Here is a 121,675-nt window from a genome sequence, read left to right as displayed (position 1 = left end):
TGATCTACTTGTTAAATCAGCCCTTTGTAATGCTGCACTCACCACATGATTACTTTCATGGTTTGATTTAATATAAGTTGTTGTGTTAAAAAAAAAGAAAGTAGAAACGTATAAGATTTGTTAAAAAATAAAAATTAGGGAAAGTAAAAAAACTCCATATATTATCGAGAATCTACAAGACTCAGTTCCAATTATTAAAAGAGCTGAGCAACAAAGCAAGAGAGGAAAAAAAAAATAACTAGTTAATTGCTTCTTGTTTTTCTCGGAGTGCAGCAGCCTCTGTTCTTTAAGATAACATCAGCGTTACAGAGAATTGAGGTTGTTCCCCTGACTAATATAATAAAACTGAATTATATAAAATCTCTCTAACTTGCACTTGAGAGACAGGTTACAATTTCTGTTCTAGTGCTTCTTCTCAAAAACATTCAAAATTTGTAAAATATGATAGTGCAACTTCTTCTCAGTCGCTTCCTTCGATCTGGTGCATGTACCTATCTTAGTTTTTATAGAAAAGAAAAGATGGTACATATAGTTTATATGGAAAAGATGATACGACAGTCACATCGACAAAGACGGTACAAATATTATTTGAAAGAAACCAAAAGAAAGACGGTAACATAGTTTATATAGAAAAGATGGTATCATTAGTCGATCGTAACGCTTATAGCATTACTCGCATTTCCACTTCTCTTCAGTTTCTAAATTGTTTAAATGAAACGATGTGTACACTCCTATGAAGATTTCGATCAATTTCTCGTATAAATCTTATGCCGCACACTAAACATATGTAGCTGCCCGTCTCCGTGAGCTTCACTTCAGCATCTTGGTTGTGGTCAGGAACGGATGAGTTGGGTTGTTGGGAAGACGGAGGAGTGGAGGATGATGATTTTTTGTTGTTGTGCGATGAAGACATCTTCTCAGGTCTTGCTTTTGCTTAGTCTACAAAGATCCATTACTAAATACAGAAATGAAATATGATTTTGGAAGAAACCTAAACAAATAATAAAAACAACATGAAGTAACCAACCATGGAGATTGAGGACATGAAAAGAAGAAAAATATATATAACTACAAGACATTAACCAGAACAAAGAGACCAAATATAGGCATATGCAAATACACATACCTCACAGAAAAAAATTGGATGGATTTGTTTTTCTCTCTTGCTTTTAACGTAGTCTCGTATATTTTCAATATATATAGCTGCAATGTTCTACTTTCACTATTTTAAAAAAAAAATAATCTTATACCTTTCTACTCTATAATGTTTCTTCCATGGTTGTTGCTAGCTAGTTGTTTTGTAGCTTTTATCCCTTCCTCATGAATCATGATCATTGACTCATTGGTCAGCTACTAATCAAAACTAAACCGGAGAAAAATTTAAATTGTGACATTTATGTTTATTTTATTTTATCCCATCAAATAAAAACAAAATTCTTCCAAGATTGTTGTAGCTTCTAGCCCTTCATTGGTCAGCTATTAATCAAAACTAAATCGGAATTTTAAAAAAAAACCTAACTAGAATTGAAAAGAGGATAAATGTAAATGGGCTAACTTCGGACAATTTGTCAACAACGGCCACTAACTTCTGCATTGATCTTACTTTCTCTTTGTTATCTGATGAATATTATTTCCAGAATATTAAAACTGTTCTTTTTTTTCTAGGAAAAGAAATAAGATCAATTGTTGCCCCGACATAATGGCTTCGAATGGAACGCAGATCAAATAAACGCAGATCAAATACAAAATGCAGATCAAGCAGAACAAATGCAGATCATGCAGATCATGCAGAACAAATGCAGATCATGCAGAACAAATGCAGATCAAACTAATTAAAATAATTTATCGTGTTAACATATTTGACAAAATCTTAAACAATAATTTTTAAGTTAAATATCTAAAACAAAATAAAAATAAAAATTCTTATCAATAGTTTTTATTATTTTTAAAAATACATGCATGTGTTATAATGTGTTACTAGATTTTGACCCGCGCTTTGAAAGCGCGGGATTATTTTTTTATAAAATTATTAACCCGTTTGTTAGATCACAATAGAAATGAAAAATGTATATGTTAAACACATTTGTACTTAATACATATTTTACAGATTTAATGGATTAACCTGTAAATATTAATTGTATATCGATTTTGGAAAGTCAACTTTATTTTAAATTTTTAAATATTGATTTATAAATAATTAAAATTTATGTAAAATTAATGTTTTAAGCACATATATTTACTAAATAAACACACACTCTTATATTTTACACACGTTTGTATATCTATTTTGAATTATAGTTTTGCAGTGTATTAAATTTTAAGAAGTGAATGCTTTTTTGCCTGCACCATACATTAAATAGTAAAAATTTAGAAGCAAAATATTTTTCTTTTCAAATTTTATATCCTAATTCTATTATAACCGCTAAATTTGAAATATCCAACCATAAGTTTGTGAAAATCTGAAACTTTGTTTAACGATGATAGATATTTAGTTTCTAAGTTCGTACTTATTTATTTTTTGGTTCTAACACATGTGAAAACACAGAATCATAATTTTAAACTAAAATTTGTGCCAAAATGTTAGATTTTTATTTCAAGAAAATTCAATATTGAAAGGGATTAGTTACACCTGATTTTATATATTTAACAGATTATTTTATTAGATAATTTTATAACATGTTCCAAAATGCAAGATCATAATATTTTAAAAATATTATTTTAACCCGTACCAAAACGCAATATCAGAATTTTTTTTTATCAGAGAGGGGATCCTTGAGGATATTTATTCAAAATGTTGTTATTGATTTATTAAGTTTCATGATTTTAATTAAAATGAAATTTATTGTATTTAGGTAAGATATAGGTGGGTGATAAAATGATAAATATATTTATTTAAAAAAATATACAAAAATAAACATATTCAAATGAATACATATATGTAATAACCATGAATTAGATTAAAACTATGTGGAATTTATTATATGAAATTTACTGACCCGTAAGACATAATACATTATAAAATAGTATATAATCAATATGATATATCTAACATTTTCACAAAGAACAAAATAAAGATTGTTATTACTAAATTTTGGACGGGTGGAGATGGAACCAAATGCTCATGTAGCTAAATTTGTAGACCAATACAATACAATATTCAAAATATTGTTCAATTTTAAATTTTATAAGGTTTTTAATATATTGACAATTACTTGTTTTAATGTTTTTTAATCTTTCATCTTAAGATTTTTCTACTATGTCTTATAAGCTTTAAAATGTAATGTTTAATATATGTTATGTGATATTTGAAAATAATAGATTACAAAAAAAAATTGTATGATATTTTTTATCTTATTAGATTAATGGTAATTACTATTGTAAGTAAAAATGTATTTGTTTTTTAACTACATATTAATTACTATGATCCATCTATATTATTAATTTAAATTGTCTGTAATTTTTTAATATTAAATAAAATATTCACTATTATGATCCAGATAAATGTTTTCGTTTCAAAAATAAAATTTGTAATCAATTCTATTATAAATCATTTATAATGTTGATAGTTTAAAATTTCAATTTTTTTTAATTTGCTATGTAATTGTAAGTGGGCCAAATTTAATAGATCATATTTTAATGTGTTGATTTTCATGGTCAATAAAAATATAAAAATAGACTTTAATTTTAATCAACAATTTTTTGCAAAGCCATTAAGAAATCTAATTACATAGTTGGCCCAAGCCCAAACGTTAGAAACAAAGTAACCAACACATACCTTTTTTTTTCTATCATGTTTCAGACAACGTTTATGTCTTAAAAAAACAAAAAAAATTTATCTAAAATGGCGCTTTTGTTAATCTCGATTCTCTTCAGCGAACCTCTTCCCTGGTAAATCTTTTGATCTTCATTCTTCATCCTTCATAGATAGTTGAAGCTACACATTTTTCTGAAACAATTTATTGATTTGTTTTGAATGCCATGTCAGATGGCTTGGTATGGATCCAAAAAATCAAAGCCGATCTGAAACAATCAAAGGTATATCCTTGTGAAATCGTCCGATTTGATGGCTTACCTGCATAAAGATGGAGATCTACCATAAAAGCACTTCAACAGATCCGTAAAGGTAAATCAAATTTAACATCTTTGTCTTTCTCTTAATCCATATATAGCTAGATCTGTATAACGTTTACGAAGAACAAAAACAAAACCAGAGAAATTATAAGAATAACACAGATGTTAACTTACATGATTTCATGAAAACAAAACATACACACAAAAAAATAGATCGATATCGAAGCATATATGTTTTACTTTAATTGATTAACAAAACCATATAAGATTTGACTGAACATACTCTTGCTACAATAACAAAACGTACTCTTTCAAGATGATGAATAATATTTACCTTTTTATATGCAAATATAATTTCCAAACTCTCACCAAACCCGGCATTGGATGGTTTCCAGGTGTGTAGCACTTTGACTTGGATCAACCATGTCCATTTCCATGGCCTAACCTCATCAAGGTATGATATCTTTTGCTTGGAAGACATTATAGGTATTATTCGTTGAAAACAACGTGATTGCTTTGAGGTTTAGACTGCAGTATATATAAGATTGGTCAAGGCCGATAGTTTAGCATATTCCCATTCCATACAGTTAGCTAATATTTTGTCAATATTACATATTTTGAGTATCAAGTTAGTTTAAGTTATGGAAATTAAGATTTTGTAAATCAGAATATTCGACAGTTTGTTAGAAACTTCCTATCTATTTGACAAAAAATTATTTGTGGAAGATTGGTAAATCTAATGATTGGTTCCTAGTTTTCTGTTCTAGTATATTAGATATTAATGTTAACGACTTTTAATTTTCTAGTTTATATTGTTTGTTATTGATTTGAAAAATATTTGCAACTATAATAATAACTGGAACAGTAATTTGAATTGTTATAAACAAATTTGGATAATAGCAAATTTGAATATATATATATATATATATATATATATTTTTTTTTTTTAAACGCCAGCTTTAAGTTAATAGTTATCCATAATGCAGTTTTGTTGTTTTTTCAATAGATGAGGAGAAAAAAATAAAATAAAAACATTAATATTTGGAGTATAGGGTTTGTGAATTAGGGCTTAATGAGTTATGATCATATAAGTTAGGGTTTCATAATTACGAATACTGACAAAATTTATATCAGGCTTTAGGTATATAAAATACCTGTCAATGTGAAAACCTCGAGACGTTGAATCCCATATGTTATTAGACCATGATAGTGTAAGTTTTGATACATAAAACCCACATACAGCCATCTATTTTATAAGCAATGAAAAACAAATGGTTATTGATTGGTTACGTTAATCGAAACTATAACAATTTTTTTTTATGTACAGCGAAATAATATGGATTGGTGACGTTACGATCAGCTAAAATGATTTGGTTGAACGACAAAAGAGAAATGAGGCATGTTTGTTGGAAGAAAAAGGATATCGTGGAAATATATAATTTAATTAAAAGCATATGTTTAAATATAGCCAGTGGCATAAGGTTGTAAATACTTTTGAACTTAAAGGGCACCTCAAAAAAGACCCTTCAGTTTTAATAGTATTGATAGTACATAAAATAAATTGTTTGAAAATATTTATTATGTACCTTAATTATTTTAACTGATTTTATTAGATGTAAATATATGAGATAACCTGAAAAATATGAAAAATCAGTTAAATACAATATTAAAAATATATGAATGTATTATAATATATATATTTAAGAATGAATACTATTTATAAAAGATAAATACTACTATATAAAAATATAAAAAATCATCTAAAACTGTTACAAAAATGAAAAAGTACTAACTTTAGTTTCGAGAGATGTTTGAATTAATAAAGTCAGATGACATAAGAGTATTTATTGCAAATAAATTTTTTAAAAAAACAAAGCAATGTCGAAAGACAAAAAAGAAGAAAACTGTATAAAAAACTAATCAAAGCATTTATTGGGCTTTTACTCCCTCCCGCACCCTTTCTCTTGCATTTGCAGGACACCTCATTTTAAAGACCAAAGATGATCTGCAAGCAGTTCAGTTATTATATTATATTTATACATTGGGATAACATCTATGACAATTGTCAATAATAGCACCTTTTGAAGTTTATGTCACAAAAATAGCACTAGAAGGAGAAAGTCACAAAAATGACATTCATTAAAGGGTAAAATATCCCTAATACCCTTGGTTTAAAATTAAATAAACAAACAAAAATAAATAAAAATAAATAAAAAAAAAAATTTTTATAGTTTCAGATTATATTTTTCAGATTCGAAATTTTTATAATCTTTTTTTGAAATTTTTTTTTCGAAATTTTTTTTAATTTTTTTTTCAAATTTTCTTTTTATAATTTAAAAATACTTTTTGAAACTGTTTATAAAATTTTTATTTTTTATTTTAGTATTTATTTTTTATAAAATTTTAAACCCTAATTCCAAAACCCTACCCCCTTAACTCTAAACCCTAAGGTTTTGATTAATTAACCCAAAGGGTATAAGTGTATATTTACCTCTTTAATGAAACCTATTTTTGTGACTTTGAACCTTAAGTGGTACTTTGGGAACAAAAACTTAGTTTGGTGCTATCTTAGTCTTTTTCTCTAACATCTATGGATGAATTTCTCAAAAAAAAAAGAAAAACATCTATGGATGAAAGATTAATCACTAACACACAACATAACCCAGCTTAATAATGATGACAAATAATAGATACCACTGTGTATTAGTGCGTGACAAGACACCATTTATTTATTTCCATAAAGTGCACATGTGTTCACCAAAACCTACTTGTACTAATATATTCTCTTTTGCGGCGAGAACGATGTTAGTTTTTTTTTTGTTAGTGAGTAGTTGAGATAGCTGAGAAAGAGGATTAAAGAAGAAGCACTATATTAGGGATTCGTCTCTCTTCTTCCTTCCTTTCGATCGATTCTGTTCTTCTGAAAGTTTCCGACTTTCTTTCTTAATCGAAGACCCTTGAAATGCGTGGCCTTGATCGATGGATTGCTGACGCAATCAGATCAGAATCGTCGGATCTCAATCGTCAAAACCAAATCCTCGGAGGATTGTTCCTCGACGAATCTCTTCCTTCCTCGTCCGTCTCCTTTGTCTCCTCTAAGAGCTGTTCAGTCAGTTCGTGTCGCTTTGTCCGAAAGTCGAGTGCTTTGAAGCTTAGAAGACGAAACGGGAACAGAAGAGGAGGAGGACCTCTGTTTTCCTCAGTCAGTTTATCTATAAATGAGAGTAATGGCCAGGAAGACGAAGAAGGTGGTGAAGGGTATAATGGTCAACACGTGTACAAGTCTCCTCCGCTGAAGGAGAATGGATCAGGAGCTCTCAACACCACCAAGCATTTATGGGCTGGAGCTTTTGCTGCCATGGTTTCTAGGTAATACTTTTGGTATCATTAGTTAGTCTAAAGTTGTAGACTTTCATGTGTTTGTGGTTACTACTTAGTCTAGAGAGATCTTGTATTGATTTGGCTGTTGAAGTTTGGTGGCTCATTGGGTTTTAGGGTTTTGGTTTGAGCAGAACTTGCATTGCACCTCTTGAGCGGATGAAGCTAGAGTACATTGTCCGTGGAGAGCAAAGGAATCTTCTTGGACTCATTCAGAGGATTGCTACAACTGAAGGAGTTAGAGGATTTTGGAAAGGGAACTTGGTTAATATTCTTAGAACCGCTCCTTTCAAGTCTATTAACTTCTATGCCTATGATACATACAGAGGCCAGCTTCTGAGATTGTCTGGAAACGAAGAAACCACTAACTTCGAGAGGTTTGTGGCCGGTGCAGCTGCTGGAGTTACAGCTAGCTTGCTCTGTCTACCACTTGATACCGTAAGTTACATTCACAACAAAAACATTCCTTCCTTGAGTGAGTGACCATCTTTTGAGCATTTGAATTTGCAGATAAGAACGGTTATGGTGGCTCCTGGCGGAGAGGCATTAGGCGGTGTGGTTGGTGCGTTCCGTCACATGATTCAAACGGAAGGTTTCTTCTCGTTATACAAAGGTCTTGTGCCTTCTCTCGTTAGCATGGCTCCGGCGGGAGCTGTGTTCTACGGTGTCTATGATATTTTGAAGTCAGCTTACCTTCATACACCGGAAGGGAAGAAACGGCTTGAACACATGAAACAAGAAGGTGAAGAGCTGAACGCTTTCGATCAGCTGGAGCTTGGTCCCATGAGAACTTTGTTGTATGGAGCAATCGCTGGGGCTTGCTCGGAAGCAGCTACTTATCCGTTTGAAGTTGTGAGAAGGCATTTGCAAATGCAGTCACATGCGAGAAAGTTGAGCACAGTGGCTACTTGTGTGAAGATCATTGAGCAAGGAGGTGTTCCTGCGTTATACGCTGGCTTGATTCCCAGCTTATTGCAGGTATGCTTCCTTTATTCTAGTCATTATCTGATCATCTCTTAAATTCTGTCTTAATCCTCTTGGTAATTGCAGGTTTTGCCTTCGGCAGCGATTAGTTACTTTGTGTACGAGTTCATGAAAGTTGTCATGAAGGTGGAATCAGCACAATAGCTTTGCTTATTGCTCTCAATTTACTTCCTCTCTTTTTTTTCCACAACCATATAGTTTGTGAAACAAGTTGTTTCGGTTAACTGATTGCAATAAAAAAATAATAATAAGATTTTGAAATTCCAATTTGGTTTGCTGTGTTGTTGGGAGAAATACAAAGCTTGGTCGTGTGAAAGGATACAAACACAGGATACGAACATCGAAAAACCGAAAACCAAAAAAAATCTGTTTTTTTTCTTCTGGAAAATTAGACCGGAATTAACCGAACACCAAAAAAAATCTGTTATTTTCAAAATAAGTTTTGAAAACCGAAATTAACCAATAACCAATAAGTGTGATGACACACGGTTTGTAAGATTTCCAGTATGATCATTAGAATATGAGCGTGCCAAGCCCAAAATCGGCAAGCTTTAAATTCCCCTCATTGTCGACAAGGAGATTTGATCTGCAGCAATATTATATGGGTTAACTAGTGAGAATAAAACAGTCAGCAAATCACAAAGTTTGCAAGTTTTCGAAGCATAGTAGTCAAAAATGTAAGCTTTACCACTTCTCTTTCATTGTCCATACGGATCTTTTTCAATGCCACAATTTCATCAGTTTTGATTTCTTTAGCCATGTAAACTTGACTGCCAAAACAAATACTACAAACCTCAGCTACTATGTTCCATAAAAAAAAGCTTCATCCTAGTTTATTCACGAGATACATTAACCTACTAACATAATCACGCAAGTCTGAAGAAATCTAAAGATATCAATCAACAAAGCTGTATCTAACCAATCAAGTTTGAAGCAAGGTACCTAAAGCAACAATTTTAATAGATCAAAAAACTTTACAATCAAACCCACAAACCAAATCAGAGAAGAAATGAGAATACCCGTAACTGCCTTCACCAATCTGGTCTAGCTTCTCGAAGCAATCGACACCACACCTCCAGATTCAACTGCCCAATTCCGCAGCCGTCATCTTTCACCGGCCAGTTTCTCCCTCTCTCACACTCGAACGGTTTTAAGCCTTATCCGGGTTAATTCATTGGTTCAAATCGTTTTTTTTTATTAAAACGAAAACAAACCGGTTAATTCAAGACTTGAGATTTCTCGTTCATCATAAATTGGACCAATTAGTTCGGTTTAGTTTCGTTTGTCCACCAGCATACAAAACCGAATCTTAATACTCTAATACATCATCATCATCAACGCAGATTGTCTCCAAAGAAATCTCTCTCACTAATCTACTATCTACATCTCAAATTGTCCTTCCTCTTGTTCTTCTTCAACTATCTCTTGCACCTCAAAACCTGCAAGAAAAACTAACTATAAGCCTAGGCATCACCCTTTCTTTATCTCTAAGACTATATACATCAATCAACGCAGCTGCAGTTTTCTGTTACCTGGCTGTTTTTCGAGGCATCGACTTCCGCTTTTTCTTGGTCTGGAGCTCATGTGGTGATTTATATGAAGCTAGTAGTCTGTGTTTCAGAGACATAAAAAAAAAAACATCGTCTCATCAAATACTGAACCAAATGAGGTGTTATCATCAACAGTCACAAAGAACCAAAGAGAGTTCGTTTCAATTCTCCTCACCTCTTTGGTTCACACGGTAACGGCTCACTCCAAAAGTAATCTGAATCAAGGGCATCTTTTGCGGATATTCTCTGCACCAGCAAGGACTTTTAGTGCCAATGAAAAGGGGCTCTTGATGTGCTAATATTTCAGACAATAACTGTATGTACCTTTGGCGGGTCCAGCACCAACATACACTCCAGTAGTTCAAGAGCATGAGCATCAAAGCTGTAACACAAGAGAGAGAAAAACTACATCTCTCCTGGTACTAGACAAAAGGTGGCGCAACAACAAAATGGGTTAAAAGTTAAAAACAATACTTACTGTCCGTATGTCTCTATTACGCGGCTCTTCAGAGGCAGTGATGGTTTAAATCGTTCATACAAAGGCATCTCGGAAACCCCAGGCCAATTGTTTTCATCAGGTGATCCACAAAGCTCACAAATCTTCTTCAACTGGTCAATCTGGAAACGAAGAAACAGTTTTGAGTTAAATGCTTTTAGTGGGAACACCATAGATACTCAAAAGAAGGTGATCTCTCTGACCTCAGTTTTTCCAGGAAAGATTGGTTCTCCATTCAAAAGCTCAGCAAATAAGCAAGCAACCGACCAAATGTCAACCGCTGGACCATATTCCGTAGCACCAAGTAGCAACTCAGGGGCCCTGCCGGGGAAATATTATGTTAAACAAATCCAAGTTGAAGAAACAATAACCGATGCATGCACTAGTAGAAGAGACAATTCTAGGCATAATATACCTATACCACAAAGTGGTGACCTGGTTTGTCAAAGTTCCAGTAAAGTCAAGTGACAGATGCCGTGCAAGTGTAAAATCCGCCAGCTTTAAGTTTCCCTTCTTGTCAATGAGGAGATTTGAACCTGTAAACCAAGTAAGTAAAAGGGAGGCGAGACCAAACAAATGTATTTTGGGGGGGATAGTCACCTTTTATATCACGGTGAAGCACATGTTTCATATGACAATAGTGAAGCCCAGTGAGGAGTTGCTTCATGCAACACTGTATTCACATATGGTTGAAAGGTCAGACAAAGCGAGGTTTTGCAAAGGCTACTAGTACAAACAAACAAACAAGGCATCTAGCTATGCAATACCTTGATCTGAGGAGCTGTGAATCTAGTTCCAGGACGGTAAGCAAGTCCAGCCAAGTCATGATCCATGTACTCAAAGACCATGTAGATTTCACCCTTGTACTTGTTATTATCATCTAAAAATAGAAGCGTAAAGAGTTATCAAATCAATCTATATTGTAGTCAGAAAAATATAAAATGAGATCCACAACCTCTTTGATCATCATTGTCTGGAGATGGTGAATACACAACCTCTTTCAAACTGATGACGTTTCGATGATGAAGCTTCTTGAGGATCTTGATCTCCCTCATCGCTGTTACAGGAAACTTCATGCCATACTCGATTCAGAAACTTAATTGCCATCTCAAAAATAGAAGAAGCTACATGCTAACTAACCCCTTCTCTTTCATCGTTCGTACGGATCTTTTTGAGAGCCACGATTTCACCAGTTTCGATTTCTTTAGCCATGTAAACCTCACTGCAATTCGGATTCACTCTCAATCATGCAAAATCCGATTACAGTGATCGATCAAACTAGGGGAAGAAGAGATTACCCGTAAGTTCCATGGCTAATCAGTTTAATCTTCTCGAAGCAATCAACGCTACGAGATCCCCAGATCGGAGGAGCCTCCTCCAGATTCAACTTCCCTAAAGCCGCAAGCGCCATTGTTTCGTACCTCTCTCCTCCACAACTTCCCCCTTCTCCTTCTCCGATCTTCTTTCTTGGGGTTTTAATTTCCCCCCCGCGCAAAAATACTAAGCTTTAATTCGGGCTTTAACAGGTTTTCTCCGATTTAAAGCGGAATAAGAAGCCCATTAGAGGACCCAAGCCCATTAGAGGCCCCGATGACGTTAATTTGATAACTATCTCTAAATACGGGGAAGTCAATAGCCACGTGACTTTACACGTGCCAAATTTTTTTTTTTCTTTAACACTGAAAAATGATTACCAAACCAAAAAAAAATACATGAGATGCGTTTGTGGAATACCAAACCAGCAGGTACACATACCAAAAGATCAAAAGAAATGATGGATCATATTTACCTTCCAGGTACACATACCAGCATTTGTTTCATCTAAGACGAATTAATATCAAATCAAAAGAAACTTCGAATTAAAGCAGAACATAGAATTTACAAGAACAAAACTAAACCAAAACATGTTTAGTCCAATTATGAATCCTAACACTCAGAAAGTTCCAAGCATTCTAGTTAAATCAAGCATGATTAAATCGCCTCATTGCACCTCCATTATTTTTTGTTTAAAAATATGACCATGGAATTGATAAGGACCTCTAATTTAATTTGAAGGATATTCGGATATTTTTTTCCGATCAGCAGGATCCATGGTACATCTACATCACACTGAGACGACATCTAACAATTAACGTAAATCTATAAAGTTGCCATTAGAAGTAATCTTTGGCTTTGTAAGCTTTTGTCCTTAGGTTCTCTAAGACGGCGGTTGGTAATGGTCCTGAAGACTTTGTCGTGGGTCTTCCTGGTTCTGTCGGTGGCTCCATCCGGTGCTGCGCACATCCCAGTTATGTGGCATCATCTTTTCTGCCATGGTAGTGTTAGCGGCTCTTTGCTTCCTTGCAGGTCCTCGAGCAGTTTTTGGTTCACGCGCTGCGGCTCGTTCCCGACTTCTTCTTTACTGCTCTTGGCGTGAAGGTCCTTGTGTCTCTCGGCGACCGGTTTGGGGCTGTCGAAGTTTGTATAGCATGAATTGGATCGGTTTTCAAACGTTTGTGTTCTAATTTCTTTCTTCGTTAGCGCTTGTGCGTTATGGAGGTGACGGTTATAAATTTCGATGATATCATCGAGACCTAGCTACTCCGGAAGCAACACGAAAACTCTCGGCATCCGAGGCAACGAGGAAAACCTCACTTTCTCGTGATTATCGTTAATGATTGAAAACAGGAATCGATTTCTAATGTTTACCAAAAGCAGATTAGCGGAATGTGCTGGGTTTAGTGGGTGGGCGAAAACTAGTTTGTAATACGTAGACTAAGAAGCTTTTGTTTTTGTTTGAATCGAGCTTGTAACCGAAACCTGTTTCTGTTTTTCGGGCTGATTTATAAAATATTTATATTAAAAAAAAGTAGTTTACAGTATGTTTTATGTTATTAATATAACGGTTGGAAGCGAACGCGTACGTAGAACATACTGATCGGAATACATGAAAAAGAACTAGGATTGATCTATGATAATTTCTAATTTGTTAATACACACATAATTATTCTTGTACGAAATAATAATTGTGCAGTCATATCACTGCAATAATTAGTGTAGTGAATGCTTCTACTGACCCATTAACTGTTGAAGATAAGAGAGAGGCGAAAAAGGAAAAAGAGTAATCAAGATTTGAGAGAGATATTCAAGTTTCTTTTCAATTTTGAAGTATGTTATTATTTTCTTCGACGGTATGCAATGAAACGGGATGTTGTAATCATTGTGATTATCTTTATCTTAGTTTTAATCATTTTGTCGCGTTCAAGCTCGATCCAAGCTGCAGGAAGTTTCATCACCACAAAAATAAAGCATAGTTTGAGCGTTGCTCGAGTTAAGAATCATCACGAGTTTGTGATCACGGAGATGTCAACGTTTAATAAATTCAGAGGAAGATCATCTAAATTTAGGAGAAAGATAGACGGTAACGAAGACGAAGAAGAGAAGCGAATCATCCCGGCAGGTCCAAACCCCTTGCACAACAGGTAGTAGGTTAACGAGAGATGCAAAACATACTTCGACTGCATAATTAGTTCATTATATATACACAATATATAGTTTTGATTTTCGACCAAAAATAGTTTTGATTTTGAGATTAATATTTTTTTAAATTCAACTGTAATATTTTATTCTCTAGATATATTAATATTTTGATAATTTTTTTATTTTTCATTTAGGTTGGTTGTTCTCTTAAATTTATAAATATATTTTAGTGAGATTTTGTATAACAAAATATTTTTTGTATCAAATATAAAAATAGTGCAGGTTGATTAGAAATTACATAAAGGAATATAAAGATAATATGTTGAATCTCATACATATATATTTTACAAAATAAATAAATTATTTAATATTTTAATATGTTTTATGGTATCCATAATTATCTGTAAAAATTAATAAATTTGTTACAATATTATTTAAGAAGTCAGTTTTCTCTATCACATTCACATTAATTCTTACGGTGGTTATTTACAGAGGTACTCTTAATAAATTTAAAATATTAGATTGAAATACTATTAGTAAAATTTTGTTTAAGTTTCCTTTTTACTTTTTACAAATAACATAGATAATAAAAAGAAAATATTTATAAAGTTATAAAACGAATTTAAAAACGAAAATATATTTATAAATAATATGATTTCATTAAAAAGGAAAGTTCACAAAATAGTAATATTAATTTAAAAATATTTTTATACAATAAAAATACTTTCTTTATATCTATATCTTTTCTTAGATGAAAACAAAAATATATTTTTATATAATGTGATTTATTAAAAATAAATATTATCCCTTTAAAACATACTTAATACAATATAAATTAAATATATTTTCCAAGTAATAGAAATATTTCCTTTATATATGTCTATTTTCTTAGAGGATTACATAAAATAATTAAATAATAAAAACCGATATATGTTTAATTAACTAAAATATTTTATAAGTATTATTATTGAAATTGCTTTTTTTTCATAATCTTTATCTGGCTATCATCTCTTACAATTACAGAAAAAATTCCTATAAGTTATATTTTACTTATATAATATGCTTTCACAAAAAAAAATCACAATTTTATTGTTTATTTTTTAAGAGATATTAACCTAAAAATATTTTTTTTTATGATAAGCATATTGTGATCAAATAACTACAATATATTTTTAAATATCATATACTCTTATGAGGTATATATATTATATTTTATCATTATTAAAAATAAATTCTTAATAATTAGTTTCTTTTTGAGTTTATGTTTTCTTTATGTTTGTAGAACTTAATATATCCATAGTAAAAATACCCAAAAAAAATCTGAATCCTCATTTCTATGATTATTTAAAATAATTTTCAGTTTACCTTTCAATAAATCAAAGGCATATAGTTATTTAGAAATTATAAATATATTAATTATTGTAAATATTGATATTCGTTCATGAACTTACAAAAAATTATCAGCTATACTTATGTATGTAATTTCCTATTTTCTAATATTTTTTAAAAATCAAAATTAAATTTTGATAAATATTTTGAAAATACATGTACATTTAAGTGAGAAATAAAAATAATTTGATTTAACTTAATTAAAATCAAAATAATTATACTTGAATTTAATTTGCAAGAATATATGTAACTTAATATACTCAGAACATAAGTGAATCGACTACTCCAACTTATATCCAAAATCAAAAATCTAACTAAAATAAAAATATAATTTAATAATAAGAATCAATTTATTTTTATACATATGAATTACAAGATGACTCAAACATATTAATAAATAAAAGTAAGAAGTTAACTAATTGTTACAATATTGTTTTATATGCATGAGACTTCAAAATATTATTGTTATATTCATTCATGTAATTACTTCAGTTTATTTTTTATTTAATCCTAAGCACAATATATATTAAGTTACATATATTCTTACTAAAATATATTTACATATCTAAGAAAATAATCAATCTAAATGCAAAGAATTTAATCAAAATTAACTATGTTTAGAATAAAATATTATAGTTGATTTCGGAAAAATTACTGCAGTCCAATGTAATCAAGTGATAAACAAATCGATTGTTGATCCAAAACGACCAAACCAACTAGATATCACATATCCAAAATGATATCTTTAATTAAAATAATATAATATTATTAATATAAACTATACATATAAATTATAATATAATATTATTAATAGAAATCATACATATAATATAATATTATAATTAAAATAATATAAATTATTAATATAAATTATAAAATTATATATATATATATAAAGCAAAAGTGAATATCAATTATTATAACATATTAATTTTATAAATATTTGTGTATGTGCATGAGCACGAAAAAATCACCTAGTATTACTATAAATGAATATGTTTTTATTTAATTATTTTTCTTAATATCAAGATTATTTGTTAACTTAACTTTTTATGAAATCACATGATATATAAAATATTATTTAAAAAATCATTTTTTAAAACATTAATTTTTTTCTTATATATTTAATTGGAAAAATCAAAAGGAAATTAAATTAAAATAAAAGAAACTATCAAATAAAAAGAAAAATAAATTTAATAATGGTAAATAAATATAGTATTTTAATTTCATTAAGGGTACCTCCGTAATCAACTATCGTAAAAATTAACGTGAGTGTGACACGTAAAAAAATCACTTCTCATATAATATTATAGAGATGTATCTCTAGGTGATATAAAATTGTGTTTCATCAAGAGATTTTTTTGGAATAATTCTAGAAATATTTTTGTAGATTACCTTTGAAGGAGAAAATTTTTGAAAAAATATATTGTGCAAATCCATAATAATATCTATAGAAATCTATACCAAGTATTTGATAGATATTTAGAAAATATTTGTAAATCTGCTGAACTTTTAAAAATCTGTCAACTTCTGAACTCACTAAACTCTTTCCAAAATTCTGATTCCTCCCAAGATAGAATTTTTTTTTAAAAACATCATTAATAATGTTTCTTAAAAAATAAACTATGTAAATTAAATTCAATATAAAACTAAAACAAAAAAATTTAAAAACCACAAAAGTTTTATAAGAAAACAGTCAAACCAAAGTTAACTAAATTAAAAAAAAAAATTAAAAACCAACATCCTTAATAAAGTTAATAGTGACTTTAGTCTTACGATTTAATATATTGTATTATATTATTGGTATGTTTAATTTATATAATAACAAAAACACATTGGTTTTTCGGTTCGGTTCGGTTCAGTTTAACTAAGTTTGGATCGGTTTTGGTTGTGTTTGACTCGCTTCCATTTGAGTTTTTTGCCCATCCCTACTCTCCACCATAAGATTTTGGCAAAAAGAACATAAAATTTACAAGAATCGGAATTAAACCAAAAGATGTTTCATAAAAATGTTTAATGAAAGAGTAGAATCAAATGACAAACGTTTTAAGAATTGTTTTAACTAAGTCACAACAGCAAGTCTTTATCCAAATGAAAGATGGATAGATAGAGTCATAGTATAGCCTTAGATAAAATCAAAGATGAACAATAAATCAACATAATCTGGCTAAGTTCAGAAGAGAAGGTGAATCTCTTCTTACTGATGTTCCTACGAGAATCAGAAGGTTGGTTTTGGAAAACCTTCGGGCAGAGTGAAGAGTGGATCACTACCATTTGTGAGGCCTTGGAAAGCTTGTCCTAATGCGTATCCAAGTGCCCTAGCCACTGGTACTGCAACAGCATTCCCAACTTGAGTGTACCTTGACAACATTATAGATAGGTACGTAAGATTTTACTTATTTCAAGAAATATGGGAGAGTTCTAGTAACAATCTATAATAATCAGGACAGTGACTTACTTTTTCTTGGTAGGGCCAAATAGTCTATAGTAATCAGGGAAGCCCTGGAGCCTTGCGTTCTCTCGCACAGTCAAGACACGGTCTTGGTTTGGGTGGATGATCACCTGTAATCATATCAAGCAGCATTAACAGTGAATACTATTTTAAAATTGTTTCCATAGATTAGATGCACAGCCCAGCATTTTCAGATGAATTAATGAGTTATTTCATTCTCCTGAGAGGGTTTCAAGACCGAAAGAAAGACTGACATGATTGTGTGGCTCGGCTCTTCCGATAACAGTTGGGACAGTTTCATCCCACCAAAGCCGTCCAAAGGGTCTGCAAAGGAAAATGGTTCAGGTGATTTAATAACTCGAAAACATATATGCCAAATCCAGAAACTGCAGAGAGAAGAATGACTGTGGAAATCAAGAACTCACTTCTTTGACTTTCCCTCGACAAATTTCATGGCATACTCTGGAATCTGTTTGGATAGCACAAGACGATGTCTCTTAAAAGGCAATGAAGAGAGAGCAAGATTGATAGATAAAGAAAGAAAGAAACGAGATGATCAGTATATTACCAAGGGGTGATTGGATTCAAGATAGATCCTGGGGATTTTAGGATCCCATTCAACTTTGTTATTAGCATTAACAGTTACACCAGGTAAGTCCCTGAAATTCGCTTGCTAATACCAGACACAGTACAACATTAAAACAAAGAGCAAAAGATAGAAAGAAAAAAAATGTGAGCAAGGAGTGTGAAGATGCTCTACCTTTTTCTTGGGGATCCTACAGACACGTTGATAATCATCTTTGTTAAGATTCAAAGGATGGTGATCGTACAACACCTCATTTTTGGAGTTTGACTTGGGATCTTTAGGTGAAGCTAACATTCCTGTTGAAAAAAGGGGAGACATCCTCCAGTTTTAATAATACTCTTCATATCTATGTTTTACATCGTTACCTTGAAGAGAGATAAGAATCTTACCTTCTTGCGTCAATCTGATAAATTTTTGAAATGGCGTCTTAGGATCTTTGTCATATGGCATCTCCGCCCTCCTCTCATTGTTTGCAACCTAAAATCATAGAGAACATTAATAAATCAGGAACACCACCAACAATGTTTAGCTACTATTTAGTTAAAGATATAACACAAAGAAACACTTACAACTGGAAGGTCGGTGAGGACATCTGAGAGTAGGATCTTATCCGCCAACTTCACAGTGTCTGTTTCTTCATAGGCCACTACGTTACTCTGCATCAATCATAAGCCGAGCTCACTGAATAAAACTATTAAGAATTTGCTAGCTACATTCAACAGTACTAAATATATACCGCTTACATGAAAGTTCACAGGAACATGTCCTCTATTGACAGCATCATGAGTTGGAAGTGGGAACTGAGGAAGCGTCTGAAACAAACAAACAAAAAGATACAAGAAATTATTAATTGCTTCGTCTATTTCTTGATACCAAACAAAGAAGAGTAGAAATAAATAAGCATTACCTCGCTAGACATTGCACCCCACAAGAAGAACCGCCTCCGGAACTGAGCAAGACCATACGACCCTGCCGCCATCATTCCCATTCTTGTCTGATAATTCATTTGGACAAGACGTCCCACAGCATAGCGCGCAAGAAAGCCATCAACAAACCTAAGCATATCTACCACATTCTCCATCAGAACATACTTGGGCTTCAGAAACTCCACAATTTTCATGTATTCAAGAAGCTGCTCGTTCTTTTTGTCTTTTAGCGGCTCTTTTTCGTTCCTGAATCTGTTGTAACCGCTAATCCCTTGGCATGGAGGACCTCCACAAACAACATCGACTCCTCCCTGAAATTAATTAGGCATAAGTGTCACACAAATAAGTAATTAAGCAGAAAAATACAAATAAGATTTCAGATAAAGTTAAAACTAGTTACTTACTGGTAATGGAAGGATGCTTGTTTTAAATCCATGCACAACGAACTCTTTAATTTTCTTACGGCAATTGCTGTTCACAAACAAATTCAGAGACGTTAACAACTCATTGAAGAATATCATTTGATTGCAAACAATTGCTACAAGTTTACTATGTTTTACTCACCTAAGATTTTCAATAGGTTCCCAAGTGTCATGGGAAGGCCCATAGTTCTCCCACCGGACCTGTTATACCAAAAACACCAAAGATGATTTTGATTGCGTAAGATGTGAAACATTTAACAAACGATACCTTTAGATGGAGTCCACCTCCTTCCTCTTTCTTAATACCAACAATCTTTTCAACTTCAAAAACCTCTCCACCGTCTTTGACGTCACTCTCATCGCTGCCATCTTTAACCTCTTCCACAGCGGACATCCCATAAAGGTTTTCGTATTTTTCTGAATCCGCAGATTCGATCAAAGAGAAATGAATGCATAATTTCTCCCACTCCTTGAGCAGATACAGAAAATCTTCTGCGGACTCGTTTCTCACCTAAACAGCGAATTGACCAACTGAACATAAACACAGAAGACAAAGGCTAAAATAAAGACAATAACAGAGATATAATAAAAAAGAAGAACTTACTTCTGTTTCCGGGTGGTTATACTTTATGCTTTGAACAGCATACTCGCATGTGTCAACAGCCCATTTCTTGAGAAATCATAAAAAACAAAACAAAGGTTAAACATCAAAGAGATGCTAACTACAACAATGAAAAGTTATTAACGCATTAAAATAGCAAGAAAAAAAATGCCTCACCGTGACAAGATTCAGCCCTGACAGCTGAGCTCCCATGCATAGGCCAGTTGACATGGCTCCACACCCACAATACAAGTCTAACATTGTAGCATCCGTTCGTTGATTAGGCATAATACACTGACTTGATTGCAAAGCTTCAAGTGTTGAAAAAGGCAGGCGATATTTCATGTTGCAGTAGTAATCACAGCTTTCAGTCACTTCAGTATTTTCCTAGCATCAGAAAAGAAAGCAAATATTAATGAAATCAAATGAAGAAAAATGCATGGTGCATGACAAGAGGCTATACATGAAATAAGAACGTACCGTTAATGGGATCATCAGAATCTTCAATTTGTTGAGAAGAACCCCCATTGAGTTTACATCTTTTATGTCCGAGATAAAAACACGTTTGTCATCGATCATTTCTTCGTGTTTTTGGATCACCTAAAAATTAAGAAAATGACAAAATCAGATGATTCAGCATTTAGATATAATAAATGCTCGAAAGGAATAGATTCTAATGCTTACGGTATCACACGCACGGTAAAACCATTGAGCAGTAAAGTACATTTTGCCATCACATCCTTCAAAGATTTCGGCGATCTTGCAAATGAAAGGCTTTTCGTCCTCTTCAGACTGAACAACAAAAAAATAATTATGTTTAATATACAAACACAAGTTACGTATGTTAAAAATATCGAACTCTAAATCAAATTAAGCATTGCACAAGGTGATAATCCTTTATAACAGAAGACTGAAAGAGGTTCAGTCAATGCATAATTAGTTTATATAACAATCAATTAATTAAGCTATTGTTTAAATAAGATCTCATCCTTAATTAGTTAGGGCACGGTTTAATTGATAACAAGTTCTGAGACTGAAGAATGTAATGATGGATGTAAATGTACAGCTGGTCATCGTTGAGGTTGTTTAGAGATTAACCTGCACATGAGCATCATCGTTGAGGTTGTATGTGATGGAATCATCAAGGATGGCTCGTCGAAAATGGCGTCGCGCAAGGAAAATCTCCTCTTCCTCAACATACCTAAAAGAAAAAATTGAATGGAGTTAGTTACACATAGATCTCTAAAGCTAACCAGCCACTAGAAGCAAAAGGATTCGAGAATTTACTTTTTCTTTTTCTTCTTCGGTAAAGGTACGACTTCCTTCTTCTACAGAAAATATAAAATTTCATCAGTTTCAGAAGTTTAAAGAAAGAGTAAATGTATAGATCTGAGCATATACCTGGATGACTTGATACCTCTCGGGCCACGTAGTCCTAGCCTCCGAATCAGCAATCGGCTCATCTAGAACCCAGGACGGATCCTTCTTGGAGTCCACCACCAACTCTACCTTGAACTTAGGTCGGGAACGTATTGGCTCAGCAGCAACTTCTACCGGCGCTTTGGGACTTATCTTCGGCCTAGTTGAGGTGGGACCGGAGATCTCAACCTCAGTTGAAGGAACCTTACGCTTTGGAGCCATGATTAGAGCCGGAGAAATCTGAAGGAAGGGGGAGATGAGACGAGTGAGACCTGAAGAAGTGATGGAAGATGAGAAAAGATGAAAAACCACTTGTGGGGAAGTATTTAAATGAAAGAAGCGCTAAATTCTTCGATTATTTTTTTTTTAAAATGAATTTAAAATTTTGGGCCACATTCCCCCACCTTTTCCACCTTCCTTGTTCATAATGTATTTAAAAATATTTATTTCCTCTTTTTGAACCCAAAAATATATCTTTCCTCCCTTTGAACCAAAAATATATCTTTCCTTCTTTTGTTTTCTTTACGTCATTATAATTTACAAAAACACGTAGAGAATCAATTATCACCATGATTAAATTAGTCCTAAACAGAAGGTAAATGGGGAAAGTGGATCTTTGCTTCCTAAACCTAAGGAATACCAATCTCCACAACTTGTCAAATAAATAATAATCGTAATATTTTAAAAACTATGTCTTTTTAAACAAAGAAAGCATTTACTACAACACAAAGACTAATGAATAATAAAAGTGCTATTCTTGGATTCACCCCCTATATAGAGAACAGAGGTTATATTTAATATCTTTTAGAAAATAAAACAAAATATTATCCAGTTATAGTAGTTACAAAAAAATATTTAAAATATTTTTAACGTCGTCGGCAAAACACTAATCTAAATCCTAAATCATCGGATAAATCCTAAATCATTGGATAAATCATGAACTCTAAATCAAAAACACTAAAACATTAAACCCTAAACCCTTGAGTGTTTTAGTATTAACTCAAATCCGAAGGAAAATCTTCAGATTTGCATATTTTACTTGGATTTATAAATACTATATGGATTTCTAAATCAATCAAAATATATAAACCAATAACACATTACACTGTTTTATTAGATTTAAAATTTAGGATTTATCCAATGAGTTAAGGTTTCTCCAGGGGTTTAGGGTTTATCCAGGAACTTAAGGTTTACCTAAAAGTTTAGGATTTACGGTTTAGGGTTTAGTGTTTTGCTGATGACGTTAAAAATATTTTTTTTAAATTCTTTTTTTTTGTAACTACTACTATTTTTTTATTTTTTTTACCTTTTTATTTTAAAAAATATAATATAATTTGACAATATTTAGTTTTTTTAAGAGATATCAAATATGAAATAATAAAATCATATTGGTGAACTTAGAAATTCATCCTAGAAGATGAATCCAAGAATAAATCATAATAAAATGAGAAATTACTCAACATGACTCTGATTATATATCTAATTACTAGAATAACTCTTATATTTTTGTATTTACTAGAATAACTTATAAGGGAAACAAAAATACCAAAATACCCATTTTATTAATAGGAATAAATCTTAATTGTGTAAAAAAAAAGAAATTAGAAAAGGGCAAATATCCAAAATAGCACATTTCTAAGTTTATATCACAAAAATAGCACTCAAAAACTAAAATGACCAAAATAGCATTTTATCTTTTGAAAAATTTAAATTTTTTTATTTTTTAAAATTTGAAATCTTATCCCCAAAACCTCACTTCTCAACTCTAAACCCTAAAACATAAACTCTAAACCCTAAACTCTAAACTGTAAACACTAAACTCCACCCCTTGAGTGCTATTTTTGTGATTTTTGGCCTTGAGTGCTAGTTTGGGAAAAAAACTTGATTTAGTGCTATTTTGGTCTTTTTCTCATTAGAAAATCCCCACTTCTCTTTTATTCTAGCAAAAAACGTCTACAGAGAAAAAGAAAAAGAAGAAAGAGCTAGCGATTTTGACCCAAAAAAAAAACAATTTGATAAGAAAAAAAGAGATGAAAGAGATGATTACAACTACAAATTTTTTCATAATTATGAGTTTAATTAACTTAAAAATAAACCAGATTCGAAATTAATGTAAACCGGTTTGAAATTAAAATTGGTTTACATAAACCAAGTTTTTCGTCAATAAATCTGTTACAACATAAATTAAAAAGTCTATCATCACATAAATAAGAAGTCTGCCAATAATTTTAAATCGATCATATAAATTTGCCGTAAGAAAATAAGTCTAACACTACAAATAAATCTGTCGATTAAAAAATAAGTTGACCACATAAATCTACCACTTATAACAAATCTGCTACCTCATTTGATAGACATATTTTTAAAAATCTATTTTCTAATCAAATCGGACAATTAATTCTGCCGTGTGAACAAATCTGCCGTTATTAGAAAATCTGCACCACTTTAATGATAGATTTCTTTTTCTACAAAGATTTTATAAACAGATTTATTACTCGGCAGATTTTTTTTTTCTAAAACAAATCTGCCCTCGAAAATTAATAAGGATATTTTGGTAAAAAATATTTTTTGTTATAACTATGTGTAAGGGTAATTTTGATCAGAAAAATATTCTAATAATTTTCAAAAAATATGAATCATTCTAGTAATTACACAACTAATTTGAGTCATTCTAGTAAACTTCCCTAATAAAATATGCGATTTGGTTCAGCTCAGCATCCTTGTCACATGCAGTTTCATCACAGTTTATTGAGTTCTTATAGACTTATACTATAACTGTGTAACAACCATTTAAAATTTTTAATCAATCAATGAACGCATTCAATTGACGACACACAAATGTAACAAACATGAAACCTTGTCAAGCAGCAATGACAATCCAGACTTTCACCAATGTTTTTTTTTATCAAAGAGTTTTACCAATGTTTACATTTTGGTTTCTTGAGATTTTGCCATTTTGGTAGGTTCAGGTTTGTTGTTAAAAAAAAAAAAGGTAGGTTCAGGTTTATTGCCACACGGCCCACCACTGACACGTTTGTATTTGTACTGAACACACATATACTGAGGCATGTAACGAGTAGTATATATACATATATTTTGACGAAAAAGTTGACCTAATGTCTACATCTCTACACACCATTACAAGTGGCTCTGTTGATAAAATGCCCAATAATCAAAAACTTTCAGAAAGAAATAAAAAGAGCTAGATGAGTCTGGTCGTTCACTGGTTTTAACATATCTAGCCTCTAAAGCTTCCATAAGATTTTTTCTATGGCAGAACAAGAGATCATCATCACTCCTACGGAAAGCTTTATGGGAGAAATCTTTGTGGCTTCTTAACACAAAAGATTTTATGGAGACTGAAGAAGAAGTTTTTTTAATACATCTGTACAAGTTAAACGGCAAAAAAGGCTGAGAATCTGAATCCAACAATGTTAAACACAAGAGCTGAGGAAGCATTAAACATACCAAACAAGATTTCTTTTAAGCTGTCCCAGTGATCAGTTTTTCACGTTGGTCGAACTTCTTGACTTTTATAACTCCAATCAGAACCTGGAGGCTGAAGAAAGCACATACTGTGTATGCTATAGTAGCTGGTGTCTGAGAACATAAAAGGAACACAAGAATGTTAATAAAATTGTGCAGACAAAGGTTAAAGGTTAGGAAAAGAGACCATCGTTGATGAGTAACAACTTACTTTTAAAGAATTCAGATACAAAATCGTTGCGAGATTGACTAAGCTTCCTGCAGCAACAGCCTGTTGGGGTGACACATTGGATTAAACAAAAGAGGAAAAAGAAACCAACTTGAAGATGTTAGAAAACGACATGAGAATGCAAAAGTTTTACTTACACTTCCTACTGTTTTTTGAACAGCTGCTACACGTTGAAACGCCCTCTCAGACTCCAATGCTCGGACTCTAAGCTTCAAATCACCTTGCTCCTGAGGAAATAGGCATATATAAATAAAACATTGTAAACTCTTAACAATTCATGTAGCTTGAAGTTTTGTGGCGGGTGGATCTGTTTAGTGTCTTACAAGTCGTTGGATGATTACAGCTAGCTTTTCAACTCTATCAGCTTGTCTAAATACATTGTAGAATGCTTGTGATTGTCTGTCCCATCTCTTCCTCAGGTCCTACAAGAGTTTTATTTGATTGAATCTGATTATAAAGCTATGCAATAAGATCATATATGGGGGGTCAAGATAAGCCTTGCAATTATCACCTTCACTACAACTTCTACTCCAGCTTCCCGGAACCGTAGCAATTCCAAAGCATATCTGGAGAACAAAAGTACACGAGTACTCTTCAAAAAAACTAATAAGAATATTTTAGTTTAGTGTGTGCAGTAGACTCACGGTTTTGCAATCTCCGTTATATCAAAGCGAGGGTCAAGACCTTTGCCGATGCCATCCAATACTACAGAGTAAGAGAGTACGTAACCATTAGTATACTTTGTTAAGTTTGAGCAAAAAGGCATGAAAAGGATATCTATAAACCTGAAAAGGCTCTAACAACAAATGTGAATGTGGCAGGGAACCGGAAAGGTTGGTCAGCTGAAATGGCTAATAAGTCTTCTCCGATTGCAGCCAACCGTTGCTTCTTTTTCTCTTGCTTCTCCTCTTTGGTTAGTGGCTTCTTGAACCCAAGCTCTTCTGCTGCTGCTAGTTCTTCTTTCTCCTTTCTTTGTGCAGCAAGCCGCTCTTCGAAACTGCAATAAAAATCAGCTAACTGATATTATCAAAAGGATACTACTGGCAGCTATAATTCACACCACTCTCACAAATATATAAGGTAGGTAGATCAAGCAAATCACCTGTTGAGAAAAAACAGTGCTGTTCTTCTGATCGATGTCAAATCACCAGTAGGTACAAGCACACCCATTTGAACCATTGCTTGAATGACCTGTCACAAGAAGGTTAATTTATAAATATGTATGTATGATGTATGCGCTCAGGTCCTACAAGGCGGCATGGATGTAGAAGACTGAAACTGAGGACACAGTAGAAAGTATACCTTATCGGGGTCCTTCTCATAAACACCATAGAAGGCCTCCAGTAAACCTTCTCTAATATTTGGGCTGATACTGTAAGAACCATGAATAAACCAATTGTGTAGGATCATCAGTCAAACAAGTAATGATAAAGGAGATCATATCTCTTCACCATAGTAACAGAGTCTTGTTGTAGTACCTTCCCATCATTCCAAAGTCGTAAAATATCAGCCGCCCACCGTTGACATCATCAACCGCAATATTCCCAGGGTGCTTTAGAAAGATACAATTACATATCAGAGTGTAGTCTTTTGTGCATTGGTACACCAAACAAAGAGTCACTGGCACTTAAGGGAAAAGAACTTTATAGTAGAGACTTACAGGGTCGGCATGAAAGAATCCATGAGACAAGATCTGCTCAAGGTAAGATTCAACAGCATATCTCCCTAGCCTGCATTGAACCAAGTTATAAATGAACAACAAAGAAAAATATTCAAGTCCGGGAACAAGGTGTAAGAAAATACAAACCTTTTTCGATCAACACCTAACTGATCTAAGGCTTGTATTTTGTTAATTTTAATCCCAGGGACATACTCCATTGTCAGGACCTGCAAAGAACATAATGTATGTGTGTTCCGCATTCGAGCTTAAGGCATTGTGTATGATGAACTAATAATGATCATATGTAATTAGATTACCTGAGGTGTGGTGTACTCCCAGTAGATGGATGGAACTTTAACATACTCTAAGTTTTTGAAGTTATTAGCAAACAACTCCGAATTCGCTGCCTCCTTTGTGTAATCAATTTCCTAAACAATACAACACATTGTTCTTACTAGTTAGAGGTCACTTCAAACTGAAGCAAACAAAGAAGATTCAACTAAGCCTCAATGCAAAAAAATAATAAACGCATGGCCATACCTGGTACAGGACACTGGCACATTCATCATAAATTGCAACCCAATCTCTCTTTGCACCATCTGATTTTGGATCCACCTTTTGGAGATACTCAGCAATCACCTACACAAAATCAAAACAAAAAAGCCAATAACTCAGCAGAAGCAAACCATGAGACAAGGACGCTTCGAACATCCAATAACTCAATATCAAGCATGGCTAGAGACACTAACCCTTAAATTTTTAAGATCAATATCAAAGAGATCCTTCAAACCAGGTCTCTGTACTTTAATGACAACCTCTTGACCCTTCAATCTTGCACGGTGAACTTGGCCTGTACTTATCAAGAAGGAAACACTTATCATTCATTACTATCACTTTCTTGCAGACAACATCATTATAAGAAGATTACCACAAAGAGATTCTTACCAAGACTAGCAGCAGCTATAGGTTCATAATCAAAACGGTCGAAAATGTCATCAACAGATGCTCCAAGCTCCTCTTCAACAATTGATAAAGCCGTAGCAGAAGAGAAAGGAGGAACTTGATCCTGCAACAAAAAAAAAAAGCTGAAAATGCAACACAGAAGAGAAAGCCATTGGATATGAGATGGGATTTAACAAGAAACCAAACCTGAAGTTCAGACAATTGATCAACATATTCTTGAGGAAGAATGTCGACTCTGGTAGAGAACTGCTGACCAATTTTAATAAAGGTAGGACCTAATCTCAATATGTTTTCCTTCAACCACTTAGCCAAAACCTTCCTTCTCAAAACCTTCTTCTCCTCAGTCATTCCCCCTACAAACAAAGAAAAAAAGAAGCAAATGAGAATGTTCTTTTACAATAAACAAATACTAAAAGTAAAGTAACAACCTTTGTAAGAAAACTTTTGACCGCTTAACCATGTCCTGAAGATAAACGTTATAACAAACCCCCAAATCTCCAATGATCTTTGGATCGTTGAGTAAGTCTTGAACCTACTCCATCGACCACCAGGTGCAACAGAAACCTGTGTGTTCATGTAATGGAATCATTATCACAAAGAAACGGTTTTGGAATGAAAAAGAAAGTAACTTTTTTTTTATTATTTATAATGTGGTGATGACTAACTACCTCGACTTGTTGTTTCTGTTGAGTTTTCTTAAACCAAGCATCCTCTTGACCGATGTCTTCTACTCTCTTCTGCCTCTTTTCTTCTTCTCTCTTCTTCGACACTTCCTCCGTTACGCTTCCGTTCACGTACTTCACCAAACTACCGTTTAAACGGCCGTTTCCGTTTAAATCTCCGTTGTTGATGGATTTTCTCGCAGCTCCGTTGCCGTTTAGACGTACGCTTCCGTTTCCGTTGATCACTGCCTTTTCACGATCTTCAACTGCGACATTATCGTCTCTGGAAGCTCTAATTCGAAGCGGGAGATTGTGACTGTATCTCAAGCGGTTTCTAGGCAGGAAGATTCCAGGGATTGAAACGGAACGAGTGGTTGTGGAATGGAAATTGATGTTCGGTAAGAGGAGAGACGAGGGAGAAGAAGAAGAAGAGGAAGAAGCCGCCATTGAAAGGTGATTTTGCAGAAGAGAATCAGCAGATTACAAACCTGCGTAGAATGTAAGAAGAAGAAGAAGAAAACGAAGCGGAGAGAGAGGTTTAGAGGCTGTGGTCTGTGGAGGAGGAGGAAGCAGAGGAATGGCAACAAGTGTAAATAAAGGGGTGGATACGAAATTGACACGTGGCATGAGATTAGATGAGTGAAGCAGATGCTCTAGTGTTTTGATTGGTTGTTTTGTGACACATCATCTTGTTATCAGAGCCACAAAGATGCCTTGCTCTTTTAACATTGTGACTTGGATTATTATTGTTTGCAAGTATGGGTGATTTATTTTGTTAAAAGACTGAAGAGTTTCTGGGCCAAAATACAGGCTCAACCCAAGTGATCGGGCTTTAGCACTTTTATTTAGTTCTTTTTCTCACATTGATTGTACGATCAGTTTTTATAGTTAATCGGAGATGTGGATTTGACTATTAGTTACTGCACCGTTTACCAAGCTAAAGCATATATGGATTTGACATGTCTAATTTGAGAAAAGGCTAGTTTAACCTAAGAGTATTTAGCTAAATATACATATCTTAGAGTGATATTAGAAAATTACACATGATGGAACATAAACAAGCTTCATCATACCTTTTAGTATTGGAGAAGATGAAAACACCCCTCCCTCCTCGTGAAATTAGATTGCATAGGACGCTGTTGAACCATTTTGGCCTATGTCGAATTCACACTGCATTCGTCATGTGAAAGTCTTTCTCTGTTCCATCGATATCTCGCATCAATTAAAAGCATTATCTTCTTATACAATAAAACAGACTTGTCTCTCTCCTCATTAAGCCACGTCATCAGATAGGAGAGGGCAAATCTCGACACGTGTCGGCTTACCAGGGTACTTCCGATTTTTTTTTGCTTTCTGCTGATCGATTATTTCTTTTACTTTTCCGGGCTTTTATCTAAACTGCAAATTAAGCCCAAACCTCAAGCCCATACTTTAGCACACAAACCTACATGGGATGAGGTTACCCTCTTCCGTCTTCCTCTTAAGCGGCGACCTCGACGATGAAATCCCACGAAAACTTAAGGTGACGTTCCGATCTACATAACGTCTTCACCAGCCATAACTCAGATCTTTACTCCGCGTTTACATGTAGTTAATCCCTCCTCCCACTCAATTTTGTCTTCAGAACTGCAAAGAAAGGAGTTTTGTTCAGCATTGGAGTGAGTTGTTATTTACTAAATCTGATCGTTACTGGTAGAGAAGAGATTCACAAGATCGTCGACCAAAGAAACGATATAGAGAAGCTTCTTGAATGTCAGAACATCAAGAGATTATTAGGAGATGCGGCAATATAGAGAAATTATTAGAATTTCACAATGATGAATTGAGGCGAAAACAGCAAGTGCCTCTCTTTGGACAACAAGAACTGAACTTCCCAGTATTCCACGATGAGTGACGTTGTAGATTGCCCAGAATCTTCTACTGATCACTATTAACCTCCACAGTTCCTGGAGACATCTTTGTGTGTTGGACATGACGGTCTTTAAAACATTACGGGTTTAAGGAAGGGGAATAAGATTTTGGAGGAGACTGGATCAGCTTGAAGCAGAACTTCAAACTGAGTTTGATCTTCTTCAGATTGGATAAAAACAGGAGGGTAATTATTCCAAGCTCAAGGTAAACTACTTGACTTTAAAGTCCTTGATATTCAAGCAGTCAAAGATTTGGATTCTTTGTCTAAACTTCATCGTATAGGCTCCCACATAACATTTATCTTTATTGTCTTCTCTAATGGAACTTTTTTTCTCTGAAACGGTTTATATGAGCAATGGTTTACAAGTTTAGTTTATTATTCTGCAGGCGGTAGAGTTCATTTGCAAAGTGGTTGTGAGGGGAATAGAAACATCAAATGGATGGTGCTATATTGGCTGCTCCATATGCTCAAGGAAATTGAACCGTGGCTTTCATCTTTCACATGTGCTTTCTGTAATAAGGAAGACGCTGTTGGAGTTGTTAGGTAAATTCTCATGATTGTATTCTTTTAAAAAAAATGTTTACAAAAACGAACCCGTAAGAGACAACGAAAATAACAAACTAAACTTGACAAATGCAAGGTACCATGTCGAAATGATGCAACCGACACCGCAGAATTAGTAGCATTTGACACTGAAGTGTGTAAATTGACCAATGTACCTGCTGCTGACGTCTCCCACCAACAGGTTCATCTTCTATACTAAGCACAATTGTTATGTATATATTATTTGAGAACTGTCTAATACGTTATTACACGTCTTTGCTAATCAAGGTTGGTGATGCACAAGACCCCAACAAGGAAAAGGCATTTGGAAAAGGCGTTTGGAACTGTTCAGAACCATTGGAGGAACAACAAGGAGTGTGTCCTTATGTGCTGGAGAGGGTACACGGGCTCATGGAGAGAAGACAAAAAAGGAGATAAAAGAGCAGCAGACTGCATTGGGAGAAGCTAAGAAAGGCTTCATGTGAGAGAGGCTGAAGCTTCTTGGTGGAAAGACACTGCATATATAATATATATAGCCTCTGAACATACTAATCGTTCATCGCCAACAGCGTTCCTTCGTGGCTTCTTCCTCTGAACTCTGCAGAAGCAGTAGCCTCAAATCCATGACCTGGAGAACGTACATTTTCTTCTTACTCCTATCTGGAAGTGAAAGAGTGGAAATGATACATTGTTTCTCTTCTCTCTATCGTTAGCCTACTTCGTTTTTTTGAAGTTAGGCCTCTTCTTCTATGCCTACTGGTGTGTCTTTGTTGTCTTTGTCTGTATAACATTGTTGGATCCTTTGCCTTGGTGGCTTAATAACATTCAGTGTTAAAAAGGAAGACAGTCTGGAATCAACTCCAATTATCAAACTTGTCGTTCCCCCTCCCTAGCTAGGTAAAAAATCCAGCGTTTCAAGTTTTATTAGAAAACAAAAGTGTACGTAATCTTGTGAAGAAGTTAAATGTTAATGAATGGATTTGCCTTAAATCTTTCAATTCGTTACAATTTGCTATGGAGCATGAATTTTTAAAAAAACTAGATTCTGACCCGCTTTTTTACATTTTTTAGAAATTTAATTTTTATATTTGTGTTTTTAGTCATATTTGTGGTTTGCTATATATAATATTCTCTCTTAAATGATTAATAAAATGTTTTAATAATTATATTAAAATAGTTGGACCAACCTATGTCAATAGGTCATGTTATATGTCAAGTTTTCAGCAATGATATATCATTACGAGATTAACGTTTGTAAATTTTACAGCTACACTATACATATAATCCACAAAAATATTTTTTAAAGAACAAATAAAAAATTCATAAATACAATATGATAAAATAAGATAAAATAAGATTAATTTGTCCTTTTCTCATGTCTAATCAAACAAAGACCAAATAAGATAAAAGATAAAATAAGAATCGGCTTTCATGATTTTTCTTTTTCGGTCACTAAGTTCATCATAAAATTGACAATAACTGATACATTAGCACATCCAATAATTAATTTGTAATAAATATATATTCTTAAAATTCAAATTCAGTTTAAGAAAAAAAGCGAATATAATATAGCTTCTAAAACATGAGTTATCAATCAAATAATTCAAATCTCTTGCCGATATTTCATAAACAAAACATGTATTTCCTTGGTCGTAGAAGAATGGTTTAAACAAGCCAGGCGCATACTAAACTTATTCACACAAAATCAGCTAAAACAAATACACTCATCTCAGTTTTGATTCCGATATAAGATTAAAACAAGGGAAGTCTGTCTAAATTAGATTGATGAATGTGTATAAGAGCTCATTCACTAAAACTACCCTTAATACCTTCCCTTTGCAACGATGCCATTGCATGCAATTCAAAACTAACAATCGTCTTCACTTTATCTCAGTTTTTGCACCATCGACTCATAAGGCATGCTCTAATTCACATCACTAGCATAAGGAGTAAATTGCAAATCATTTGTTGGCGAAAAGCAAGTTCCACATTTTAGCTTACTATAGTCTACTTTAACCAATACGTCTACAATGAAGTCCCTAACATATTGCTACGTCTATGACATGGACAAAGCATGCGAAGATTGTTATTACTTTAAGAGGATGAACAAATTTGTTATTTTCATTCAAACAAGATGATCACAAAACAAACTCATGCATTTACGTGTTTCCTTTTGGAACATCGATTTTACTTTATGTTTTTTGAACATCGATTTTACTTTATGTTTTAAGTTCAATTATATTTACTTTGGTGTAACTATCAGTATCAATTCTATTTTTGAGGCATTGATCCATGAAAACCATTTATGCTATTCTTTTTTTTTACTTAAGCAACTACAAAACAAAGTAATACATTACAGTCACTAACTATTATCAAATGGATAAAAAAGCAATTTAGAAATCTTTAGAGAATAAAACATACGAGCCCGGCGCGTAGCGCCGGAATACCACTAGTCTTTGATAAAAGAAACATTACAATTAACCCATGTTCGGAATTATGCTAGGCTCTAGTCGAGCGGTAACTTTGGGCCTAGCGAGTTACCAAAAAATCGGAAAGTATGCAGGGATTACGCGGGGCCTAGTTTTAAATACAATTTAATATATTTAATATATTTAGCTAATTTTAAACATGATGATACAAGTTCTTAGATATAATTATATAATTTTTAATATAATTTTAAACAGTCTCTTTTTGATTCGTAAATGGTGGGTTTGGTATGAAAAAATCCCTAAATGTAGTATGTATGTGTTTGTTTTGGGTTTGATAGCTAATTGTAATTATTTAGTAATGAATAATTACACAAACTTTGTAAACAATGAGTAAAAAAATAATCAATCATCTTTTAACATACAAAAATAATCAATCATGTTTTAACTTACACGGACGGAAAAAAAACTTTAGGCGGTCAACGCGGGATTAGGCGGAAATTAGGCGGTCAACACGGAAATTAGACAGTTTTACGCGGATCAACGTCTGGCTACACCGATTTGGACATAATCGCCGTGGTCAACCTCCGAACAGCGTCTAGACGGCTTTGTTTTCGAACAGGGCAATTAACTACATCAATCCTCCCAAAAGCATCATATTCTCAGATTTTTTTTGGATTTGAAGTTAAAAAATTAGGGTTTTTGATTCTACATCTCCAATAACAAAATTGAATTTTAATGTCAAGATACGAAGGAAAGTTGTGATTTTGAAGATGAGAACTTTGTGAATCTTGTGGCAGTGAAGTAATTTCATTAGAAAGTTGTTTGCTTTGAAAAGAGGAAGGAGATGGGTTTTCGGCGGAGCACGGTGAGAGAAGGTGGAAGGAAGAGGAGAAAGCCAATGAGTCTCCTTCGTCCACTCCACTGTTCTTGCCTTGCTTTATCTTCTACTTTTCACAACGCTAGTGATGAAAACAATAATGATGAACATGTTTGGTTGCTGACAAATTTGTTAGCGATAATTTTGTTTGTGACTGCTATTGTCGATGCTTATCAAACAACAATGGACTTAAGTCACTTAACTGTTAAAACAAAAATCTTTTTTTTTGATTTTGTTAGATGTTAGGAAGGAGAAGACAAAAAATGGGACGTATGCACCACGCAGAAGATTGAGAAAATACAGAGAACAACTGTCTCTTTAACAAGCAGGATGGGTGCAGCTGCCCCCACAATAGATTACAACTTAATTGATTTTCACTAAAACAATTTATCAAACAAAGTCAACCAACATATCAACCTATTTATCTGCTAATAAACCATGTACTGAAACAATGTATAAGATAACAAACTATTTATAAGTTAACAAACAATGTATTAACTAACAACAAGTATTTTGTAAAACAATTTATCAATTATTGGTGTATTATTGTAACAGCTAACAAAATATGGAAGATAACTTCTTACTACTTTGATGATGTTATTGTCATAACTGGTGTGGTAGTAGATTCTAAACGAGTGACAGAAACAATCAATGCTTCGATTATTTTTAAAGTCATTTGATTAAAACTGTAATTTTCTTATGATAAATACAAAATAGATGTTGAAGAAAGGTTGAGAGCATCATGAGAAAATCGAAGAATAAATTTTCTTCCAAAAATAAGAACAAGTTATGGTTTGAGATAAGAAAATATAAAGAATATAATTAATAATAATGGTTCGGATGCTCTTATAATAATTAATAAGTAAATTTAGAACACTCTTCCTCAAACAAAGAGCTTTGCTTCCACAAACAGTAAAGCATCAGTAGTATTTAAGGGATCTGATACAACTATTGACATGTTGATATACATGAAGTAAAAGTAAAATCGACGTAGAAATATTTTCATCAAGGCATGTGCATTGATCTAATTAAGGACTCAATTAGGGGCATACAAGCCAATTAACTCTTAACCTAAAGCATAAAACGTTAATTTATATATCATATCAGACTGGTCTTTTAAACCTATAAAATTTTGTTTTTCTAAGAATACCAAATGTTTTGTATAAATAGATAGATCATATAACCCTTTCTTCAAAAGAAAAATGGTAAGATATAACGAGATGCATATTTACATGTATAATAAATAATTTTCTAATAAACTTCTGTGACCAGGAACATAAACTTCTTTAGAATACACTGAACTTGGAAAAATACACTGGATTTTTTAAGAAAATATACACTGAACTTGAGATTAAGCAAAAACCAATGAATCAAATATTTGGTCCAGTAATGTTCCTATATGAAGCTAATTACACCAATTTAAAAATTGAAAAGTTGATTTGCCCAAAAAAAGAATTTTTGAAAAGTTGATTCTCACTAAAAAAAAAAAAAAAAAGGAAAAGAAGTTCGAAACTCGAAGCGGCGAAAATCATTCAAAGTGAAAATATTTTCTCAAAGTTCCAAATTGACCCCATAAGTTAAGTCTTCTAACCTATGGACGCCCTCCTCCTCCCTCCTTCGCCGGATCCCGAAGAGTCAATCACCGATCCGGCGAACCAAAGGGCGAATCACCGTCCAGAGGATTCCAGCGACGAACTCAAAGATGAGACAATGAGGAAGAAGATGAAGCCATCGCCTCTAACAAAAAGAAAGCTAAAGGCAAAGAAGAAAGAGAGCGACGACGCTTCTTCTTCCTCTTGTTCTTCGTCTTCTGCCTCTAATCTCAATTCTACTCGAAGGGTCTCGAGAGTTGCTCATAGATTGCGAAGCCCTCCGGTGCGGTTAGGTTTTACTCGACGAAGCGTCGGAGAACGACAAGCCGAAGCCTTGGCTCTTCCTCTGGGCATGTCATTCGCGGCCTTTGCCAATCTGGTTCGATCAAATTCTCAAACTTTATCTATCTCTTCAACTCAATTATTAGTAGTGTATTGGCTTTGTTCTGTTCTTCTGTCTTTGACTTGTCTGTTTCCTGTTCTGTCTTGTTACGTTCCTTTAGTTGTCCTCGCTTTTAAGTTTATGCTAAAAAAGTTCGCATCTTTAGAGAGTTAAAGCTACGAGTATTTGATCCCAAGTCTTTTAATAGGTTGCATTGATCCTAATCCTAATCCGAATCGGAATCAATGAATAGATATGTATATATATACTCCGTCACAATTGAATTGTCTCGTCTCACTTTTTTTGTCTTAAAGCTTGAGCCTTTTTTATCACTAATGTCTAGCTCTGATTGGGATTTCACTGAGATTCAGTCTGACATGTTCCTGCAGTAGCTACTTACCCGACCAAAGTCATTGACTTGAGAACCCCTTCTTCTCTGTTTTCTTATCCTATAGGTTCTTCAGAGAAAGAGTGCCGATGGTCAGAATGTTTATGTTGATGATCTTGCAGGAGTAAGTAGTATATGACTTCTTCTTTTTCTCTCGGTTTCTGTTTTGGTAGTGATACATAAACTTCACTGCTTATGCTCTGCAGATCTCTGCTTCTGCTGTCAAAGAATCTTTAGCCAATGTAAGCCGAAAGCTCCCTTGAACTGTTTTATTTACATTCTTCAGTTTATCGACTTTAAGGATGTGATTGGTTACAGGTGTATGGTGACAAGCTTGGTTCCTTTGCAACAAACTTTGAGAAATCATTTAACAGCACTCTAAAGATCCTTAAACTGATCAACGAATCCACATCTCCTCATCAGTTAGACAATACCAATAACGTTGCGAGTTGTGATATAGACCGGTCTACAATAGACGGATGCTCAGACAGCGAGCTATCTGCAAAGGAAACTTCATCTACTACGTCTGCTTACGAAGCAATTCAAGGCGGTACAAGAACAACAACCTCTTCGATGAACGAGATCGTCCTCCACGAAGAGACACGACAACTCTCTACCGTCTCGAGAACCTCCTCAGCCATGCCGCTGACCACATTCGAAAAGGCTCTAGAAGAGCAAGCGCGAGCAAACGACTTAAAGAGCATGGAGATCGGTCTTACAATGAGGAAACTGAGGCTGAAAGAAACTGAGCTAGCGTTAAGCTACGAATCAAACAACCTGGGGAAATCAAAGCTAGAGATGAACGTTTCCAAAGCTGCGTTCAGAGCCGAGAAGTTCAAAACAGAACAAGAAGACTCGAAAAAAGCTGATATGGTTCACAAGATCATGGACTGGCTGGTCCTGAGCGTCTTCACCATGCTGGCTTCTATGCTATACGGCGCTTACGTCTTCTCGCATCAGAGAATCACCGAAGCAGCCTCGATCTGCGAGCCGTCGGAGGAGAAAACGTCTTCCTGGTGGGTTCCTAAGCAAGTTTCCTCGATCAACGCGGAGTTCAACATCTTGCTTTGCCGTCTCAGAGTCTGGGTTCAGAGCTTCTTCGGTGTGCTGATGATCCTCGTCATCACTTACTTCATCATCCAGCGCTCGTCGGGTACAGCGAAGCAGACGATGCCCGTAACGTTCATCGTTATTTTCCTCGGGGTCGTTTGCGGTTTGCCTGGTAAGTTCTGCGTGGACACGTTGGGAGGCGACGGTAAACTCTGGCTGCTTCTTTGGGAGACGTTTTGCGTTTTGCAGTTCGTTGCGAACGTCTTCACGCTGGCTTTCTATCGTTTGATGTATGGTCCAGTAACTACTCAAGGGGGACGTTGTGACGCTATGGTTCCGTATTGGGCACGGCGTAGTGTATTCTTTGCGTTGGTTGTGTTGGCACTTCCTGTGATGAACGGTCTTTTACCGTTTGCTACGTACGGTGAATGGAGAGAACATTGGGCTACATGGTGGGCCGGGCCGGGCTCCGATGATTGAAGGGAGGGCCCTTGTTTGTAATCTTTGTATTATTATTTATTATTTCATGTTTGGATTTTGTTTTTTATGGGTGCGGTCAAAAGTATCAATGTTATTACTGTTACAAAGTTAAATATATTGATGTATTATTTTGATTAGTGATGTGCAGATGTTATTTACTGTTGAGACTTGTCAAAAATAAAGTTATACAAACTAATTTTATGGACCCATTTTCAAACAGAAACACAACTCAAGTTTTGAATTGTAGGAATTTTGGTTGCTTCTTCTTCTTCTCGAATCTAACATGGAGGAAGGTCTCTCTTTGTATGTGTACCCTTTGTTGCTACTTTGTTCAATCTCAATAATGTTCTGCTTGTAAAAATCCGGCTCCAAAAGACAACTTAAAATGTTTAATCACCGGTTTTTTTGAGGAGGGCATCGATAGATGAAATCATGTTAATCAACTATTTCCATTTATGGATCATTAATGGGCCTAATAAAACCCATAGAGGCTAGAGCTGCATTTGTTGGGTCACTCGATTCTTCAATATCGACGATGTTCGAATATGACCAGCAGTCGAGCATTTTAACTTATGTTGATCGGTAAGCAAACAATAATGACCAAACTCGATTTTATTTAACCAATTCACGTACAAAAATAAATATCTAACCATATTATCTTACATCTTATTACGTACAGTGTACATCGTACACTGCGTATACATTTGCATTTATATGTTTTATATACGTATAAGTTTATATGAAGCCTAATGAACTCCTCCTCCTTTTCCTGGGCTTGTTTTTGGCTTAGACTTACTCTTCTTCAACCGACGCTCCGTGATATCGACGGTCATATCATCTTCCTCCTCCTTTATCTCCACAACATCTTCTTCTTCGCTGTGAGATGAGAATGAGGATGATGGAGAAGAACTTCCCAGGCCGAACCACTTTAGAAGATGAATCGTTACCGAAGATCGATCAAATAACATATATGGGATCCAGTGAGAACCGTTTTCTCCGCCGTTTCTCATATTCTCCATTGTTTATGTTTGTTTTTCTTTTGATATATTTGAGAGAGATAAATGTTGTGTGTTTAGGTTGATGATGGAACTTGGTAACGCAGATGCGACTCCTTTTATAAGGAAGGGATATCTATCAGTCATATCACTTGGTTGTTGGTCAGCTATAGTTTTGTTTGTTGACCGGGTCTATAGTAAACAGGGTTTGGTAGGTACAGACTTCGAAGTTTGAATGAACTATAGTTGGTGCTGGTAATGTACAAAACCGGGTTACGTAAACAAAATAAAATAACAATTTGACTTTAATCGACGCGGTAGCCAATATACTTGGGAGTTGTGTGAAGTTGGAGCTTTTAGTCTTGGTCAAAAGTCAAACCACGCTCTTTCTTTGGCTTTGTTTGAATTAAACAAATGGTTGAAGTTGAATTGGTAGTAGTAAGAAAACAGATCTTTGGTTCTTTTTATACCATCAAATTTTATTGCTTTAATTCGACTAAATGCCAACGCTTTTGGTTTATCACTATTTTATTTTTACTTTTATTTTTCAAAACAATTATAAAAATGTTTATAAATCATAATCGCAATTATCTATAGGAAACATAATATTTCTATCGTAGTTCATTTCCACTTAATTTTATATGTACGTATTCTTTGTTAAATAAATAAAATTCAAGTAAAACCAATTTATGGCTGGACAAGGGACTTGTTTCTGTTGCATAAGAAAAATAAAACGATGATGAACTAATAGTACTATGGAATCATATTTTGTACTTTACTTTATTAGTTTGCAGATAATACGTAATGAATGTTCAAACAATTCAACATTCGCATTATTCCTTTGACGTGATGCAGCTTTTTGTTTGTTTGCTAATGGCTTAATGCATTTCATGGTCACTATGGTGGTAGTCGTGGTCGTGGTACTGGTCTCTTACAAATTGTAATTCTATAAGTAGAAGATCATGATTATTTTAGGGCATATCGTTTTCTTTTTATCCTGTAGGACCGATTATTATTAAGACCCCCAACCTTCTGTCTCATGGGTCACCAACCACTTTGCCTTGTTTAATCATTATGATTCTCAAGTGACGCGAGACTTATCACCACCTATGGTTTATGATTGGGTTTATGAAATGTCTTCCTACTTTTATATTAATTTGTATGAAGTGAATAGAACATAAATTCTTAGTTGGTGTAGATGTCTAAGAATGAAGAATGTTATATTGTTTTATGTTCGAAATTGGTGCCGCATGCTCCTCACCATGAATATATATATCTGTTATCAAATATTTTTTTTTTTTATGAAGAGTATAAGTATCATGTATTAATCTGTAACTTTGATGTTATCATGTATAATTCACATTGTGAATTTGTGATTTGATCTTTCTATAATTCATTTTGTCTTTTTTTTTTTACTTTTAAGAAAAAAACAGTGTTGCAGACATATAGGAGTGGAGACATTTAAAACTATAAACTACAAAGCACACGTCGTAGTTAATTCACACGAGTAGGCTTACCGATCTATAATATAATGTGAGGTAGGACGAGCTGATGAATGATGACTATTGGTTTAAACGCCAAAATATTAATTAGGAATCAGGTAGACCTTTAATGTTTTTTTTGTCAACCATTTAGACCTTTAATGTTTAACATTGATTAATGACAGTTACGTACGATAGTAGTGGTTGTGAATTTACGCTGGAATATTAATGAAATTTTATTGTTGTTCTCAGATTAATGAACTAGCTTAGAGCTCCAGAAATAAACTCTATTTTGAAGTTTCCAAAACTTTATATTTGAAGTTTTAATGTGTTCTTCTCCAAAAGTAAAACTTCAAACCTAACTTCAAAATTACTTATATTTTACACTATGGTCCTTATAATTGTCATAGTTGATGTAAAGTCATAAAACTTATATAAATAACTAGTATATATATATAAATATTACAGAAATATTAATTAAAAAAATCTTACACTATAATATAAAATTATAAATAAAAGTACATAATTAAATATTAAACTGCAAGCAAATATTACACTATTCTATAAAATTATTTCCATAATGCTCCCTTATATGATCAATTAGTACATTTCGAAGTAAGAAATGATTCTCTTTATTTTTTATTTGAAGATTACGAGCCAAAAATTGTTGAAATCGGATATCCTCATAATATGGCTGCTGATAGTTTGGTATCATCAAACGAAAAAATCCTTGATCTTTTAAACGAAAGTACAACAAGCAGGAAAAAAGGTCATGAGATGATTGAATTACGACTGCAAAATTAAGCAAAAAGTTAGCTTTTAAAGAAGTAAAAGAAGAAAATAAAATATTGCTAAAAAACTTAGCTTCTATCGATGATGTTAATATTCGTGAATACATTCGATTTGAACAAGAAAGAATCATGCAAAAAATGCGTCAAGAGCAACAACAACAATCATCTTCGGCTATACAAAATTTGTTTGGACAATATTATAACAACAACAATCATCTTCAGTTAATTATTACCAGACTATTAGTGTTGTTATAATATTTAAATTTGAGTAATAATTATGTCTTCATGTGTCTTTTTAATAAGTTTTTATTATGGTTTTGTGTAATATTCTTGTTGTTTAATTCTAGTTTTAAAATATTATAAATCTTGTTTTAAATTTTTTTATTTAATTTCGTGTGTAAAACTTAAATTTATAAAACAAATTTGAAATATTTATGAGATATAAAAGTTTTAAGGATTAAAACAATAAACAAAAAAATATTTAAGAATTATAAATATGATGTATTATTGTAAGGACCAAAATGCAAATAAAAATATGAAACTTCAAATTTGAAGTTTTGAAAAGTGAAACTCTATATTTGGAGTTTTACTCTACAAAACTTCAAATTTAAAGTTTTGAAGTTCTTTTTTAGAAAGCAAAAAACTCTATATTTGAAGTTATAGAGTTTCTTTTGGAGATGCTCTTAGCCATTTTGTATCCGTAGATAGTTAATATCATTAAGAACTATCAATACAAACAACAAAACTATACTACTACCATTATTGAAACACTTATTAAAAAAAAAATCACAACTGGCTGCAAGAATCAAACTAAATAATAATTAATGTAGTGAAACTGCTAGTGATGTTTCCCCGGTCGTCCTGAGCTAACTTTTGCCTTTTCCTTTCTCTTTGCATTCACCTTTGTTCCCCTACTCGTTATTATGATGCCGTTTTTACTGCCCATAGTCGCCACAACGACGTTGTCTTCCATGACCACATCTTCTTCTTCTTCCTCCTCCTGCAAGTAGAATCAGAACACACATGTTTGAGTTTTGTTTCGTAATACTACTAATTAAAGACATTCTATTCAAAATACTGATGTTTAGGCTGAATATCAACTTTTTCTGTCGGTGCGCATATTATTAACCTTTTTTTTGCTTAAATATATTATTAACCTATAACGCGAGTGTTGTTGTTACGCAAACTTAACTTTATGTAATTTGTAAAACAATTAACATGATTTTTCTAAAAAGTATATAACTTCAAGATAGACAGCTAAATACTTTATACAACACAACATCAGAAAAAAGAAACTTAAATTCATCCAAAATATTTATCTTGGATTTTGATGTAAAGATTGCTAGAGAAACTTACCGGCTGGTTTAAGGGTGCTGAATCTGACGACGTTTTAGTAACCGTGGGAGGATCATGATGAAGTATTCCAAGACACCTTAAGATAGCTTTAATAGTTTGGTTGAGGAAGTGAAAAGGAAGCCATAGATAAGATGCTTCTTCACTTTGTCTCTCAACCTTTTCCATTGAGATGAGAGTTAAGACTTTTACTAGACGGTTGATTAAGTTTAGGAGAGAAGTGAAGCTGTTCTTGAAAGGTGAGTGATTGAGAACAGAAGTTAGAGAAACAGCTTCCCGTTTTATAGTGGGATAGTAACTCGGTATTTGGTGTCTCTTTTTTTTAATACTAGAGAATACATTTTCTTGAAACACAACTTTCGGATAGGATTAGTTAATTCCTTTCCGAGTTTTTAATTTGTTTAGTTGACACTAGGAAATATAAAGAAATGAAATGATTATTCATGCGTCTACTAGTTTATGTATTTTTTATTGTCATTAGAGCATCTCCAAAAAGACTCTCTATTATAGAGTTTTGCAAACTCTATATTTGAAGTTTCAAGTTGTTCTTCTCCAAAAGCAAAACTTCAAATTTAACTTCAAAATTATTTGTAATTTACACTATCATCTTTATATTTGTCATAATTAATATAAATCCATAAAACTTTTATAGATAACTAGCACATATATAATAATATCATAGTAATATTAATTAATAAAATCTTCCACTAAAATATAAAATTATAAATAGAAATACATAATTAAATATTAAACTACAAGAAAAATACCACATTATTACATAAAATTATTTTATTAATGTAATTTTTTCGGTTATACAAAAAAATTTTGGACAATATTTTAGAAGTTCTGGAGAAAATTTACTAGACTATTAGTGTTGTTGTAATATTTAAATTTATGTAATAATTATGTCTTCATGTACATGTCTTCTTAAAAAAAATTATTAAGTTTCTTTTGTAATATTCTTGTTGTCTAATTCTACTTTTAAAATATTATAAATTTTATTTTTGATTTTTAAAAAAAACTTTTATGTGTAAAATTTTAATTTATAAAAATAAATTTATAATATTTAAAATATACAAAAGTTTTAAAGATTAAAACTATGAATGGAAAATACTTAAGAATTATAAATGTGATGTATAATTAATTATAAGGACCAAGATGCAAATACAAAGATGAAACTTCAAATTTAGAGTTTTGAGTAGTGAAACTTCAAATAACTTTATTTTTGAAGTTTTGAAATTCATTTTTGTAGAACAAAAAACTTTATATTTGAAGTTATAGAGTTTCTTTTGAAGATGCTATTAGCGAAATTAAGCATGTGGGTTTGACCTTTAGGTGGGTTGATGACTCTACTGTCTACTAATAATCTAATACATTGGAATAAACATCACAAGAGTTTACTTGAAGGAGGACGAACGTTGGGTTATAAAATGGGTTTTTAATGTTTAATCACTCGTCTTGTAGCTAGATAGTTAATGCCGGACAAGATCCAGTATATATATATATATATATATATATATATATATATATCTTTTTCACACGACTCCTTGTGCTAATGGCTCATATGAACGATTACAGTATATAGATAGTTAATGGCTCATATGAACGATTACAATTATACTTATACGGAAGTTTATCCTTGTGCTGATCAACTATAACCTGTTTAATTTTTTTTAATCATCTAACCAACCTATGTTTTGCCTTTTGAAATTTACTGGAATACCATTTAACTAAGTAAGACTTAGTAATTGCAGTTATATAGTTTAGTGACGTTGATCAAAATCATCTATAGCAACTTTCTCTCGTTCTTTTTTATCGGTGGACTTGGGACATTTCATAAACACAGAAGATAAATTTTTAAGAACTTATGATATTCTTAAAAGAAATAAAAAAAAACTTATGATAATGTAAGTTTTATATATAAAATTACCATCAAAGTTACAAATATAAGAAAATATCACCAAATTAACGTTAGGATAGGTTTGTCAAAATTTAGAAAGGGAAACCCTTCATAAACTTTGAAACCTTACAAAATGCAGAAATGGAAATAAATAAAGGTATTATAATATACTAGTTCAGGTCACACTCGATTGTAGAAAAACGCATGTGGTCAAATATTGTTGTCTCGGAAAAAAGATGGACAGGAAACAATGACGCGCATCGGCGTTGGATAAGTCTCTTGGATTTTTCGAATTGTTTAGCTTTCCAATTCCAAGACCTTTTTCTTATTCCCCACACTAAACCTTTTTCAGGGTTGAGTATTTTTGTTGACCAACACGTTTTCATTTTTTTAACTCAATTAGTGTGATTTGTCTTTGACATTTCACATACTCTTGTGTTTCTTTGTTGTTTCACAGTTGGTCTATGATCATATATGTCAGCGTTGTAACAAGTTTCCGCTAGCAAATTATTAATTGGTACTTATTATATTTTCTTTGTACAAAGTTTTGTTTGTTTACAGGTTTATTTTCAATTTTTAAATGACTGAAAACCAACCAACTTTATGGTGAGAATAGTTTGGATACATTTTCAGTTGTTAGTTTTTTTTGAAGTTAATTATCCAACACCTTACATTATAGCCAAACTTTCTAATAGCAATCGATTTATTTTGAACATAAATTGACATGCGGTCGGAAGATTTCAGATGTACCACCGATATAAACCGCATTTAAAATATTTAAACCACAGTTATTCACTGAGTTAACTCGTTCATGTTAACCCCAACAATATAACCTTTCCATATATGTACTTACATGTTTCTTCATTCTCTCCTAATCAACAAATGCTACGCATCAACAACTCGTATAAAAAACGTGTATGTTCTTCTTCTATATTCACAAGAACTTGGATCACCTCTGTTTCTTAGATTCAGGTCTCAGAGAATCATCAGTTTCTTGTGTACTCCGGTCAAGCCCAAAACACTTAAGGAATGCAGTTCCAGCAAGCTGAAACAAATTACAGGGATGATACAAACTACTACTACTAGTCGAATCTTCATCAGAAGAACTTTCTTCTTCCTCTGTTCTCGTGACTCTCCTTGTTTCAGCTGGTGCTATCTCTCCTTTGATGGCCTGAGAAGTTCCCATCTGTTATAACAAATGCACATGACTTCATTAACAAACGATGGATCTAAGAAATGGGTCTGTGATTAACCATAACCTAGAACACCACTCAACACAAATGCGTGTAAATACCACAGACGAGAAGAATTTGGATAAACCGTACTAACTAGAGAAGGTTCTTCTAACTCCTCTCTAGTCTCCAGATCAATATCCAAGTTAAATTTACAAGTTCTAGTTCCATAATTATCTAAGAATCTGAGACTAATGTGCCGGTTTTTTCCAAACATGTGGCAACCGGTAAACCAAACTTGTAAAGAAAACCTTTTCCTATTGAAACTGGTGTAAGCAAAGTAAAGAAGGGCAATAGAGGAAGTAAGTTGTTTACTTAAAAGACAACAAACAGAAGATTATCATTGCTTAAAGATAACATTAGACATCTCTTATGAAAACCTAAGCAAGACAAAGCTTTAAAGGCAAGATAAAAACAAAATCTTGAATCTTCAAGTATCAAAAAGTTCCAAACACACATAACAAACCTGAAAATTCTCAGTGTCAAAGATCTAAAGCCAATGACTCAGAGCAATTAAATCGCATAACAGATAACATAAACTAAACATATAAAGATCCAATAATTAGGAATCACACATGGTCTATGTTTAGATTACTTTCTTAAAATCTAATTTTAACTCGCTGGCATTACATTCTAATGTAGCTACTCTCTATACATAATCCTGGCTCTGCTATTTTCGTAAATTACAATCTAACCCCTAAAGATTCGTCAACACCCAGCTGAATCAACGATCAATGTCGATTTCAGATCATATAATCTCAACTGGAACACACATTACAAAAAAAACAGTAAGTCAACGATGAAGGCATCAGTGATTCTTCGTAGAAATCGAGATGTATGTAGAGAGAGTTAAGAGTTAACCTGATTAGACTGTACTACGGAGAACCCCAAGCCATGGTGGTGGCTGATCGGAATCGGATCTCCAGAGAGAAACCTCCGAGAGGCGGACGTAGAAGGAAGTGAATCAGCGGATGATGAGACACTGCTCTCTGAGGATAACAATCCGAAGACGCAGAGGAGGAGTAGGAGGAGGAAGAAGACGAACATTTGGATCCATACGAGCCACGAGAGGTTACTATAGCTCTCTACCATCAGCAACTCCTTGTATATATATATATAGAGAGAGAGGAAGAATATGAATTTGACGGAAGGAGAGATTCTGAATCCACGAGAGTCTCTCTTTTGATTGATTGATGAGAAGAAGAAGAAGAAGATGATCAACGGAAGACGACGAGATATTGGGTGGGTGGGTGGGTGGATAGATAAAGCGACGGAGCTGTGATCCTTCCTTTTTCCTGAAAATAACGGCCTGCTTTGGTTGGTAGTCCACGTGTACCACGTTGATTTGTTAAAATGTTGTAAAAAAAACACGCGATCGTTGTATATCATTTACGATTTTCCCGTGATTTTATGTAAGTTGTTAGTATGTTTAATTTTTAATTAGCGATTGCATTTGATTAGTTATGAGAAACTCGTCTTGTGTTTTTTCAGATATGGATTATGACTACTAGTCAGTTCCTGAATTCAATATTTATTCAATTCAACGACAGATTTAGCTAATAGTTATCCTTTATTTCTCTATTTTTAATTAAAAACTAGTAATACACAATCTGTGGGTATTGACTATTGAGAAGAAAAAAAAACTGAATGCCATATAGAATACAGCTTGTTCGGATATGTCATATAGGAGTATTCTTTGCGAATATTTAAAAGATGTTCCGGAGTTTCTTGGATGCTTCACCAATATATCAACCATAAACCATTATATATCTTTTATATATATCTTTCTATCTTTTTTTTATAAACATTCTTTCCATTCCAAAATATCTATGTTTTACAAGAATAAAAATATTTCAAAAAATACATTTTTTTTGGTTAAAATACTTTTTACATTTTTAATGCATTATTTAATGATAAAATGTAAACTTCAAAAAATTGTGTTTATTATATTATATTGGTCAAAATTTGTAAAATAGTTAATTAAAAAGTAATGCATTTGACAGTCAAAATTTAATATATATTATTCTAATCTTTTTTTGTCAACAATATATTATTTTTATATAAGTAAAAAAACTAAAACTTGGTTTCTTCGGAATCGATGGAATATTACTTTAATAAAAAAGTCAAAGCTAAACATTAAACACCATTGATATCTGTCAATAAATATACATGGATTATGGTATCATAATTAAGTTAAAATTCGTCTTTATCTTTTTATAAACATTAAATTGACACACTAGTTTATTAAGTAGACTTTGACCCCAAAAAACAAACAAACATATGATATAACACATGTAGATCACTAAATATTTGTAAACTTGGAGATAAAGAAAAGGAAATTAAAATTAATAATTTGTTTTTTTTTAAAACTGATTCTTGCAATATATAATTTGTTTGTTTCCAAGTATTATTTTCCATTTTTCCTAATTACGCGTATTAAGAACTCTTATATAAGTACGCGTCTTATGATACCTCTCTCTACACACATACACAAACAAAACCTAACAAGCTTCAAAGAAGAATGAGTTACAAAGTCGCAAGAGCATCGCAGTACCTCGCCATCACCGGTGGTGGGATCAAAGACATCAAACTCGCCAAGAAGTCGTGGGTCTTTCCATGGCAATCTTGCACCGTCTTCGACGTTTCTCCGGTCAACTACACCTTCGAGGTCCAAGCCATGAGTTCCGAGAAACTCCCTTTTGTCATCCCCGCCGTGTTCACCATCGGTCCACGCGTCGATGACCCTCACGCTCTCTTGTTGTACGCCATGCTTATGTCTCAGCACGACAAGCACTCTAACCACGTCAACGAGCTTGTTCAGGGTGTCATCGAAGGAGAGACTCGTGTCCTCGTCGCCTCAATGACCATGGAAGAGGTCTTCAAAGGTAAAATCACCAGATCCAAATCTTGAAACCCTAGATTTGTATCTTGCTTGCGTGGCAAGTCTTGAACATAGGCTAGTGAAATCCCCAATTTTTTTTTATTTTTCTACTCTCTCTGTTTTTTAATATTACATATTCTAGAAAAAAATTTGTTTTAAAAAAATCTATTTTTACATTTTCAAGATATGTTTTATTAACTAATTGCAAAATTCAAAAAACTTAATTCCACTTACTAAATTTTTATTGGTTTAAAATTATGGAACAAAGATAAACATAAAAAATTATGTAAATTTAATGTGTTTTATTAAAATGTGTGAAAATGGTAGAATATGTAACATTAAGAACCAGAGGGAGTATTATTTAATTTTTTTTGTTAAAGAATTTTAATTATATAAATTCTTACTAAATTGTTTATAATATTCTTTTCGCTGATTTGCCTCTTGAAGTTGATTATTGTGTTTTTTCTTTGTAGGAACAAAGGAGTTTAAGAAGGAAGTGTTTGAGAAGGTTCAACTTGAGTTAAACCAGTTTGGTCTTGTGATCTACAACGCTAACGTTAAGCAGCTCGTTGATGTGCCTGGACATGAGTACTTCTCTTACTTGGGTCAGAAGACTCAGATGGAAGCAGCTAACCAAGCCAAGATCGATGTCGCCGAGGCTAAGATGAAGGGAGAGGTCGGTGCTAAAGAACGTACCGGACTCACCATCCAGAACGCAGCCAAGATCGACGCTGAGTCGAAGATCATCGCAACTCAGAGGCTAGGAGAAGGGACAAAGGAGGATATCAAGGTGAAGACCGAGGTCCAAGTGTTTCAGAACGAGAAGGAGGCTCTCGTTGCTCAGGCTGATGCAGCACTCGCGATTCAGAAGGCTGCTTTGACCAAAAACTCTCGTGTGGCTGAGGTTGAAGCCGGCAAGGCTGTTGCCATGAGGGAAGCTGAGCTTCAGACACAGGTCGAGAAGATGAATGCGTTGACTCGGACGGAGAAGCTCAAAGCCGAGTTCCTCAGCAAAGCCACTGTCGAGTATGAGACCAAGGTGCAAGAAGCTAACTGGGAGCTGTACGACAAGCAGAAGAAGGCAGAAGCTGTTCTCTACGAGAAGCAGAAGCAAGCGGAGGCTACTAAAGCTGCAGCTGACGCTTCCTTCTATGCTAAACAGAGAGATGCGGATGGGCTTGTGGCCATGGCCACTGCTCAAGGGACTTACATCAAGACTCTCCTGGACGCGGTTGACAATGACTACTCGGCGATGAGGGACTTTTTGATGATCAACAATGGGGTTTATCAGGATATCGCCAAGACCAATGCTATGGCCATCAGGGACTTGCAGCCTAAGATCAGTGTGTGGAACCAAGGTGGTGGTGCTGGTGTTGATCAGGGGATGGGTAGTGGTGGTATGAAGGAAATTGCTGGACTCTACAAGATGTTGCCACCGGTTCTTGATACGGTTTATGAGCAGACCGGGATGCAGCCACCGGCTTGGATTGGTACACTACGTGGAGCTGAGTCCAGACAGTAACTTCAGGTTCAACAACATAACGGTTGAGAGTTTCAAGAGTGCTTTTTAACATTTATTTTAAGCTTTTGGGTGTGTGTTTTTTTAATGCTTTGTAGAGATGATAATCACAATTTCATCTTAGAATCGTGTCTATGACTAAGTCCTTCATCAAGTGTGTTTAGTTATTTCAATATATCTAGCATCAATTGTTTTTTATATTGAATATCGACCAGTGGGAGTAACTGCGAAGATGGTAGGTACAACTTGATTCAGAAAAAAAACTATAGTATTAAAAAGCTTGACTATGTTACACAACTACGGCAGACATGTTTTACTCTGAAAAATGATGATGGTACATATATAAAGGCTTTGACTATGCAATTTGTAATTTGGTCTCTGCAAATTGTAATAAATCATGATCCAGACCCTCAAGCATATTATACATTACATGATCACAGGTCACGATCAATTAGCTAAACTAAGTGACTAATTATTAAAGACCAACAAACAAAAACTGGAGGAGTTTTTATTTTTTAATGCTTTGAGAACATTAAAAGTCTAGCATTTGTATACACAATAGCATCTGCCAAATCTGACTTGGAAAGAGCTTTCGAAAAGGATATGAAATTTTCATTGACTTTTATGGGAAAAAATGGCTTTGTATCAGTGTTGTGTGATGATATTACCTTCCATCTTCTCTTTGATTATCCATCAAGACAATGGTCCAAAGCGTACAAACTTTATTGCGATGGCCCGATGATCACTTTTTTCAATTGCATCGAGGGACCACCCTTCGATTAGCTTTCCTCAGTCGGAACATTTCTAAAGAGTGGTCCTCCACTCCCTTAACTGCAATATCCTCTTTTTAGCAAAATAGCATTAATTATCGTAGTTGTCAATTCAAGAGCAGTGGATAAAATTTTCAAGACGATAGGTTCCACTGAATTTAAAAACATTATTAAACTAACCAATGTCGAAAAAATTGCACAGTATACTATAAACATTAGCCTAACAATAATTTTAACTTGGTAAGTACAAAAGTTACCAGTGGTTAAAATAGATTAATAACAATTTATTTTACTTACATGTTTAACACGTTGATAGTATATAATTGACCATTTTCAAATCGTACAATTTGATAAATACTTAAAATAGTAAAAACAATATAAAAAAAATCTAAATTTCAAGACTGAACATAATAGGACTAATAACCATAACAAGTCAATATATACAATGTGATGGGCTTTGAAGGATATAGGATCTGCTCTCGTCGTCCAACTTTTAGGGCTATCACTAAAGGCCCAATTACTCTTTTTCGAGTTACAAACATAGCCAACCCGTGACCAGTATTCCTTAGAACAAAACATGCCCTATTGCCCTAACAGGCATGTTATATACGCACCATTGATTTTCGGAGTAAACACAAAAAAAGATTGGACTATTTGATTGATGGGTTGAGCCAGGCCCGTGCACTAGTGCAACGCAAGGGCGACTCCCAAAAGGCCAGATAGCAAGCTATCTTGATGGGCCTTTTCCCTAAAAAAATATAGTTAATATCGTATGGGCCGATGACCCATATATCAGATATTAAACTGATAAGAACAGATACTACACTTGATCTTAGCCAAAAGGCCGAGAAAGGTATGAATTGAATGGGGGGACACGGCCTCTTATTTATACTTGCTAGAAGATCTAATTTTTTTCTAGCTAACCGATATGGGAGGAGAAAACGTAACACAAAACAACCGCCTACCGGTTATTCCGAAAATAACCTCTTTTTACTTAATTACTTCGTTTTTTTTTTCGACTCCCCCCCCCACCCCACCCCCACCCCCCACTGATCACAGAAGAAACTTCGAGTATGAGATGGGTTTTATAATTGGAGCTCAGTGAGAACTATATGCACAGAGTAGGAATCATAGTTGATGGGTTCTAACGAATGCAAACTCTGGGAATCTAAAAAGCATTATCTTATCTTGTTTCGTTCGTTCAGCCACACGATCTTCAAAGCAAGATTGTTATAGTCTGTATCCCTTCAAAAATCTGTGATAAGATCTTGTCCGTAATGCTTTGTATTTCACTTTGATGACTTTGGACCAGTAACAAAAGGAGAGGTATAGATCGACGGGTTATATAGCCTTATAGGTGGAATCAGTAGCAACTAATAAGATCTGTTTTAACAGAGCAATGGAAAAAAAGCAACTGTTGACAGTGGGATTTGAACCCACGCCCTTTCGGACCAGAACCTTAATCTGGCGCCTTAGACCAACTCGGCCATATCAACTTTGTTGATTCAATTTCAATGTTCAAATTTGATATTCGTTTTCATCAGGAATAGACGAGGACATGTACATCTTTCTTAGTGTGACTTCTCTATTTACACAATAACCTCCAGTAAGCTTAGTTAAGGTACTGAGTTTAAGACTTTACGAGGATGATTGTAAATTTGTAGTAAACGTATCTTATGTGTTTTGATTATCAGATACTTAGATAGTTAGATGGCAAACGCAATTGAAAGTACGTACAAAAGAATCTACTCTGCATTACACTTCAAATTAATACCAAAAACATAGTTAGACATTGGAAGATAACAGTAAACAGTAGACAAACTTGATTAATACTTCACTGCTTCCGTAGAAAAATATAAGTGTAATGGTGTCACTCTACCATTACTCATTTTAATTTCCGTCTTCATTATTATAAATAATCGAAACAGCTGAAGATTCATCTCCTCATCGTCTCTATTATGAAAAAAAACCATCAAGCTTTAACGCAGCAGTTGAAGCAGCTGAAGATTCCTCTCCTCGTCTGTGCAGTTCACGTGGTAGGTCACAAAAGGTTATAAGCCACACATTTTTCTTGTAAAGGATTATGCTTTACTTTGATTAAAAGAAACCATTACAAGAACTATATAGTTATCTCTTTGATGTGATTCTATAACCATACAAACCCCCTCAACCATACCCAATCATGATCCAGATCTAATATAAACTCAAAATCTAATATATGAAGTTTGGTGGGGGTGTTAATATCATGTGTATATATAAATAGCAGCTAGCAACTTAACTTAGACCAAACACTGAGGGACCACATTCACCCAATTGCTAGAAGAAGCCATATAATGCTTAAAAGTTAGATTCCATAAGCAACCAACCCAAGAAGGTAAGGCCCACATCAAATGAATACACACAGCTATAATCCAAAATACACAATCATCCAATTCACATAGACACGACTCAGTCAAAATCTCAAAAAAAAAGTCTGCAATTTTGAAAAAGGTAAAGTAGAACAAACAATGTGTGACCCAATATCTAACCATATAAAGTTACAAAGCTAGATTCCACAACCTAACTAAATTAAAAACACCTACCTAACGGTTTGAAGACACAATCAATCTTCTAGATCATATACACCCACATCAAGAAAAAAATGAATGTTAAGATGGGAAATTCAAGTGTATGTACGTAACTCAATGAATATAAACACACGATCACCTATATATATCAAACATTGTGTAACCAAATTACTACAAAGTTATATTCGATATCCTATATTAATGGCACAGAACTGATCCAGAACACAATCAATCATTCAGATATCAACAAAAAATTTGAAAAGTAATCTCTTACAGATGGAGAAAGTGGCTGGTGGTGAGAGAACTCAGTGTTGGTTCTGTTGTTGTCGCTGTGAACAGTCGTGAGTCTAGGCTTAGTATTATCAACTGAAGTAGGTTGGTTATGAAAAGGGTTAATGAGGTCTTCTTCGTTGCCAAGACTGGCTCGAGAAGGATCTCTCTTGTTCTGTTTCCTCATCTCTCTGATCTTTGTGAAATCCATTGAGTAGTCAGGAATGGTTCCTCCTTTCTGATCCCAGTCTCCAAACTGTGGTACTGATAGCCATGGCGAGTTCTTGTTCTGCTAACAAAAGAAAAAACCCCTTAAAATCGTTTGTTCTGATTCTCAAAAGTTTCATTAGTTTCGATATATAAAATTTCTTCTCTGGAGGAAAAACAGAAAAATAAGAAGAAGGGTTTGAGAGATTTAAACCTCCTTTAGATCATCCATACGACCAAAGCTGCAGTGAGAAGAGAGAGTCCTCCTGTATCTTGTTTTCTTGAAAATATGATATTAGGAGCAATGGAGATTGTACTGGAGAGAACATATATAAAGAAAGCTGCTGAGGAAGGTATGCAATATTTAATAGAGCAAAATTACAGCTAGATTGGGTGGTACGAATACAATGTTAACATGTATTCAAATATTTTATTTTACGTTCTTTTTATATTTTTCTATCAGAAAAAAAAAGATAAAGCATTTGTGAACAAATTACTAATAATGTCATTCACTGGGACATGCACACGCTTTATCCGCGTCAGCTGTTGCTTCTATCTTCTTTGAGCGTACCGCGGCGTGGTTTTGCTGGTCTAGCTATTGAATATGGATACGATTTTTGATTTCAGATCTAATCTGATTCTCGATTTTATAAAATTCTATTTTTTTCCTAGAGTATTAGTTAGCGAATTACACACACTCCAAACAAACAAAAAAAGAATTCCATAACATGTTGACAAGAAAGAAAAGCCATAACATATTTTAACATAAGCAGATGTGTTTTGTTATATAAAAATCAAACCTAGCCGACTATCCATAGTTACTGAATATGTACATATTAAAAAACAAAAGTCTAAAACTAGTTAATAAAAATAAGGACGACGACGACTTTTTACCAAAATAAGGACGACTTAGTTTGGTTAGATATATAATCATGGAGGCGATTAACATAACTTCATGTTTAATGTTGTCAGCCGGTACGTGATATATATTAATAAATTTAGAGATGGCGACTGTTTTTAATTTTATTGCATGATATTAATATATACAGATTGTAAACTTGGTGGAGTATTGAATATTGATACCCATAGAGCAGTTTACGTGCCCGGTGTTGTATTTTGAGTGACTACTGGCAGACCGTGACAAGTGTCTTTCGTTCCCAAGGATTTATATGAACCACACAGAGGTAATTTGTCAGTGTCAGCTTCAACCATCTCCTCTCCCACAATCACAACTTTTTACTTTTCCTTGTTGTCTTTTAATTATTGACTTTTAAAGAACACATGCATTGGATCTGCATTCCAAGAGACGAAACTGAAAAAAACGAAGAAGTCAGTATTCTTTTATTAATTACAGTCAACAAGCATGATATATCGTGGTAACTGGTAACTGGAATGTATATGGAGCAGGTTTAGAAATAAAGAAACGTTATCATCTCATAAATGGAGTGCTGCCTAGTAGTGGCATGAATCATAAAACCACCTGGTTCAATTGAAATCGTTCAATTCAATTTAAACCAATTGGTTCGATTTAAACCGGTTTTCTAATTACCCTAACTGGCTTTATTCTCTCCCACCTCTCGCTTCGTCGTCCTCACCGTTGTTGTTTCGAAACAGAGCTAACTTCACCGAGAATCTCTCTGTTCTACTTTGGTCGGAGAACTGTTATCATCATGGTCGGAGTTCTTCTGGGTTTGCCTGGACAGTGGGCAGAAGACGAGCTCGAGTCTTCTGATCACTACACAACTAAAATCGGAGGTCTTCCGGTAAAACTCCTTCTCTTCATCACTCCTTTCACATAAAAGTTCAAATCTTTCTTTCTGGGTACTGATCATAAGTTTGCTTCCAGGACTGGCCACCATTACCAGATGATATACTGAAACCAGAGCTACTAAACTGCTGTTCCTGTGGAAGTAAACTCTCCCTTGTAGCTCAGGTTTACTCCCCAATCTCAATTGAAGAAGAGCGTACTCTCTATATCTTCGGTTGCTTGATGCCTAAATGTGGAGCTTCTGAACAAAGGTTTTATCTTTTTTTATGATTATGTAAGAATGATCAAAGGTCTGAACTTTGTGTTTCATCTGGTTTTGCTTCAGCTGGAGAGCTTTAAGCGTTCAGAAAGCTATAAAGGAGAAAGAATCTATTGATTCAGAGGATCTTCCTGTTGCCTCACCTAAGGATACACCTTCCAAAACTCATTGGTTAGACGATGATGGTGATGATGATGATGATGATGAAGATTTTGATTTTGAGAGTTTAGCTAAAGCCATTGCGGAAGCTGCTACTACTGTTGCATCCAACTCCAAGAAACCAAAGAGCAAACCAAGTGGCAATGCTAGCTCAGGGACTAAAGCAAAGCCTTCACCTTTGAAGTCAGTGGATCGGGTTAAAGTGGATACTGGCGGGGTGCTTCCCTGCTTCTATATTTACACAAAGGAAGAGAAAGTCTCAACAAAAGATGTGGAACGTGTCTCCATGAGTTACTCTTCTATGTCCATTAAGGATAAAGAAACAAGCAAGAACGATGAGAGTGAAGTTGAAGAAGCTTGGGAGGATGAGAAGTATGAGTATGACAAAGCCTTGAATGCAGATAGGACTTACCTTAAGTTCAAAAAACGACTAGATGCGAACTCTGAGCAATGTTTCAGGTAATCGTTGCTCGGCTCGTATCTTTTACTGAATGGTTTTTGAGCTTTAGTCTGACTGTCTCTTCATGGTCAGGTACTCATATGGAGGTAAGCCATTGCTGGCTACGGAAGACCTGAAGTCTCCTGAGAACTGCAGGCATTGCGACTCTCCGATGGTCTTTGAGATGCAACTCATGTCTCCTTTGATATATTTTCTGCATGAGGGTGTTGTTGATGAAGGGCTGAAGCAATCGTTGGATAACTGGGATTGGATGACACTTATTGTCTATACTTGTTCCAAGGTACATATTATTCTTATGGGATCTTCTCATATATTCCAATGAGTTAACTAAAAGTCTTCAAGAACATAATATATTTTAAATCACCTGGGCTCTGTTTGTAGAGCTGTGCAACGGCTGTGAATGGGGATTGGGTTGTTGCTGAGGGGTGTATAGCGGTACAGTATGAGAAGCCGATGAATCTTGATCATGCTAGTTTCTTCAAATGAAGTGATTGGTTGAGAAGATGTGGTGAAGTGATTATAGCTAAGAATATGGATAAACATATGGTATGTGCCATGGAACTATCTTCTTCAAGGGTTTCAAGACAGGTTGTCTAGATGAGGGAAGCTGTTCAAAATTTTGTGTTTTTGTTTTGTTCGAACTTATACGAGACAGAAACGAATCTTTTTTCTATGTAATGTCTAATTAAATATTGGATTGGTTTCGATCAAGTTCTCTCTAAAGTCAATGCAAGTGTTACGCAAGAATCGTTCAAAGCACAAGTCTGATCTGCTTCTATTGATGCTAGAAACGTGGCGTCAACTTTCTCTCATCTCTCACTTTCCTTTTGGTCCCTTTCTTGATATCTCTGAAGCTTCTTAACGAATTAATATATAGGTCATGAATGAATCAAGAAGAATCAGATTTAATTTCTTCATCATCATCATCTTCTTGATCTCTAGGGGGATTTTGCCGGTATCTTCAGATGATGATGGTGTAGCCAAGAAAGAAGAGAATCCTTCACTTGTGAAGATTATATGTGGGATCTTTGGCAAGAAGTTTCCTCCTAGTTCTTGGGAATTGATTCAAGGTGCAATGCAGAAGATTCAAACGAAGCTTTACCCTCCAAATCTACAGTAAACACTATGATCTTGGCCTTTCTTCAAAATCCGTTTTACTAAACTTCTGTGTGTCGTTTTGTTGTGACAGTTTCAGAAGCAACAGCGCCAATAACAACAAGGACAAAGAAGGAGAAGACAAAGGAGAGAAAGTGAAAGAAGCGGCTACAAGGAGCCTTGAAGTAAGCAAAGAAGCAATTGAAGAATCAGCAAAACTAGCAGGAGGTGTCATAGGAGAAGCAGTTCACAAAACAGCTGAGAAAGTTACCAAACAAAACTCACATGATGAAATGTAAATGTAATCCACCAAAGATTTGCTCATAATGTTATTTAACTTACAAAAAAAATTCAGATTCAAAAGGAACCAATCATACCGTTCAGACTCAAACTTAAACAACACAAAAGAGAGATTCAAACTCTTAAAACATATCAAGAAGAGCGAGAAGAAGAAGAAGAAGAGAGCTTAAGACACTCACTCTGACACCTCCTAAGACAAATGTCATTCCAGTTAGCAACTTGGTGCTGGTTCACGCAGACGGTCCGAGCACAAGCATCAGAGCAAGCGTCAAGCTCAGATACACCGCAGACAGTAACACAAGTGTCGGGAATAGGATCTTTAGAGAAGGCTCCAACTTTCTTCAGCATTCTTTTGGAAGTGCAAACTCTTTCGCAGACAAAGATCTCGTCAGAGCTTTTCTCTCTTCCTCGAGCACTCTTGATCCTCTCTTCTTCGCCACGTCTCTTCTTTATCCTCAATGCTTGTCCTCCGATAAGCGCAGGGACTGCTGCTGCTAACAGAGGCCACCACACTTCCACCATTTTTCTTGTTAAAGACTTCAAATTTATATCACACTGCGCATTACAGGAATTAATCAAGAACACACAGTTAAAGAAAAGCTTGTCACTTTAAAGGAATATTGTAATCTGATACTAAATTAAAAAAATTCAATCAAATTCGAAATTGAGCAAAGGGTACTACAGAACTACGGAATAGGGTTTAGGGTTTTCAGCTGAATTTAGCAACCCAGAAGGTTCTGAGAGAAGAAATATTCAATGGAAAGTGTAATTCTTAGGGCACAAAGTCACATACCTTCGCTGTTTTATCTCGCAACTCTCGCTGGTGTTAGGAACAGCTTGTCGTGTCCAACTCTCTCTCTCTCTCTCTCTCAACTCTTATCTCTGTTAAAATGTACGAGTGAATATTCCTTCTTAATATTTACCAAAAGCTGAATTAAATCAAACATTTTCTTTTGTAAATAATATCAATTTTGGGTGATAATAAATCGAACAAATAGATTGTAAAGTCGAACTTATATTTATCAACAAATATTATTATAAATCATTCACAATTTTTCTCATTCTGTTTCAGTCAGACAGAATTTGCTACGAGAACAATCAAAAGAGGGAGGGTTTGGTTACACGCATATTCACTTTACCACTTGCATCCATCTCGAAAGAAAAGAAAAACCATTGGAACATTCAAAAAAAAGAATAATAGATACCATCAAATACCAAAAGCAACACATCTTCATTAAGTTTTCTTGTAACGATAAAGAGATGCATGGTTTCAAACGTTAATATCCATTCGCTTTGATCTACCACTGCCATTGTTACTTGTTTCACTCGATAGTGAGAATCTCGGGATAGCGTAGTTGTCAGGAGTAGAGACCGGCTGCTGTGGAAATAGTGTAGGAGGCGGAGTTAGGTTGCGTTGTGCGGGAAGTGGCGGTAACGTGTTGTTGTTGTACTTGTAAGGATCTCCATGAAAACTGCAACAATCAACTGTTAAGACCAAACCTAACTTTTAAAAGATCTTTTGCTTTTAGCGTTGTTTTATACCTTGTTCGCTTGTAGAATTGGTCATCATCGCTTGTGATCTCGTCATCTAACCGTTGGGATGATGAGGTTCGATGCGGCGAAATAGACCACGGTGAAGCTGCTGGTTGTTCATCTGAGAAATATCTTCTTCTTATCAACTGTTAAAAATTGTGTTATCGGTTTAGAGAAGGGTACTTTGGAGATGTAGCCATAAAGAAGAGTGTGTTTAATGACACTAACCATCCGGAAAAATTTGTTCAAAGCTTCCTTATCGTATCTGGTTTCTTTAGCGGCCTGTGCCAAAACCCACGCACCAGATCATATAAGTTAAAAGGCAAAACACTATGTACGGTAAAGAGAAACTAGTGTGATTCGTCTGCATGGTTACTTACCGCTATGAGACCGCTATTACCAGGAAAGCTTTCAAAGAGAGGAAGCTCTTCACTTGAGGAAAGCAAACCTTGCTTCTCGACCCAATGACGAGCTGCATCAACAAGGTTTCCACTGCTTCCTTTTGTTCCTTCTTTCGCAGCAATGTCTGCTTTGTTTCCAACAACAATGTACGGAACAGGAAGACCACCAGGACCTCCTGAGGGAAGAGGAGCTGAAAAGGTTCCAGTCGCTGCAACCTCAGACGCCCATTTCTGCAAGCTTGTTTTTGTTCTTCTTTGAGAGAGATCATGAACAAATATCACTCCTGCAATAGGTAAATTTCTCGCTTTATGACATTGTTTCAGACACAATAAGGATGAAAAATATGGATACATTAGTTAAGAAAGACCATTGATTTGCGAATAGAAGAGTGAGCGGCAATCTTTGTATCTCTCATGCCCTGAAACATCCCAGAGCTCAACAAAGAAATCTCTCTCTGCATCCCCTTGAATGCTACTCGAAGAACTAGCTGGACTCCCGTAAGTTATATGCTACACAATAGGAAAGTAGGAGAAAGAAAAATCAAAACTTCAGCTCCCTAAGCAAATATGAGAACATAAGATACCGTTAAGTTACCTTGACACCAACTGTGCATCCAATCGTTTGAGATGGACGATGAATAGAAGAACCTTTATTAATGAGGTGTACAAGTGATGTTTTCCCCACACCTAACCAAAAAAAAATTAAAAAAATTGAGATTCGAAAAGATTAAAATTAACTCAAATGATGCAAAGTATGGATATTTTCACACTTTTCAGCTCAAACATTGACATGAGCCATGAGCAAAAGCAAACACAGTAAGTAACACTCGCTAAGGAAAACAATGTTGAGTTAAGATAGCTCAACGACCACACAATCATTACCCCTAACCAGAATGATCTATCTACCTGAGCCACACACGATCAGGTCTAGCATGAGTGTCCATGTGTATATACCAATCTGAAAAAAAAAAACCATTCTAAACGACTAACTTGGTTTGGTTCCATATAATTTTAGAAACCTACATGAACGTAGAGCTTGTGATTTACCTGAATCACCAACGACCAAGACTCAACATGAACATGAGCCATGACTCATCATAAGCAAAATCAAACATAACAGAGTGTACGGAAAACAAAGGTGGCTTAAGATACTAACTAAACGACCACACAACCATTACTCCTAACCACAATGATCTATCAATCAACCTAGCTAGATCATTCACCTGAATCACCAACGACCAAGACTCGAACTTGGCCACATAATGGCGCTAAGATCTGCTCTTTGCTTTCCCTTTCACGTTCTCTCCAAAACTTCATTTTTCTTTTTGCTTATACACTAACACTCATAGCACACCAACACTAATCAATCTCGATTCAGATTCTTTTCACCTTCCTCGTGCGAGAAATCAACCCGACATCGATCGAGAGCAGCGGGATCTGCGATTACGACAAAGGGAATTCAAATTGTTAACACAGATCTCTCCACCGTAATCAATGAAGTAGGGTTCCTCCACGAATGAATCTGGATCGAGATCAGAGATTCCCTTCGAAATTACTAAAAGGTAGTGGGCGGAAGAACAATTGAAACGACTTCCTTTCCTGCGTTTAACTGTTTACCCAAAAAACCGGATCGTAAATCAAACTAAATCCTTTTATAAACCGGAGTCATTTCAACCGGGATAGTAATTTCCTTTGTGTAAACCGGAAAATCTACGGCTGAGTCGCATATGGGCTTTTCCACTAATACTTAGACCACCTCCATCCATTGGGACCCCTAATGGGTACTTAAAATTAAATTAGTGTATAATGTAGTGATTTGAAAGGTTAAGTACCTCTATTAATCTATTTAGTTTTTTCATCCTCCATTGGTAGAACCTCATTGGGGTACTTAAATTTTTTTTTCTTTTTTTTTTAAAGTTGAATGATTTGAAAGAAATTGATACATAATTTTTTTATTAAAAATGACATAAAAACATATTAAAAATACAAATACAAACCGTAAACGAGAAAAAACAGATTAGTTGAAATCTTGATTTGTTCCAAATTTTTGCCATATATGCTCAATCAAATCCGCTTTCAATCGTTGATGTATTGTTCTATCACGAACTTGATTCCGGATGCTCATCATATTGCCGAGATTTGAACGCATATATGTAAACCGGAAAAGCTACCGCTGAGTCGCATATGGGCTTTTCCACAAATACTTATGTTACTTTTGGGCTGAGTTTTTATAATAATTTTTGTTCATTAAATGGCTTTAAGATTATGCAACATTACAATTTTAACGATCGTAAAATGTTTACGTATGAGAAATACAAATATCGGTCTCTTAAATGTATCATTGTTGTTGAAGAGTTAATGTCTTACAGTTTATTTTAATTATTTTTAAGATTTCATATGCACAAAAGAAAATTAAGTTTTGTGATTGACACAAATCACCAAAACTAGATAAGCAACATCGATTGTATAATGACGAAAGAGGATTAGGTTTTCTGCTCTCGATTTGTTTACTATTGAATCTCCATAAGTGATCTCATTTTCTACCTCTTTAAAATTATGTTATGGTTCTCGTCTCTCGTTCATTGATATGAATTTAGCTTTTTTAAAAACTTTTTCAATGAATTTGGTGAATTACATAAGTGTCAATTTAAAAATATAAACATTTATAAAAATTAGTTTCACTCTAAATACATATCTAAATATCAATATTTTAAAGAAAATCAACAGCAAACTCTATTAAGAGGCTAATGTTCAAATCTAATATATCAAGTTATAAAATATAAGTGCAGACTCGATAAATAGATGTTTGTCTAGTATATATTCACCAGTACAGTCTAAAAATCATCTAATTCTAGAACAAAAAAAAATTCCTTATTTTATTAGCCTTTCTTTTGAGGTTTAGTTACTTAAGAGTATATAGATTAAAAAATATATATAATAGTTTACCATTCTATTTTATGTAAACTATGTATAAACTAAGAACTATTTGATTTATTAAATGATAAACCTGAAAATTATAATAAATAGTTCAAATCTCTCATTCTTACAATTATAATAGTTATATAGGATATTAAGGAGAAACAAATATTAGACGAATGATCAAATCTCTCATTCTTCGAACAAACTCAAAAGAAGGTGACTGGAATCTTGTCAAGATATTTCATTAAAAGCTTTTTAAGAAACAAAATCAAGACTAAATTATTTAATCTGAATGAAATAATATATATAGTGCTTCCAACATTAAAAATCACTTCGATTTGAAGAAGTGTGTTTTTTTGGGATTGTCAGGATCACTTCGAATTAAAGTTTATCTCTAAACCTATGAATAGTTTAATCTTTTAAAAATTAGTTAAGTTAAAAGTATATTTTAAATACAAAAAACGCAAACAATGAATAATTTATTTATTTTTTTCTCAAAATTTGAATATCGTAACCTGATCCAAAATATCCTAACATAAAATACCTGAACCTGATCCGAAGTGTAAAAATACCCAAACGGTTTCTATACCTTTATACCGAAATATACGAAAATTCTAAATACCGGATACAAACCCAAACTCTCACCCCTACGATATATGATCATTTGTATTTTGCTTGAACAAAAAAAATTAAACCATTGATCGCAAAATTTTCAGTATGAGAATTTTACCACTTTTAGTAATTTATAGTTGTTTAAAAAAATCAAAATATAACATATAAGAAAAAATCTATATATTTTTAATCATATTTATCAAATATGTATTATTCATAATTATTAATTATTATATATATGTTAATCATATTATGTAATTCTGTAGTTTTTATTTAAGGAAAAAAAAATTATTTTGTACACTACTAATTAATTTATCGTTTTAATAAAAAAACATAGTATATGTTTATATGCACCAATTATTTTCTAAGAATTCTAAGAATCATCTTCGTGATGACACATATCTACAAAAACATGTTGTAATCCTCTAGGATTAATATATAGGGTAGGGGTGTCAAAATAAGCTAACTCGCTCAACTCAGCTCAGCTCATTTATTGTATAAGCTTCAATATGTAAACTCGAACTCAGATCATCTAGATTATGAGTTAAATGAGCTAACTCGCGATCAAATATAAAAATAAAAATTAGAAAATAAATTAGAAGATGAAATATTTTCATAGTATAATTTAAAGTTAATCCAAAACATTAATATTAAATACTGAATAAATATAACACCTAATAATAAATTAAATCAAAGCTAAACTAGTGATCCGAAAAACTATTCTACATAAAAGTCTTGAGATGATTCATGTTCAAAATCTTTATTTATTCAAATAATAAAGATATATATTTTGCATGAGAGTCTTAGGAATATTTTGTTTTAGATTTTAATTCTAAAGATATATGATACGAGGATTGATATTAATATTCTTTTACATTTTTGTATATATTTATAATTTTTTGGTTTTACATTTTAATTTTAGAAGATAAGTACGATTATAAGAAACTATATTTTCTTGCATAACAAAAATTGAATTCATATGTATATATAAAGTATAAAAGCGACCAAGCTCATGAATTAGCTCATGATCATTAAAGATTGTTCATATAACTAGTGATCTAATTTAAGCTCAATTATTAAGTTTATTTATTAAATGAATCTAAAAAACAGAGATCATGCTCATGAGCTATAACTCATTTTGATACCCCTAGCGGATGTAGTATATTTCAAAGACACATAGAAGATGAGAACTCTAGCGATGATATTGTACGCAGTCAAGTGGTTTCTTCTTCCACCTTTATTACAAGAAGAGATAACTCTTTAACACATATATGTATACTTGGTATGATTGTATCGGTTAATAACATCCAGGAAAAATCATTCTAGACATTTTATAAAATTAAGTACAATACTGCATATTATGAACTATATATACATTGATATTTTGATCATATCTAGATAACTACAAAGGTGAACAAAAAAAAAAGATAACTACAAAAGGTTTCATAACCATTTACATTATATCAATACAGTTATAAGCAATATAACCAACTTTTTATTATTACACAAGGCAATAATACATTGAGATTACGATGGTAGTTATCTAATAATCTCAGTATGGAGGAGATATTTGTTGGATAGCTTGAAGAAGAGAGTGTTGGTTCCAATTATCATGATCATATAACAAAACCATGTCATTGTAATAGACATGTGAGGGACTCTCATGGTTATGCACTCCATCATATGTTGTAATCACATAAGATGCATCCTCACCATCTCTCTCTACTCTCTTCTTCACCGTGCAACCTTCATTTGAGCATTTGTAGTAATTCCTATATACATATATTGACATTCATTAGTTTTAGTTACTTTAATAAATTTCCCACCAATAATAAACTGCATAGCCGAGACTGATCTCTAAAGTGTGTTTTCAAGATACATGTGGGCGATTTGTTTTGTTTCTTCAATGATATATAAGTCAAAATAAGATCTATATGCTCAATGATTCCCAGCCATGGATTAGTAAATTTACCTCTTTTCAATCAGAAAATATGAATATATATATATAAACACAAAACGTAGACAAGGATGCATGTGGAATCTGTTTTTTTTTTTTAATACTAGTGGGTTGGTTGGTAATTAATACGGGACCATTAAACAGTTTTCAAATCACTATATGATCTAGTTAATTAGTGGAATATATTCTAGTATACCAATAGGATTACAAGATGATGATAGAAAATGATCAAGCAACCATATAATAACTTTTAATAAACAAACTACTGATATTATCATTCAATAATTAAATGAAACGAGTTATTCAACTTTTCGATGAATTGATTACCTCTTGTTTGTGTTGTTCTTCACAGATTTCTTCCCATATTTCCTCCATTTATAACCATCATCCATCACATCAATCTTTGATCTCGTTCTAAATGCAACTCTATGGCCCATCTCCTTCGTCTCACCGTCTTTACTTCCCCTACTTTTGCATCCAAAACTATTAAAACAATTGTTATATATTAATAAAGTTGATAAAGTTTTGGTTACGAAGAATCTAGCCAACAAATATAACTAAAACTCACGTTGGTTCCTTTTTACTTGACGTCGTTATTCCGCTGCCGGATCCACCGCTTTCGCCGGTAAATGTCTCCGATGAAACGATGCTTATCGGAGATGAAGTTTCCTCCTGGATGAATCCATTATTGTTGCCTCCTTCATTAACGTCGAAGATCAAATCCGTGAAATCGAAATTATCCATGAAAGGATTAATAAGGTTTTCATCAGAGAAGAAGGGGAAATTAGGGCTAGGGTTTTGGGAAATATTCATTTTTCTTTCTTTTTAAATACCAAAAAAAAAATGAAAGACAGAGAGATCTTAAAGCATCTAAGAACTAGCACAGCAAGTGAAGAAGGGGAGACAAAGAGATGAATTGTCATTTATTTATATGCATATATATAATATATCTTTAGTAATTTATGTACGAATCTTTTTAAGAAAATTATAAAGAAAGATAATTTAAGTAAGAGATAAGATTAATAAACATTTACTAATGACAAGCAATTTCAGGGTAGATACTAGGAAGGTGCTTCAAGACCACGTGTGGAAAGAAGAGAACGATTACGTCATCAAAATGACGTAAGGAGCGACGGCAGGGTGGTGAAAAGTGAGCTTCCACCTTAATGAGTTTTGCTTCTAGAGATGTTATCACCTACGTTACGGCCCACCTTAACGTTAGTGCTCGGGAACGTGAATATTTGGATTTTGGTTTGCAGATCGACGGCTGAAGATGCAAGTTGTATGTTTGCTTCTGCTGCGTCTGAAACAGACAGGACTTTCTGTACTTTACAGTGCACACCAAGACAATAAGATTTGACTTATTAAATTCTTGAAAATGTAATTATATTTTCATAGATATTTGTGTTAAACTTTACCGATTTGTTTGGCCTAACTTTCGTTAAAGCGATATAAAACAAAGGCTATCGTATCTAATCTAATGCAGATGTTAATAAAAAGATTCATATATTTGGTCAAGCATAACGCATCGATATGTTTTCAAAAAACTTATAAATCAAATTTACTCCAGTTTTTTATAGGAAGCCTATAACTAATTACGTCATTGTTTCTTGTTATTGACAAAAGATCATATATTATTTTAAAAATTCGTTTTGTTTAAGTTCTAGCTCATAGCACTGACCCACGTATACATGAACAAAATTTCAAAGTCTATTCCTAAGTCAACGATCCAAAGTGGTCTTTTAATCTTGTCTTGAAGGTAGGACCGTAGGACGAAATTTCCTCGTGCCACTGTTGATTGTGTTTGTCATTGCAATGATCCAAAGTGGTGTTTATTGGGTCAGAAGTTCAAACAAATGAATTAACAGAGAGAAAAAACAGAAACATGTGATGTAGCTTTATTGTAAGAAAATACATGCGAGCTAATCATATATATACTACCTGTTTGAGTTAGTTATTACATGCTAATGGTTAGAATTTTGAAACCAGATAGTGTGCTGCTTTAACTCTGAAATCAATGGTGCTTAAAATATACGATTAATGTAAGTTTAAGCAGAAGAAAAAACATACTGTACTTAAAATAAACTGAAAGACTGAAACAGATGAGCGGCGGCTGGTCAAAGGTAAACACATATGCCAGTGTGGGGTTCAAGTCTAGATAAACCATTTTGTGGGGGTAAGTCTATAATTACAAAATTTACTTATGTACTACTGCAAGTATCTTTTATGAATTGCTTTGAAAGTGATGGAGATATATATATTAATGAACGCCTACCACCTATTAGAAAATAAATAAATGCATCCTTCTTTTTCTTTTTCATTGATTTAGGTGTTCTCGGCCTGTTTATGTCAAGGCTTGATGTTAGAAGGTTGATGGTGTTTTTTGTTCTTGTAAGGAACTCAGTTATGGAATATATATATATATTTCTGATGAAAAAAAAAAACAAATGCATCCTTCTGTATGCTAGGAAAATTTATTTTACTATAAAATGATATTGATATTCCTTGAGTTCCAATGGGAAGCATGAAGAAAGTTGTGGGTCCAATTTTTATTAAACTAGCTTTGTAGAACCCTGAATAACATTTACATCCCAACAAAATAGGGTTTGAGTTGAGCTATTTGACAACTTTGCTGGTCAACAAAAAGTTCTGGACCTTGTATCCATGATTCTTTGGGTGGAACTGAGGGCATGTTAGGTACTCTGTTGTTGTTGTCGTTATTTGAACTCGGGATCTTAAAGACTTTTTACTTATCGGTTGGGCAAGTCTATTTACATTCGTTACAAATAATAGACATTTGAGGTTTTAAACACCAATACGCTACCTCACAGTCACATATATTAGATTTTCCAGCCCAATCTAAAAAGCTTCTCAATACAATATCGATCTAACGAGATGAATGAAACTTTAGCAGAAAATGTGTTATCTTCAGAACAATTATTAATCTCAAAATCAAAACTAATATTTGTATATATATATATAATGAACTAATTATGCAGTCGAAGTATGTTTTGCATCTCTCATTAACCTACTACCTGTTGTGCAAGGGGTTTGGACCTGCCGGGATGATTCGCTTCTCTTCTTCGTCTTCGTTACCGTCTATCTTTCTCCTAACTTTAGATGCTCTTCCTCTGAATTTATTAAACGTTGACATCTCCGTGATCACAAACGCGTGATGATTCTTGTAATCTTGTACTCGAGCAACGCTCAAATTATGCCTTCTTTTCGTAGTGATGAATCTTCCAGCCTGGATAGAACTCGAACGCGACAAAATTATTAAAACTAAGATTATAAAGATCATCACACTGATAACAACATCTCGTTTCATTGCACACCGCGAAGAAAATAGTACCATCTTTAAAAATGAAAAAAAAAACTTGAATATCTCTCTCTCAAATCTTGATTACTCTTCTTCCTCTTCTTCTCTGTATTAAGACCTAAGAGAATTAAAGAGGAACAAAGGAGAGAATAAATAATATTAAATATAATGGGTCAGCAGCAGCATTCATTACATTAGTTATTGCAGTGATATGACTACACAATTATCTAAACTTATCATTTCGTACAAGAATAATTATGTGCGTATTAACAAATTAGAAATGATAATAGATCGATCCTAGTTCTGCTTTCATGTAATCAGTATGTTCTATGTACGCAATCGCTTCCAACTATTTGGCTTTACAAACCCCAAAAATCTCAGTCACATCTACGAACTACTTTAATCTAGTCTATACCTTAAGAAAAAACAGAATAATATATATGATTTGATTTTTTTGCTCGAACTCTTATTATGTAAACATGTGTATTACACTATTACTCATATTGATAATAGGTGAAAAATTAAAATAATATAGACAAATATATAAAAAATATGAAAGCACTGGGGCATATATACACATCCCTCTTTCGAATAGCATTTAGTACTCTCAACGACCCGCATTTATCGTCATGTCCATGTCTTTCCATTTGGATGTCACAAGGTCTGCAAAATATTTCTACCTAGATCATAATTGGTGTAGAAAATAAAAAACTAGGTTAATATGACGAGAAAATCAGTAGACAAAATTTAACGCAACAGTGAAATTACAGAATAATATAATAATCATTATTATAAATTTGTGAAATGACGATATACAGCTCAGCGCTTTTGAGTATCCATAATGAACAATATTACACACAAATCAAAACTGAAACTCAAGTGAAAAATAACACTATAACGAGTATATGATTTAATTATACCATTGCTCAAAAAAAGATTTAACTATACCAGTCTACAAAACATATATTATAAATCAACTAATTCAAATGTTATCAATCAAACACCAAGTAATCAGTTATTTGTATGACATCAATTCCACTAAAGATGCAAAAAGAAACAAATTATATAGCCGTGACTGGTCCGATTCAATAAGAACAAGTCCAACGACAATGGTCTTCCAAACAGGAAGCTGATCTTTAGATCGTCACTTACATTAACTATCTTAATAGGAAACAAGCAATCTCACACTAATGCATGCCACTATTTTTAGTAATCAAGCTAAACTACATGTTGGTTGTACCCCCCCCTCCATCGCGGTGCAGTCACCTTGGTAACAGGCAGTGTGTAGGTCCGGAGCAACGCCATCTAGATACTGACCGAGTCATAGTTCACAACGCACCATTGTTTATCTAAATTATTGCACACCTTCCTTAATTGTTCCGTTGAATCTAAGCATAAACTTCGGTGTTCCATCGTATGAACTGTTGTACAAATACCGGAAAGAACGGAAATTTCAATGCATGATGTTTTTTTGCTTATTAATGTTTCAATGCTAATTTACAAAAATAAAATATTTCAAAGCTTATATATAACATTTTTAAACGTTAAAAATAACGAAAATTTGTGGGCTGTAAGAAAATAGATAGTGAAATAACGATTTTTTTTTCTATGGTATATTTGGTGCTATGTAAAGTTGCTTCATTTTATTCAATATTTAAATCTCTATTATTTTATTGATTAAAAAATATATATTCTTTAGCTACTAGTAGTATTTTATTAAACAATAAAAAGGCTAAAATCCACGTAGCAAAATAACAATGGTGGACCCAAAACATATGTAGGACCCAATAAGTAGCATGAAATCCACGTGGCAGAAAATAAACAGAGTAAACGCCACAAGTCTCTTTTTCTTTGCCTCACCAACAATCATTCTCTCGTCTTTACCTTTTATCGAATCAAATCCCTAATTTACAAATTCAAAAGAATCTCGAAAGCCTTGGGACTTTGATTCATCCGTGCTCTAATAATGGGGAAGAAGCGAAAATCTGACGCCAGTCGACTCGATGAGGTGGATCGAACCATGTACGGCGCTTTTCGAGGTGCTGCTAATTCGCTATCTCAGCTCTATACACACGCCATGAACCATCAACGCGTCTCTTTCCTCGCCGGTGAACGTCGCGGGCTGGTCTGTCCTCTCTCTCTCTCTTGGCCTTTGTTCTATTATACATCTTGTTTTGATGTTTGGTTTCTGGGTTTGGTAGATTATAGATAGTCTGATTCTTTTCAGGGGGAACACAAAGTTGAATACTTTTCTTTGTAATGAATCATCGAACATGTTTTATATACAGTAACCTGAAATTCATGGATATATTCAATCTTGGTTCTTGTGTTGCTTTGGTACAAAGTTGTGGCCTTTTGATCTTGAAGTGCCTAGTTTTGCTTTAGCTCAGGGCCTAAGGTTGATGAGCTTGGAGGGTTTCATTCATTAGGGGTTTTTATGTCCTGATCTCTGAAGCTAAGCAGTCTTACTCGTACAAAATTGTAGCCTTTTGATATCTAACGTGTCTAGTTTAGTTCAAGGTATGTATATAAACAACTCGGATCCTCTTTAGTGGATGCGTAACGCGATTTTGTAGTCTTCTTGTTTTTTTTGTTACATTTTCATGAGATCTTGGAATCATTTGAACTGTTCCGCTGAATTCAACTTCTTCTTGTTTTACAGGAGAAGCTTCACCAATGGATTGTGAGACAAGAAGAAGAAGGAACAAGAGTGTCCACAGATGATATTACTACCTACTTGCAGGTTCTTTCCTTCTTGAAACAGTATCTGGTTTGTGTTTATGCTTTATAACCCAAACAAGTGTTATGATTTGTTTGATTTGAAAGTCACTTTGTGTGTTGCTGTTACAAAACCCTTTATACAGAATGAGCTTGAATATGAACCTGAGGAGACTTCGACGCCAGCCCCCATGCAAGAGTTCCATCAGATCCACACCCAATTCGCTCCACCAAACGTACATACTTCTTCAGCAGCTCACGCTCCTCCAAGTCACATACCACAACACTATGATTTTAACCAGGACAAAGTCTTTTTGACTCAACCAAATGGTCTCTCCAGTCCTGTTCGAAGAACCCTTCAGGATTTCAGCTTGCGTGAGGCTGAGCCTGGTAACCACCATCCAAACTCTACCGGCCAGGGGTTTTTTTAACTGATTATCTTTTTTTGTTTCATTTGGCAACAATTTAAAAACCAAAAGTTCAATTGTAAAGTCTCAATTGTTTCATGTAATATACTGAATACTTTCTTTAAATCTTTGGAAGAGTTTAAAATTGACCCCTAGATAGATAAAATCTCTGATTACGACTTTGTCTAGAGACGGCGATATTGATAATTTCATGTCTTGTCTAAGCTCTCAAGACTTAAATGTAGAGAGACTTGTTAACAGTGATGAAAGAGAGACAAAGACTGGTTATATATTCAAATGAGACCAAACCTTGCATGTGCTTATGGTCCCCCTCTCTCTATTCAACTTGTCTTGCCAAAAAACATTGCTTCGATCTCGGTCTCCGGCGAGTTACGTGTTTCTATATAAAACCTGAGAAGTCTTTGAATAACTCTGAAGATGGATAAAATCAAAAGTTACAGAAACACACTTCTTCCCTTGGTCACGACTTTCTCTGTACTAACAAAACATTCATCAGCAGGGGCTGTCTAGTGTCTAGAGAGTGTCATTGATTCTTTGTACATGACATTTTGGTTGATCTCTCTGGACTTTTCCATTCCTTGTTTCGTTTCACCATTTTTTCAAACCTAACAGTCTAATCAACGTATGTGGCTAATCAAATGAAACTGTCTATAGTAAAATTATAGTTTTGGAAACAACTTTTCTAACGTTAGTTAATTATGCTATGAAAATATTAGATAGATGATTGAATGGCGAACAATTCCACTTATCTTATGGAGATTCACATCTACCTAGACCACTCTGCGCGTTTTTTGAGATCCATTTTTATGGTATTTCTTATTTCATGCTGATCTCTTGTACATTTGTTTCTAATATTCGGCTTAATTTGCACTTTCTTAGAATCTAAAACTAATCCTCTTGATGTACACGATATCATGAACATTTAGTTAAACCACTAATCTAATTCCATTGTCTTGGAACAACGACCGCAGATAATTTAAAATAGTTAGGTCCACAAATAACAATATCAGGTCATATACCCATTTATTACATGGGAGTGTAGATATCTTAATAACAAAAAAAAAATTCAAACTGTTTGAGTCCATTTATCTCATCGATCAAATCGGCTCACAATACTGTTTATACTAGAATTGTCAATTTTCCTTTCAACTAACACATTAGAGTTTGAATAATTGTAAATTAATTTTAAGAAGTGAAATATCATAAGTCTATGTATATTATTCTATTCACGTGTAATTATAATAATATTAATACTTTATTTTGTGTGATTTAATTTTTAAATAATTGGAAAAAGAAAGTAGACCCACTCTTGTCTGAAAATTTTATAGGTGAAGAAATTGAATTGTAATAATGAATGGCTAATTGGGAAACACATGACTCTACAAACTTTACGTCCTTTTTGCTATATTTATACACTCTCTCTACCATGTCCCCGACCCCCACACTCCTTTCTACATCCCTAGCTAACGTGGTCCATATTATTTTGTTTTACCAAATTAAATAATTAGGTAATTTTTTCACGTTAACAACTTCATTTCAATTCATGATTTATCTATATCGAAAGTTTTATATGCCTATAATCTTTGTAACTGAATTTCAGTTCCTGTAAAACTGATATGTCCTCTTATCAAACGTTATTTAATTCCAAAATCAATCGTTATCTAGCAAATATGGTTTACAGTTTTAGGGTTATTGGATAAGATGCTAGATCTCTTACACTTTATCTCTCGATATGAGATTGCTAGTATCTCTCTTTGTCCACGCTTGACTACGCATAACATGCATGAATATGAACAATATTAATTGAATTTGGTCAAACAAAAACAAAAGACAGTATTAATAGGATGTAAAGTTGTAAACTATACGTTATCATTATATGCATAGACTTTCATATAAATCATTTGTTTCCGATGTTCTGATAGATCGTATTCCTCTAAAGGACCACAATTTCAATATCTCCATATGATCCAAAGGTGAAAGGACCACTCGATCTCCTATCATCTCCTCGAATTTTATCTTACCATATCGATGAATTTATTGCACGTAGCTCGCATAGGTATAACGTAACTGTTATTTTGCACAATAACTTGGCAATATACGTACCGACCTATGCGTCTGATTCCGAGCAAGTTCCAAACCAGTTTTATGGCTAAACTAGGCTGAAGTATACGTGTTTTGGTTTTACGCGTCCACACTAATTAATGTCTTGCATAAGCAGATAATTTGATTCAGTTTCGGTTGCAAACAAGAAAAACTAATTTGTGGGGATAGATTTATGTTAATGTGGGAAGACATAGAAATGTTGACGTCAAATCATTCGACCCATATGTCCCAATAACTTCCAAAACGTTATTCAATTCTGATATACAATTGGGACCCTAAGCTCACCATAGAATCATTCATCTCCTATATATAAACACAAAAAGGTTCAATAAAAAAGATAGTCATACAACCAAAGAAAAACAAAAGAGAGTCTCTTCCAAAAATGGCAATTAGGGTTTCCCACAAGTCTCTCCTCCTGGCACTTCTTCTCATCTTCTTCATTTGTTCTCCTGCTCAAGGTAAATTTATAGCTAATACAGTGAGTTTTATAGTTATATCAAGTATATATCGATCCATCATGATTTTACGAATACTAAAATAGAATACCAAAAAATATTTTTCTGATGATAGTTTGTTTTGGAATTGAAGCACGAAACATAGGAGGAATCGTGAGGAAGAGAACACTAATGGTAGTGGAGAAGGATCAAGAAAATCGGAACTCATGGCAATACGGAGGAGGAAATGATGGTGATGGATTGGTTGACATGGATTATAATAGTGCGAACAAGAAAAGACCGATACATAATCGCAAATAAACACATATGATGACGAGCTTATCAATTTCTTGTGAGATATCCAGAGGTTCTAAGATATCCCGAGATTTATGTGATATATTCAAAAGAAATTATTTTTAAGTATTGAAAAATCGTAAACTATGTTATATATATGAACATAAGTATAATCGAGGTTGTATGCCCTACATATGTGTACAGCCTTGTCTCGATAAAAAGAGTTTTATGTAATACTCATAGTTTGTGTGTGTTTATGTATGGATTGCATCGTGAGTTTCTGTTTGCGAATAAATGTCATCAATACATATTTGTATCTTATGTGTATATACTCTAACATCTTCTTTTAAGTTTATTGTTTGAATATTATTCATTTTGATCGCATGTGTTACATGTAGTTTAAAAAACATGTGTGACATATATATGACATAGACATCATCTCGAGGACATGAAAATTGTAGTTCTAAATAACTTGTTGACACAAACCATGTAAAAACTATATCACGATAACAAAACATGGCAAAATTTATATAATAGTTTAAAATATCAAAAGTTTTTAACCAAAAAAAAATATCAAAAGTTTATAATATAATTTAATTTTAACTCTACATTTTTTTTGCATTTCAAATATGTAGATATTCTAGATTTTATAGATTTGGCATGGTATCCAAACGCATAATATATGAATATTTGCATTAAGATGCAGAATAAAAAATGAAAAAGGATTTAGGTTTTCACAGTTTTTTTTTTTTTAACAAGTATTGTATAAAGGGTGAAGCCCAAAATCGAGACAAAGCCCAGTATAACCAAAAACAATAAGCCTAAACGATAAGCATGATGGCAAAATATCCGTAAATTTTGATTCGATGAACCAAAAAATTTGAATGTCTGTAATTCTACGAAACAAAGTAAAGCAAATATTAATATGCAATATTCATAAGAAACAAAACAAATCACAAATATTAATAGTGTTATATAAATATTACAATTTATATATTTTACAAAAAATTTATTTACTAAATTTATTATATTAGTTATTGAATTTAAAAAAGTAAATAACTTTTTATTTTTAATAAAATATTAGTATTTTATATTATTTTGTTTTATTTATTTTTACGGATCGAATCAGATGTACAGACAAAAAACTAAAATTTTCTAGATTTCCGGGACACCGAATATTTGGATTGCTACAAATCAAATTGGTTCAGATAGTTAACTATTTGGACCAAAAGAATCGGATCACGAATATTTCCAAAAATCCGAATATCCGATCACCTTAACCTTACACACTGTACTAGGCCTGGGCGTTCGGATACCCGTTCGGGTTTGGATCGAGTTTTTTGGATTTTGGTTCTATTTTGTAACACTTCGGATATACAAGTACGGATAGGATTCGGATATAACACTTCGGTTTCGGATCGGTTCGGATATGTTCAAAGTAACCATATATCATTCGGATTCGGATTATATCGGATCGGTTCGGGTATATCCAAAGTAAAATCTAAAATTTAAAAGTAAAACATAAGAAATATATCCTTCTTTGTATATAATGGAGTATTTAAGGTGTTTATTTAAATTTTCAATACTTATTGTTAGATATCATATCAAAATAAATATGAAATTAAATATTTGAAGTACATATTTATGTTTCAAATATTTATATTATATTAATTTGGACATTCAGATCGGTTTTTTCGGATATTTTTCGGGCTTTAGGGTTTTCGGGTTACCCGTTCGGGTTCGGTTAATAACACTTCGGGTTCGGATATGTTTTGTAACACCCTATAAGATCCATTGAGGAATTTTTTACATTTCGGATCGGGTACGGATCGGATGTTTCGTTTCGGATTTCGGGTTTCGGATTTTATGCCCAGCCCTACACTGTACCATAAAAGGCCTAAGTTTTTACCGTTGAGTCTAGAAGAAAATAATTGGAACTTTTAACGGTCTCATATTCATGGAATCTTGGCGAGAGAAAACAGAGAGAGTCCAAAGAGAAAAGAGAGAGAAAGAGATATCTCGTTTTCCGGCCAACGGAGGGGCTTCCACAGCCACCGTTGGTCCGGATTTGTGTTTTTTCTTTTTCGTTTTTGTTTCTTTGCTCGATTTGGTGTGCATGTTCTTGAGAGGGAAATATCGTTTTTTCTCCGTTTAGCTTGGATTCCGGGAGGTGGAGACTTATACAGCTCCGCCGTCGCCGGCTCTTGTCACCGGAGGTGGAGGCTTTCTTAGCTCTGCGTCGCCGGCATCCGTGGCCTTTGTCTGTGAAGGCGTTGGTGGTTGGTAGTTTGGTTCAGGGTGTCCCGAGAGATGGAGGCGTTGGTGTTGGGGCTTCCGGGTTTTAATTCGCTGTTCTTGTGTGCTTGGTGATCGGATGAGATCGTGATTCGTTTGATAACGCTCTCCGACAGACTGAAGATGGATCTGTGTGTGGTGGCTTCGTTTGTGCTCAGGATGAGATCTCGATCTAGATCGATTGATTATCTCCGTTGGAAGAAGTGATGGTGATGAAGTGGTATGCAGGGTAGATGCATGCTCTTGGTATGGCCGGTGAGACGCCGTCCTAGTTCTGACGTAGCTTCTCCCGGCGGTGGCCATGACGCGGTTCCGTGCCACGTGGTAAGGACGAGACGCGTATTGTCGGTGGTCGGTTTTTAATGTAATGGGCTTGGACCCAGTTTGTTTGGTTATCTTTTACCTGGGCTTCGTTAGTGTGGGCCTTCAGGTTTTTGTAAAATTATGGGCTTCGGCTTTATTAATAAAAAATAGATGGAAAAAAAAAAATTCATGGAATCTTGCTATTGGGGGTTGTCGAGGCTAGAGTAATAATGGGCTTTTTTAAGCCTCCTCACTTTAAGGGCATATTATCGTCAGAATAGTCTTAAAAATGTAACGGCCCATAAAGAAAACGTACCATCGGCCCAAGAGTCTTAGCTTATCGACGATCACCTTCCCTCTTGAATCTCTCTACTTTCGATTACTTGGAACACTATCTCTGTTGCTAATGAAATCTAGTGGATTTCGGTTAGTTTATATTCTATAATCAGCTGGAATTAAATTTTCTCCTGATCATCATCTCATCATAGGTTCTGAGGATGATTTGCTGGTTCTTGGTCTTGGCACCACATGATCCGATGCAATCGAGCCTGCTTAATGCAACCTTGGAAGACAAGAAACTTATCAGAAATTCCTGATTTCAAGTCTTTGTCTTTGTCTTGATATAAAGCTTTGTGTTTCTTTACTTCTTCCTTTCTTCTCTGTATTAGATAACTATATCTCTGTTGCAGGATGCTTCTAAAACAGATTGTGACAATGGAGGTGATCCACTGGACGTCTCTATGGAACAATTACAAGGTCGAGTTTGAGAAAGAGAAAGAGGAAAAACATGATTGGAGGATGCTCTTTAGGTGACAAAGCTGGTGAAGGCTATTTTTTCGTATCTCTTTGTTTGCGTCCTTCTGACCATTGAGGTAAATATATAAGTCCAAACAACAATTTAATTATAACCAGTTATACGTTAAGCTCTGCTTATTGATTCGTTTTTATCTCAGGAAGCAGAGAAGCATCTATCTGAGACGGTTGTGTCCAAAGCCTTGATAGCAAGAATCGACAGGCCATCAGGAATAATCTGCTTCCAGATGGGTAAATACAGCAAAGAACTTGAGAAACGAAGTTGGAGAAGCTTTTAGATCTTGTTGAGAAGAGTTGTCACCAAATCCACAAACAAACTATGGTTGATAAAGTTGCACTAAGAGCTTGAGAAAGCCACAAACACCAGTAGAAATAATCTCTCAGGTTGTTGTCACTGTCCCAAAATTCTTCATTTGAGTTTTTTTTTGTCTTTGTTTTGGCTCACATGCATTAGCTCTTGTATGTGATCTTTAAGGAAACCTTTAAAGAGTAAACAAAACTCTTCGTCTTTTAGTTGTTTTCTCACTATTATATTTTTCATTTTTTACAACTTAATATTATCCAAAAATATGATAAAATATTGAAAACAAACATGCAAATAAGAAAGCCATAAAAACAAAATAAAGCAAGCAAGCCATAAAAACCTAAACGCTAACTTATTTATAGTAAAAAGAAAAATAAGAAATGAAGCAATTCCATTAGGAGGATGGACTATTACTATAGTTATTATTGTTTGTCTTGTCTGGTGACCATTTTAACTCCTTGAAATAACCGGTTTCACTAGCTGATTCCGGCGGTTGTTGAACTGCTGCTGGAGAAAACAGAGGACGAGAATGAGATGACGATGATGATGTGGATAGCATTGTTGAGTCTCCAGTGTGACCAAAAGGCAACGAAAATGACAATTGATCATATAAATCCATCGATTGTTGTTGATGATGATGTTGAAACTGTTGTTGTTGACGAGTCATCTCCGAGTAACTCATGTTGTACGGTTGCATCAACGGCTGAGAATGAACTATTTGCTCTGAAGCAGGTCTTATGGGCAAAAGGGTACTTGTAGAACTCGAGTTCCTTAACTGAGTTGGTCTCTGAACAGCAGTTTGTGGCACAGATTGTGTTGCAGTGGGTCTAACGAGTTTTACGTTTTCAGGAAAGTTGAGTTTGGCTTTGTTGCCTCTAAAACGAAGAGCAGCTTCGTCGTAAGCTCTTGCAGCTGACTCAGCATTGTCGAACGTACCGAGCCAAACTCTAGCCGCTTTGAACGGATCTCGAATCTCTGCCGCCCATTTCCCCCATGGTCTTTGTCTCACACCCCTGTATCTTCTTCGAGGTTGGTCCCCACTAGACGATGACGTTTCGGTAGTACCATTTTCTGTAGTAGTGTATTCATATGTTGGACCTGAACCACCTGACATGTTGCTCGAAGCTTCTCTCACTGCAAACAAACAAAAATAGACATATAAAATTTCACTCTTTTGTCCTGACTCGTTAATTAACTCTATTTAAAAAGGACTAAGAAAGAGAAAGTCCTTAAAAAAGAGTGTTAAGTGATTATGAGAAAGCGATGAGGCCAAATGGACAAAGAGCAATGAACAAGTAGTAAAAAGAAGCAAGTGGAAAACGACCCTTGAGGCAAATGGAAGGATATGGATTCTTTTGGCATATCATCTTTTTTTTGTTAATTAATATCATGCCTTTTTTTAATTACAACTCTTTAAGTATATGTCCGGATAATCAAGTACACTTTTTATATTTTCAATTCTAACACATTTGTTACTTTATATAGTACATCCTTAATCACCAGCTTTTTTTCTCTTTTTTTTTTTTTTTTTTTGTAGTTCAAAAACATTAACACCTTAACATTCGGAAGAAAATATTTATATGCATGCATTGGTTTTTCAATACAAGATTTTTTTTTTTTTTTTTCTCAATACAAGAAATTTCAAATTGAGATTTTCGATAGTCTTGTGAAAAACAACTCATTACTTATAACTTTATAACAATCACATTGGACTTGTATATAGAAAAACATATTAAGTATTATTGATGTTGTTTTTGTATATTGTGTTAGGGCAACTTCTTATGAAAAAAACAAAAAGAGCACTTAAAAAAAACACTATTTATATTTCTAACTTAGAAAAATGTGATGTGACCATACACTTGATGCATATAATTTTATACTACATCACATATCTATATATGTAAAATACTTATCATAAACGACCTTCCAAATTCAGAATCTCTCACAATTAATTTGAAAATTTAACAAAATTAAGGAAAACGTTAGTCTATGTTTTAAATCGACCATTCTTTTTATATGTATTTACACAATAGAAAGATTTGTAAGCACAAAAATCTACACTACCATCATTTTTAGCATAGTAATTTGTATTCATGTCGAAAATATTTGAGTGTGAAAATTTAACAAAATTAAGGAAAACGTTAGTCTATGTTTTAAGTCGACCATTCTTTTTATATGTATTTACACAATAGAAAGATTTATAAGCACAAAAATCTACACTACCATCATTTTTAGCATAGTAGTTTGTCTTCGTGTCGAAAATAATTCAGTACTAATTCATTAGTGCACGCGTGTGTTATGGATGATATGATTTTTTTTTAAATCAGCGAGATGAATTACCTTTAGAAGTAGAACTGCCGCTGGAGAAATATTGATCAACCGTCAAAGTATTAGCTGCCTCGACTGCTTTCCCCCCACCGCCATCTTCCTCCACCTCTCTCCTCCTTTTTTGTCCGGAGGAGGAAGAGGAATTCGAATTCCCTTCTCCACCGCCACCTCCACCGCTACCGTCACCGTATTGATGAGTAGGAACATTTCCAGCGACTACATGTGTCAAAGCAGAGACGATTGCAGACATCTCCATCTCTCTGTTATAGCTCGTCATAAGAGAAGACGACGAGTAGGGAGGCGTGAAAGCGTTATCACGGTGGAGGTGGTCGTCTTCGGCCGCGAATAAGTAAAGCCATTGATCGATGTCTGATAACGTCCCATGATCATCTTCTCCAGTGGTAGGCTCGGCTTTCTTACCAACGTTTCCGTCTTGATTTGCCACTTTTATGGTACACATAAAGAAAACCTCTTAACTCTAATCTCCTCTGAACTACTTAAATCTTATAAACCTAGAAATTTAAAAATGTATTGTTTTCTTTACTTAGAGGGAAAGAAAGCTCTGTAGATAGAGACGAAAAAAAAACAGAGAGGCAGAGAGAAAGAAATACAGAGATTTTACGAGATGTTTCTTTGTCAGACAGAGAACGAGGTTTAAGCTTCATAGATATACAGATATTTTTGCTTGCGTAAACTTTTTTTATTCCGCGCCGCCAAAAAGAAAGAATTCTCTTTCCGTGTGAATAGAAAACACGCACTTTTATATAATTATATAAACATAGTAAAATAGAGTAAATAACTCGTATATTATAAAGTTGAATTATACTAACGGAAAGAAATTTGGTTTTGAAGATTCAGGCCAATATGAACAAATTGTATAAACTGATACTATATTAGTAATGTATCTGAAACTTTTGCAACTTGTGTTGTGGGTGGTATCTAGTTTCATCGACATGCAAGTGAACTATTTAACTGTCACATTCAAAACTTAAACGAGCTTAATAAATTAAAAGGAATTAAGAAAAAGGTCAGACAAGTTGCCAAGTAAAACCAAACACATATATAAACACTGTTAAACAATATGTAGACATTCAGACACCATTATTAATTACTCTCTATGGTTCGGTGATTTTATATGATTACCATGGTAATGGAAAAAAGGAATTGCTGAAAAATAGGTGAGCCATTAAATGTAACTATTTTTTTAGAATAAGATATTTGCCTGAACGGTGAGCTTGAAGGTCAAGTTGAGATAACTCAGATAAGAGCCGTGCCGTGCAAAAAGCGCGTGCCTCACACGAGTGCGGTGTTGGTTATTGCCGACGTCAAAGGTTCCGTTTTGACGGTGTCGGTGATGAAAGGCCAGCGCACGTGACTTTTATGGGCCTTACATACGGCCCACTTGTTCCAAAGCTCGTGTTCGTTTTTGTTTAATTATTTTGACCGTTTGACCCAGGAAATATTCTTCGTTTTCGATTTTCTTGCTCCAGTCTAAATGTTTCTAAAATATATATTTATATTTTTTTAATAAAAAAGGTATTGGATATTTTATTCGTTGTCAACTTATATGGATATCTAAGACTGAAATTTAAAAAATGTTGGATAAAAATGACAAGTAAAACTAAATGTCTATGTACGAGATGATGATAATTACACTTTGTTTCTTATTTCTTTTTTTTTGTAAAAGATACTTTGTTTCTTATTTCTCGGTCCGAAAATAAAACATGCAACAAAAGCAAAGTGTAAAAGAGATAAAATGCAATGACATTTGAAACGGAACTATATAACATATTCTTGTCTCGATACAGATTTTGACCAAGATGGTTCAGCGATTACTCGTAGGTTCAACTTAATTAGTCTGAACAGGTGATTAACTATTGATATTAATATTATATTAACCTGCGTTTTTTTTTTATAGTGGGAGTAACTTGAGGACTATCTCGAATTCGTTTGTTTTATTTTCAAAATCTAAGCAAGTGTGCTCACAAGTTGACGTAGTCGGTATTTTTACATTTTTACACGTGAGCATTTGGTTAATTACGCACTTAGTTTCTACTTGGTGAATTAAGCAGCCACATATTTTTTAAAATCGTTATGAAAAAAGTGAAAAAAACTATTGTAGAATCTGGGATACAAAAGAAATTGTTAAAACTCGATGGTTAATGATGTCACATTTTTATTTGCCTGATGTTAATGTCCCTTCTTATTAATATAGGACATTTAGTTTCTTAAGATGTTAAAAAGAAACATTGCATGGTGATATCAGATAACTTTCACCTGTCAATTGACTCAATTCTTTAGAAACAAATATTCCGAGTTTGATACCGATTGCATTACAGTATTCGTTCTAAAACAGGATTATTAAAATAAAATAAATTAGAGATAAGAGTCTAACTAAGGCATCCAAAATTGAGATCGATCCAAGTACGGAAACTACGATTATTAAATAATTATTTTTCTCGCATGTGTGTGTGCGCCTATCGCCTAACCTAATCGGCTAATCCCTAATTAAATTTCCATTAACACGGTGATTAAAAAGGACTATTATAAGAATATCCATTCAACTTGCAATTTTAAAACTATTTTAACGTGGCCAAAGCAGAGAAAAGGCATGATCAGCTTAATTAAGTTCAGGCGTGTACGTTAATATGTCTTCTTTAGAAAAAAAACGATAAGCAACTTGTGTCTTTCTATAAAATAAATAAGTAGAAATCGTATCAAACTCAGGTAGCTAAAACTGATATTACAAGTGTGCACTTAAATGATTATGATATTCTTTTAAAAAACCAGAATGTATGTACAAAAAACACCGTAGTCGTATATACTACGTGGGGAAATTATTATCTTCATGTTTTTAGGAGACAAGAGAAAATATTCGTATGAAAAAGGAATTACAATAGTTATTTTAGCTAGCATATTCTTTCCTTTTGCCAACTAGATAAATGGTACTTATATTTAATTTGAGTTTAATAAAAGATAAAGTTGGAACTGTTGCCACTTGTATATAAATATCATCAACAATTGACAATTTGGCATCGCAACTTGATATGTAGTTATGTACGATGAAACATGGGAAATAGTGATATAAAACTATGTAATTACGGAGTAATACAGTACTATATCTTAACTAATTGAAAATTATCGGAGTATATTAGGCCATCTTTAATGCAGTGCATAAGTGGGGTTCTTAGTGCATGAGCTCCACAAAAATACTAAAAATCGATTATAAAAGTGGTCGAATAAAAACCTATTTAAGTGAGTTCCTTGCACTGTTCGTAAACATTACTGACATTTGCGATTGGTTTACTTTTTAACTTTTTTAATCAGATTAGAAGAAAAATTAAGAATCCCAAATGGGTTTATCGGATAATCATGCTCTTCTTAGTACATCTTTAATAACCCGCTTAATTAGTTGTAGCACGTGGTGACGCAATGTCGCAATCATCTTTAATGAGAAACAGCATAGAAAACTTTTTTTTTAATTTTTTCTGCACCTGAAAACTTTTCCTTCCAGTGTTATGTTTTACTCTCTCTTTTAAATTAAATGTTATTAAAAAGTCTTTTACACAAATTAAAAAATCGTGAAAAGTTCAGTTTTATTCCTATTTTACTATTAATATTATATTTATTTTATTTAATTAGAAGTTTTTTAAAAGAGAGATAAATTACTGAATTGATAAAAATAATAGTGAAAACTGCACTAAAATCATAAAAGATATTTATTTTGTAATGAGATATTTATTTTACAGTGATATTTAATATGAAACGGAATAGTAAATTAAATAGATACAATTTTTTTTCTGAACAACAGAATGAAATAGATATAAATAAAATATAAATATGATATGAAAAAATGTTGTCGACATGAAAATTCTGAGACTCAAATTCTGATTCTATTGTGTTATTTAAAGTTACTAGGTACTATAAATGGGCTTTACCAAAAGAAAGCTACTATAAGTAACGCTTATGTCGTGTTTATTACATCTTTCGATATACTATTAAAAAGTTATGTTGAAACATTGTATTCACTATCCAGCACGGTGTTTTATATTTATTGATATACTAGGTTAAGATCCGCGCCTTGCAACATTATATATATAAATTATTTTATATATTATATGTTTCTAACATATTATGAAATAATAAATATATATTGAATAATTAAAAAGTTACTAACTATTACTTATATAATTAAATTAGTGCGAAGATATAAATAAAAGTTTAATAATCTAAAAAATATTTTTTCTATTTGATATGGTATATAACTAAATTTAAGTGATAGTAACATATATATATAGTATATTTTAATATTAATATTTATTAAATGATACTTTCTACTCATATGTTTTTTATCATTTGTATTTATTATAGGAAAAAAATTAAATTACTAATAACAAAATTTTCACTGTAAAATTAATAGTTTAAGTAATTTATAATATTTTTTCAAATTTTTCATCAAAAAAAATTGTCTAAAGTAAATTTCAAAATTAAGATATTTATGTATTTTGTATATGGCATATAATTTAATTTAAAATGATATATATATATATATATCTTTATTTTTAATACTTATTAAATGAGACTTTCGACTTATATGATTTTTTAATCATTTGTATCATATCATAACAAAAAATTAAATCATGGATCACAAAATTTGAATGTGAGATTTTTAACAGTTTTAGTAGTTTATACTCGTTTTAAAAAAAATCAAAATATAACATATAAAGAAAAAAATTTCATTTTTATGATATGGTTAATATGGTTGTTTAATTTATTTTAATAGTTTAGAATTTTACAAATATGATATAAGATACACTCATTTTTATTAAATCTTTACTATTCAAAATCATTAATTGTTATATATACTTTAGCCACATTAGAAAATTCTGTAATTTTATTTAAGAAAATAATAAATCACATTAATGATGTATTTATGGTTAGTTTAATAAAAAGTTTATTATATATTTAGATGGACCAACCTATTTTTCTAAGGATTTTAAGAATCATTATAGTGATGACACGTGACTACAAAAAAATGTTGTAATGCTTATCAAATAATATATAGGGGATGAGTGAAGCAGAATTCAAGTTCTGGGTTCTCATTAAACATGTAAACATTCTCTAATGTTCATAAAATTAAAACTTGATAAAGTCATTTAATGACCTGTATGCAATGGTTCATACTTATGATTCTTTCAAAGAACCACTGAAAATTAAAGTATACTATGGCCTATGGGATTAGATATCGCATTCTATACATATATGAGCCTCAGCTTTTTTTTTTGTGTCGTTCAAATAAAGTTTATTGCATACTCATAAATATAGTTTTACGTAAAATTTAAACAAGTATTTGATAATTTGCCATATTAGATAAATCAATTTATAATCTCTTGGAAAAAAATAATCTCTTGAATTTTTAATGACGAGACATCAGTAAATTTTCCAAAATATTCTGGTATTCAATGGTAGATAACAACGTCTCCAATATAAAATTCTATTTTTTTCTAAAATAGAGTAATTTTATAATGAAATAACTCTATAATGGATTTGAATTTGCTTCAACCTTATTCTATTTTGGAATAAAAACTAGAGTAATGACAAAAAAGCAAATGATTATTATATTTATAAAGTAAATCCATGTTTACTCCATTACGGAGTGAAGATTTCTAAATTCTATTTTAAAATAAAATATGGAATGAGGTTGAAGATGGTTTAATCTAGTTAACTGTAATATTAATTATGTGCATAATGTTTTTGGCAACTTTAGTTTAAAAATAAAATAAAAGATACGGTGACATTGGTAAACTTTGCTATAGTTTGATTAATCAAATTTGTTATTAATATAAAAAATGAATTTAAGGTGGAAAATAAGACAACTTATAAGTATTCAACCTTCTATTCAGTCATATTTTAATAGATTCTGTTGAATCGAACATTTCCTGTGTCCGTTATGACTATAGATTATTATTAATCATGATAGCGGTCAAAGTATGTAACAGTTATATGTCAAATACATGTTAATCTAGACGACTACATTTCTTAAAGAAAGCCCAAGATTTTTGAAAATTATTATTTTCTGTAGATATTCTGGACAAGTGGTCATCTACCTAATTCTTTACAGCAACGGAAACTTAACCTACTATCTGACTAAACTGGAATCGAGGTTTTAGATTACTTGTCAATGCCAAAAGAAAGAATAACAAAATTAAAAACTGTGAGTGCTACTTAAATTTTTTTTTTTCTTTCTTTAATGGAAAAAGGCTTTAGTTAGATGTTCCTGTGATAAAACTTTCAGCATAAAAACATATCTTATGAACGAACGTTTTTACTTTGTTAAATAAAACTTGCGTTTCATTTGGTCTTTTGTTTTTAGCTTTTGTTTCGATTCCGCAAGTATTTTACCAATCAACAAAATATTGTGGAATGAAACGTATCTGCTGACAAAAATACTAAAAGAGATTCCATTAAATCAAAAAGAGAGTTTTAATAGATTATGACAGAAAATTTACAAAATCAACACTTTCATATTAATAAATTATATGCTAATACTAACTTAAATTTTAAAATACATAGCAATAATTTTTTTAATGATAAATAGTTATATCGTAAATAAAATTATAATATAATTTGTATATTATTACAGGTCAATATATTATTAAAATGTATTGAAAGATAAGTTAGATATTTATAATAAGAATTAAAATATTTTTAAATAAATTTTAGTTATTTTCACATTTTGCAATAACTAGTTTAATTATTGATACTTGTTTATTATTACAACAAATTGAATACTATATACGATCAATTTAATATGTATTCCATCTTTTCGCAAATTTTAATTTTTTCGAGGTTTATTAATTTTTTTCTGCAACTTAACTATATTTTCCGTGATTCGGCCATTAAACGATGGTTACCAATCGAAATCGAAGCCATTGTATTTTTTTTTCTTTGGACTTCTGTGTTTCCCTCCTTAAGTTTGTATATTATCTTATTTTGAGCTTATAGCTCTAAAGATTCCAATGTTTTTCATGGGTACTACTAAGAGATTCATTACATTAAAGACCTTTAAGTATATCGTGTTCGACAAATAAATGCCTCCCAAATTTTAAAAGATTAAGTATATTGAAAGAAGTTGCTGTCATCTCTTATTTGCATCTCGCCATCGACTCATAAATCCTACATTGAACTAAATGCTTCTCTATCAGCAGATCTAGGTTTCAAATCTCATAAAAGACATAATTATGCGAATTAATAAAAAGAAGAGAAATTTGCTCCTACAACTTCAAAAAAAACTCAAATTTGTAAATAACCAAAAACATACTCTCTCTCTAATTCTCTCTTCATTCTCTCTAGAAAATCAATTTCCCCTTTTTAATGGTTAGTACACAAATAAACCCTAAAAAAATGTTAATAAAAAAATTGCAGTATGACGGAAAAATTATCCCTCAAGCGTAAGATCCAATAAAACGGTTCAAATTCTGATTTTGCCAAAAATAAGAAAAAGTCAATACACACAACACCACAAGTCAACCACTATTTTTATTTTATTTTATTCAAACACGAGTCTACAGTCAAATTGAAAATCAAATCACGAATAGTAGTATCTGAGAGTAACAATCATGAAATCCTTATATGTTTCCGTGTGACTTACGTATAAGTACAACGCACATTTTAATTTCAGCACCCTAAGTAACAGTAGACGTGACACACACTAGACATACATACACACAAGCATTTTTGTTGAGATGTGACAGAACAAATCACGTTTTTATATAATACTAGGGTCGGCCCGCCCTACGGACGGGATATTAATTAATTTGATATTCACTAAATGCTCGAGTTGAAATTTGTTTTAAGATTCAAGAATTTGGTTATCTGTTATGTTTTACTTATTAGTATACAGTGGTATAGTTGTTTTTCGATTATTCTTACTTTGGTATTGTATCAAATTAACTAATTGTCCAACTCATAATTATAGATGTACAAATGTGGATTTGTGATAAAGTTTGATGACAATACTTTTTTTTTAATTCTTATTCATAGTGGAGTGTGCATGTGTCAGAAAGAGGCATATAACAACTTTTATGTTTTTATGTATGGATTTTAAATATATATTATTTTGTATAATGTACACTTGCTCTACAACATTTACTTGTAGACTAAAAAAATTATTTTCTATATTTTTAAAAGAGAAAATATTTAGTTTAGAATATAACATAGACATATGTATTGACTATATATAGAAGTTGAGTGTTATTTTAAAATGACATATGTATAAAGATTTTTCAACCATTACTTCACTGGCACAAAACATTTATAAGACCATCTACAATGCTACACTAAAATTTATTCTATATTTCACTCTAAAATAGAGTAACTCTATTATAGAGTTGGATTTGCTCCAATGGTTTACTTTATAATAGAGTTACTCTATAATAGAGTGGAATATAGAGTAATCTTGTTTTTTTACTCCAAATATAGAGTGAAAAAATAAGATTACTCTATATTTCACTCTATTATAGAGTAACTCTATTATAGAGTGAACCATTAGAGCAAATTCAACTCTATAATAAAGTTACTCTATTTTAGAGTGAAATATAGAGTAAATTTTAGTGTTGCATTGGAGATGCCCTAACTGTAAATACCTTTTTTAAAAGCAAAACTAATAAAAGCGTGTACAACAAATGTATTTTGATATATATTATATGCATCAAGTTATAAAGGTTGGAAACATTGCAAAATTGTTTGGAGCAAAGTTTTTAACTTCACGATCTTCATCTTGACGTCAGTTTAGTGTCGGTCCTGGTCACAAGCAGAAGAAGTATAGGCTTCTAGCTGATACGATAATAAGTATTTTTCGCGGCCACATATTTATAAAAAGTGACTTTAGCCTAGTGGTTCTAAGAGAAATTACCAGTGTTAGAGGTGATGGGTTCAATTACCCTTAACTGCAACTAAGAGAAGCTAACATTTCATTATATATAGATAGATCTCTGGAAAAATTGTTCTTGTCATATGCAACTAACTTAACTAATTCTCAGTTTTGCACCTCGCAGAAATAAAAGCACAATCGCACTTGTTAACCATTAGCGAACACACGCACAAAAGCCATATGTCGATAGAGCCCGTATTGGGCTAATATGATACTTCAATGGGCCACTACAGCCCAAATACCCGAGCAAATATGATCTTGTATCATCATCATAAGCATAGCACAAAACACAAGAACAGCTTTGCAGGAGATTGAACAATAACACAAGAACAGCATTACGAAATTCATTTTTCAATAGATAACAGAGGAACACACTTTTGTTATTTTCTTTAAATGAAAATAAATAGTTCTTTACGTAAAAAGATTACAGACTGAAACACCTCTTATGTAATATTCAAAAGAGAACATAAACATTCAATTAAAGAATAATTTGAAAACAAATCTTTTTCATCTCACAACCAAAGAACAAAACAAATAGACAACAACCTTCTTTCTTCTTCTTCATCTATATCTACAACACATTCTTGCAAAAAGTAGACCTTTTTTTCCTTTTCAACATCTAATGAACACAGTGAAGGAGTCTTGAGAGAGGTATATAACCATCTCTTGAACCGTGGGAACCAAACCTTTTTCACCAACCGATCCAATCACAAGCAGTCCAAACCGCAGATCTCAAGAACAGGACCACCTTTCGCCACAAACGGATTAACTCTAACCCAAAGAAGTGTAAGAATAGAAGCAATGAGGATGGACCAGACGATAATAATGGTCGGCATCCTATCTTGTTTCCCAAGCAAACCTTTAAGGAAAGGGTAAAGATGAATCACCACCCAAAGTGCAAAGAACAACCTTCCGAAAAGCGGTCCCCATGAGTCATATCCATTGCTTATAGCGTCAGAGATTCCAACTACGATTCCAATCATGTTTATGATGAGAAGAGTCGTTGGAGGGATGAGAAGTGAAGTCCATTTGAAGAGGTAAAGGTCTGAGAACTCGCCGTCATCAGCTGCCTTTGACGTGACCGTGAAGTTAGTGTCCACACCAGCAAGAACCTTGAGAAGACCTTGGAAGAGAGCAAAGAGATGCGCAGAGACACCTCCTATGACCCAAAACTGTTCGTTTCTCCACCAGTCATCGATCCCAACTTTGCCCCATTGCATCTCGAGGATACCCGTTATGGCAATGGACGAGAAGAGCGCCATGAAGAGGATACTTGCATAGTTGCTTATCTGCAAAAACAAAGAACCAATTCAGAATCATGTAATAAAGATTCATAATCTGAGAAGTGAGAGCTGAAGATGAATGTTTTATACCTCAGGAACGATGAATTTTCCTGTGAGAAGACAGATGGCAGGGAGGGAACAGTAAACGATGAGAGGAAGAGAGGTCCACGGGTAAACCACGGAGTTAATGTAGGACAACCTCTCAAGCCATTTCAAACCACCTCCATAACCATACCAAATAGGACAATGCCTGCTTAAGAAAATCTCAACAGAACCAAGTGCCCATCTAAGAACTTGATGAAGACGGTCTGAAAGATTGATTGGAGCTGATCCTTTGAAAGCAGGTAGCTTAGGTGTACAGTACACAGACCTCCAACCATGAGAATGCATCTTGAAACCCGTAAGAATATCTTCAGTAACAGAACCGTAGATCCACCCAATCTGTGTTTTTTTTGTACAAAAGGGTTATCATCAAAATCAAGAATCTATTGCACACACAAGAAAATAGGAATCTTCAATCCCGTAAATCCTCAAGGAAATAGAGTAAGTGGTTTATATTTAATAGTATATATACCGAATGAATTTATTTTTTGAAAACCGCAGTATATGGATACAGCTTGGTATAAAACTGAATAAACCAAAAGTATATAAACCGAACCAAACAAATATAGATATGGTTCTAACATGGTACCAAGTTTATATAAACTGAGCACACCTAAAAGAAAATATGTAGAAACGTAAAGAAAGTAAGCAGTTGGTACCTCTTTTCCCCATTCAGTTTTATCCTCATATCCGCAACTAATGACTTGGATAGCTTCTTTAAGCAGACAAGCAGGGCTTGCGTTTCTAGCCATCCCACCGTTCTGCATACGAGCAGACGCAACAAACACAGGAGACTGACCAAACTTCTTCTCCAACTTCAGCTGCATCGCCTCCGTTGATTGTTCTACATTAGAGCCTAAAAAAAAAAGCATTTTTTTAGCAAACGTTTCTGACACCAAAGAACGAAGTTATTATACACACATGGAATTGCAATGTACCTTTAGTGACGCTACCCTCTTCAATATTCTCTAGAGCGTGGATCTGCTTAGACGCTTCCCTATTCTTCTTCTTCTTATCCGCAGCCACCTTCTTTGCTTGACGGTTCTTCCTTGAACCACAGCACATGAAACACCATTTTGGCCAGCAGTTGCATGTCTTACGCGGAGCCTTCTTCTTCTTTGGTGCATCAAACCCGTAAAGCGCTTGCCTCCTGAAAACACAACCTGTCCCAACGTATATAGGCCCTTGTAACCCATCCAAACCCTTCATATTGATCTGTAAACCATAAAGATTTAATTATTAGTTGGAAAAAAATGTAACATGAATGTTCAAGAAGACTGGTGGATGTATGCACTACTTACATCAAAGAAGACAACATTGCGATTTGAGTATCGATCGTGCCTATCAATCCCATCGAATCTTTGAGGGAACTGAACGTAACAGATTTTCTTTCCTGACTGAGGATCCATCATGAAACACATTGCTTCTCTAAGAGCTTTGCTATTGTTGATGTAGTGATCACAGTCGACGTTCAGAAGATACGGAGCGTTTGATAGAACCCCCGAGACACGTATCTGTAGATGAGTCAAAAGAGTCAATAACCAGTTGAAATGAATTTACAAAGAGAAGGTTTTAAGAGCTGATATTTACCAGTGAATTCATAGCTCCAGCCTTCTTATGATGATCAAATCCAGGTCTCTTCTCACGAGAGACATAAACCAACCGAGGCAACTCGTTGTTTTCAACATCACGAACACCATCACTTCCAAGGAACACCTATTACAAGAGAAAACCAATAAAGTTAACATATGAAGCATATTACATACTCCCTCTGTTTTTAAATACTAGATGTTTTAGAGAATTTTCTTGGTTCCAAATTAGATTATGTTTTCAATTTTCAATGTAAAATTTATTAACAATATATGTTATATGACCAATGATATTAGCAGTCTATTTTACTCTTGGTCAAACTGTAGTTAGTTGAATAGTTACTGATGTTTTTTTCAGAAAATGTAAGGAACTAAATATTTTCTTAATCTATGTTTTAAAACATCATCTATTAAAAGCAGCATATGATGAAATGAAACTGACCTGAATCATGCCGGGATGATCTCTTACACTATTACCAGGCCAAGGTGTACCATCTTGCATAGTCCAACCTTCCTCAGGCACTTTCTGTGCCGTCGCTACTAAAGCATTGATCTTTACTTTGAATTCTTCATAATCTCTCTGTCAAAACACACACAATCTTCCAAATCAATATCCAAAGCCATCATTATCCTCTAATATAACAAAAGACTGATACTAAGAAAAGAAGTAAGTAACCTTCATGGCTCGGCGTTCCCTGACAAAAGCGGGATGGACTTTATTCTTCAAGTAGTCCATCTTATGGCAGAAGTACCATTCAGGAGCACGCGGCTCGATACAGTACTTCTTACAGAAAGGAACCCATTTCCTCGCGAACTCAGCAGTCTCTGAGAGAGCTTCGAAAGTAAGCATGGCAGCACCATCATCAGACACATAACAAGCAACCCTATCAACTGGATAGTCAACCGCAAGAATAGACAAGACAGTGTTCGCTGTAATAAGCGGAGGCTCTTTCAAAGGATCCACTGTACTGACAAATACATCCACAGCTGAAAGCTCTGATGGTTTGCCTTCTTTCTCATATCTGCAAAACAGAAAACAAGGTTGAAAATTATATAATTCCCAAAAAAAAGTCTTAATGTTTTCCAAGTGATTCAAGTTACCTTAGTGAAAGTCTGTCCAAGTATGTTTCTCGCTCGATAGGGTACCACTTAGGGAACTGATCAAGAACCCATGAAACAGCAAACCATATCTCACAGATGACGGAGATAAGCCAGAGTGCGTAAGCATCCTTGACAGGGTGAAGAATACGGTAGTGAAAGAAGAGACCAAGAATCACAAGACGTAGAACGATTAACATCCGGTATGGATTTATCTTGCTTGATTTGATTGGTATCTTCCTAGACAATGGCTGCCTTCCCTCATCCATCCTATAAAATACAACAACAAAAATGCTTTCATAAATATCACAGAGACATAAAAGGAAAAGAGTTGTGTGTGTTGTGTCTTTACATTGGGATATCATCACCATCTTCAAAATCAGGATCTCCTTCATGTCTAACCACTTGGAGTTTCTCATTCTGCTTCTTTTTCCAGTCCTCCATCCTATCTTTCCAAGCCACACTTCCGTAACCGTAAACTGCAAGATCTTTCTGAGGAACCATAGGTCTTGGATGTGCTGCAATTACACAAAGCAAATGAAAACCATAGACAAACACATTTTTACTCATTAAGTAAAGTACCAGCAATGGTTGGGTCAGAGAGGGAAGCTGGATGACTTTTATTGCTATGACCACCAATTGAAGGAGGAACAATGAGAGCATGTCTGTCAGAAGAAATCTCAATGTCCTGTGATTGATTAACAAAAAGCCAAAATGTGAGAGAGCCAGTAGATGAAGTTACTGAAGATGTGTGAGCAATGAAGGAGACTAATTACCTCGTCGCCATAAGTCAGCAACGGAATCTGAGAGCCAGGAGGAGCTGAATCCAAATCAGACTGTGGGAAACCAGAGTGGCGACGAGAGACAGACATGCCTTCAGAGACCTGATCAAAACCAACCCCACCGTTCTCGTACTCAAACTCATTGTCTAAATCATCAATGTCATCTTCCTCTTCATCATTTTCAACCCTTGGACTTCCTATCAAACAACAACAACAACAACAAATCAGTAAACTCTCTAAAAGCATATATTCAAGATAAGTCTAAAGAATAAAAAAAAAAACCTTTGATCCGTTTGTAACGGGTTTTGCACTGAGGGCAAGCTTGATTGCCTTCACGCCTCTCATACTCATAGCAAGGTCTGCAAACAGGGAATGCACACTCGTTACACGCCACGAAAGGCTCTCCATCGACGGTCAATTCGATCTCGTCTCTGCAGATTTTACACGTCTGCCCACTCAGCTCCTGCACTGATCTTATCTGCACCAATCAAATCAAAAGAAACATAGATTGGATCTCAGATTCATGATTGCACTTTGTGTCGGTACTTCCCACCGACACATTCAATGTGCAGAAGGAACCCTAAAACTAAATTGAAATTTGTAAAGGTGAAACACAGATCCAGAAGAGAGAAAAAGGAAAAGACTTTAAGCACAGAAACAGAGAAACCCAGATCCAAAGTAAAGGAGAGATCTGTTCTTACTCGGGCACTCTCGTCGGCATTAATCAGAACAAACTCGTTCCTGTTGTGTGAACCGGCGACTAACCGACCACCGGTATTCATTTCGTCGGGTTACACTGTCGCTGCGATCTTTGGATGGATTCTTCTCACAGATCGGTTGAAAGGAGGTGGTAAATTAAGCAGAGCTCGATTTCTCAGATCTGTATGTAACAGAGGTTACTTGTCTCCAAATTAAAAGAAGAAATAAAAATATCTAAAAAAGATTACAAAATAATGGAAGGAAATAGAAAGGGAATAGGTGTGTGTGTGTGGTGAATGGTGATGGTAATTGATTTAGCTGCAAGCCACAGCCCTTTTATTTGTTTCCTCTCTCCTCCTCTTCTTCTCCGAAAGTGCACATTCACAGAAATATAGGATGATTCCAGAGAGAGAGAGAGAGAGAGTCAATGAGAGAGAGGCGGAAGATGATAAAGGGGCAGGCCCAAAATCTTTTACAAACGCGTAACAGAGAAGAAAATTAGTGATAGAGAGAGAGTGATTAGTTAAATGGTGAGATTATTATATTGTTGTGTGGACCCATTAGACATGTGTGCTCTCTCTGTCCTCCATTCCACTTGTTGCTCTTCTTGTGTTAACAAGACCCCAACTACACATTTTTGTACTTTTGTCTTTTTTCTTTCTACAAATTAAATCTGGTTATGTGCATTTAACCTCCATTATTCTACCCAATTATATTATTATTGTGATAGAATTTTTTTCTTTTAATTATTTGTCTGTGTAGAGTCACTTTATTCACAGCAGCATGTGCAAGATAATAATTTATGGTGAAATTTCATCTGAATTTTTAAAAAATAAAATCAACGTATTGTCTTCTATTATGTAATAAATTGCTCTTATTTGTAAAGAGACTTCAAAAATGTTGAGAAACAGATATATAGCTAGGTGGCACCCATTTATTTACTGACCCAGACATAAAACACTCTGTACGCATCGTGTCCAAGATCCTATTTTCTAGCTCTTTTCTTTTTATTTCTTGGTTCTAATTATGCGTGTTAATGCTGATAAGTGATAAACATACTCCATGTTTAGAGATTATGTAACTACCGTTTTGTGCACGGGCCGTTTCATGTTTTTTTACTTTATTATTTGTTCGACTGCATTGCTTTCACTTTTATCTTCGTCCTTCCAAAGATTTGTTTGGTAATTTATTTTTGTTTGTTATTTCGTCCTGCTAATACTAACTTGTTATGGTTTTTAGTATTTAGTTATTTACTTGTTTACTATAAATCTCAACCCCAGTCGCCATATTGATAAAATTTATTTTCACTTTTTCTCCCAGAGAAAATGTGAAATTATTGACACTATCGTATCATACCAGAAATATATGCCCATGAATTATGTCTATATATGTATACATTTGCCGACAAATAGTTCGTGGTTTATATAACATATCTAGAAGGCAATATTTGGCTTTTATGAATTCAGTATTTATTGACTTGTTGATAGCCGGGAGAAATAAAGATTATAAAAACTATATATTATAATGTTGCACAATAAACATAAATATATTATACAATGTAGAAAGAGGAACTTTATTAGGTTACTACACATCAAATGTCGTTTTCATGATTGTTTGAATACTGTGTACTGTCTTCTCCAAGCCTTCGTGCCACATGATCTCATACAAACTGTCGGTGCCCTTATATATCATTTTTTATTATTATTGTTATTGTACAAAATTTACTTGCTTTTACCAGGAATCTGAATATAGCAACAATATTATGACTGAGAAGCACCTTTAGAGTAAAATATTAAGGTGAACAAATTGTTTACTCCTCGTTATTCTATTAACCAATCAAGTAAAAAACATTATTTATGTATTTCTTCCGATTACTATATTGAAACCAAAGATGTGATCGTAGCTCAACAATCACAGTTAATAATTTCAAACTCAAGAACTCTTTTATTACTTTTAGAAAGTCTCAAAAACTAAAAGCTCTCAAACACACGTTAAGCTCTATCACATCATGATAGCTTCTTATATACTAACTCATAGTTTCCTAAACTCATTAGGATAAACTTAACTAGATAACTACAACTCAAGATATTCAAATCCTAAACTCATTAGGATAACAACAAGATAACTTCAAGCTTAAGTTAGGTCAACATTCTCCCCCTTAAACTTGATGTCTTCTTCCTTCACTTCTTGAACACCAATGAAGTCTCTCATCTCTTTGAACTTACATCTTCCAAGTGCCTTAGTCAAAATATCAGCCTTCTGCTCCGTACCAGCTACATGTTTCACGGCCACCAGTCCATCTTCAACACATTCTCTAATAAAATGAAACCGTTTGTGAATATGCTTGCTCCTACCATGAAATACTGGATTCTTAGTTAAGGCAATAGCAGACTTGTTGTCGATCAGTATCATTGCTTTGCTAGGTTCAACCACAATCTCGCCTAGAAGCTCCTGAAGCCATATAGCTTGCTTAGTCGTCTCCGTCGCTGCCATGAACTCAGCCTCACAAGAAGATAGAGCCACAATTTCCTGTTTCATCGAACAACAAGACACAGGGCACTCATTGAAGTAGAAGATAAAGCCGGTTGTGCTTCTTCCATCATTAGGATCCACATTGTAGCTACTATCACTGTATCCTACAAGGCCTTTCTTGTTCTCTTTTTTATAGAACAAACCGTGAGAGCAACTCCCTTGAACATACCTAAGCACTTGCTTTAACGCCACTGCGTGTGAGACCTTGGGATTATGCATATATCTGCTCAGAACTCCTACGCTGTAGGCAATATCAGGATGTGTATGAATCAAGTACCTGAGACACCCAATGTTCTTTCTGAACTCTGTTTCATTGACGTCTTCTTCTTCCTCTGCCTTGGATAGTTTCACGCCTGAGTCCATCGGTATTTGGACTGCATTACACTCACTCATTCCTGCTTCTTCTAGTATCTTAAGCGCATACCTTTCTTGTTTTAACACAATACCAAGCTCGGACTGGAATACTTCAATCCCTAGATAGTAGGTAAGCCTTCCAAGATCAGTCATCTCAAACTTCTCCGCCATCTCTGCCTTAAACTCTCGTATGATCTCCACACATGACCCAGTCACCAAAAGATCGTCAACATAAACAGCAACTAACAGATCTCTCCCATGCGTCATTTTCTTAAAGAGAGAAGGCTCCTTTGAACATTTACTGAAGTTTAACTCCTTAAGAATAGATTTCAACTTGATGTTCCAAGCTCTTGGAGCTTGTTTCAGACCATAAAGAGCTTTATGAAGCTTGTAAACTTTATCTTCGCTCCCCTTTGTTTTGAATCCATCAGGTTGAGACACATATACCTCCGCAGCTAAGTCACTGTGCAAGAATGCTGTCTTGACGTCAAGGTGGTGAACTTCCCAGCCATTGGACGCTGCCAACGCAATGATAACACGAACTGTCTCTATTCTTGCGACAGGGGCAAATACCTCTTCGTAGTCAATACCATGACGTTGCACATAGCCTTTAGCTACAAGTCTTGCTTTGTACTTGCTTATACTCCCATCTGCATTGCGCTTAATTTTAAACACCCACTTTAATCCAATAGCTTTACATCCCGCAGGGAGCTCAACAAGTGTCCATGTATTGTTTTTCTTTATAGACATGATCTCATCTTCACAAGCTTCCCACCAAACCTTCTCGACCTTTGCTTCATTCCAGTCCCATGGCTCTTCATTGATAAGCAACAAGAGTCTCTCTGTCTCAAGCACTTCTACCTTAAGAACATAGTCATCCAAGTAACCCGGCGATTTTATAGCCCTCATTGACCTTCTTAGTATTGGTGATTCATGCTCCTCTGTCTCGACATCTTCCTCACAGTTGTCACTCTCTTCTTCATCTTCTCCAAGTTCACTATCTCCAGTTTCGGGTTCAGCGACTCTTGCCTCATTATGTGTTGGAAACGTGACCTCACACGTTACTCCAGAGCTCGTTTTTTCAGCTTTGTGCCAACTCCAGGCCTTGTTTTCATCAAAAACAACATCTCGACTAACCACTACCTTGCGACTCCTCGGATCATATAGTCTATAGGCCTTTGAACCTGGTTCTACTCCAAGATGTACAAGTTCTCTAGACCTATCATCCAGCTTCTTAAGGTGTGGAGTATCTCTTTTAGCATAACACACACAGCCAAATACTCGTAGATGTCCAACATTGGGCTTCTTCTTCTTGAGACACTCGTATGGAGACTGATCTTTTAGTGTTCGAGTAGTTACCCTGTTTATCAGATAAGTTGAATGTCTCACGGCTTCTCCCCATAAGTAGTGTGGTATCTTCATAGCTTTCATGATACTCCTAGTCATCTCCATTAGAGTCCTGTTTCGTCTCTCAACGACTCCATTTTGTTGAGGAGAATATGGTGCTGTCATATGTCGCTTAATCCCTTGTGTGTCGCAGAAAACTTGAAACTCCCGAGACATGAACTCTCCACCCCTGTCTGTACGCAACGTTTGAATGTTCGCTCCGGTTTCTGTTTCCACAAGAAGCTTGAACCGTTTGAAACGTTCGAGAGCCTCGCTCTTCTCACTCAACAGAATCGACCACATGTATCTCGAATGATCATCGATCAAAACAAATATATATCTACTTCCTCCGGCTGTTGATGGTGAGATTGGTCCGCATAGATCACCATGAAGAAGTTCAAGACTCTTTGTGGCACGATAAGCCGTAGCCTTAGGAAAAGAAGCTCTTGTTTGCTTTCCCATAAGACATGAGGCACACGTCTCTCTCCCAATACTCATCTTTGGCATACCAGTGATTATCTCCTTGCTCATCATAGTTCTCATGGCATCAACACCAACGTGTCCAAGTCTTGCGTGCCACAGAGCTGAGTCACTGACCTTCTCTAGTTGGAGACACTTTGTTCCTTCAACCTCCATTGTGACCTTGTATAGTCGATTCTTCGATCTTACTGACTTGATTAACAGGTTTCCTTCACGATCATGAAGCGTTAGATACTCATCTTTCATCTTGACTTCACAGCCAGACTCCGTTGCCTGACCAAGACTTATTATGTTACTCTTCAGCTCAGGTATGTAGTACACATCAGCCAAGAACTTCCGCTTTCTGTCTTTGGTAAGAAACAAAACCGACCCTTTTCCTCTAATGTCAATCCTTGAGTCGTCTCCAAAACGCACTTTTCCAGTAACAGACTCATCTATACTTGTGAAGTAGCCTTGATTCCCCGTCATATGATTGCTAGCTCCATTATCTAAGTACCAAACATTATCATCTTCAGATTGTGTCTCAAACTTGCTTGGTACTACCTTTTCTTCATTAAGGTAGATTAACTCATGCACCATTAGCTCCTCAGCCTCATGTGTGCTATTATTTTCAGTCTCATGTGCCTCCTGGAGCTTAAGCAAACGGTCAGGACAGTCATAGACATAATGTCATGTTTTGTCACAGCGAAAACACACTACTCTGGATGCATCCCTTCCTTGCGTCCATTCGCCTCCTTGTCTCCAGTTACTTCGGTTATTATAGCGACCACCCTGGCCTCTTCCACGTCCTCTGTTGTTGTAGCGACCACCCTGGCCTCTTCCTCTGCCATAACTCTCTGGTTGCTCTTTAGAGTCAGTGTTAGTGTATAGGAGCTTTCCTTGATCGTCCTTTTGATCCTCATCCTGAACTCGTTCCTCATAAGCCTTTAACCTTCCCACAATATCCTCAAATCCTGTTGTGTTTAGATCAAGGACTTGTTCAAGCGCAGCTACGATATGTATGTATTTTTTCTTCGGAAGACTGCTGAGGAATTTCTTAACAAGCTTTGGTTCATCAAGAATTTCGCCCAACGCTGCAGACTTGGAAAATATCTCAGCAATTTTACCAGAGAACTCATCTATGGTTTCTGTATCTTTCATCTTTATCCTATTGAACTCATTCATAAGTGTTTGTAACCTCGCCTCTCGAACCCTATCAGCTCCTACATTCCTAGCTTTAATCGCATCTCAAACTTCCTTTGCAGTTGCTAGAGTACCAACTTGAAGAACCAAACTCTCAGGGATTGATTGAAATAGGAATGCTCGAGCCATATCACTTTTGTCTCCATCATCACTACCTGGATCGATTGCTTCCCAAACCTTTTGCACCTTGAGCAAAACATTCATGTGCATACTCCAAACTGTGTAGTTAGTGGTGGTGAGCATTGGACACTTGATTGCTGAGGAACCATTCTCTTTAGGTTTGAAAGTGGTTATCGACAAATCTGCCATACTTATCTCCTCTCCTCAAACGTCTTTGATTTCAATATTAATGCTTTGATACCAATTATTGAAACCAAAGATGTGATCGTAGCTCAACAATCACAGTTAATAATCTCAAACTCAAGAACTCTTTTATTGCCTTTAGAAAGTCTCAAAAACTAAAAGCTCTCAAACACACGTTAAGCTCTATCACATCATAATAGCTTCTTATATACTAACTCATAGTTTCCTAAACTCATTAGGATAAACTTAACTAGATAACTACAACTCAAGATATTCAAATCCTAAACTCATTAGGATAACAACAAGATAACTTCAAGCTTAAGTTAGATCAACATTATTTAGATATATTTATTCCACTTTCTTCTATTTCCTACTTTTATTTTCCTCTTTTCCCCACTTATTTATTTTTTTTCTTATTTAGTCTAAAATAACCAATCACACTTTAAATACGTTAAAACATTTCGTCATTAGAAACTTTTTTTTTTTTTGAATTATACAGAGGTATCCTGGCCCCACCGAAGTGATCCAGACTAGTCACGTGTTGCCACGTGTCGGTCCTCTGTCCCTGGCGATGCCGAAATGTTAATTCCCCAGTGGCCGGAATTCGAACCCTAGTGGCGGTACTCACAGCTGTAAGCCCTTTACCACTAGAGCTAGAAGCCCCGGTTGTCATTAGAAACTTAAGTCAAACCGATTAACATATTTGCTGTACTTCAGCATGATTCGATCGTATCACAGCTACTCAATAATTTATTATATTCCATAATAAATTCAACGATAGAGCATGTGGTTTCTAATACATATTGAAATGCAAACTATTTGTAAGAATACTATAAATTTTTACTATTATATATGTTGATACATATTGTATAACATGTTATTTGACTTAATTCGGTAATAGTTCACTCGCATAACTATTTTCTCAATTAACTTGTTTTGTATCTAAAACCTGAATCATGATATATGTAATTAAAAATGAACTTGCTTAAATCCCTTGAATTATATGGATGAATGATTAGTTTTGAGAAGAAAATGCTAAAAGAATATGAGGGAACCGGATGTCGAAAAAGACAAAACAAAATAAATTGAAGTTTTGACAAAAGGTAACAATATTTTTCCTTTTCGTAATATATTGTTAAACTAGATGAACTTTTAATTTAAAATCAATTAGTGATAAATGAATTAACCTATTTATTTTATATTTTTGTTAGGATCTCTTCCAACTACCAATATGAGACATTTTTGTATCTAATACGTTCTTTCGAAATGAAAATTTTTTGAACGTCAGTCGCGGAATGTTCGGACAATGATCGATGAACCAACTTTAGACTAATCAATGAGGATCTGGTTGGACTGCGTGAATCGGGCTCTAATACCATGTTAAGCTAGATGAGTTTTCAACTTAAAATCAAGTGGTTATAAATGAATTGACTTATATATCTTATATATTATTTATGATACATTCCAACTACCGATGTGTGACACTTTGTGCCTAATATATACATCATTCTTGTTGTGCACTAAAAAGAATACATCATTCTTGTTGTGATATACTGAGTATTGGTTAATTAGACATGGCGCCTGTGTCAAAACACATGGATTTGGTTTTGTTATTGAACAAAGATATCCTAATCAATACATAAACCCACATTTCTTATTTAAAAATTGCAAAAGGTAAAATATCATATTAATAAGAAAACCAAAAACGGGTTGTCAATTTGTTTGGATCATCAAGTTTCAGGAACGTACTTTCGATGTTTTGAACCTAATTATATAAATCCATTGGAATTGGCAAACCATATAATTTAGAATATTGCAACAGAAACACAATGGCAAAAGTTATTAAAATCGAAATCACATAACGCTTAATCAAGCCTACATTTAGTTTTGTTTTCTCGGCTTCGCCTACAATTTGCTTCGATCCATTTGTTGAATGACGAATAACATAGTCAGTTAATGAGTGAGATAATAACACAATTTTATGGGGTTTGTTTGTCGTTCACATGATTCTTGCTTTCATGTTCTAATTATTTTCCCTATAAATTTTCCATTTGTGAGGTTTGTTTGTTTAAACACTCTTGAGGAAGCTAGCAGTTCAGATGGTCATCTTCCACCTGTGGAAGCAAAATAACAACCTCATACACATTCATACGTCAATCTCGGCTGCAACTGTCTTCTATGGTATTGACAGAGAGCTGGTCTAAACATCATCTCAACAAGGAGACTAAAAAAACCCTTCAAGGCTCTCATGGCAATGTGGCTGCATAGGTTTTCCTGCAGGTTTTAATTCTCAGTAATCCATCTCTTTTTTTTTTGCCAAAATGGTTCAAACCTAAAATATTACTTTTTAAAATCTTTTTCATTTATATAATACTTACAGTTGAGCAAAAAAATAAACGTATTTGTTCTCTCATTTTAATACTACGCAATTGAAACGCATAGGTAAGGTTGAATAAAATTATATACTTAATAATTAGCAAATGGACATACATATAATAATAATAATAATAATAATAATAGTAATATTTACATTGTAATATTGCAATATTTTAGTATTGTAATATTTAGCTAATATATAGGCATATTACATTTAGTCTAATTTTAGTTGTGTATATACCCAGAGTGTCCATTAAGCATTATAATAATCATGCCCTTTTATTTTAATTACGTGTTTATATGAAATACCATCTCAGATTTACTAATTAAACACAAGGTTTTGAAGAAAACTAACATTCTAGACTTGTAATATATGATTTTCAAATTAATCAGTACTCATACAAAATTACGAATTACATTATAGCGAAGACATTACGGCGTGGATATTTACATATAGAAAGGTGTTGTACACTGTTATTTCGGGATATTTTTCTAAACAAAGGTAAGCTGTTTCCCTAAACGGGAACTCGAATGGTAATTATGTGTATTGATCGAAGCACGTAAAGGGTAATTTTCTTTATGCATACATAAATTTTAATTAAAACGATATGATTATTCTAGACACGTATTGCGTGACGCAGTGGTGACTTTTGACTCATTTCATTTTCAAGTAGAAGTGTGATCATTACTGCGAGATCGTGCGCAGTGAGTAGTTTTTTTTTACAATAGTAAATTTTCTATGTTTAACCTCCAGGGCCGTCTCAAATTATATCAAGACCCTATTCAAAAAAAAATTATATATTTAACAATATAATGAAATAATTTTAAAAGTTAATAGTTTTATCTATATATATTTCAGGTTTATTTTCTAATTATAAACTATAAATTTAAAAGTACATTAAAATTTTGAAATTTTAGACTAATTTATATATTTATTTTGAAATTTTTTAATATTCTTTTACTTTTAGATTCGGACTCTGTTCGACCACTCTAATATCACATGTTATTAGTTAAACAAAGACCACATAATTCAGCGTATATTTAAGCGAAAGTAATAGTCCATACAACTAATAATTTTTTTGTGGAAGCATCGTAGCCTACTAATTAAGATTTAAAGCTTCTACACCCAGGTCTGGCGTTCGAATCCCAGACTATGTAATTTATTGCAGATTACAGGAAATCAAGATTTCAAGTCCCGGAAAGAGCGGTTGATTAAACAGTTATGCAGACTACATAAGAAAAGCTTGCAAGAGATCTTCAACATGGTGCAAATAAATCTGGCTAGGCGTGGATCTTTATAGAATGACTCAGGTGATGCAGTTAGGCGTAGATCTTCATAAGACAGATAGTATTGTCGGTTGTCGAATTGTCTATGTAATCTTTCTCATATCATAATTGTAAAATCATAATAAATCAACATTATAAAAAAAATTAATAATTTTCTATAATGTTACGAGAAGATATATCATAACAAACTTAAAAATATTCTACGTAGATATTTTTAGTATTATTCACTTAATATAGAGAAAAGGCTATAATGCAAGGAAATGGTCATAACCAACATATTAATATTCAATGTATACAATTTTTTTTACCCTAAGGAGATAACCAAACATAATACAACCATTTTTTTTCATTTTGATATATACCTTCGTAGTACAAACTTAACGATATTCATTATATTTATTAAGTGATATGTTATTCATGTATTTCTTGAATCTTTTTATGAACTCTCAAAATATATGTTCTTCAAATATTAAGCATATTTTATATACAAACCAAAACCCTAAATCATATACACTATACCCTATATCCTATACACTATATTTTATACCTTGTTTCATATACTTATTTGAATCTCATTATTTTCGTGTATAATTTAAATCTATGTATGTATTCTCTATAAATATTTTCCATAATTTAATTTTTTATTTTATTTTAGCATATTTCTAATACAAACATTTAGCATATTCTAAATACAAACCAAAACCTATATGCTAATACATGTATCATCTATACTATTTTTTTATCTTTGATGACAATGTAACTTTTCCAAAAATACTTCTAAATTTACAAAGAAAATTTAATTCTAATTAATGGCAATTTTTTCTTCCGGCTTAAAACCATTAATTTAATTTACTGCATCTATGAGCCTTTTTTTTTTTTTTGACAGCAAAGAATTTACAGACTCATGTTGACTCTGTAAACCAAGTTGGTAACTCCGCATCCATGTGAACGACAAAGGACGATTGTTTCCTAGGATTGCGTGCTAAGCTATCCGCCCGAAGGTTCGCCGTCCGAGGAACATGAACGATGTCTGAGTTGAGGAAACTTCTTTTGAGAAGTTTGATATCTTCCAAATAGCTTTCGAATGCTGGCCATTCTTCTGGTTCTGAAACCATCTTCACCAATTGAGAACAATCCGTCGCAAACGTTACCTGTAACTGTCTTAAATTCTTCATACATTCCATTGCCCAAATCAAAGCCTCTACCTCCGAATGGAGGGGTGAAAGACATGCCCTTACATTCCTTGCCCCTAACAGACCATCAAACCCCTGTAAAGTACTATACCAACCTTGCCCTGAAAAAGAATCCTTATCTTTCCATGAACCATCTATGAAACACCATCGACCTTGTGTTGCTAGGGAGCATCTATGAGCCTTTATAAAAGCTTATTCCAACAATCATAAATTTAATTTTATAAATAGATCTAAACTCATTGTATGCTTTTAAACAAAATAAATAAATTATTTACATTAGAAATGTAATAGTATTGATCATTAAAAATGCATAATATAAATACAGTGCATTTACTTTATACGATAAATCAAATAGTTTATTCAGTTATCTGTACTATTATAAAGTTACAAGAAGTTTGATCAATTTTTTCTAAAAAATTTATAAGATTTTTCTGGGGTTTTTCCGGGTCAACCGATGTCAGTTGAGGGATTAATGGTTGGTTCTTAGGTTTTATCGAATTTTTAATTAATAATTTTTCATTAAATTTAAATTTTATGGAATATATCAATTCAGAACCTATGATAAAATGCTACATGAAAAACATAAACATGTCCGGATTATACACGGTCACCGGGTTTACCGATGCGGCTGCGGGTTCAGATCAGATATAAAAAAAACTGTTTATATTTTAATTCATCTATAAACCACAAGAGTTAAATAATTTGTAAAAACAGAATACTTCTTCGCACCCTTTAAATGTAGATGCACTATTAGTCTTCATCATTCGGTTCAATTCTAGAAATTTAGGAACCATTCAGGTATTTACAAAGTTCTTTTTGGTTTCAGTTGAGTTATTTCAGTTTTTGTTTCAGTTTAGTAGTAAAGTTGGGAACCGGCTAATATGTAAAAAAATAATAATTAGGTCCAATTCAGTTTCGGTTCAATTCTGTTTTTTCAGGTAATTAAATATTTATAGATAAAAATATCAGATAATTTGAGGTTTTAAGTTTACATTTCAGGTAATACAGGTTGTGCAAATAAAAATATCAGATAATTCAGATAATTTACAATGTTTTGAATAAAAAATATTAAGATAATTCGGTTTATAAATAGTATTTTAGAATATGGTTATTTATATATTAAATATTTTAATATTTGTAATTACATAACTTTTTTTTTTCACAGAATATAATTTTATTAATGATCAAAGTAATCGTTTGACATAGCATCCCTTATAAATTCGGGAACATAACTGTAATAATGAAAGGAGGAAAAGTATGGTATGACTTGTTTTGCAAGGATGTCTGCACAAAAATTTGAATTTCTGTTTGTCCAACAGAACTTGATCTCCTCAAACTTTGCTGCCCATCTTCAGATATCGCGAATCCAGTTCATCACATCTATGTTTGTAGACTCTCCATTGGCCAGTTTCATTACATTAATGTTATCCTCTTCAAATATAACATGTTTGTATCCTTTGCTCCAGCAATTCATCACTGCAAGTAGTAAGGCTTGTAGTTCTCCTTCTAAGGCTGTTGTTGGTTGTTGATTTGAGGCGTGAGCCGCTCCTTTGAATCTTCCCATATCATCCCTAATTATCCAGCCCGCTCTTGTCTCTATCTGTGTGTTGTTAAAAGCTCCATCGTAGTTGCATTTCACAAACCCTGTTGGTGGTTTAGTCCATTTGTTCCGATGGTGTTCCATATCTCTTCTCAGCTCTTGTCTATCCTCATCTTTATCTACAGATTCGTAGGCTTCCAACCATTCTTTTGTATCAAAATAGGCTGTTTGTAAGGTTGTGCGCCAGTGTATTGATGTTTGTTGGAAGATCATCTTGTTTCTACATTTTCATATTCTCCAAAGAATCCACCAAGGAAGATGTCGGAGATGGTCTGGGAGATTTGAGATTCTTTGTAGAAGTGCCATGAGCTTATCTTTTAATGTAGATTGTGCCTGATAGAAGATGTTGTATGGCAATCATGATGCCCTCCAAATGCGTTGTGCGTAGAAACATTCGAAAAACACAGTTGTTTCTTCTTCTTGACAATGGGGACATTTGACTGAGGTAGTCACGTGTCGACGTTGTAAATTACTTCCCAATGGTAAAGAACTTGTAACCATTTTCCATAGAAAATGTTGAAGTTTTGGGGCCGTTGGGAGCTTCCATATCATATTCTTAAGAATGATACTTCCCGGAGGTGGTTCGATTGGTAGAGCTTGAGGATCATGTGTAGTCAACCAGTAACCCGACTTGACTGAATATTCCCCAGTCTTATTATAATGCCAGACTAGAGAGTCTGTATCAGCATAAGCACATAGTTTCATCGATAAGATTTCTTCTGCATCAGCTTCAACTATTGTATGTCGTATGAGTTCCTCATTCCATCCCGTTTGGTTTTGTTTCATGAGCTCTGAGACCTTAGTCATTGTGTTACTCTGATCTTTAGGCATAGGGGCTCGTGGTGGCGAAGTAGGAAGCCATGGATCTGCCCATAGTGATACAGATTCACCATTGCCAATGATAAAACGCAAACCTCTTTTGAGTAAGGCTTGACCATGCAGTAAAGAATTCCAAATATAGGAACTTTGCTTCTTTGTCCCTGCTTTGAGGATGTTGGAATTAGGGAAATACTTCCCTTTGAGAACTCGTGCCATCAAGCTATTAGGTTTGATAAGTATTCTCCAGACTTGTTTCCCAAGTAACGCATCATTGAATTTTTCGAAATCACGAAATCCCATTCTTCCTTCTTTTTTTGGTAGGCTCATTCTTTGCCAGGCAAACCAGTGCATTCCTTTTGATCCATCACTTTTACCCCACCAGAACTGAGCCAGAGTGTTATTATTACATAACTTTTATTTTAAAAATTCAGGGTCTATTTTGTTCTAGTTTTGATTTCAATTGTTTTGATTTTAGAAATATATGATATGCTTGGTTATTATGAGATTTATTTCAATTTTGGTTTCAAGTTTTTCAGTTCAGTACGGTTTGATTTCCGGTTCCGAACAAATAAGTCCAAGCACTATGTTATATAGAATTTCATTAAGAAAAATATTTAATTTTAAAAACAAATCTACTCTTTTAAATCTAGTTAATTTTATAACAAACGACAATAATATATAAATCTATACTATAATAAAAGGGTTATATAATCAACAGGGAGAGTGTCCACGTAGGACATTAAAATCATCCAATCAAGAGATCCCTTTTTGACACGTCATCAAGCCAGCTCAGTTGCTTTGGTTCTTCTTCACGCCTTTCGCGATCCGAGAGGCGATAGATTCATTCGACGTTTCCCTTTTTCATTTTTCCAGAACCCGTTTTGCTAGATCAAATCCTGAAACCCTTTGCTTTTCCTCTCTTAATCCACGTTATCCAGTGATCCTAAAAGAAGTGTTATTTTATCTCGAAGGATTCCGATGGGATCTAAACGCAGCGATGGAGGCTTGCCGCAGAAAACCTTGCCGTCGCCGGTTCAACCTCCGTCTGAGAATCAGAGAACCGCGGCGGAGGAACAAAGGAGAAACGAGAAGATCGTGAGATTCACAGAACTGAGCCGTGGTATCTGCACAGGTTCTAAGGGAATGAAGGATCGGCCGATACGATGCATGACGTCTTCAGGAACGTCAGAAGGAAGAGGAGATCAGAAGAAATCTGGTTCTCTGGTTCTCAGACGGAGGTTGTGATGAATCACTTGGAGCTCTTGGTGGCGTTTGGTTCACTGAAGGATTTTCTTTTTGATGGTTGTGAACAGGTCAGATATGGAAGAGAAGAAGCTTGCAGACGATAGAGTCAGCGATGAGCAAGTAAAGAGAATTGAATTGATGGTTTCTGATGTTGATGCGAGGGATACCGAAGATGAGGTCTTTGAGGAAGCTATCGACAGTTCGAAGCCTGAATCTTTCCAAGCCGATGATGGGTTACACGAGGATTTGCCTTCAGAGGAAGTGAAAGTGCCAGAGGTTAATGGAGAGAGCCATGGTGAGGCAAACCTGCAACATATAACTACGGGAGAGGCTGTACCAGGTTTTGTGACTTCCCAAGTGAATGGTGATGAAGGGGAAGCAGGTGCAGGGAATGTCAGCGAGACAGCTACACTTTCTTTTTCTGAAAATGGAATCTTCTCCCCTGAGAAGAAAGCTGTTCTCCTCTCTTTCGGGTAAGCTTTTATGGTTTCATTTTCAATTAATTCTTCTTCTATGTATATCTTTGAAAATAGACGAGTACTCTATAGTTTGTGGTGATAATCCTGAGCTATTGTTTTTTTACTCTATTTTATTGTTAGGGTTGTTGGAATTTTTATCAAAGCTTAAGTCTTTTTGTTTGATTGGTGCAATGATTGGTGATTTCGTTTTGGTTATGCTTCTGAGCAGGTCAGAGAAGGAAGAGAAGAAGCTTGGAGACGATAGAATCATCCATGACCAAGTAGAGAACAATATATTACTGGTTTCTGATGTTGATGCGAGGGATGCCTATGATGAGGTCTTTGTGGAAGCTATTACTGGTTAGTTTTGATAAAATTTGTAATTGCAGTTATATATATTGGACTACTTTGTTCATAAAGAATACATGACCTCTACGTAAGTTTATGGTGTCTTGATCAAACATATTTCTCTTACCAAATTATGGCTATTTCCATTATTTCACTTGGTTTAATGTTTCTGAAGTCTGTTTGTCGATTTTGATTTCACTATTTCCAGGTGGGACATAACCGCAAAGAGATTGGGTTTCATGCTGGTGTTTGGAGATCTCCTGTGCATTCCTTTCACATTTAGCATTCAGGCATGGAACTAACACAATCAGGACATACTTAAATTCATCTTATAGTTAGTATCTGCTTAGCATGTTACAGTTTATCCCGGAAACAATATCATTCTTGAATGCTTGATCACTCTGTGACTGGATTGCCTTCTCTCTGGTTCAGGGCTGGTGGCTTTTGCACAACAAAGTAGAACTAACAGTTCCTGCAATTGTAGCCAACTGCTTTGTGTTCTTGATAGGGTAAGTTCTGAGTCATTGTTTGTTTATTTTACGTTCTTAGGAACTGAACTTAGAAAGAAACCCACAAGCTGTTCTTTCTGGCAGGTACATGGTTTTTAGAGGGGCTTACAAACAAAAACATATATATAAGAAGAACCCTAAAACACATATAAGGATTGCTTTGAGAATGAGTCTGGGGCACAAAGAAATGGTGAGACTGTTGCCGAATACAACACTGTTAAATATGCTTCAGGTGATAGCATTCAAGTAGCTTCGGGTGAGAAATCCTTGAACGATAGTATTGAAGTAGCTTGCGCTGGGACCTCATCTCCATTGGAGGTGGAATAAGCTGTAAGGATGTCACAGAGATTGGTAATCCCCATCTCCTTTACAGAGTTTGGTAGCAACAAGTTATAAATTGCACGAGCAAATGGTAACTCTTTTGAATCCGTTAAGACAGAGGAAGCCGATTTCCTATGTAAAGCTCTGGTCGTTGGGGTACTCCAACAAAATGGTTGGTCACACCGGATGCAGCATGAAGTTAGAAAAATCTGGCACTTCCCTTCGCTGCAACAGATGTGTTTCTACGAACATTACCGGGGTTATCAGGTACGAAGTTTACATCCTGATCTATATATAAGCGAATACCCTTACTTAGATAGGCTTTAACATTTATCGGCCTCTTTTTACAGGTTCCGTGTTGAGCTAGCAGATGATGATGGCAACGATTGTGCCACGTTTTGTGGTCTTCGATAGGGATATGAGTAAGCACACCGAGCAAGAAGCAGACACTCTGGCTCTCGACGAGGTACATTTTTGCTACTGTGCTACCATTTTCCTATGTTAACAGTGGTCACGATCACTCTGAATGGCTCTAAAACATTAAATCTACTACAGATAAGTGGGGGTGAAGGGCAAGAGCTACCAAGATGCCTTGAAGAGCTAGCTGGGAAGGACTATGTTTTTCAAATTCGTGTGACTCCGTACAGTTTCACCCCTAACCACCATACCTTCACCATCTCTGCAATCAGTGATGCTAGCTCCTTTTGCATTCACGCTCACGCAGAGGTGCGTTACACACGAGTTTTCAAAAAAAAATTCTTCTTATAGATTTTAAAAAACACATGTACAACTGTGTCACAGAGTTGCACCAGCAACCCAACTGCAGTGGTTGACGGGGAAGATGGACAACTAACAGCATCTGCCAGCAACACGGTTGAAGGGGTGAAGATAGAAATGGGCGTTGATTGCAGAGAAAGAAAACAGCCGCAAAATGCCCCCGTGAATGATAGTTTTAAGTCGATCATACTGTCAACCCATTTACCTTTCATGTCTTTTAAAATTTCTGCATTCCTATGTTTTCCCCATTTTGAACTTTTGTTGTCTCTTGCATCTTCAGCAAACTACCTCCCACACGGAGGATAGAGACTTTGATTTTATATAAAAAAGGCTGTGTTGACGGGTTTCTGCATATTGAAAATCTTCTTACCTTAATGCATTAGTCCATCTTTTTTGTAGGCGGTAAAATGAACCGAACGAAGCTACAAAGTACTTAGATAGGCATATTCTACAACTAAACAAATTTAAGTGTATCACCATCGTCTACTAGAATTTTCATAGTTTAAATTTTTCAGTCTCACGCCATTCAAATCATGCGGGAGCCTACAATAAAATGTCAGTTACAACAACCTACTTCCACTCTTTTTAAAGAAATGTTAGGATTTGGTAAACAAAACAAAAAAAAACAGACAAAAAAAACTATTGCTCTCGAAGATATTACTTCCGTTTGAATATAAAAAAATTAAAACTAGCGAAAGTCTAATTCATAGTTTATTACAATTTCAGATTAATTAATGTAGGCATCTTTATAAGATCATTATTTGGAAACACATTCATGCATATTTAAAAAAAAAACTCCACAACAAAACGTCCACAACAACAACAAAAACAACCTCCAAGATCATAACCCAACCTCAAACATCATACTACTTATCAGCACAACTTATGGGTTTGTACTTCAAATATAGCGATAAAGCGACAATACTTTTTGTAGTTTTGGTTATAATTTGACTTAACATATCCCGGATCATAAGATGGTTCTGTTTGACATAAAAATAACAGATTTAAACTATGGGCTGTTTTAAACAGAAACCATGTTAACTAATTTCATTTATCCTATTTCTGCTGAGATTTCATCAACGCCATTTGACAAATTTTTCACAGATTTTTTTCTCGGTCACTTAGAAAATATTTTCAATATGTATATCAAACCAAGTTTGCCTAGCTGTGAACTTAGTTAGATCAATGAACTTAATTTCTCAACTGAAATAAACGAAGTAAGAAGTCCGTTAATATGTTGGTTTGTACTTCCTTTTGAGGACAGAAGACCTAACTCAATAATTCTAAAACCATAACAATGGTTAAATAATTTGTAAATTTATCAATTATTTAACATAAAAATAATCGAAATAAAATAGATTTCTGAACATTACTAAAGTTTAATAACTACCAGTCCATTTTTCTGACAATTCTATATAAAATGTCTTAAAATACACACAACAAATTGTGAGTTTTAATCATTTTGTAATTTCCAAATAAATTTAAATTTTTCTATTATTTTGTAATTTATAATTGATTCTAATGTATATTTACAAATACAAATGTTAAGTTATAAATTCAAGTTATAAATTTTAAAACTATAGAAGACAAACCCGAGCGTAGCCCGAGACAGTCCCTAGTAATTATTAATACCACGTGTTGAATGATAATTCTCCTGTCGGTGGAGGGTCCAGAAAGATTGATAAAAATCATTCTCCTAAATACCTTTTTTTAACTCTGAGAAAGTTTGAAGAATGCAGAAACAATACAAAACTTCCAAGAACTGTAAAAAAAACACAGCACGTAGAAAAGAAATGATATATTTATTTGGAAAAATCAAATCGATACTCTGAATACGTATATAGCATACTAAGAAAAATACACAGTTTGGCACATGAATATTGAAATTTTAGTTAAGTAAATTTTTGCAATAATCAATAGTAATAATTTTATTAAAGGTATGACTGGCGGTAAATACATTACACATCATTCTTGGAATTAATTTCCAAAGTTACAGAAAAAAAATTAAAAAATGACAATAAAACCCTATTTAAAGTAATAATTTTATATGTTGTAAACAAATTATACAGGTATAACTGATATATTTACACCAAAAAGTTATATATACAAAATTTTACATTATAAAATTTAAAACTATAACTCAACCAATTATTTGCTCCGTCTAGTTGTTGTCCAAGCCACCATCTACCGTCTTTGGAGACGAATAAATAATGACCTTCATAACAATCAGTCTGTTTCCAGTGGAGCACTTTTCAAGATCATTGATAGGGAGGTTCTCAACATCATCCATGGTAGACGACATAGAAAACGATATCACTGCCTCATGGCTGCTTGGATTAGATAAAATCCTTTCTAAGTTACGTTTTGTATTTGCTGAATGTTGTAGTGCTCTGTTTCAAAACTGTCCCCTCTGGACTCCATTGCTATAGGTTTTTACCCTGTAAAAAATAAACTATTTGTGGTGGCAATAAATTTGGAAAGTCATAATCTATACAATTAAGCCCAAAGAAATAGACGAAATTAGATAGAAAAGCGAAGAAGAATAGAACAAAATCGGACAGCTGTGAATTTGCTTTGTTATACTTTAGACAACCGACAAAAAAATATCTTAACTGGTCCGAACTAAAGGAACTCTAACTCCTCTCTCAGATTTCGGGCAGAGTTTGAGAATTTCACGGGCAGCGGTCACATAAGGTCTTAGCGATAAAAGTCTTTAGACAGCTCATGGCCAGTTTTAAATCTGCGAGTATAGTTCTCGAGTCATAGTCGCCAAGCTACTGAATCCGTAAGCGTACGTCCCCTGATCAGATTCGAACCAACTCTTTTCTTTCTTTTTGACTTCCGACAAAACCAAAGAATACTAGATATGATTGTTTCGGCTTTTCGGGTGATAAAATTTGACTTATTTTCTACTTTAAAGGTAAAAACCGACAAATGACTACAAACATTAGAAAACAAATTACGAGTAGAACAACTTATTATAACGTTTAAAAAATATTATAATGCTGGTAGTTCAAGGAAAGTATTATATATGTTAATTTAGCTATGAAGTTGAAACTGTCTCTTTGAATTATAAAATAAATTTACGGGGCGGCGATAAGAGATGAAATAAATAAATAATGTTAAACAACACATGCAAGTGATTGGACTTAGTATGTCATTGCCATGTTCTTCTTCACTAATACCCCATATTTTCCAGCTATGTGATTCTCTGTAGGATAAGTTTTCTAAAACAAAAACCAGTACTTCAAGTTTCGTTTGTCTTTTTCAACGTGAGAATAACTGGAAGAAGAATAGAATCATGATTTTCTAATTTGGGAGATTAAAACAAAAGTAGGCCTAGGGTAGGATTGCCTTTTAGCAGTAGGCCTTTTACTTGATTCCAAGTTCAACCTAATGGGCAATCAAAATAGTTAAACAAGTTATTTTTATAAATTACTTATGAGAATTAACAACACAGTGGCTGTAGTTTAGTGGTGAGAATTCCACGTTGTGGCCGTGGAGACCTGGGCTCGAATCCCAGCAGCCACACATTTTTTAAATCCTAGTTGTTTCCGTTCCATTTTTTTCAATGGACCTTTCCTTTTCTTAAGGGCCTTTCCTTTTAAGTTTTAAACTTTCGGAATCATTAAAGCCGAAAATACTTTTTTATCGCAAACAACTAAAATCAGCAAATATCTTCACGAACCGGCTATTGCAATTCGATAAAAAGATAAATTAAAAATAAAAAAATAATAAAACAGAGAAACAACATGAAACAAACAGAATCCGCTTAGCATCGTTTTTTCTTCATTTTTTCCAGACACGAACTGTACCATCGACCGAGGAAGTCAACATACAATCTTCCTTGGGGTGGTAACTCACGCTTGTCACCTGCAAAACAATCGAATAAAAATCGAAATCACTATCATCACTATACTCGGAAAGTTATAAACAAAGGAAAAAAAGAGTGTGTGATAGTTTACCACTAAATCATGAGCTCGAAATTTGGATACAACTTTTGCATCTACCAAATCCCAAAAGTAAACCATTCCATCCTCCGATCCTCCAATCACATGTGCGTCCGAGTTAGTGAGGCAACAATCGGTTTTAAATGACTGTTACACACGAAAAAGTTATCATTAGTCATGAAACTCTTAATGTTGTAACTAAGAAACAATTAAGCAGCCATGGATGATTTAATGTTAATTTCTCTGACTAACCTTAGATATATGACCTTTATAGACTTGGAGTAGCTCTCCTGTGGTTCTGTATTTTCAAAGATATTCATAAGACAAACTGCATTTAAACCTACAAATTTACAAAGAAGAATGTTACCTGTCAAGTAGACGCAGAGTAGAGTCCAAGCAACCAGCTAAAACGCAGTTTCCATCGTTTGATACCGATATACAATTAACCGGTTGTCCTAAATTATCCGACATCTCCCTGATTCCAAATTAAAAACGAAACCCAGAGTCAATTACTTGATTCCTGGCCAAAAAGAAAAAAAAAACAAGACCAGATTCTTTTTTCTTGTTGTGGAGTTTTGTACATACCTACCCATACGTATGTCAAAGGTTCGAACAGTTCCATCGACACTACCACCAATAATCTCAGTCTTTGTTAAAACAACTGACATGACTGTATCCAAAAACGTATCAATGATCTGGGAGAAAAACACACTCACACATCAATAAAACAAAAGTTGGTTACGTTTTAGTTAGTAAAGTAATCCAAGGAGCAAAACCTGAACCGGCTCAACACTGTGAGATCTGCAGTCCCAAACACGTAAGGAACGATCGAAACCAGCTGATACAACTACAGCTGATGAGTCATTGAACTTGACCGCATTGACCTGATAACACCATTCATTGTCCACAAAAAAACATAAGAAGAATTATAAAATTTGCACAAGCTGAATCCTAGATTCTGAAATGCACCTCGCCGTCGTGACCACGGAACTTACGGATGACGCGTCCCGTTGAAACATCCCAGTAATACACTTGTCTATCACCACCACATGAGCAAAACTTTGCATTGTCTCTGTCATCAACAAGAGAAAATCATCAAAATCATTGAAACATAAAATGAACAAACAAACACACTCATCATACATTGAAATCAAACTAATTCACTATAACCTAAAATCAACAAGAGAACTATAAGTTGTATGAACTCAATCTTAGCTGCAAGCAACACAACCAGAATCCAATATGCATTTAGTTAAAGTTCATACGAAGTAACATGAACGTCGCGGACTTCGCGGCCGTGGGATTTGTAGGTCTTGATTAGGATTCCACGGTGCGGGTTCCAGAGGCGGATGGTTCGATCTTTACCGCATGTGAGAGCGTAGTTTCCGTCCCCGTTAAACCTCGCCGCTAAAACCGCCCCTTCGTGGCCTTTGAGCAAGTTCGCCTCTTTCGTCGGCAGCTCCGTCATCTCTCTTTTCTCGCCTGAAAGTTACAGTGACGTTTCCGCGTCATGGGCTTAAACTAATAATAGACTTAATAGTTAGTTTCGAATTAATGGGTTTAATAAAGCCCATTATGGTTTGGGCTCATCAACATCGCAATCGATTCGAGTATTTGGATTTTGATACCAAATTTTGATAACCCTTTTTGCTAAATGTTACACAAACTAGTAACTAAAGAGTAACGACAAATTACAAAGTATTATTGTATTTTATAAGTTCTTATAGCTTTTATGTTGTGAATTTGAAAAATGTGTAGTTCAAGCAAGTTATCCATTCTGATGACTTAGAAATAATTTCCAACTATCTCCAATTGTAATAGGACTTCAAACAAGTCTCCAACCATGTTCTTTACCATTGTCTGGACAATAATACCAAGAGAAAATACAAATCGTTAGAAGTTATGACTTCTCATTTTACTTGTGTACTACTATCTTATCACAATTTCTTCATCATTATATATGTTTCTTTCTACTTAAATACATTTTTACCATTTTGAAAAAAAATTACTCAAAGTTAGAGTGATTTTCCAAATACATTATAAATTTAAAATATATTTTAATATAAAATAGGTTTATTGTAAAGTCACCTGTCCTAAGAAATTACCTCACCACACGGTGGCTGCCGATCATTCCGGCGCCGGGAACCTAATAGAATGTTGGAACGCGGGTTGGAGCTTAAGTCTTGCGTCGATAAGATAGTCAAGTTCTTCATTAGCCGTAACGGTATGGTTGAACTGGGTGTATCTGCTGGAATTGATAAAGATTGTTGCGGAGCCATTGGGTTGATTGTGAAAGAGTGTTGGTTCGTTATGTTTACTTCTTTAGGACTTACCACTATGGAAGGGAATATGCTCAGTGAGCATTGTGGTTTTCAAGCGGAGAAGCCTGTATTGTCTCAGTCTCCGTCGCCTGAAACTCTGGTTTTATCTCCGGTTTAAGTTAAATATCCGGGACTTGATTAAAATTATAATAATGCATAAGGTTTTCTAATTTGTTTCTTTCAGTTTGGGTTTAAATAAACGAATCAAAAGGTTTATTTTCTAAATAACATGTGAAGCACGTTTGCTTTCTCAATGCCACGGCCAGAAAAGGTTGATATAAGCAGATTGGATTTGTGGCCATTTTTCACGGTTTTTAAGTATATCCAGTCACCAAACCGGATTTACACCCGGGGAAAATAACCTAAACCGGAATCTCAACTACCCATTTTATTTGCTTCCTGGGTTAGATCATATCGAAGCTCGTCCTCATGTATTAATCTCTAGACTCACCTGATGGTTTCTCCTGCAATCTAGACAATATTCAATAGACAAAGCTTGTTCTACCAAAATCTTCAATAGCGTCCCAGGAACCTAGAATTTGAAGTAATTCGTTCTTCCTCTTCCTTATATGGGGTGTTTTTCACGACTTTGTGTTTGGTCCATTTATCCATTAAATCTTTTGGGCTAAACTAATTGGCCTCTAAAAGACACGTGATATATCGTTATTGTCGATCACTGATCATTAGTATTGTTTGTTGTTGTTCTACATTGGATGCTGACGCCGTATTATATAAGAATGCAACGTTTAAATTTTGTGAAGCAAATTTTCTTTATTTCATTGACGACAAGTACGATAGCTCTTCTTGACTAAACCATGATTTGTTTTGCTTTCTCTTCTTTATAGCTGTCTTTTTTTCTTTCGTTTTAGACGGTAGGGTTCACTTTAAAACACGAGGAAGAAAAAGAATGGGGAAGCGTATATTCCTTGAATGCATCCTTCTCATAATTTGCATAATCATCAAAACTGAGGGTTTGAAAGTACGTGGCTACCTACACAACGCTGCAGCCTGCAGGTTTCTCCACTACACCTTTTAGAAGAGTATTTTAATTTAGAGTAATTGCACCATACACATAAGACTTACCAAGTAATTTGCAAAATATCCATTTGTGTATTTCTTAGGTATTGTCGAAACTTTCTGGACCGATATACCCCTATCATGCATCCGTATTTATTTTATTTTTAGTGCACATAATAAGCCGCCTCCACTCCGTAAAATAATCTCCGTCTCTTCCATGGCCACTGATTAATGTCCCTAGACATACTTCTTGATTTTTAGTGTCCCTAAACATACTTCTTGATCCACATTCTTTATAGTGTCTGATTAACAGTTTGGGTGGGCCCTACAACTCTCTTTCCTCACTCCTTACGTTCAGCTTCTCAGTATCCCTCACAAATGGTTGTCTCTCATCTGGCTATGTGGTCCAGTCTCCAGCATGATTGTTCAACCCATCGTCGGTAACTAGTAGCTTTTCGTTTTATATAGTCTTGTTGATCATTTTAGTCTTTGAAATTTTGTTTTCTTGAAATCAGAACTAAGCTGACTGTTTGAGGGTTATATCTTTAATTCTATGACAATAAGTCTTGTAAGTTGTTTGTTTTAGTTATGTTAGTGTTCGGAATACTTGTTGTGTTTGTTTTCATTTAGTTCTGTTGATCATTTATATCATACAGATTGTTATGGTATTGTGTTTTATTCTTTAGAAATTAAGCTGAACCTGAGAACACATTGGTTGGATTATATCTTGAATGTTCTTGTATGTTAGTATTAGATCTAGTCTAATTGGTTTGATATGTCCATTTTGATTAGGGAATCGCTTTGTTCTCTGTTCAAGAAGTATATTTTGCTTATGTTTATTTCCTTGATCCTATTTTCAATAATCTGACAAGACTGCAAGTTTGGTAAAAGCCGCTGGCGTCGAGATTGAGTCATACTGGCCAATGGTATTCACCAAGATGGCTGAGAAGCGTAACTTCACTGATTTCATCCTGAATATAACGTTACTGATTTCATCATGAATGCCAATGCTGGTGGCAGTGGAGGTGGTGCGCCTGTTGCAACTGCTGGTGGTGGAGGAGCTGCCGTTGCTGCTCCTGCTAAGGAGGAGAAGAAAGATGAACCAACACGAGAGAATGATGTAGATCTTAGATTGGCTTAATACTAGCTTAACTTGTTACGAATATTTATCGTGATAATCATACCATTAAAGATTTCCTGCAAATTTATTTGGTTCAATAAAAATATTAGCCAGCTATGATCTTACCCATATATCTGAATTATGTTAAGATTCGTTTTAAAATGTTAACATTCTTAATAACATTTAACAATGTGTTCATATAGTTATGCGTATGCTTGAACTAACCTCTTAGTTTTATTGTTAGCCTGTTAATTTATTTGTTAACATATAACTACTTGCTAGATTTTGACCCGCGCTGAAATCAAATAAATTCTTTTGAAATCATTTTTTATAGATAATATATAGTTTGGGCATATTTATATCCGGAACTGCGTATCGAACCATACCAAACTAAAAACAACAAAATCAATTGAACTGAATTTCATAAATAACTTAACAAATCATATATCTCTGGAATA

General features: G+C 34.1%; 22 protein-coding genes, 3 long non-coding RNA genes and 3 other non-coding genes across 31 annotated transcripts; 12 read left to right on the top strand and 16 right to left on the bottom strand.

Moving 5' to 3' along the window:
• Nucleotides 1-3,800: 3,800 nt before the first annotated feature.
• On the top strand, nucleotides 3,801-5,693 carry LOC111199495. Its single transcript, XR_007314388.1, has 4 exons — nucleotides 3,801-3,888; nucleotides 3,986-4,123; nucleotides 4,467-4,525; nucleotides 5,399-5,693. It is a non-coding gene; the product is annotated as an uncharacterized LOC111199495 (long non-coding RNA).
• Nucleotides 5,694-6,848: 1,155 nt separating this feature from the next.
• LOC106348013 (probable mitochondrial adenine nucleotide transporter BTL3) lies at nucleotides 6,849-8,702 on the top strand. The gene is made up of 4 exons (XM_013787654.3): nucleotides 6,849-7,440; nucleotides 7,584-7,887; nucleotides 7,960-8,427; nucleotides 8,500-8,702. Exons 1-4 carry the CDS (start codon nucleotides 7,034-7,036, stop codon nucleotides 8,575-8,577), a joined length of 1,257 nt encoding a protein of 418 aa, XP_013643108.2. The 5' UTR covers nucleotides 6,849-7,033; the 3' UTR covers nucleotides 8,578-8,702.
• Nucleotides 8,703-9,650: 948 nt separating this feature from the next.
• On the bottom strand, nucleotides 9,651-11,974 carry LOC106348014 (cyclin-dependent kinase C-2-like). Of its 2 annotated transcripts, XM_048734893.1 has the most exons (12): nucleotides 11,778-11,974; nucleotides 11,620-11,701; nucleotides 11,435-11,549; nucleotides 11,247-11,359; nucleotides 11,080-11,152; nucleotides 10,895-11,015; nucleotides 10,683-10,800; nucleotides 10,462-10,601; nucleotides 10,308-10,365; nucleotides 10,159-10,229; nucleotides 9,966-10,043; nucleotides 9,651-9,872 (listed from the first exon to the last, which is right to left on the bottom strand). In XM_048734893.1, exons 1-12 carry the CDS (start codon nucleotides 11,888-11,890, stop codon nucleotides 9,866-9,868), a joined length of 1,089 nt encoding a protein of 362 aa, XP_048590850.1. In that variant the 5' UTR covers nucleotides 11,891-11,974; the 3' UTR covers nucleotides 9,651-9,865. The 2 variants fall into 2 exon arrangements, with proteins under 2 accessions (XP_048590850.1, XP_013643109.1); XM_013787655.2 differs by lacking the exon at nucleotides 9,651-9,872 and having other exon boundaries at nucleotides 9,962-10,043; nucleotides 11,778-11,967.
• A 95-nt stretch (nucleotides 11,975-12,069) lies between these two features.
• Nucleotides 12,070-14,063, top strand: LOC106350428 (CLAVATA3/ESR (CLE)-related protein 21-like). The gene is made up of 4 exons (XM_013790314.3): nucleotides 12,070-12,074; nucleotides 12,672-12,732; nucleotides 12,826-12,936; nucleotides 13,552-14,063. The coding sequence occupies exons 1-4, from the start codon at nucleotides 12,070-12,072 to the stop codon at nucleotides 13,942-13,944; spliced, it is 570 nt and encodes a 189-aa protein (XP_013645768.1). The 3' UTR covers nucleotides 13,945-14,063.
• Nucleotides 14,064-17,450: 3,387 nt separating this feature from the next.
• LOC106351898 (DNA (cytosine-5)-methyltransferase CMT3) lies at nucleotides 17,451-22,642 on the bottom strand. Its single transcript, XM_048734892.1, has 20 exons — nucleotides 21,716-22,642; nucleotides 21,602-21,642; nucleotides 21,413-21,515; nucleotides 20,999-21,106; nucleotides 20,795-20,914; nucleotides 20,492-20,701; nucleotides 20,318-20,383; nucleotides 19,982-20,224; nucleotides 19,856-19,914; nucleotides 19,696-19,762; nucleotides 19,273-19,602; nucleotides 19,109-19,177; nucleotides 18,935-19,021; nucleotides 18,755-18,842; nucleotides 18,540-18,661; nucleotides 18,348-18,452; nucleotides 18,205-18,248; nucleotides 18,034-18,103; nucleotides 17,786-17,889; nucleotides 17,451-17,687 (listed from the first exon to the last, which is right to left on the bottom strand). Exons 1-20 carry the CDS (start codon nucleotides 21,953-21,955, stop codon nucleotides 17,546-17,548), a joined length of 2,418 nt encoding a protein of 805 aa, XP_048590849.1. The 5' UTR covers nucleotides 21,956-22,642; the 3' UTR covers nucleotides 17,451-17,545.
• Nucleotides 17,574-18,767, top strand: LOC125575805. Its single transcript, XR_007314387.1, has 2 exons — nucleotides 17,574-17,707; nucleotides 17,799-18,767. It is a non-coding gene; the product is annotated as an uncharacterized LOC125575805 (long non-coding RNA).
• A 2,161-nt stretch (nucleotides 22,643-24,803) lies between the features above and the next one.
• Nucleotides 24,804-29,642, bottom strand: LOC106348016 (protein ACTIVITY OF BC1 COMPLEX KINASE 8, chloroplastic). The gene is made up of 20 exons (XM_013787656.3): nucleotides 28,740-29,642; nucleotides 28,500-28,635; nucleotides 28,258-28,424; nucleotides 28,054-28,174; nucleotides 27,858-27,958; nucleotides 27,649-27,747; nucleotides 27,426-27,536; nucleotides 27,256-27,335; nucleotides 27,109-27,178; nucleotides 26,927-27,000; nucleotides 26,751-26,820; nucleotides 26,551-26,639; nucleotides 26,234-26,445; nucleotides 26,093-26,153; nucleotides 25,960-26,014; nucleotides 25,772-25,870; nucleotides 25,586-25,675; nucleotides 25,431-25,490; nucleotides 25,202-25,333; nucleotides 24,804-25,118 (listed from the first exon to the last, which is right to left on the bottom strand). Exons 1-19 carry the CDS (start codon nucleotides 29,178-29,180, stop codon nucleotides 25,217-25,219), a joined length of 2,253 nt encoding a protein of 750 aa, XP_013643110.1. The 5' UTR covers nucleotides 29,181-29,642; the 3' UTR covers nucleotides 24,804-25,118; nucleotides 25,202-25,216.
• Nucleotides 29,643-36,036: 6,394 nt separating this feature from the next.
• Nucleotides 36,037-38,523, top strand: LOC106348017 (protein CPR-5-like). Its single transcript, XM_013787657.3, has 4 exons — nucleotides 36,037-36,465; nucleotides 36,924-36,980; nucleotides 37,063-37,098; nucleotides 37,175-38,523. The coding sequence occupies exons 1-4, from the start codon at nucleotides 36,088-36,090 to the stop codon at nucleotides 38,384-38,386; spliced, it is 1,683 nt and encodes a 560-aa protein (XP_013643111.2). The 5' UTR covers nucleotides 36,037-36,087; the 3' UTR covers nucleotides 38,387-38,523.
• A 457-nt stretch (nucleotides 38,524-38,980) lies between these two features.
• Nucleotides 38,981-39,525, bottom strand: LOC106351899 (elicitor peptide 3-like). Its single transcript, XM_013791614.3, has one exon. It carries the CDS (start codon nucleotides 39,403-39,405, stop codon nucleotides 39,133-39,135), a length of 273 nt encoding a protein of 90 aa, XP_013647068.2. The 5' UTR covers nucleotides 39,406-39,525; the 3' UTR covers nucleotides 38,981-39,132.
• Nucleotides 39,526-42,343: 2,818 nt separating this feature from the next.
• Nucleotides 42,344-43,312, bottom strand: LOC106351900 (elicitor peptide 1-like). The gene is made up of 2 exons (XM_013791615.3): nucleotides 43,010-43,312; nucleotides 42,344-42,653 (listed from the first exon to the last, which is right to left on the bottom strand). The coding sequence occupies exons 1-2, from the start codon at nucleotides 43,172-43,174 to the stop codon at nucleotides 42,492-42,494; spliced, it is 327 nt and encodes a 108-aa protein (XP_013647069.2). The 5' UTR covers nucleotides 43,175-43,312; the 3' UTR covers nucleotides 42,344-42,491.
• A 2,341-nt stretch (nucleotides 43,313-45,653) lies between these two features.
• Nucleotides 45,654-47,542, bottom strand: LOC106348018. Its single transcript, XM_013787659.3, has 2 exons — nucleotides 47,000-47,542; nucleotides 45,654-46,092 (listed from the first exon to the last, which is right to left on the bottom strand). Exons 1-2 carry the CDS (start codon nucleotides 47,525-47,527, stop codon nucleotides 45,856-45,858), a joined length of 765 nt encoding a protein of 254 aa, XP_013643113.2. The 5' UTR covers nucleotides 47,528-47,542; the 3' UTR covers nucleotides 45,654-45,855.
• A 1,024-nt stretch (nucleotides 47,543-48,566) lies between these two features.
• On the top strand, nucleotides 48,567-50,738 carry LOC106348019 (flotillin-like protein 3). The gene is made up of 2 exons (XM_013787660.3): nucleotides 48,567-49,023; nucleotides 49,493-50,738. The coding sequence occupies exons 1-2, from the start codon at nucleotides 48,660-48,662 to the stop codon at nucleotides 50,539-50,541; spliced, it is 1,413 nt and encodes a 470-aa protein (XP_013643114.2). The 5' UTR covers nucleotides 48,567-48,659; the 3' UTR covers nucleotides 50,542-50,738.
• A 1,231-nt stretch (nucleotides 50,739-51,969) lies between these two features.
• LOC125576023 lies at nucleotides 51,970-52,165 on the bottom strand. The gene has a single exon (XR_007314559.1). It is a non-coding gene; the product is annotated as a U2 spliceosomal RNA (small nuclear RNA).
• A 558-nt stretch (nucleotides 52,166-52,723) lies between these two features.
• Nucleotides 52,724-52,804, bottom strand: TRNAL-AAG. Its single transcript has one exon. It is a non-coding gene; the product is annotated as a tRNA-Leu (tRNA).
• A 234-nt stretch (nucleotides 52,805-53,038) lies between these two features.
• LOC106375598 lies at nucleotides 53,039-54,847 on the bottom strand. The gene is made up of 3 exons (XM_013815550.3): nucleotides 54,567-54,847; nucleotides 54,150-54,434; nucleotides 53,039-53,328 (listed from the first exon to the last, which is right to left on the bottom strand). The coding sequence occupies exons 1-3, from the start codon at nucleotides 54,582-54,584 to the stop codon at nucleotides 53,281-53,283; spliced, it is 351 nt and encodes a 116-aa protein (XP_013671004.2). The 5' UTR covers nucleotides 54,585-54,847; the 3' UTR covers nucleotides 53,039-53,280.
• Nucleotides 54,848-55,667: 820 nt separating this feature from the next.
• LOC106375588 (probable 20S rRNA accumulation protein 4) lies at nucleotides 55,668-57,709 on the top strand. Its single transcript, XM_013815539.3, has 5 exons — nucleotides 55,668-56,115; nucleotides 56,199-56,371; nucleotides 56,446-56,997; nucleotides 57,071-57,278; nucleotides 57,380-57,709. Exons 1-5 carry the CDS (start codon nucleotides 56,023-56,025, stop codon nucleotides 57,482-57,484), a joined length of 1,131 nt encoding a protein of 376 aa, XP_013670993.2. The 5' UTR covers nucleotides 55,668-56,022; the 3' UTR covers nucleotides 57,485-57,709.
• Nucleotides 57,710-57,866: 157 nt separating this feature from the next.
• Nucleotides 57,867-58,971, top strand: LOC106375594. Its single transcript, XM_013815544.3, has 2 exons — nucleotides 57,867-58,114; nucleotides 58,188-58,971. The coding sequence occupies exons 1-2, from the start codon at nucleotides 57,879-57,881 to the stop codon at nucleotides 58,390-58,392; spliced, it is 441 nt and encodes a 146-aa protein (XP_013670998.2). The 5' UTR covers nucleotides 57,867-57,878; the 3' UTR covers nucleotides 58,393-58,971.
• On the bottom strand, nucleotides 58,396-58,915 carry LOC106375595 (uncharacterized protein At5g64816). The gene has a single exon (XM_013815545.3). It carries the CDS (start codon nucleotides 58,913-58,915, stop codon nucleotides 58,526-58,528), a length of 390 nt encoding a protein of 129 aa, XP_013670999.2. The 3' UTR covers nucleotides 58,396-58,525.
• Nucleotides 58,972-59,392: 421 nt separating the features above from the next.
• On the bottom strand, nucleotides 59,393-61,956 carry LOC106348022 (small GTPase LIP1). Its single transcript, XM_013787663.3, has 7 exons — nucleotides 61,551-61,956; nucleotides 60,923-61,014; nucleotides 60,696-60,837; nucleotides 60,307-60,611; nucleotides 60,155-60,208; nucleotides 59,936-60,072; nucleotides 59,393-59,865 (listed from the first exon to the last, which is right to left on the bottom strand). Exons 1-7 carry the CDS (start codon nucleotides 61,642-61,644, stop codon nucleotides 59,664-59,666), a joined length of 1,026 nt encoding a protein of 341 aa, XP_013643117.2. The 5' UTR covers nucleotides 61,645-61,956; the 3' UTR covers nucleotides 59,393-59,663.
• A 3,225-nt stretch (nucleotides 61,957-65,181) lies between these two features.
• On the bottom strand, nucleotides 65,182-66,814 carry LOC106348023 (probable WRKY transcription factor 51). Of its 2 annotated transcripts, none has more exons than XM_013787665.3 (3): nucleotides 66,384-66,814; nucleotides 66,143-66,283; nucleotides 65,182-65,630 (listed from the first exon to the last, which is right to left on the bottom strand). In XM_013787665.3, exons 1-3 carry the CDS (start codon nucleotides 66,626-66,628, stop codon nucleotides 65,411-65,413), a joined length of 606 nt encoding a protein of 201 aa, XP_013643119.2. In that variant the 5' UTR covers nucleotides 66,629-66,814; the 3' UTR covers nucleotides 65,182-65,410. The 2 variants fall into 2 exon arrangements, with proteins under 2 accessions (XP_013643119.2, XP_013643118.2); XM_013787664.3 differs by having other exon boundaries at nucleotides 66,143-66,298; nucleotides 66,384-66,762.
• Nucleotides 66,815-68,548: 1,734 nt separating this feature from the next.
• On the bottom strand, nucleotides 68,549-69,275 carry LOC106351905 (CLAVATA3/ESR (CLE)-related protein 21). The gene has a single exon (XM_013791619.3). The coding sequence runs from the start codon at nucleotides 69,168-69,170 to the stop codon at nucleotides 68,847-68,849; it is 324 nt and encodes a 107-aa protein (XP_013647073.1). The 5' UTR covers nucleotides 69,171-69,275; the 3' UTR covers nucleotides 68,549-68,846.
• A 1,688-nt stretch (nucleotides 69,276-70,963) lies between these two features.
• On the top strand, nucleotides 70,964-72,404 carry LOC106348024. Its single transcript, XM_013787667.3, has 3 exons — nucleotides 70,964-71,259; nucleotides 71,797-71,877; nucleotides 71,999-72,404. Exons 1-3 carry the CDS (start codon nucleotides 71,101-71,103, stop codon nucleotides 72,281-72,283), a joined length of 525 nt encoding a protein of 174 aa, XP_013643121.2. The 5' UTR covers nucleotides 70,964-71,100; the 3' UTR covers nucleotides 72,284-72,404.
• Nucleotides 72,405-74,703: 2,299 nt separating this feature from the next.
• Nucleotides 74,704-75,438, top strand: LOC106351906 (protein GOLVEN 2). Of its 2 annotated transcripts, none has more exons than XM_013791621.3 (2): nucleotides 74,704-74,841; nucleotides 74,972-75,438. In XM_013791621.3, the coding sequence occupies exons 1-2, from the start codon at nucleotides 74,766-74,768 to the stop codon at nucleotides 75,136-75,138; spliced, it is 243 nt and encodes an 80-aa protein (XP_013647075.1). In that variant the 5' UTR covers nucleotides 74,704-74,765; the 3' UTR covers nucleotides 75,139-75,438. The 2 variants fall into 2 exon arrangements, 1 of the variants encoding a protein (XP_013647075.1); XR_007314386.1 differs by having other exon boundaries at nucleotides 74,714-74,841; nucleotides 74,954-75,240.
• Nucleotides 75,439-79,009: 3,571 nt separating this feature from the next.
• LOC106348025 (ethylene-responsive transcription factor ABR1) lies at nucleotides 79,010-81,840 on the bottom strand. The gene is made up of 2 exons (XM_013787668.3): nucleotides 81,167-81,840; nucleotides 79,010-79,960 (listed from the first exon to the last, which is right to left on the bottom strand). Exons 1-2 carry the CDS (start codon nucleotides 81,612-81,614, stop codon nucleotides 79,221-79,223), a joined length of 1,188 nt encoding a protein of 395 aa, XP_013643122.2. The 5' UTR covers nucleotides 81,615-81,840; the 3' UTR covers nucleotides 79,010-79,220.
• Nucleotides 81,841-90,445: 8,605 nt separating this feature from the next.
• LOC106348026 (cellulose synthase A catalytic subunit 6 [UDP-forming]) lies at nucleotides 90,446-95,932 on the bottom strand. Its single transcript, XM_013787669.3, has 14 exons — nucleotides 95,642-95,932; nucleotides 95,223-95,418; nucleotides 94,935-95,137; nucleotides 94,741-94,846; nucleotides 94,511-94,676; nucleotides 94,162-94,428; nucleotides 93,737-94,082; nucleotides 93,503-93,640; nucleotides 93,062-93,187; nucleotides 92,773-92,985; nucleotides 92,410-92,686; nucleotides 92,131-92,327; nucleotides 91,460-91,810; nucleotides 90,446-91,375 (listed from the first exon to the last, which is right to left on the bottom strand). Exons 1-14 carry the CDS (start codon nucleotides 95,720-95,722, stop codon nucleotides 90,794-90,796), a joined length of 3,249 nt encoding a protein of 1,082 aa, XP_013643123.1. The 5' UTR covers nucleotides 95,723-95,932; the 3' UTR covers nucleotides 90,446-90,793.
• A 20,336-nt stretch (nucleotides 95,933-116,268) lies between these two features.
• Nucleotides 116,269-116,340, top strand: TRNAH-GUG. Its single transcript has one exon. It is a non-coding gene; the product is annotated as a tRNA-His (tRNA).
• Nucleotides 116,341-116,437: 97 nt separating this feature from the next.
• LOC106351908 (WD repeat domain-containing protein 83) lies at nucleotides 116,438-118,289 on the bottom strand. Its single transcript, XM_013791622.3, has 8 exons — nucleotides 118,025-118,289; nucleotides 117,729-117,831; nucleotides 117,536-117,643; nucleotides 117,345-117,454; nucleotides 117,127-117,234; nucleotides 117,012-117,057; nucleotides 116,775-116,906; nucleotides 116,438-116,682 (listed from the first exon to the last, which is right to left on the bottom strand). Exons 1-8 carry the CDS (start codon nucleotides 118,225-118,227, stop codon nucleotides 116,599-116,601), a joined length of 894 nt encoding a protein of 297 aa, XP_013647076.1. The 5' UTR covers nucleotides 118,228-118,289; the 3' UTR covers nucleotides 116,438-116,598.
• Nucleotides 118,290-118,325: 36 nt separating this feature from the next.
• Nucleotides 118,326-121,301, top strand: LOC111198913. Its single transcript, XR_002653030.2, has 2 exons — nucleotides 118,326-120,537; nucleotides 120,970-121,301. It is a non-coding gene; the product is annotated as an uncharacterized LOC111198913 (long non-coding RNA).
• Nucleotides 121,302-121,675: the final 374 nt, after the last annotated feature.

The sequence above is a fragment of the Brassica napus genome, chromosome A6, assembly GCF_020379485.1.
Source record: "Brassica napus cultivar Da-Ae chromosome A6, Da-Ae, whole genome shotgun sequence".
Lineage (NCBI taxonomy): Eukaryota > Viridiplantae > Streptophyta > Magnoliopsida > Brassicales > Brassicaceae > Brassica > Brassica napus.
The sequence above is the reverse complement of the archived record's forward strand: the minus strand, read 5'-3'. Positions and strand labels throughout refer to the sequence as shown.

What these genes read in the sequence shown, in the direction of transcription:
- LOC106348013 (XM_013787654.3), top strand. Translation starts at nt 7,034, where the DNA reads ATGCGTGGCCTTGATCGATGGATTGCTGACGCAATCAGATCAGAATCG. An exon ending in TTTGCTGCCATGGTTTCTAG is followed by an intron (nt 7,441 to 7,583) that starts GTAATACTTTTG and finishes TGGTTTGAGCAG; the next exon opens with AACTTGCATTGCACCTCTTG. An exon ending in TCTGTCTACCACTTGATACC is followed by an intron (nt 7,888 to 7,959) that starts GTAAGTTACATT and finishes TTGAATTTGCAG; the next exon opens with ATAAGAACGGTTATGGTGGC.
- LOC106348014 (XM_048734893.1), bottom strand. Translation starts at nt 11,890, where the DNA reads ATGGCGCTTGCGGCTTTAGGGAAGTTGAATCTGGAGGAGGCTCCTCCG. An exon ending in TCACAGCTCCTCAGATCAAG is followed by an intron (nt 11,153 to 11,246) that starts GTATTGCATAGC and finishes ATGTGAATACAG; the next exon opens with TGTTGCATGAAGCAACTCCT. An exon ending in TGGTGCTGGACCCGCCAAAG is followed by an intron (nt 10,230 to 10,307) that starts GTACATACAGTT and finishes TTGCTGGTGCAG; the next exon opens with AGAATATCCGCAAAAGATGC.
- LOC106350428 (XM_013790314.3), top strand. An exon ending in TCGTGGGTCTTCCTGGTTCT is followed by an intron (nt 12,733 to 12,825) that starts GTCGGTGGCTCC and finishes GCTTCCTTGCAG; the next exon opens with GTCCTCGAGCAGTTTTTGGT. An exon ending in ACCGGTTTGGGGCTGTCGAA is followed by an intron (nt 12,937 to 13,551) that starts GTTTGTATAGCA and finishes TAACTGTTGAAG; the next exon opens with ATAAGAGAGAGGCGAAAAAG.
- LOC106351898 (XM_048734892.1), bottom strand. Translation starts at nt 21,955, where the DNA reads ATGGCTCCAAAGCGTAAGGTTCCTTCAACTGAGGTTGAGATCTCCGGT. An exon ending in TTTACCGTGCGTGTGATACC is followed by an intron (nt 20,915 to 20,998) that starts GTAAGCATTAGA and finishes CTTAATTTTTAG; the next exon opens with GTGATCCAAAAACACGAAGA. An exon ending in GTCGAGGGAAAGTCAAAGAA is followed by an intron (nt 18,104 to 18,204) that starts GTGAGTTCTTGA and finishes TTTCCTTTGCAG; the next exon opens with ACCCTTTGGACGGCTTTGGT.
- LOC106348016 (XM_013787656.3), bottom strand. Translation starts at nt 29,180, where the DNA reads ATGGCGGCTTCTTCCTCTTCTTCTTCTTCTCCCTCGTCTCTCCTCTTA. An exon ending in ATAACGGAGATTGCAAAACC is followed by an intron (nt 26,015 to 26,092) that starts GTGAGTCTACTG and finishes TTTGTTCTCCAG; the next exon opens with ATATGCTTTGGAATTGCTAC. An exon ending in GAGTAGAAGTTGTAGTGAAG is followed by an intron (nt 25,871 to 25,959) that starts GTGATAATTGCA and finishes AAACTCTTGTAG; the next exon opens with GACCTGAGGAAGAGATGGGA.
- LOC106348017 (XM_013787657.3), top strand. Translation starts at nt 36,088, where the DNA reads ATGGACGCCCTCCTCCTCCCTCCTTCGCCGGATCCCGAAGAGTCAATC. An exon ending in TCGCGGCCTTTGCCAATCTG is followed by an intron (nt 36,466 to 36,923) that starts GTTCGATCAAAT and finishes CTTATCCTATAG; the next exon opens with GTTCTTCAGAGAAAGAGTGC. An exon ending in ATGTTGATGATCTTGCAGGA is followed by an intron (nt 36,981 to 37,062) that starts GTAAGTAGTATA and finishes TATGCTCTGCAG; the next exon opens with ATCTCTGCTTCTGCTGTCAA.
- LOC106351899 (XM_013791614.3), bottom strand. Translation starts at nt 39,405, where the DNA reads ATGGAGAATATGAGAAACGGCGGAGAAAACGGTTCTCACTGGATCCCA.
- LOC106351900 (XM_013791615.3), bottom strand. Translation starts at nt 43,174, where the DNA reads ATGGAAAAGGTTGAGAGACAAAGTGAAGAAGCATCTTATCTATGGCTT. An exon ending in CAGCACCCTTAAACCAGCCG is followed by an intron (nt 42,654 to 43,009) that starts GTAAGTTTCTCT and finishes TTCTACTTGCAG; the next exon opens with GAGGAGGAAGAAGAAGAAGA.
- LOC106348018 (XM_013787659.3), bottom strand. Translation starts at nt 47,527, where the DNA reads ATGATATACAACGATCGCGTGTTTTTTTTACAACATTTTAACAAATCA. An exon ending in CCGTAGTACAGTCTAATCAG is followed by an intron (nt 46,093 to 46,999) that starts GTTAACTCTTAA and finishes TTGTTATAACAG; the next exon opens with ATGGGAACTTCTCAGGCCAT.
- LOC106348019 (XM_013787660.3), top strand. Translation starts at nt 48,660, where the DNA reads ATGAGTTACAAAGTCGCAAGAGCATCGCAGTACCTCGCCATCACCGGT. An exon ending in CATGGAAGAGGTCTTCAAAG is followed by an intron (nt 49,024 to 49,492) that starts GTAAAATCACCA and finishes TTTTCTTTGTAG; the next exon opens with GAACAAAGGAGTTTAAGAAG.
- LOC106375598 (XM_013815550.3), bottom strand. An exon ending in ACCAGCCACTTTCTCCATCT is followed by an intron (nt 53,329 to 54,149) that starts GTAAGAGATTAC and finishes TGAACTGCACAG; the next exon opens with ACGAGGAGAGGAATCTTCAG.
- LOC106375588 (XM_013815539.3), top strand. Translation starts at nt 56,023, where the DNA reads ATGGTCGGAGTTCTTCTGGGTTTGCCTGGACAGTGGGCAGAAGACGAG. An exon ending in CTAAAATCGGAGGTCTTCCG is followed by an intron (nt 56,116 to 56,198) that starts GTAAAACTCCTT and finishes GTTTGCTTCCAG; the next exon opens with GACTGGCCACCATTACCAGA. An exon ending in TGTGGAGCTTCTGAACAAAG is followed by an intron (nt 56,372 to 56,445) that starts GTTTTATCTTTT and finishes GTTTTGCTTCAG; the next exon opens with CTGGAGAGCTTTAAGCGTTC.
- LOC106375594 (XM_013815544.3), top strand. Translation starts at nt 57,879, where the DNA reads ATGAATGAATCAAGAAGAATCAGATTTAATTTCTTCATCATCATCATC. An exon ending in CTTTACCCTCCAAATCTACA is followed by an intron (nt 58,115 to 58,187) that starts GTAAACACTATG and finishes TTGTTGTGACAG; the next exon opens with TTTCAGAAGCAACAGCGCCA.
- LOC106375595 (XM_013815545.3), bottom strand. Translation starts at nt 58,915, where the DNA reads ATGGTGGAAGTGTGGTGGCCTCTGTTAGCAGCAGCAGTCCCTGCGCTT.
- LOC106348022 (XM_013787663.3), bottom strand. Translation starts at nt 61,644, where the DNA reads ATGAAGTTTTGGAGAGAACGTGAAAGGGAAAGCAAAGAGCAGATCTTA. An exon ending in CTTGGTCGTTGGTGATTCAG is followed by an intron (nt 61,015 to 61,550) that starts GTGAATGATCTA and finishes TTTTTTGGTTAG; the next exon opens with GTGTGGGGAAAACATCACTT. An exon ending in CAATTCTACAAGCGAACAAG is followed by an intron (nt 59,866 to 59,935) that starts GTATAAAACAAC and finishes TGATTGTTGCAG; the next exon opens with TTTTCATGGAGATCCTTACA.
- LOC106348023 (XM_013787664.3), bottom strand. Translation starts at nt 66,628, where the DNA reads ATGAATATTTCCCAAAACCCTAGCCCTAATTTCCCCTTCTTCTCTGAT. An exon ending in TCAAGTAAAAAGGAACCAAC is followed by an intron (nt 66,299 to 66,383) that starts GTGAGTTTTAGT and finishes TTGTTTTAATAG; the next exon opens with TTTTGGATGCAAAAGTAGGG. An exon ending in AAGAACAACACAAACAAGAG is followed by an intron (nt 65,631 to 66,142) that starts GTAATCAATTCA and finishes ATATGTATATAG; the next exon opens with GAATTACTACAAATGCTCAA.
- LOC106351905 (XM_013791619.3), bottom strand. Translation starts at nt 69,170, where the DNA reads ATGGTACTATTTTCTTCGCGGTGTGCAATGAAACGAGATGTTGTTATC.
- LOC106348024 (XM_013787667.3), top strand. Translation starts at nt 71,101, where the DNA reads ATGGGGAAGAAGCGAAAATCTGACGCCAGTCGACTCGATGAGGTGGAT. An exon ending in CCGGTGAACGTCGCGGGCTG is followed by an intron (nt 71,260 to 71,796) that starts GTCTGTCCTCTC and finishes CTTGTTTTACAG; the next exon opens with GAGAAGCTTCACCAATGGAT. An exon ending in ATATTACTACCTACTTGCAG is followed by an intron (nt 71,878 to 71,998) that starts GTTCTTTCCTTC and finishes CCCTTTATACAG; the next exon opens with AATGAGCTTGAATATGAACC.
- LOC106351906 (XM_013791621.3), top strand. Translation starts at nt 74,766, where the DNA reads ATGGCAATTAGGGTTTCCCACAAGTCTCTCCTCCTGGCACTTCTTCTC. An exon ending in CATTTGTTCTCCTGCTCAAG is followed by an intron (nt 74,842 to 74,971) that starts GTAAATTTATAG and finishes TTGGAATTGAAG; the next exon opens with CACGAAACATAGGAGGAATC.
- LOC106348025 (XM_013787668.3), bottom strand. Translation starts at nt 81,614, where the DNA reads ATGTGTACCATAAAAGTGGCAAATCAAGACGGAAACGTTGGTAAGAAA. An exon ending in CGGCAGTTCTACTTCTAAAG is followed by an intron (nt 79,961 to 81,166) that starts GTAATTCATCTC and finishes GTTTGTTTGCAG; the next exon opens with TGAGAGAAGCTTCGAGCAAC.
- LOC106348026 (XM_013787669.3), bottom strand. Translation starts at nt 95,722, where the DNA reads ATGAATACCGGTGGTCGGTTAGTCGCCGGTTCACACAACAGGAACGAG. An exon ending in CCGTTACAAACGGATCAAAG is followed by an intron (nt 95,138 to 95,222) that starts GTTTTTTTTTTT and finishes GTTGTTTGATAG; the next exon opens with GAAGTCCAAGGGTTGAAAAT. An exon ending in CTGGAGCTATGAATTCACTG is followed by an intron (nt 92,986 to 93,061) that starts GTAAATATCAGC and finishes ACTCATCTACAG; the next exon opens with ATACGTGTCTCGGGGGTTCT.
- LOC106351908 (XM_013791622.3), bottom strand. Translation starts at nt 118,227, where the DNA reads ATGACGGAGCTGCCGACGAAAGAGGCGAACTTGCTCAAAGGCCACGAA. An exon ending in ACAGTGTTGAGCCGGTTCAG is followed by an intron (nt 117,455 to 117,535) that starts GTTTTGCTCCTT and finishes TTTTTCTCCCAG; the next exon opens with ATCATTGATACGTTTTTGGA. An exon ending in ATAAAGGTCATATATCTAAG is followed by an intron (nt 116,907 to 117,011) that starts GTTAGTCAGAGA and finishes CGTGTGTAACAG; the next exon opens with TCATTTAAAACCGATTGTTG.